At 42.0% G+C, this 138904-nt stretch overlaps 10 protein-coding genes and 1 long non-coding RNA gene across 31 annotated transcripts; 3 read left to right on the forward strand and 8 right to left on the reverse strand.

Annotated features, from left to right (window-relative positions):
- Positions 1-12931: 12931 nt before the first annotated feature.
- On the reverse strand, positions 12932-23877 carry ASGR1 (asialoglycoprotein receptor 1). 2 transcript variants are annotated; one of them, XM_074311745.1, is made up of 9 exons: positions 22405-23877; positions 22180-22270; positions 15144-15260; positions 14793-14888; positions 14635-14706; positions 14372-14458; positions 14084-14238; positions 13683-13789; positions 12932-13335 (listed from the first exon to the last, which is right to left on the reverse strand). In XM_074311745.1, the coding sequence occupies exons 2-9, from the start codon at positions 22244-22246 to the stop codon at positions 13179-13181; spliced, it is 858 nt and encodes a 285-aa protein (XP_074167846.1). In that variant the 5' UTR covers positions 22247-22270; positions 22405-23877; the 3' UTR covers positions 12932-13178. The 2 variants fall into 2 exon arrangements, with proteins under 2 accessions (XP_074167846.1, XP_074167847.1); XM_074311746.1 differs by lacking the exon at positions 14635-14706 and having other exon boundaries at positions 22180-23877.
- Positions 23878-23989: 112 nt separating this feature from the next.
- On the reverse strand, positions 23990-46260 carry DLG4 (discs large MAGUK scaffold protein 4). Of its 12 annotated transcripts, none has more exons than XM_074311737.1 (21): positions 46227-46260; positions 36107-36271; positions 33501-33555; positions 33250-33308; positions 32808-32932; positions 32437-32606; positions 32170-32306; positions 31905-32049; positions 31384-31522; positions 31055-31211; positions 30673-30775; positions 30382-30496; positions 29005-29181; positions 28526-28562; positions 28382-28409; positions 28228-28275; positions 27948-28049; positions 27325-27497; positions 26082-26191; positions 25005-25096; positions 23990-24897 (listed from the first exon to the last, which is right to left on the reverse strand). In XM_074311737.1, the coding sequence occupies exons 4-21, from the start codon at positions 33277-33279 to the stop codon at positions 24791-24793; spliced, it is 1995 nt and encodes a 664-aa protein (XP_074167838.1). In that variant the 5' UTR covers positions 33280-33308; positions 33501-33555; positions 36107-36271; positions 46227-46260; the 3' UTR covers positions 23990-24790. The 12 variants fall into 12 exon arrangements, with proteins under 12 accessions (XP_074167838.1, XP_074167840.1, XP_074167839.1 ...); XM_074311739.1 differs by having other exon boundaries at positions 33250-33300; positions 33502-33555; positions 36206-36271; positions 46227-46249; XM_074311738.1 differs by having other exon boundaries at positions 36206-36271; positions 46227-46249.
- Positions 46261-47796: 1536 nt separating this feature from the next.
- ACADVL (acyl-CoA dehydrogenase very long chain) lies at positions 47797-55676 on the forward strand. Its single transcript, XM_074311743.1, has 20 exons — positions 47797-48001; positions 48205-48271; positions 48610-48663; positions 48775-48847; positions 48949-49013; positions 49885-50019; positions 50749-50893; positions 51278-51407; positions 51549-51674; positions 52097-52295; positions 52934-53038; positions 53835-53921; positions 54076-54138; positions 54290-54391; positions 54478-54575; positions 54660-54732; positions 54831-54903; positions 55003-55075; positions 55158-55233; positions 55317-55676. The coding sequence occupies exons 1-20, from the start codon at positions 47940-47942 to the stop codon at positions 55455-55457; spliced, it is 1947 nt and encodes a 648-aa protein (XP_074167844.1). The 5' UTR covers positions 47797-47939; the 3' UTR covers positions 55458-55676.
- An 83-nt stretch (positions 55677-55759) lies between these two features.
- On the reverse strand, positions 55760-62910 carry DVL2 (dishevelled segment polarity protein 2). Of its 2 annotated transcripts, none has more exons than XM_074311742.1 (15): positions 62350-62910; positions 60718-60787; positions 60227-60372; positions 59980-60086; positions 59665-59800; positions 59466-59556; positions 59211-59280; positions 58929-59068; positions 58765-58841; positions 58430-58497; positions 58100-58228; positions 57762-57860; positions 57495-57674; positions 56815-57033; positions 55760-56682 (listed from the first exon to the last, which is right to left on the reverse strand). In XM_074311742.1, the coding sequence occupies exons 1-15, from the start codon at positions 62544-62546 to the stop codon at positions 56252-56254; spliced, it is 2160 nt and encodes a 719-aa protein (XP_074167843.1). In that variant the 5' UTR covers positions 62547-62910; the 3' UTR covers positions 55760-56251. The 2 variants fall into 2 exon arrangements, with proteins under 2 accessions (XP_074167843.1, XP_074167842.1); XM_074311741.1 differs by having other exon boundaries at positions 57762-57893; positions 62350-62908.
- Positions 62911-63315: 405 nt separating this feature from the next.
- PHF23 (PHD finger protein 23) lies at positions 63316-67799 on the reverse strand. Its single transcript, XM_074311744.1, has 5 exons — positions 67540-67799; positions 66186-66217; positions 65985-66077; positions 64317-65160; positions 63316-64146 (listed from the first exon to the last, which is right to left on the reverse strand). The coding sequence occupies exons 1-5, from the start codon at positions 67571-67573 to the stop codon at positions 63932-63934; spliced, it is 1218 nt and encodes a 405-aa protein (XP_074167845.1). The 5' UTR covers positions 67574-67799; the 3' UTR covers positions 63316-63931.
- A 657-nt stretch (positions 67800-68456) lies between these two features.
- GABARAP (GABA type A receptor-associated protein) lies at positions 68457-71151 on the reverse strand. Its single transcript, XM_074311754.1, has 4 exons — positions 70625-71151; positions 69706-69784; positions 69416-69534; positions 68457-69040 (listed from the first exon to the last, which is right to left on the reverse strand). Exons 1-4 carry the CDS (start codon positions 70712-70714, stop codon positions 68975-68977), a joined length of 354 nt encoding a protein of 117 aa, XP_074167855.1. The 5' UTR covers positions 70715-71151; the 3' UTR covers positions 68457-68974.
- A 213-nt stretch (positions 71152-71364) lies between these two features.
- On the reverse strand, positions 71365-78474 carry CTDNEP1 (CTD nuclear envelope phosphatase 1). 2 transcript variants are annotated; one of them, XM_074311747.1, is made up of 8 exons: positions 77966-78474; positions 75479-75545; positions 75198-75316; positions 74934-75005; positions 74429-74545; positions 73995-74106; positions 72818-72902; positions 71365-72429 (listed from the first exon to the last, which is right to left on the reverse strand). In XM_074311747.1, exons 1-8 carry the CDS (start codon positions 78065-78067, stop codon positions 72369-72371), a joined length of 735 nt encoding a protein of 244 aa, XP_074167848.1. In that variant the 5' UTR covers positions 78068-78474; the 3' UTR covers positions 71365-72368. The 2 variants fall into 2 exon arrangements, with proteins under 2 accessions (XP_074167848.1, XP_074167849.1); XM_074311748.1 differs by lacking the exon at positions 74934-75005.
- A 337-nt stretch (positions 78475-78811) lies between these two features.
- On the forward strand, positions 78812-83974 carry LOC141566749 (uncharacterized). The gene is made up of 3 exons (XR_012489383.1): positions 78812-79584; positions 82491-82634; positions 83617-83974. It is a non-coding gene; the product is annotated as an uncharacterized LOC141566749 (long non-coding RNA).
- A 921-nt stretch (positions 83975-84895) lies between these two features.
- Positions 84896-88791, reverse strand: CLDN7 (claudin 7). Of its 4 annotated transcripts, none has more exons than XM_074311753.1 (5): positions 88629-88791; positions 87558-87812; positions 85737-85901; positions 85458-85542; positions 84896-85318 (listed from the first exon to the last, which is right to left on the reverse strand). In XM_074311753.1, exons 2-5 carry the CDS (start codon positions 87778-87780, stop codon positions 85156-85158), a joined length of 636 nt encoding a protein of 211 aa, XP_074167854.1. In that variant the 5' UTR covers positions 87781-87812; positions 88629-88791; the 3' UTR covers positions 84896-85155. The 4 variants fall into 4 exon arrangements, with proteins under 4 accessions (XP_074167854.1, XP_074167852.1, XP_074167853.1 ...); XM_074311751.1 differs by lacking the exon at positions 88629-88791 and adding an exon at positions 88305-88445; XM_074311752.1 differs by lacking the exon at positions 88629-88791 and adding an exon at positions 88213-88431.
- A 9548-nt stretch (positions 88792-98339) lies between these two features.
- SLC2A4 (solute carrier family 2 member 4) lies at positions 98340-106229 on the forward strand. 2 transcript variants are annotated; one of them, XM_074311756.1, is made up of 12 exons: positions 98340-98448; positions 99056-99231; positions 100708-100824; positions 101112-101284; positions 101402-101526; positions 101669-101784; positions 101967-102129; positions 102326-102513; positions 102949-103053; positions 103290-103391; positions 103996-104199; positions 104959-106229. In XM_074311756.1, exons 1-12 carry the CDS (start codon positions 98400-98402, stop codon positions 105160-105162), a joined length of 1722 nt encoding a protein of 573 aa, XP_074167857.1. In that variant the 5' UTR covers positions 98340-98399; the 3' UTR covers positions 105163-106229. The 2 variants fall into 2 exon arrangements, with proteins under 2 accessions (XP_074167857.1, XP_074167856.1); XM_074311755.1 differs by lacking the exon at positions 98340-98448 and adding an exon at positions 98881-98913.
- Positions 106230-106678: 449 nt separating this feature from the next.
- YBX2 (Y-box binding protein 2) lies at positions 106679-112676 on the reverse strand. Of its 3 annotated transcripts, none has more exons than XM_074311759.1 (10): positions 112328-112676; positions 111758-111821; positions 110282-110315; positions 109296-109385; positions 108687-108971; positions 108191-108294; positions 107614-107791; positions 107376-107519; positions 107142-107226; positions 106679-107015 (listed from the first exon to the last, which is right to left on the reverse strand). In XM_074311759.1, exons 1-9 carry the CDS (start codon positions 112581-112583, stop codon positions 107176-107178), a joined length of 1206 nt encoding a protein of 401 aa, XP_074167860.1. In that variant the 5' UTR covers positions 112584-112676; the 3' UTR covers positions 106679-107015; positions 107142-107175. The 3 variants fall into 3 exon arrangements, with proteins under 3 accessions (XP_074167860.1, XP_074167861.1, XP_074167859.1); XM_074311760.1 differs by lacking the exon at positions 110282-110315 and having other exon boundaries at positions 107370-107519; positions 109296-109413; positions 111738-111821; positions 112328-112381; positions 112533-112621; XM_074311758.1 differs by having other exon boundaries at positions 107370-107519; positions 112328-112598.
- Between the last annotated feature and the right edge of the window lie 26228 nt (positions 112677-138904).

Genomic DNA, 138904 nt, shown 5'->3' on the forward strand with positions numbered 1-138904 from the left:
AGTAAAGAAATAAAAGTTAGAAACATGATATTGCAGCAAAGCAAAAGGAAGAGAAAGATAAGAAAATGGAAACAGTTGATGTCATTTATAGGTCACAAGTGTTAGGCAAAGAACCTTTCTTTTTAGGCAAAGAACCATCTTTTTCTTATTGGAAGTATGAGCAAAGGGATAAAAAAATACAAGTGGACAGAATGGAGACAATAGAGTTAACAATAATAACTATGAGTGTTAATGGAATAAATTCACTCATAAAATGTAAAGGGACTGAAGAATGTATTAGAAAGAATAATTCAAAAATATATTTTTTATAGGAAACACCTTTGAAATATAAATATCCACCTAGGATTGAAATGAGAGATAGGAGTAAAATCAATTACATTTTTAAATTGCTGAATTTTAAAAAGCATAAATAAATTTTTTAAAAGCATAAATAGGGATAGCCTAGGTGGTGCAGTGCCCTGAAGTCAGGAGGATCAGAGTTCACTATCTGGACTCACACACTTAACACTTCCTAGCTATGTGACTCTAAGCAAAGTCACTTAACCCCAATCACCTCAGCAAAAAACAAAACAAAACAAAAACAAACAAACAAACCAAAAAAAAAACCGCATGTGATAGCAATTACAATTTTAAGTAACACTACAATAAAAAGAGATAAATTGGGAAATATGTTTAAAGGCATATATACATTATATATGTATACATAAATAATGGTGACAGAGGGTGGTCATAATACCTGCATTCTTCTTGATTTTGGAACAAAACAAAGCACTTGTAAGTCATTGAACATTTGACACACGGAGGTTTATATGACCTTAACACAGCACCAATATGCAAAAATGATATAGTGGCAATTAGCTGTTCTGTTCATGTTTTGTCTCCATGTAAAAATGTATCTAGTCAGCAAGGCAGAACTGCTGCCATTTGGACTTCAGAAATCCAAGTTCAAGGGAGCTGGGATTCACATGACTAGAACTTTTTATTCCCTTGAAAGATTAGAAAGTTGCATCTGGAAAGAAAGGTCCAATCAGGTTTCAGAGGTGAGGTGGTTTTAAGAAAGGAAGTTTCATTAAGGAAGCTGGAGCCAATCACATAGGACAACAAGGTCTTGGGGACAGCTTTTTTTTTTTCTTTTAAGTAAAACCCTGTACTCTCTACCACAACCATTATACTGTATGTGGAAAGAAAGAAAATGAAGGAAATGCCGGCCCTTCACAAATGAAGATCTCAAGAGGAGGATTCTGGGTAAATGGCAGAATAAGTTGGTAAATTTCAAGTTCTCCTGATTTCTCCCACAAATAGAAGAAATTTGTGACTCAAGGTGAACAAAGACTGGTAAAAAATCAAGAAGACTTGGGTCAGAACAGGGATCCTCTTAATACAATCTGAGAAGATCAGAAGACCCCAAGTTGGGGATTAAACCGTCTGAAGTGCAAACACTTCTGGCCTAGCTCTATAGAACCACCTAGTGGGGTGCCCTAGGGCTAGCTGAGTATGGTAGGAAATACAGAAACTTTCACCTCCTGGACTGTTTGTGGAGTCAGGATCTGAATCCAAAAAGACTGAAGGAACTTTGGCTGATCAGGAATGCTATGCCCAGATGTGCTACAGAGACATGGCTCAGGGCAAAAAAGAGGCAGCACACTCCTGAATGCAAAGGCAATGGAGCACGGATGCTGCTGACTGTGAGCATTTGCTGGAGGGGGGAATTCTTGGTTTGTAGTTCCTGGTCAGAGGGAGAGTTGAGACGAAACCAGAGGCACCATCTCCCCCACCCCAGAATTAAAAGTGCTTATACTAATCTCTTTTTTTTTTTTTTTTTTTTTTTTTAATGAACCAGCAAAGAAGGAACTCCCACCATAGAAACATATTATGGGAAAAGGAAAGATCAGGGTTCATCTTTAACAGAAGACAGTGAAGTAAAAAAGGCTTCTTCCCCAAAGAGTAATGTAAAATGGCTCTCTGCCTAGAGGGAATTTATAGAACTAAAAAAAGAATTTAAAATTCAAATGAGAGACATTGAAGAAAAACAAAAAAAAATAAAAACCATCCAAGAAAAACAAGATTATGAAAAAAGTTAATCAATTAGAAAAGGAGATACAGAATCTTAAAGAAGAAAATAACTCTGAAAATTAGAATTAGTCAAGGGGAAGCCAGTGAAGCTACAAGAGACCAAGAAATTTTAAAAAAGTAGAACCAAATGTGAAACATCTTATAAGAAAAACAACATATCTTGAAAACAGATCAAGAAGAGAAAATATAAGAATAATTGGGCTGCCTGAAAGTTGTGACCAAAAAAAGGTCCTTGACACAAATAATGCAAAAAATTATCCAATAAAATTGTCCTGGAGTTAAAGAACATGAGGGGAAAGTAGAAGTAGGGAAAAATTCATTAATCATCACCTCAACAAGATCCTTTGTGAAAAATCACACAGGATTACCGAATTTCAAAACCCCCAGAGCTCAAAGAAAAAATTTTACAAGAAACAACAACAACAAAAATTTCAAATATGCTAGAATAGCAATTAGGATTGTACAAACCTTAGCAGTAGTCACAAAAAAAGATGATAGGTCCTGGAATCATATCTGCCAACAAGCAGGGATAAGAAAAAATATGTATGTAGATGTTTGGGGATGTGTGTGTATGTGTATGTATATATCTACATATGTTTATATAAATATATACTTTCTTAACTATAGTCTGCTTAGTGTGTGGGTGAGGTGAAAGGGGGAAAAAAATAAAACAAAAAAAGGTGAGCAGCCGAGAACAAAAGAACAATTTATAAAGTAATTAAGAAAAGATGGACACTCATGAATATAATTTCTTCTACTAACACACACACACACACACACACACACACACACACACACACAGAGTTTGGTCTGGTAATTTGTTATTATATATTTTGATTAACTTTCTAATATTCTGCTGGGCACATTGAATTACCTCAGTTTCCCTGCACTATAATACCTTACTTTCCCTGCATTAGTTTCCCCTAATTATAATATCTCAATTTTCCTGAGTTAGTATGCTATGTCCCACCCACTCACCTATCCCTTTCCTGACCATTAGGATTGGGATAATCAGGGCTGCAGAGTTCTGGCCATTCTGGCATTCCAAAGGAGTCATAAAATTTCAGATGACTTATTTCAAATATCTAGATGGCATCTTCTATCCCTCCTACTCCAGACTTCCTGTCTCTTGTTTGATTATTTTCTTCACTTATCAGACTTTATAGTCTTTTCTGAAATTATGACTTATTAGATGTTTCTCCCCCCTTGCTTTTGTTTCCCTGATAATTGGAGCCCTATAAAAGTCTCTAGAACTAATTACTAAATGCTTTGAGACAAGAGTTTGATTCAGCCAACTAGTCAAATTAATAAAATATTTAAAAAACTCTAATCTCTGTCTTGCCTCAGTTTCTATGGGCACTACAATATGACAATGTTCTCGTTTGTTTTGTTTCATTTTGGTTTTTATTCCTTTTTCTTTCTTTTTTTCTTATTTTGTTTTTTAAAATAAAATAAATTAAAACAAACAAACAAACAAATGGAGACCTTAATGTACCTCTTTCAGATCTAAACAAATCTAAGATAACAAAAAATAAGTTAAGGGTAAGACAAGAATTTTAGAAAAAATAGAAATAGTAGATCTCTTGGGATTACTGAAAGGAAACAAAACAATTTAATTGTCATGTTTGTCACGTTTACAAAACCGACTTTATATTGGGACATAAACCTTCACCAAACAAACATAAAAAAAAAAACACCCAAATCTCAGAAAAACAGAAATAATAAAAACATAACTCATTATATTCAATAAAAAACCTTTGAATAAAAAATTATTGTAGAGTAGATAAGTTAATTTTAATTTGTTAAATAATAAATAGTAGAAGCAATAGAAATTTTTATAAAAGAAAATTAAAATAAGATGAAAAATCAAGATATTACATATCTGTAAATAAAATTATAAATGAGATATGTAACTTAAGAAAAAAATCAGTCACTAGAAAAAATTCAGCCATTTCAAATAAACTAGAGATTCTTAAAATCAAAAAATAGGTTAACAACATTGAAAGAAAAATTATTAAATTGTTAAACAAAACTAGGACCCTTTTTTGGGAAAAATTTAATAATGTGGTTAATCTAACATTTTTTAAAATAAGAAAACCAAATTATTTATATCTAAAATAAAAAAACAGAAATTCACAACAATTTTAGAGAAAATAAAGACAATTATCATTTAAAGTTTTTTTTATTAATTTTTATAATTATAACATTTTCTTTGACAGTACATATGCATAGGTAATTTTTTTTTTTTTACAACATTATCCCTTGTACTCCCTTCTGTTCCAAATTTTTCCCCTCCTTCCCTCCACCCCCTCCCCTAGATGGCAGGCATTCCCATACATATTAAATATCTTATAGTATATCCTAGGTACAATATATATGTGCAGAACCGAATTTTGTTGTTGTTGCAAAGGAAGAATTGTATTTGGAAAGTAAAAATAATCTGGGAAGAAAAACAAAAAAAATGCTCACAGTTTACACTCATTTCCCAGTGTTCCTTTTCTGGACGTAGCTGATTCTGTCCATCATTGATCAATTGGAATTGCATTAGCTCTTCTCTGTGTTGAAGATATCCACTTCCATCAGAATACATCCTCATACAGTATCATTGTTGAAGTGTATAATGATCCCCTAGTTCTGCTCGTTTCACTCAGCATCAGTTGATGTAAGTCTCTCCAAGCCTCTCTGTATTCCTCCTGTTGGTCATTTCTTACAGAACAATAATATTCCATAACATTCATATACCATAATTTACCCAACCATTCTCCAATTGATGGACATCCATTCATTTTCCAGTTTCTAGCCACTAATTATCGTTTAAAGTTGATGAATTCTTACAAAAATATAAACTACCTTGATTAATGAAAGAAGAAATAGATATTTAAGTAACTTAATATCAAGAAAAATAAATAGAATAAACCATTAATAAACTCCCAAAGTGGGAAAAATTTGCCTAGGATCGAACAGATTTGCAAGTGAGAGAATTCACTTCCTAGAAAAAGTAATCCCAATATTATTTATTATATTGAATACAGTTTCCCTATCCCTCTGTTGTCCATGCTGATGGGTTGGTCAAATCTACTGGAGGAACCACTGTTGTCTACTCTCAGGCTGTCTTTTGAATTAAGGCCACCAACCTAGCTGTACCAGATCTAAAATAATACTATAAAGCAGCAGTTACCAAAACCATTTGATATTGGGTAAGAAATAGACTAGTTGATCAGTGGAATAGGTTAGGCTCAAAGGACAAAATTATTAATAACTTTAATAATCTAGTGTTTGGCGAACCCAAAGACCCCAGGTTTTAGGACAAGAATTCATTCTTTGACAAAAACTACTGGGAAAATTGGAAATTAGTATGGCAGAAACTAGGCATTAACCCACACTTAACACGATATACCAAGATAAGGTCAAAATGGGTTCATGAACTAGGCATAAAGAATGAGATTATAAATAAATCAGAAGAACATAGGATAGTTTACCTCTCAGACCTGCGGAAGAGGAAGGAATTTATGACCAAAGAAGAACTAGAGATCATTATTGATCACAAAATAGAAAATTTTGATTATATCAAATTGAAAAGTTTTTGTACAAACAAGACTAATGGAGACAAGATTAGAAGAAGCACAATTGAGGGAGTTACCATGACCTTGTCAGTCACTGAGAGAACTAAGCTAAAAATACATTCTTCTCCCTCCAAGGACACACCAATAAACAAAAATAATGCTTAAAATGTTGGCCTAGGCCTATGGAAGCTATCCTAAAATATTAATTCATGTCTTAGCTAATGACATCTACAAGGCAAGACCCTTTCATTAAATCAAACAGGCACTTGAGGTACAACATTATTCCTCTACTCTGAAACAACTGGGAAAACATTTTTACAGTCAAAGGTTCTGATAAAGGCCTCATTTCCAAAATATAGGGAATTGACTCTAATTTAAAGAAATTAAGCCATTCTCCAATTGATAAATGGTCAAAGGATAAGAACAGACAATTCTCATACGAAGAAATTGAGAATATCTTTAGCCATATGAAAAGATCATCCAAGTCATTATTTATCAGAGAAATGCAAATTAAGACAACTCTGAGATACCACTACTCACCTGTCAGATTGGCTAGAATAACAGGAAAAGATAATGTGGAATGTTGGACGGGATGTGGGAAAACTGGGAACCATTTGAAACTATGCTCAAAAAGTTATCAAACTGTGCATACCCTTTGACACAGCAGTGTTGCTACTGGGCTTATATCCCAAAGAGATCTTAAAGAAGGGAAAGGGACCTGTATGTGCAAGCATGTTTGTGGCAGCCCTCTTTGTGGTGGCCAGAAACTAGAAACTGAGTGGATGTCTGTCAACTGGAGAACGGCTGAATAAATTGTAGTATATGAATATTATGGAATATTATTGTTCTGTAGGAAATGACCAACAGGATGATTTCAGAGAGGCCTGGAGAGACTTACATGAACTGATGCTGAGTGAAATGAGCAGGACCAGGAGATTATTATATACTTCAACAACAATACTATATGATGATCAATTCTGATGGGCGTGGCCCTCTCCAACAATGAGATGAACCAAAAAAGTTCTAATGGAGCTACACCCAGCAAAAGAATTCTGGGAAATGTATGAACTATTACATAGAATTCCAATCCCTCTATTTTTGTCCACCTGCAGTTTTGATTTCTTTCACAGGTTAATTCTACACTATTTCAAAGTCTAATGAGTCAATCAAAATAACTGTATGGACATATATACATATAGTGTATTTACCATATACTTTAACATATTTAACATGTATTGGTCAATCTGCCATCTGGGGTGGGGGGGGAGGAGGGGAAAAATTGGAACAAAAGGTTTTGCAATTATCAATACTGAAAAATTACCCATGCATATATCTTGTAAATAAAAAGCTATAATAAAAAAAAAAGAATTAAAGCCACCAAAAAGCCACATCAATGGCCTAAATCTTATTCTTCTGAGTCAATTAATTCTAAAGAGCAGCTTTAATACCCCTTAAGCAAAAACTAACCTGGCCTACCTAACAGAAATTGCTTCTACCACAGCTTGCCAATAGTATAAAGATTGTCTGAATCAGTCATTTCAGATATTTCAAGTGAATGAAGGCTGTGTATTATAACTCAATGACCAATTCAGGTAAGGATAGAAGCCAAAAAAAAAAAAAAAAGTATTAACTTTTTTTGCCTAGAACTTCAGTTGCAGGGATCCTACTGTATAAACACAACCCATAGAACATACGTGATTATATTGTCAGCCAAATTGGACCTTTCATATATATAAATTTAAGGTTTCAGGTCAACAATTTTAGTGATTTAATCAAGACTCCAATCAGACCTTATTTTCAGCTAACTGAGGGGAAGATAGAAGTCAAGAGAGCAGATCTCTTCAATAAGAGACTGGGCTCTCAATGTTATAAAGTTGTAGAAATCCTTTCACCTGGAGGCTTAAGACAAGACTTATTTTTACTCATGTAATGTGTGTTTTAGATGTTATTGGATATTGATGGATATATTACATTGTCATCACAAGTTTTGAATATGTTTTATTATTTTTAAGCTCATATTTATTTGCTTTTTTTGCTGGTATCGTGCAAATATTGTAGCTACATTAGTCCATGTCTTGTGCATACATTTAATACTTTTTTATTTGCACATTTACAGCTTTTTAAAAAATATATTTTGTTATGCTGCAGGTTATTCATGCTTTTACTTTGTGTTACTGTTACACATATTTGATATTTTATTATTTCAATTGATTTTTAATTCTATCATTTGTAAAAAGCAATAATTTTGCTTTTTCTCTTTCCTATGCTTAGTCTTTCAATTTCTCTTTCTTTTTTTATTGCTAAAGCCATCATTTCTAGTACTATGTTAAGCTGTAATGTTGATAATGAGAATCCTTTCTTTATTCAGTATATTTAACTGTTAAATATAATATTTATTCTTCATTTCAGATAGATATTATCAACTACATTAAGTTCTAGGCAAAAAAAAGTTAATACTTTTTTTTTTTTTTTTTTGGCTTCTATCCTTACCTGAATTGGTCATTGAGTTATAATACACAGCCTTCATTCACTTGAAATATCTGAAATTCAATTTGTTTTTTTTTTTTAAACAGATTGGTATTAGGCTTTGTCAAAAGCCTTTTTTAATACCTATTGATATAACCATGTAGTTTTTATTATTTATATTAATGTTGTTTGTTTACACCTTTCTTTATATGGAACTAATTTTGTGCTTCTGGCAAAAATCCAATTAGATTATAGTTTATAATCTTTTTAATATGTTCTATTTTATTTGCTAGCATTTCTTTAAAAAAAATTTTTTTTGTATCAATGTTCCTTACACATGGTGATCTGTAGTTTTCTTTCTCTACTTTGTTTCTCTCTGGTTTGGGTAGCAAGATCATATTTGTATGAAAGGGGAAAAATGAAAAGTCTATTTTTCAGATTATTTTTGCAAAAGTAATATAAGAACCAATTGTGTCTGAATACAAGGTGAAGCATACTTTTATAAAACTTTATTTTCTATAAAGGTTTTTGGGGGGAATCTATGTTTTCTTTTGCAACATAACTTTTAATAGAAATGTTTTGCATAATTTCACATGTGCCTTCTCAATTGGGAGGGGAAAGTGGAGAAGAAGGGAAGGAGAGAATTTGGAACTCAAAGGTAAACAAGAAAGGAAAAAAAAACAAACAAAATATGTTTTCAATAAGATTAAACTGTTTACATCCCAACACAGGAAGATCATACTTGTAATTCTTGATAACTATCTCTTTTAGGGCAGTTAGAAGGAATACACATAAACAGAGAGTGTGGGTATAAAAGTTGACTTTAATGTGATTATAGTATTAAAAAAAATCACAGGGTTAAAAAAAAAAAAAGGATTGTGCTGGGGGAAGAGCTGCAAAAGACCTCTTACAACAGAGGGAAAGAAGGTAGAAGTGAGATTGTTTGAATCTTACTCTCATTGGATTTGGCTCAAAGAGGGAATAACAAAGGCACTTAATTAGGTATAGAAATTTATCTTACCCTGTAGGAGGGGAAAAGGGAAAGAACAGGGAAGGGGAGAGTCTTATAGAGAGGTAAGGGAAAAGAAAAGGGGGGGGGCTAATAGAAAAGAGGGTAGATTTAGGCAAGTGGGATCAAAGACAAAACAATGGTAAAGAAGAACAGGGTGAAGGGAGAGAGAAAAGTATAAATGGGGAAATACAGGATAGAGAAAATATTCAGTTAGTAATCATAACTGTGAATTTAAATGGGATGAACTCTCCCATAAAACAGGAGTGGATAGCAGAGTGGATTAAAAGCCAGAATTCTACAATTTGTTTAAAAGAAACACATTTAAAGCAGAAAGATACATACAGAATAAAGGTAAATGTCTGAAACAGAATATAGACAAGATTTGACAATTGATTGGATATGTTTGGTGTGTGTAAAGTGTTGTGGATATTGATATTGCAAGCCTGTGTAACTGGAAGGATGCTAGCAGCAACTAAAAAGAAAATCTGAAAGTGGAGGTGACAACAGGCTCATGTTGCATTTGAGTTACCTATGGCACATCTGCATCCCAAAGAAATCATAAAAAAGGAGAAAGGACCTACATGTGCAAAGATATTTATTGCAGTCCTTTTTGTGGTGGCAAAATATTCTCTTCCCTCCCCCTCCATCAAGTGGGGAAATGGCTGAATAGTCATTGAACAACTTGAACAAGTTGTGGCATATGAATGTAATGGAATATTCTTGTGCAATAAAAAATTATGAGCAGGCAGATTTCAGAAAAACCTGGGAAAACTTGCACAAAGTGAAATGAGCAGAACCAGGAAAACAATGTATATAGTATCAGCAACATTATATAATGATCAACTTAGCTCTTGGCAACACAATGATCCAAGACAAGTAGAAAGGACCCATGAGAGAAAATGTTTTCCACACTGAGATAAAGAACTGATTGATTCTAAATGCAGACTGTTTTCTTCTTTCGTTACTATGACCAATATGGAAATATGTTTTACATAGTTGCACATATATAATCCATAGCAAAATACCTACTATTTTAGGAAGAGAGAAGGGAAGGGGAGGAGGGAGAAAATTTTGGAATTCAAAATCTTGTAAAAATGAATGCTAAAAATTGTCTTGGATTTATAATGGTAAAAAAAAATACTATTAAAAATAAAATAAAAGGCAATTGGTGCTGTGGGATTGTAGTTCAGCAGGAAGACTGAGAGGCTGACAAATATAGATCCTAGAATCCCATAGAAAAAATAGTGAGGGGGCACAGTGGATTGAGTACAGGACAGGTCTGAATTCCAATCCAGACTCAAACCTTGAGCAAGTCATTTAACCATTGTCTGCATTAGTTTCGTCAACTGTAAAATGGGGACAATAATAGTACCTACTTATCAGGATTGTATTAGCTAAAGAGACAGTCCAAGACTGTAGAGGTTTTTGTAGGAAATCACATGCAAGCAACCTAAAGGAGAAAGCAGAAAGGGATGGGGTACAATAGGGAGGAGACTGAGTCTCTTCAGCCAATCCCTATATATTTCCATTATGGTTAGATAGCATAATGAATACAGCTCTGAATCTGAAATCAGGAAGACCTGAATTCTATCCAGCCTCAAAACACTAAGTATGTGGCACTGTATGTTAAGGTCACAAAGTCTATCTGTCTCAAATTCCTCATCGGTAAAATAGGGATAAAATTGAACCTGCCTCCCTTATAAAATGAAATAATATTTGTTATTTTTGCTTATGTAAACTATAATGTATTTCATAAATATTAGCTCTTATCATATGTTATATTATAACATATATATTATATGTTATATGTCATATATCATTCAAATGTCTAGAAGCATTTCCACTCCTAAACTTCATTAACTGGGTTGTTCTCAGTTAAATCATTACAATGATTGGTTGATTCATAAGTACAGTAGAAGAGTTATCACCCAGCTGATTCTGTGATTGGTGTTTGATCATTTGATTGATTTGACTGAGTTTTCCTTCCTCCACCCCGACCCCAAATACTCTTACAATAGGATCAAATAAGGATTTTTTTTTTAAGGACTGGGAATACATTAATATATTTATATCAGTAGGAAAGAAGTCAGGAAGAGAATAAAAAAGAGCAAGTGAGACAATCTGATGGAGAAGATCAGAGGGATTGAGATAAAAGATGAATAAAGAAGATTTGATTTTGACAAGGAGGGGAACACTAGAATAAAAGAGAAAATAATGGAGGAAGATTACTGAATAATTTCAGAAAAGTGGAAGAAGAGAAGGGGGAGCTTTCAAGCAAATAAGATTCAATGTTTTCAGTCAAATTATGTAGCTGAAAGGGTTACAGGTGGAGTTATCACAGGAGGTTGAGTAGATATGAGTTTGAAACAATTGTTATGGAAAAAAGGATAATAAATTGATTTAAGAGGAGTAGAATGATTGTCTTGCTGCAGTGGAGGCCTTAGTATGTGATTAGATACATAAATTTGTAGTAGATAGTCAGTTTTGGTTTTGTGATTTCCTGCAACTCACTTCAGTAGCAAGTGAATAGAGCAAAGGAGAAAGACAGTAGGAATGATACAGGGTTACATTCATCAATATAGGATTGATTAATTATAGGACAAGGACTAGAAGGGATTTGAGAGTAGACACTAGAGCAGAGTTGAACAGGCTCACTGGGGATTGAGTTAGATTGCAGGAATAAAGGCCTGGGAAAGAAATGAAGAATAGAAGTCTAGATGTGTATGAAGCACAATGAGAGATGAATGAAAAAAGATTTTGATCAGATAAAGGAATTTCAGAATTTATGTTAAATGGAACACTTGTGGGTGATAGAAACTTCAAGCACATATCTCTGGATATAGCTGAAGTGGAGTAGAGAGAATTCATGAGAATTGAGTAAACTGAAGAATTGAGTATTAAATATATACATATCAATATATAAAATATCAACATTTTTGCTGAAAGACAGCTGGTAGAATGCTGTGCCTACAATCAGAAAGACTCCTCTTCCTGAGTTCAAATCTGGACTTAGACATATACTAGCTGTGAAACTGTTTCAGTTTTCTCTTCTGTAAAATGAATTGGAGCATGACATGGCAAACCACTGTGGTACTTTTGCTGAGAAAACCCCAAGAAAATGGGTTACAGAGAGTTAGACAAAGACTGAAAAAAAAAAAAAAAAAAAAAAAGAACAACAAAGAAATTGAAATCTCCTAATATGAAGACATGAGATTGGAAAAACTATGAGCCAGGCTCATGAAGAAAGGAGGAAAATATTTTAGAGATCAGAAAATAACAATCAAAAGATTACAGATTGGGTGATAAATGTGGATAGATGAACCTCAAGAGGAGAAGTTGTTGTGTGCCAAGACATAGAGGAAGAATCTGGAAGTGATAATTTGGGGCAAGGAGTACTCTGACTTCCTCAGTTCAATAACTGAATTAGAGAGTATGAGAAAAAGTATAACTAGTATAAGAAATATGTGTTTACAATTTCTTAATGAGGCCATAACAAAGCAGCATGTATAATGGAAAAATGCATGTCTTTTACGTCAGATGACTTGGGTTTGAAATTCAATCACAAGCTTGCTATGCAATTTTAGAAAATTCTGAGCCTCAGTTTCCAAATCTGAAAGCTGAGGAGGCTGCTCTATAAGGGCCTAGAAACTCCAGCATTTTATGATCCTACATCTAAATTTGCTTTTAAAGAGCTTCAGGCCATTGTTTGAAAAACTAACAATTGACTTTTTTTTTTTTTGTCTCCCATATTTATCCTAGTCTTGTGATTCCCCACCTCCAACCCCCATTTTCCCAATCACACAACACAGAAAAGAAATTTGGAGAATTCATTTTAATTCCTATTTGACCTCTAACACATGAACTCTATATATAATCTTCCAAAGAGGCTCTAGTGAATTGGAAAGATTCCCAGGAAATCTGATACTGCAGTATTATTTAAAGCACACAAACACTTCTAAGGGTGATTTTTAGAAGATCTCAGTAATTCTGGATTATATCCCTCAGTTTCTGGGCTGCTCCAAGGAGATTCCAGAATAGAAATGGTGTATTTTCCTGCAGAACTCCTAGGTAGCCTTTCTGATTTCCATCTCACAGACCCAGCGATAGGGACGCTGGCAGACGTCATCATTCCAACCTCCATCAGAGTGCAAGTGGGCACAATCCTCACCTCCTCCTAGCCCATGCCCATACCAGTTGTCTGGCTGGGATGGCATCCAATTCCTAAATGAGATGAAAACAGCCCCAGGCCATCCAGGATTTCAAGGCCCATCAATCAGTTCCCAACTGAAGCAACCCAACTCTGAAGAAAATAAGGGTAGAAGTCCCCCTTGTTATATAAGATAGGAAGACTATTTGAGAAGAGAGTTGCGAAGGAAGAGTGAACAGAGGGAATTGGTCTCTGAGGGAGATAGAGATTAACTATGAGTTAGACATTCAAGTTTGATAAAATAATCTATAGGGTTGGGGTGGAACTGATTCTATAGAAGGACTTAGACACAACTAAAAGGGACATCAGAGGTGTCTAATACAACCCTTTCATTTCAGAGGAGGAAGGAGGAGATACTCACCTGATGTTAGACTCATAGTTTGTCCCATCTACCCATTTCCAGGTGCCTTCTGCATCAGTAAGGCCTATCCAGGCAAATGCAGGTGAAGTGTAATGACTAACAAAGTTCTGGATTGGAAATTATGGACATAGGGTTAAGTTAAGGCAATATATATCTGCCCAGGTTCATCTCTTCCCTGGTGCCTTCATATCTTTACCTAAATGACACTGGTATTTATTTCTCTGTGTTATATCCACAATGCCATTCTAGTGGAATATAAGCCCTTTGAGAGCAAGGGTTGTTTCATTCTTTGTATTCCTATTACCCAACACTAAACCTAGCACATAGTAGATACTCAACAAATGTCTAGAGAATGGAATAATTGAATTGCATTTGGGGATATGAGAGACCCCAGCCTTTACCTGTTCACTCCAAGAGTTTATGACAACTAAGTGTGAATTCTCCATCTGACAGTATTTCTCAGCCTCAGTCCAGGATTTCCCAGTACGAGAAAACCAGTAGCAGCTCTCCTCAAACTCCAACCAGTTAAGAGGGCAACAGATCTTGGAGCTGGTACCTGAGCAAAAAAAAAAAAAAAAAAGCAGAGGACAGAGGCAGGATGCCCAGCCAAGGCAAGGACCATGAGGAAGGGGAGAATTGTCTAGAATAGGTGCAGAGTCAAAGGATTTTACAATACTTCCTCTTCTTACCATTGCTTTGGAGTATTGTCATCTGACAACTTAGGGTTCGAAGATCTGCTGAAATGCGTTGCTCATGGAGGAGGAAATTAGAGAAATCTAGGGTGTGCAAGAGAAGCAGATAGAAAGTGAGTGAATATGTGCTTCTATTTTCTGTCTCTGGGACAACTAGAAATTAATGATTCCCAACCCCAATAAAGACCTCAATATTTGAGCTGAGAAGCTCTTCCTCCCCTTTTTCTGCTGTCCTACCCAGCCCATCACTTTTCTCTAACCTTCATCCCTGTCCTTTTGATGTTTCTGTAGCTTAGCCTCCAGAGATTTCAGCTTTGTGCTCATACTGCTTCCTGTTGGAGATATAAGTTCAGGGTACTCCTTGGACACGGGATGCAAACCCTGCCCTGGGTACTGTAAACAAACAACCCATCCTTACCTTGGCTATTTAATGCTTGGATCTCTGACACCATCTTCTCTGAAAAATTGGTGAAAGTTTCTTTTAGTGTCTGTAGATCTCCCTGAAGCTGAGTATCTATTAAAGAGGTGATGTTGAAAAATTAAGAGGCAAAGTGGATTCCAGGTACCCCTCTTCCTCTCTACTTCTTCCCAGACATTCCTGTACCACCTTCTCTTCTGTGCCATCCCATCTGTCCCAGCCATATCACCTACTTTAGCTGCTATAATCTTGTCCTAAGCTACTCCAACCTTCCCTCTGGATCCTGCATCTTGTCTCTCTACTTACTCCCAGATATTTCAACAATTTCCAAATCCTTTTCCTGTCACTCACTTTTAGATCCCAACACAGAGATGATCACTACTAATAGGAAGCTGATTCCCAAGGAGATCAGGAGAAGGCGGTTAGGAGGGCAGAGACGCTGGAGGATAGTCTGGGGTGAAGAAGACCCTATAATGGGAAAGAATAGGTTAGTCAGGAATTCAAGGAGCACTGGGTGGGGAAATGAGAGGTTCTATGGGAGAGAAAAGCAGTAGTGTGGAAGAACCTAGGAACCAAAATGAAAAGAAATAAAATGGAAGTCAAGAAAATGAACCAGAGATGTTAGGTAATCCTATGGATAAAGTCAGAATCATCTCTTTCTAATTCTTTCTCCTTCAACTTCATAAGGTTATGAACCTATAAATTGGACTCAATTAAAGTGGGAATTGGTATGATCCCATGACCTAAAAAAAGTCAGCCCAGAAGGAATAGGGCTTGTCTCTTAAAACACCCTTCTTTTCATTATCCCACTCTACTAGTATAACACTGACATCAGCTCTCTTCTGTGAGGTACACTCACTACACAGTTTAGCCCATGAAAAAGAAAGGGGGAAGCTAGGTGATACAGTGGATAGAGCACCAGCCCTCAAGTCAGGAGAACCTGAGTTCAAATTTGGTCTCAGACACTTAATACTTCCTAGCTGTGTGACTCTGGGCAAGTCATTCAACCTCAATTGCCTCAGCAAAAAAAAAAAAAAAAAGAAGTTAAGTCTATCCCTTTTCTCTTGCCTTGTTTTCTAGAAAAAAATACAGAGGATAGGAAAAGATCTTTTTAAAGGGTTTTAATTGTAAACACTACAGAAATAAAAATATCTAAAGATGAAATGCTGGCATTTATAAAGGTCTCTTCTCTCTATTGAACCCTTTATGATTTACATATTAATTACAATTAGGTCTTGTTGGCAATGTCAATAGACTTGTGATGGAAAAATAGATCCACATCCAGAGAGAGAACAAAGTGGACAGAATGTGGATCAAAGCATAGTATTCTCATTTTTTTTTCAGGTTTTTTTTTTTTTTTTTTTTTGCTCAGCATGATGAATATGGAATTATGTGTTTATAACACATGGAAGCATGTGTTTAACCTATATCACATTTCTTGCTATCTTGGACAAGGGGAAGAGGAGAGAAGGAGAAAATTTTATAATATAAAGCTTTGTGAAGGTGAATATTAAAAACTCTATTTGCATGTATTTGGAAAAATAAAAATACCATTAAAATCCAAAAATTAAAAAAAAAATTCACTTTCGCTCTTAGTTCCTTCTCTTACCAAGCTCACCTCATTTCTTTCAGATTATATACCCTACCTGTCTGAGAAGATTAGATCAGTTCTACATTTTTTGTAGAGGCCTATTTAATCTGGCTAGTAGGTATTTCAGATTGTTCTGTAATATAGATTCAACTCTTAGCTATGGGTTCATGCCAGACAATTCCTTTTGAGTGCTTGCTCACTCCTTCCGTCTGAGTCTTTCTCCTGGCTTCTGATATACAATGAAATTTTTCTCTTGTCATGAACTTTTTTCTCTCACTTTTTTTCCTTTTTTAAACAAACTTTGAGAATTGGCTCATTTGCTTTCAACAAATTATATATATATACATATATATATGTATATATATATATATAAACATATATATATGTATATATATATGTGTGTGTATATACATGTATATATATGAATATATATGTATAATTATACTGTTTCTGCCTGAATGATTTAGCCATTTTAAGTTCCACAACTTGAGCCCTACAAAATATATCAAAAACATAAAACAAAAGATATTTTATCTTCTTCATGGACTTTCATAAGTTTGTCCTGGCTCTATTTTTCAGAAAGATTTTTATTTCCAAAGATTTCCTTCCTTAATTTTCAGCCTTCCCAGCTTCCCAAACTCTAGCAGTCCACCCACAGAACCCTCTTGGATTTAGTTATCAGTAGTCTTGGTTCTTAGAAGCTCCTTCTCCTTCTCTTTCTCTTCCCTTCCTTTTCTTCTCATTCTGTTCTCTCTCTCCCTTTCTGCCTTTCAACCTTGACCCATCTTCTCTGAGTAAGTTGAAATGCCTGAAGCAAATCCTTTAGCCAGATGGCAATGACTGGCTCTGCCCTTGATGGTTAAACTGCATCTTTCCAATAATGTCTTAAATTATTTGCTGAAATAGAAAGGAAATTTTTGGAGAAAGTGTCTTCTCCTATTCAAAGTTTGCAATAGCAAAGAAAAATCAAGCCAAATACAGCCTGTGAGATTTAAGATGTGGAAAGAGCAAATTTTAAAGAGTTCACAGAAATAAAAGGTAGAAATTGATTGAATTGTGTAAAGATATGATTCCATAGCTTAAAATTCTATAGGGGAAGTTCTCAAGAACTCAAGCATGAAAGTCTGAAGATACACATAAAATATTTCTCTGATGAAGAAAAAGAACTCTTTAGACTAATGGGAATACACAGGGGAATCATCTAAAGCTCATACAGAAAATAGAAAAGGCAGTAATGTCCTATGTAAGTAGTCAGAACATCAAAGCTCAGAATGATCTGTGGTTGGCCAAAAAAAAAAAAAAAAAAAAGATAAAAAACAGTAAAGGGGAATGCTTTTTTAAAAGCTATTTTAGGAAAAATAGAATAAGAATAAAAATTAGAATATGGAATAGAAAAGGAATAAGGAAAGAACAGAACTGTGGCTTATGGTAGTTAGTACTGTTCTTTGTTCTCAAAGACTGACATCCGGGAGGGAATGCTGTGACATGCAAATGAATTGGATTTAAGTGAGGAAGGGCTGTGCAAGGTCACCCACTTCACTTTCCCCTACAGTGTCATTTGGTCCTGTGGCAAGATACAGCTCAAGACGATTGGATGAAAAGGGAGATCTTGGCCTTTTTAAGCTAAGGTCTTCAACAGATCTTAGTTTGACTGAGACTGCACCCATTCAATGATTAAGGCTAGGTAGCAATTGAGGCAAAGAATCTTTTTACAACTGGTGTCTGAAACGGGATTTGAATCACATTGAGTCCAATTGCACTATTCTACCTTTTTAAGAATCAAAAATAAACTCCTGTTCTAGGTGTGTGGAGCAAAGGGACAAAAGAGCAAAGGTGAAATTCTTATCTTTTACTTTGCTACTCTTTTCTCTTCTTGGAGGAATTATCTTTGGCCTGGAAAGGAAAGAATGAAAATGGCTACCTATCAAAGAGCTCCAAACCACCATAAATGGAAAATTAGTAAGAAAGCACCTGGTTGCTCTTGATTGGATTCAAGTTACTTGTCAGGGACAAAAACTACATCCTACAGTCTTATAAAAACTAGAAGTTGTGATTACTAAGCCACTGTTGGTGATCTTTACAAAAATACAAGAACAGAAGAGGCATGATGGGACTGGAGGATGAGTATTGTCCTGATTTTCAAAAGTAGGAAGAGAAAAACATGTAAACTCTTGGTTAATGAGCTTACATCAATTCCTGGCAAAAGTCTAGGATATATTAATGATGAATTTAGTGAAAAGAAAGCAATGATCATAGAGTTTGTTTTGACTTCATGTTGACAGTATCTCTAGACTGGCAGATCAAGGGACACTGTAGATATTATAGATTTCAGTGGAACATTTTACAAAATTTCTCATTCTATTCTTATGATCAAGATGGGAGATATGAGCTAACCTACAGTTTAGTAGATTCATAATTGATTGAATGGCTGGACCCAAAGAGGAATTAGAAATCATTCACTGAGAACTTGAAAGCCAGGCAAAAATAATATGGGCGTGCCCCAGGAATGTGTTTGTCTAGTGCTATTTGCCATTGATTACTAATGAGTTGGATAAATATATGATGGTGTGCTTTCATGTGATGAAAAGTTCTGCCATTTATTATTTGTGCTCTCTGGGACTCAATTTCCTCCTCTATAACATGGTGGGTTGAACTAAATATGCCCTTTCTAATGTAACTTTCAAATGCCAAATTCAACAGGTTAGAACTTAGTACAAAATGTAGTAAGATGAAATTTAATAGAAATAAATTTTACGTCTTCGACAAAGAGAAGATCTAATTCAGTTCCAATTGATCAATGACGGACAGAATCAGCTACCATAGAAGGAACACTGAGAAATGAGTGTGAACTGTTTGCATTCTTGTTTTTCTTCCCAGGTTATTTTTACCTTCTGAATCCAATTCTTCCTGTGCAACAAGAGAACTGTTCGGTTCTACACACATATATTGTATCTAAGATATACTATAATATATTTAATATGTATGACTGCCTGCCATCTAGGGGAGGGAATGGAGGGAGGGAAAGGAAAAGTCAGAACAAAAGTGAGTGCAAGGGATAATGTTGTAAAAAATTACCCATGCATACGTACTGTCAATAAAAAGTTATAAAAAAAAAATAAAACCATTTCCTTTAAAAAAAAAAAAAAGTTTTACAGAGATGATCAGGGTAGTCTGTACAGGGCCATCTCATAAAACATGCTTCCATAAGCCCATCCCCATGCTGTATAAGATGAGCCCCCATAGGTGGAATCATATAAAGTTTTATTTTTGGATTCAGAAAATAAACTTCACAAATACAAAGACAAGACATGGCTAGGCAACAACTCAATTTGGGAATGTGATCTTAGGTTGCTTGAAGATAGAATAGTGCCTGTCTTAGATCATATCCAGAGTACTGGGTGTCACATTTTAAGAATAATAATAATCTGAGGAACATCCAAAAAAGGGTAATGATATACTTCATAATGGTAAGGAACCTCAAATTCATGCCATATATGATAGCCTGTAGAAGAAATTTGGGGGAAACATTCAAGCTGTGTTCAAATAGTTTAAGCTCTGCAAAGTATTTCAGTCAGTTATCTCCTTTGATCCTCAGAATCATCCTGAGCAATAGGTGCTATTATCCCTACTTTATAAAGTGAGGCATAGAGAATGACTTGCCCACAGTGACAGCTAAGAAGTGTCTGAAGTTAGATTGAAACTTAGGTTGTTCTAACAGCAGATCCTATGCTTTCTATCCATTGTGATAACTAGCTGTTCTCCCTTGTTCTTAAACTTCTTGTTCTGAGGGGACAGAGTTAGGAGATAGGCAGAAGCTGCAGGGAGAACTTAAGACTTGAAGTCAAAAACTCCCTAACTAGTAAAAGCTATACAAAAGTGAGATGGGCTACCTCAGGAAAGAGATAACTATGTCTCACTAGAGGTTTTCAAGTAGTCTAGATGGTCATTTGTATGAAATTAAATATTTTTGTTGGGGTATTGGGCAAACTGAGCTTTGTCCCAGATGCTGTTGTCTGGAGGATACTAGTAATATACCTGGATCTTGAGAAATATAGATGTATCTGAATTGACAAAAACTATTAAAATAGGAAATCACCAAATCATATCTCTGGGCAAAGTGCTGATGGGTCCTTTCCTGGTTCTGCCTCACCTTACTCACATGTTGCCCACTATAGAGACCTCCCTAGAAGCTATTTTTCTGTGCTTCAAATATCTCCACTGTTACCCTCCTCCAATTGAAATGAGACTTCCATGCCACTTGCCCCAGGAACAACAATGGTTGCAATAACTCCAGGTTGCAATATGTGACCTTTGTGATCTCTGCAGTGCTGATCTCTGGAGGCCAACATGGTTTAGAGATGTTTGGCTTAAATTTCTTAAGCCTTTTTTTTTGGAGGTAATTCAAGTGACTTGCCCAAGGTCACATAGTAATTGTACAAGGCTAGATTTAAAGTTAGGTCCTCCTTACTTTAGGAATGGTTCTCTAACCACTTGTACCATCCAGCTGCCCCTAGGCTTAGGTTTTGTAATGCTTTCCCCTGGTTATGCTGTTACCAGCATACAGTCTGATTTCTTTTTCTCATTCTAAAACTGGACTAATGGATTTTTCTGGCCTCTAACTCAGATCAGAACTCAAATAAAAGCCAATAAACACTGAACACCTGGTCTTGGTCATGATCCAACTGTTCCAATCACTTCTCTACACTCATATTGCTGTGTCATGCCTGCTTTCCCTCCCCAAGAGTGTAGTTTACTAGTATTTGGGCTCACAATTAGAAAAATTCCTTAAATATATGGTTTCTTTTAATCAAAAAAAATTAAAGGCCCTAATATTATAAAATATATAAAAATATCTTGGGAAACTGGGAGACAGACTTTGACAAAGTTTCTACAAGTAGAAGAGACTGTAGATTAACGCTCTCATTTGACAAAGAAGGAAACTGAGGTCTAGAGAGATGAAATGACTTGCCAGATCATACTGGTTCTAAGTTCTGATAGATTTTGAATTGTTTTTCTTGTTTGCAAGTGTTGTAGGAATGTCAGGGCTGGAAGAGACCTCAGAGATTATCTTGGCCAAGCCCCTCATTTTATAGTTGAAGAAAAACCCCAGGAGATTGATTTGTCTAAGATCAAACATGAGGCAAAACTCAGATTGAAACTCAATTCTCTGAATCCAAATCTGGTTTTCTTTCCACACTATGCTGCCTCCTTGTCTTGTCTCATCAACCTGAATTACTGAGAATCAAAATTCTCCCATCACAGCTTCAAACCTTGAAGGGAATTCTAGAACCACCATTTAATTTAAAAGGGGAGGAAATTTGAGAGCCAGAGAGAGTAACTGAACTAGCCTCGTTGAAAACAGGGCTGAGACAAGAGTACAGTTTCTCTGATTCATAACTCTTGCCCCTCTAGCAAGTCCTTCACACAGGGGAGATGAAGGATCTAGTAAAAGGCATGAAAGAGACAGGATATCTGGTTCTTTCCTAAGAGGTAACAGCCACATCCTCTACTTGTGTTGGTAGAACTTTGCAAAAAAACAAGGGGTATGAAGCTTTGGCCTGGATGTGGATTTCTCTTAAGAGAGTCAAAAGACTTTCTTTAAACAGGAGTATATAAAATCTTAATAAAGATAAATAAAAGGAGCTTTTAAAAAGCTTATTGAAAGTGAGACCCCCAAGGACAGAGGCACAGAATGAGACAAAGATAGATGAATGGAAGTGAGCAAGAAATATTTTGGGGTGACCCTATTTTTAGGTCTCCTTGTTTCCCTCCTTCCTCACCCAACTCTGTTGTTACCTTTACTGAACTGATGGCCATTGTCTTCGCTCTCCAGATGCTGAAGGTCTTGATAATCCTTTGCCATGTTTGTGCCCCAATTTGGATTCCACTGGGGTGAGGAGCAGAGGAAGGATTCAGCCTTCTCTACTCCCCAAATCCATTATCAATGCCTGATTATGCTCCACCCACCTCTCCCCAAACCCCAGGATAATTTTCCCACACCTCCCCAGTATCACAACCTACCAGGATTTGGGGTCTTGGGCACCCTTGGGGGCAAGCCCCCAATAACAGGGAGTGAACTGAGAGATGAATAGAAGCAGAGAGCTATGTGAAGAGAGTAGAGGTGGGGGGAGGGTATCCCTTAGGGGCAGAGTCCTAAAGAATGTCTAGTGTTCCACTATCCCCTCCCTCAGTATCCCTGGACCCATGGACTTTGGATGATAAACAGAAACAGGAATTGAACTGTATCAGGGGTAAAAGGGGTGGAACATAATAGCTCAATCTATCTCCAAACAACTATTAAGGGGGGACTCCCTATGCCTTCCCCCTATTAGTAAGGACAAAATCCTTAAGTCCAGGATTACAATTCTTTTCAGATTAATAGTGTGATTGGACATGGGCCATATTGAGAAGTGGTTGGCCCAAGATGAAAGCATTCCATGAATCTTGGGAGGGGAAAGGCCATTTCTCCTTTTCACTACTGATTTTGAATTTCCCAGAACTGGTTTCTCTAAATGTAGTTCATAAGAGCTGCCTGCCTTAGAATTGTCTTCAAGTCAACTTGAGAACTTAAGAAGATAAAATTTCCCATGTCTCGCCTATTTTTTCACACTCCCAAAGGCTTAATGTCAACCATAGGTGAACCAGCAATCCCAATCAATGGAAGAGGTAATTAGAAAGCATCTCTCTCTTTACCAGAGATTTTTTTAGACTTGAGGGTAAGCCTGGATAAGGTACCAGATGAAATAGGGTCTAGAGTATACTGAAGAACAAACTAAAAGGGGTTAAAAGTTGCATTTTATGTTCTTCTCACTATGACACAAAGAAATATTATTGAAGGTAGAGATTAAAGTCGATCTCAAATTAAATGGAGGACTCCAATGGAAGTGAGCTTCCTGGAAGAGATTTGCATGTATGCCTCCATGTAAATATTAGAATGCTGACATCACAGTTTTCAAAACCAGGTGTTCACCATAAGAACCCTCAGCAAAAGAAGGGAGCATTCGAGGGAATGTTGAATTCCACCTTCTGCAGAATGAACTGCCTTTAGTATCCCAAGTGAGGAGAAAGGTCTTGGCTCCTGTAGGATTTGAGGACAGGAGGAACAAGAGACAGGAATGAGGTAATAGATCTTTTAGCTAGCCTTAAATGAGCTATTTTGCAAGGGATACCTCCTTCATATGGTATTTGACACTAATCAAATGATCTGCCCTGATTTTAGTAATTTTAGTGACACCAAGATGCACTGTTGGAGACACCTTACAGAGATATCATCAACCTCATGACATGCTTGGGGCTTGAGTGGTTTGGAGAAAAAGCCAGACAGACTGGCTCTTGCCCCTCCAGAAGCTCATACTTTTATGATTGGAGACACCAACCTCTTATTAATTAAGGTCCCATCTCCAAAAGTTTTTTGCTGACTTCTGGTCATTTTAACATCAACCCATCTTTCTTATATCCATCCCTCATTAGGTTCTTTTCCTATTTCTATCAATTTCCAAACACCATTCCAGTGGTAAAACAGTCAATTAAATCTGGGTATTTCCAGACCCACCCTATTTACCTCCCTTTTCCCCCCCTCTACTCCCAAATAATCAGGCCACAAGCATTTTCAAGTATCTGTCTCTTCCTTTCGCTCTCTCAAAAAAAAAATAAATTGCAGAAGGCGGCAGCATATCTAATCTCCCCCAACTCCCCAAGGCCCACCCCCCCTTTCCCCTCTCCCCACCCCCTCCCATATTCCCTCCTCCCCAGACCCTGTCCCTCCCCCTTCCCCAAAAAATCCCAGAAAAAAGCCACAGTTAGACCTTCCACTCATGCAAACCAGCAAGAAAAAGGGGGAAATTCATGGGGAAGGTGGGGGGGGTCTGTGTGACTGCCCCCAACACCCCTCCCAAAAAAATAAACCACCTTTGAGAAGAAAAAAATGGAGAACAGAAAAAAAAGAAACGAGAGAAATCAAGGGAATATGGGAAGTTGGGATGTAGGTGAGCTCAAGCCTCTCCCTCAGCTGAGAAGGTTGAGCCCAGTGGCCCCTCAGGCCCCAAGCCTGGGTTGCTCCAGAAAGTGCTAGTCCCCTTGCATTCTGGAATGTGAAGGGGGAGAAGAAGCAGGAAGAGATGGCTGAGGTGTCCCAGGTCTTGAAGGCTATGGGATGTGGTGAAGGGAGAGGGATTTTTAGGAGAGATGTTGCTGGATCAGGAATCCAAGTGTCCAGCTCCCCTAGCTTCTCTGTGCTCCTGGGACCCAGGCATCCAGCTCAGGGGGGCGGGGCACATGCAGAGAAGTCCCCCCCATCTGGGTTGGGTCATAAAGGAAATAAATAAGAGGAGAAGGGCTTGAACAGGTGAGTCCAGATTGAGGGGCCTGAGAGGGCAGGTGAGTCCAGGCTTCAGTGGTAGACAGAGGATCAGAGTCTCTCTCGGGCTGGGACCCAAATATACGGCCCTGATAGCTCCTCAATGATACGTTTTACTTTGTGGTAGATCTCCTCAAAGGTTTCACCCTCCACAATGGCTGTAAGTGTGAAAAGAAAGGAAAAGTAAAGATTGCTATTGGTTTCTCAGTGTTTCCACCTCTTCCCAAGAAATTCCCAATCTCCTCCTTCCCATTGTCCCACATACCTGAGAAACACTCTGTGAATTCCTGCTCCAGTTTAGTGGCTCTGTCAAAGGCTTTGCGGGCCTGATCCTCTGTTATCCGTTTGTTAATTTCTCTAGGGAAAGAAGATGGGTGAGACAAAGGAGACAATATGGTGCCCAATCCTGTCTTATTCCACACCCTCTTGATGCCGAGAGCATAAATCAGTGAGTAAGAAGCTAAGGTACTTTTGGAATTTGTTTGAGGGAAAGAGAGACACTCATGAACAAAAGCTATAATTTCAGCAGCTCCTGGAGCCAGGGTCTCTTATATGTCTATGGAATACCCTCCATAAAAAACCCCAAACAAATAAAAATCCTTCTAGAATCTCATCTCTCTGGTGTCAGTCCCCATTGTGAGAATTATAATCCCAGATGCACTTGAGTCCAGGTTCCCCTAACCTGAAGTTGTTGTCAGAAGTTATCATCTTGAGTTACTTAATTAAAAAAAAAATATGTTGGACCTGTGATTTCATCATTATGAGGAGCTCCCAGTATGGCAATTCTCTTGACTGGAGCATATCAGCAATTTAACTTGTAACCTTAAAGAACTGTCTGGGGTAAGAGAAGGTCAAGTGGCTTGTTCTGGATTGCACAGCATGTCCTCAGGTCTCCAAGGTCCACCCTTTTATCTAGTCTGCCAGCTGCTTCTTTTGACTCCCTCAACAGGCTAATAGAAGCTGAAGAGTACAGGGAATAATAACAAGGAACCCTTCAGGCTACTAGAACTGAGGTGAAGGAGGGCTAAAAAAAAAAAAAAAAAAAGGTGGGCGGATTTCATGAAAATAACTAAGATGAGGGAAGGATCCACAGCCCTATGCCCAAGTAACAACATAGATATTAAGGATCCTAAGGAAAAGCTCCTTGGAAACTTGAAATTGACTTGAATCATCTTGAGACCACCACTTGGTGTCCTTTGTATTTGTGGTGGTGGTGGTGGGGATATTGGTAGGAGCCAGACTGAGATACAAACAATACAAGGAGGTATTATGAGGCATGTGGGGAAGCCCTGATTCACACATCCCTCCCCTCTTGTCCCTTGGAGGCTTGGACAGTACTCACAGGATGTTCTCCAGGGATCGAGGTCTGATGAAGATGGCAATAGGGTGCAGGTGGGCCGCCTGCAGCCGCCGCACGGCATTGGCCGAGACGTCAAGGATACAGTGCTTTCCCTGGGGGGCAGCAGGGGGAGGGGGAGAGGACAGGAGGGTGCACAGGTGGAGACAGAGAATAGGGCAAGAGAAGACAGAAGTACCCAAGCACAAAGGGGAAGAAAATATGGAAAGAGGAGAAAAACAAGTGAATAAAGACAAAGGAAAGAAGAGAAAGAGTATATAGAAAAATAGAGGAAAGACAATGATATATGGAATTACAGAGAATGAAGAAAGAAGAGGAAAAGGAAGGAAGAACAAACAGGTGAAGCAAAGAAGAAGAAAAGGAAACAAAGATAGAGGGAACAGAGGGAGAAGAATGGAGACAGAATGGCAAAGAGAAAGAGGAGGGAAGGACAGACAGACAGTGCCAGGGAGAAAGGAGGGAGGAAAATGAGAGAGCAGAAATTGGAGGAAGGAGACATAACAGAGGAGGCAAAGTGAAGGGGAAGGAGACAAAGAAGAGGGAAAATAGACAGAGGACAGACAGATGGAGAAATAAGGAGAGACAGACGGCAAAATAGGGAGGCAGATGGGGAGAGGAGGAGCAGAGAAGGGGAGGAAGAGGAATGGGAACAGGAGGGCAGATGGGGGAGGGGGGAACCATCGACAGGTATCCATGCAATGCCAAAACAAGAGAAAAAGCAAAGACAGAGAAAGGGAGTGAAAGGATGGTATGGGTTATAACATACAGGGGGGAAAAAGACAGAGACCCCAATAGTGGAGAAGAGGAGACAAAAAACAGAAGAGAAAGATTGATAGGGAGAAAGTTCAGCCAGTCAGAAAGAATGAGGGCAGATGTAAGAGAGTTAGGTTGCAAAGCCCAGGAATGGGAGGAAACAAAGCAGAGACCAACCAGATAGAGAAAGGAAATGGGGCACAAAGAAAGGAGGAGGGGTAAGGGAAAGACATAGAAAGAAAAGCAGGCAAAAATATACCAAAGAAAATGGGGGACAGTAGGATATAAGGGAGCATAGCAGGTTGTGGGAAGGAAGATTGGCTCAGACAGAGGAGCAGGATACGGAGTCAAGACCCAGCAGGGGAAAGAGACAGAAAGAGAAAAGTTAGAGCGAGAGAGCTAGAGGAAGGCAATGGGCTAGGAGAAGGGTGGGGGAAAAAGGGACACTTCTGGAGCCCGGGCCCCAGGGCAGTACCTGTTCAGCCACCTCACGTACAGATTGTACGCTGGTCCCATAGAGGTGGCTGTTGTATTGACCGGCCTCAATGAACTTGTGAGCTTGGATGTCCTTCTCCATTTTCTCTCTCGATGACACAAAGTGGTAATCCCGACCATCCACCTCATACTCTCGCTTTGGCCGTGTTGTATCTGCCAGGAAGGCCCCCACCCCGACCTGAAATCTAGTCACCATCCCTCCCACTGAAGGACCTGCCTTCAATGAACTAAATAATCCAAATCTCCCATGTTCCCAGAGCACTCAGCTCTTCTGAAGGAGCTTCTGAAGGAGGATAGGGGCTTGGAAGATAATTATAAAAACTATAATTCCCAGCACTTCTTGGGGCAACTAACTTACTAGCTTGAGAATTTTGCCTATTAATCAAGGATCTGGGGGAATGTGGTCTCCTATACCTCATCTTTCTGATCCCTAGTAATTATGGACTATATAATTACTTGGTCCCAAGTAATTATGGACTGTCAACCTGTTCCTTGGACAAAAGATTATGGGATTATGTGGCATACTGCCTCATTTGGAGGGAAAATCTTTGGGACTATACCATACTGCCTCCCTTCTTCCAATAACCCAATCCAGTCACTCACGGGGAACACAGGATCCAAATTTGTCAGGGAACTCGGAGAGGAGGTCATCATTGGCCCTGTCCTTGGTTGGGCCAAGAATGATAATGGGACGAGCATAGTGCACTAAGAAAGGAGACAGTGGAGTTAAGAGTTAAAAGAGAATTTAGAGCAGGGGAAGGGGTCAGAATCAGGACAACAGATGAAAAGAAAAATTGTTGGGATGGGCAGCTGAAGAGAGGCCAGAGGAAAAACATCAAAGGAAATTGTATGGGACAGACTATGGATAGGGCTGGAGTTTCACCTTCCATTTGTGTCACCGTTTCATAACTTAGCACTGTGTCTTCTCGACCTAAAAAAGAGAGAAAAGTGTATAACCTTCTTCCTGACTCTTCACCATTCCCACTCCCATAAGACCCCTCATCTCATTTAAACGCATCCTTTTAAGATATACCCACCTTGAGATCCTGAGCTAGAACCCCAGTCCTAAGAAAAAATATGGGAGAAAGGTCATTTAGCTCTTCTACTCCCCAAAGCTTTTATTTCCTTAAACTTTCCACTTCTCACATTCTCAGCATCCTCCAACCTTTCTCCAAGCTCACCTTGGCCTTTAACCTTGACCATTCCCGCCGCTCGACCCTGTGGGGCATAATGGGAGTTAAAGGACCACATAAGTACTTTAATCCCTCCCTCTAAATAATTTTTCAGGCCTCTGACCTCCATAAGTAAGGAACTGTCTCCTTTTCTCTAAGCTCCTAATTTCCAAAAATCCTAGGGAAACTCTGAATAAATTGAAAGTGGGCTTTTCTGACCCCTATCTTTTTGACTCCTACTCAGGCTTCTAGGAACTGCAATATCCAGCAATCTATGAGGCCTATATTCTTGTAAATGCCTTTAAGACTCATGGATGACATGGCTCCACAATGGAACTTGGAGAAATTTAACTTTCAATAATTCAAAGGTGATAACCTACTTCCCTAATAAGCCACACATTCTATACTCTCTTCTGTAAAGAGCTATCATACAGGCTGATCATGTGCATTCTCACATTTGCTTAGGTCAACTGAGTACTTCTACTCACCTCCGTTTACTAGGAATGAACCCAATGTCATCAGTCTCCCCATCTGGCTGGACACGTCGTGCCTGCCACCATTCTTCATCACCAGCATCAATCACATGCAGAACATCCCCAAAATGGAAACTAAGGGCCTGGCTCAGGAAGCCACAATCCTTGGTTTTGTCATAATCAAACAGAGCCCTGTTTGGGTTTGAAGAAGGTTAGAAAAGAAGTCATGGTTACCTACTAACCCCACAAATAAGTCTGGCATGATACAGATAAATCAGTAGATTAGGCGAATGAGGCCAACAACAATAATGATAACTAATATCTATATTATTGTTTTAAGGTTTACAGAGCTCTTTACACATATCTCACTTGATTCCCAGAGTATCTCTATGAAGTCCTTTATTATTATTCCCATTTTACAGATGAGAAACTGAACCTGAGAAATGGATTTACCAATGAATAAACAGCTAAGGCAGGATATGAACTCAGCTCTTTCTGAATAGAAGTATGGCATCTTATCCACTATACCACCTATTTTCCACTCAATCTGCAAAATGTTTGGATATACACAGGGAAAGAGAGCTGGGAGTGGTTCCTGGAAGTAATGATAATATGATGGAATAGAAAGAATGTTGAGGTGGGAGAACAAGAGCAACATGGGAAAGTGCCAAGACAAGGAAGACTCAAGAGAGTTCCTGAGGAAGTGACAGAGATGTGGAGAGCATCTCTGTGTGGAGAATGGTCAGGGGGAATACAAGAGACTGAAGTTTCAAACTGAAGCTAAAGAATAAATTACAGAAGAAGAAAAGGAAGAATAAATAACTAAAAAGAGAAAATAGAACCTGGGCTATGAGCTGGTATCAGAACTCAGATTATTGGGACCAGAAGGTATATGGAGGAGCAATGTAAAAGAACAGGAGGCTTGAATGAAGGAGGGACCATAGCTGCATGATCTTGGGCAAGCCACATCATTTTGGAGGGACTTTTTATCCATAAAATGGGGATAACATCTCTTAATAATACCTCACTTACATACTTATGAGAACTCAATGAAATGATACATTTTAAAGTGCTTTGAAAACTACAAAACACTGAAAAAAAATTATGAGGAAAGCAGAAGCAGCCTTGTATTGTGAAAGGAGAAACCAGACCATCTTAGCTCTGGTGCTCCCTTGACTGGGATAAGCTAGCAAGTCATTCTGTGCCTATGTTCAGGTGGTTTCCTTTCCTTTAAGGGAAATAAAAGCCAATGAAGCATTTATTGTTGCATGGAGATGGAGGGATGAGAAACTGGGAAAATAGAAGGATGGGGAAAAATGATATTAAGTTATGGTGGATGAAAAGAGGTGGAGAGAGGGGAATGCAAATGAAGGAAAAGGACTGAACTCTAACCTGATATAAAAGCCTCTTTTGGGGTTACTCCTCAGAGAGGCAGTCCCAGAACCCAAGCTGCTGTTCATTAGCTGTTCTCGCAAATCATGGATTTTGGCCTCAAATCGACTGTACTCTGAGAAAAAAAGGAAAATCCTCTCTTTCATAGACTGATGACCCTATGGCCCCATCAAAAAACAGTTACTCACATATACACCTCCCAATCCATCCCAGGTCTTTGTTTCTGTTTCTTTCACTGGCAGTCATGACCTGAGTTACCTCCTTAGTATTGTCTCACACCTGCACTATTACCTTCTGGTTTGTACTGAGCGATAATAGTGACAGTCTGGCCAGCATTCTTCAATGCAATAGCAGCTTGTTCATGGGTAGCATTTCGAAGATCCACACCATTGACCTGAAGAGAGAGAGAGGGTGTAAGTCACCCAAGTCATATTACTGAAAAGCTTCCTATGGACTTCAGCCTGTAGTTTAAGAGATAGGGCTGGAGATCCAGGTTTTATTACCAGGGAGCCCTGACACCAAATTGAGATGAAATAGTGTCTTATGTATATCTGTTACAGACCTTGCAAGGATAATTATGTTACCCGATTCATGAATTCCCAAAGTGCTTCCTTCCTAACAACCAGGGCTGGGGGCTAGGAGCTTCATGAGATGGGGGAGTTGATACTCTCACCGAAAGAATTTGGTCCCCCTTGCGTAGCTCTCCACTGAGATCGGCTGGACCCCCCGCAAGAATGAAAGAGATAAAGATGCCTTCGCCATCTTCACCCCCTACAATGTTGAACCCTAAGCCTGTAGAGCCTCGATGGATCACAATCCGGCGTGGCTCCCTGTGGGAATGGAGGGTACAGGGATCACTATCACATAATCTGGTCATCTCCCAGGATGTGCCCCTCCCAATTCCCGGCTCCACTAGGGACTTAGGTTTTTGGTCCCTTCCTCTTTTCTCCCCACCTCCCAACTTCAGTTTCACTCAGGGTTCCAGGATCTGGTTTTCCCCACCTGGGAATGTCCTCCTCTCCCAGCAACTCTTTGGCCACTGGGGAGTATCGACGGGGGGAGGTGGGTGTCATGGCTGGTGGATAATCAGTGCCCAGGTAACTACTGTGGCTGATCTCATTGTCCAAGTGCTGGGAATAGGCTGGGGAGAGACACAAAAGTGAGGACTGGCAGGTGGTTCAGGGACCAACCTAATTCACCACCCTGGAGAGCTTCCTGGTATTTAGACTTTTTAAGGGAGAGTTTTATAAGTTATGTTATCAAAGGACTTGAAGAGAGAGAGCATCTCATACAGGGTGCTGTCAAAGGAATTGAAAAGAATATATTCACAGGCAATCATGTTGGGTGGCTTCCCAGGGAATGATGTCAGAGTCTGAAAGATTCTTATAGACAAAAGCAGACATATTAGGGATTGTCACAGGGAGAAAGAGCAGAAAGTTGGGGCAGCATTCACAGAGGGTGATGTAGGGATATAGAGGAGACTCTCATAAGGGGTGATGTCAGGGTTGGGGAGGGGCTCTCACAAGTGGTAATGTCAGGTGGGGCATAGCTATCACTCAAATAGGTGTTGCTGGGTTTTGCCACTTTCAAGTAGACAACATCATATGTGTTCTTCAGGGCAGCCACAGCATCCTCATGCATCACGTCCTCCAGCCCTACACTGTTCACCTAGAAAGAGGAGAACAAAGAAGAAACCAGATCAGAGGATACAAGGCACTGAGTTGGGAAGACAGGGAGGCCTATCTGATCAAAGTCAGTGTTTGGGTGCTAGAGGAAAGGGAAACTCACAGCAAGGATCTTGTCCCCAATCTGTAGTCGTCCATCTTTGTGAGCAGCCCCGCCCTCAATGATCTTTGTCACATAGATGCTATTATCTCCTGGGATGTGCTGGTTCCCCACACCTCCTGCAATGCTGAAGCCAAGCCCTAGAGAGGGAGGGGAAGCTCTCAGGAACTGGAGCTGAGAGAGCAGGGACAACAGGAAGAGCCAAGGCATTCGAGAGAACTTGAAGGCCTGTACCCATAAAGAGGGACATAGCTAGAAGTCAAGAGTTACCTTTAGGTCCCTTGATGAGTTTAATCTCCATGAGCTTCTCAGCGGGAGGTTTCCGTCGCATGACATAGAGACGAACAATTGAACCTGCTTCTTTCAGGGCTTCTACTGCAGCTGAGTGTGTTACCTCCCTTACATCCACCTCATTGACAAATAGGATGCTGTCATTGACCCTAAGGGGACAGCAAAGCAGGTATCTTAAAACTTTGATATCTCCCATCCCACCAGTCCCCCTATTTTTCTTAGGGACTCAAGCATTAGGATTTGTGATTCTCCCTCCCATTCCTCCCAGCTATATGATTCCTCTCAGGGCCTTAGCTCCCCAATCCCCGGTCCCCTCTCCCTCAGGGACCCAGGTATCCAGGCCCCCACACCTGAGTCGGCCATCCTGTGCTGCAGCCCCCCCAGGAATGATCTTGGTGATGAAAATGGATGGATCATCGCCAATGTGTGGGTTGTCGGTGCCACCTGCGATGCTGAAGCCCAGGCCTGAGTTACCCTGGGTGAAGGGGAGTGGGGGGAGAAAGAATCAGCAGCTCCTACCTCTGCCTTGTTTCCACTGGTAGAGTCCTCTCCATAAACTCAACAGGAATAAAGACATAAGGGCAAAAAAGGGGGGTGGTAGTGGCTGGAGCAAGGGAGTCGGGGAAGAGAGAAGGAACAAGAGCTAGGAGGTAAGGGGCTATTAGCAGGTAAGAGAAGTGGAAGTTAAAGAGTTAGAGGGCTAAAATTGTGAAATCGGAGAAAGAAACAAACAATAGGGCCTGAAAAATATAAAGAAGATGGGAGCTAAAGAGAATAGGGGCACTTACTCACCCGCTCCAGTGTGATCTCTTCATACTCCATCTCCCCTTCTGTTCCATTCACCTGCAGCTCCAACATAGGCCAGAAACAAAAACAATGAGACATATATTCCTACCTTAGTAACCTATAACCCCCCTCTTTTTTTTCCCCTCTTCACTTGTACCTAATCATTTGTTTTTTTCACTCCCTACTTTTCTTCTCTATCTATCCACCTGCTCTCCAGTCCTAACCCTCCCAAGGTCCCTTCAAATCTGACAAACTCACATATCCAGGGGCTTCAAGAGTATCTGTATTCACAATCACGGGGGGAGAGTTGGCCTGTGGTTGAAAGACAAGAAAATATCATGAGCCTTGATCCCAGAGAGTTTGTGCTGGGGTATAGGGGAGGGTCCCCATTATCCCAGCTCCTCATCCAATTTCCATGGCTTCAGATTTGCTCATTGATGCAGGCATTTTTCCCTCTATTGGCTTCTAAGCTCTCATTGTCCCCCTTCCCTCAGGGAACTCCCAAGGACAGTCCATCTGGATGAGAGGTTCTAGAAGTCCTTGAATGTCTAAAAACTCCGAAAAGGGATAGGTAGATTGGTGAGTCTCGAGAAAGTCTTGGTTCTCTCACCCTGCACTTAAGGTAGTTTGTGCACTTCTGTATGTATATCTGTATATGTATGTATTGTTTGTGTATGGCTGTTGGCTGGTGAAGGGAAACTGTGAATATATGAGAAGTAGCTTTTAAAAAAGAGGGAGGGGAAGAGTCAAACAAGGGGAACAAAAGATGAAAGTTAAGGTTGAATAAGCATAGGGTGAGAGAAGAGTTTCTCACTGCATATGATAAGACTTATATATGCTATGCATTATACATACAACCAGGGCTTCAAGGACAAAGCATTACTTACATTGTCCCCTTCTCTCAGTAATCTCCCAAGGATTTTCAGATGTCTTCCCCTGAATTCTCAATTCCTCCAAATCTCTTTCCCTATTTCTCCTATAGCTTAGCAATAGTAACCAGTATCCTATCACTAATTGTTATCAAAGCAATAAGCATGAGAAAGGCACAAACAATTGGTCTCAAAGGAGATTCTTTTGAGTACCTTCTTCCTTCCATAGCTCTACCTCTCTAATTACCATGATCTGAAATAATACTTCTCAAATCCTCTTCAGTCCCTCCCTAGACTTTTGCTCTCCTCTCCAGTTCCTATGGAAGAGGGAGGATGATGAAAGACATCCCATCCCAATCCCTGCTTGGAGGATTTCTCCTCACAACCATCAAGGAAAGAGTTAACATGTGAGAAAACCCACAGAATACCTTCTTTTATAAAAAATTATGTAAAAGAAGAAGAGTAGCATGTAGCATCTCATTTTCAACTAAATCCTTTCCATCTCTGTCTACCAATTCCCATTCCTAATCCTCAAATATTCTCAACAAAAGTAAATTTTGCAGTGACCTCACTTTCACTCTTCTCAAAGGATCCCAATTCTTTTTGCTCTGTGTCTTTCCCTTCTACTCTTTTTTCTGATCCTCACCATTTTAGGCAGCAATGTGGAATAGTGAGTTAGAATGCTGGTCAGGAAGATCTAAATTCAAATCCTGCCTAGGATTTGAATTGACTAGCTGTGTGATCCTGGACAAGTCACTTAACCTATTTTCTCATCCGTAAAGTATGGAAAGAGGCAGAGTTGATGGCCTCTAGAGTTTTTTCCAGTTCTAATTCCCTGGGATTAGTATCATCCAGTTATCCTTTCTCCAGATTTCTCTACTTCACCTTCATCTCCCTCCTTGAATGCTGTTTAGAAACCACCTTCCTATCTACTTGATATACAGTACAGATACCACGATTCTCTTTTCAGTCCCTAGTACCTCCTTTCCTTTAACAACCAACCCATTGGAATGCATTAACATGAACCTTCAATCACTCACTACTCCTAGTCTTTTATCATATGAAATTATAGAGGAAGAGAGAGGTAATGGAAAAACAGGGAAGGGAACAAAGAAGGAAGGAAGGAAGGGTGGAAGGGAAGCAGGGAGGGAGGAAGGAAGGAGGGAGGGAAGGAAACAAAAGAGAAAGGAGGGAGGGAAGGGAGGAGGGAAGGAGAAAAGGAGGGAAGGAAAGAGGGAAGGAGAGGAGGAAGGAAGGAAAGGAGGAAGGAAGGAAGGAAGGAAGGAAGGAAGGAAGGAAGGAAGGAAGGAAGGAAGGAAGGAAGGAAGGAAAGGAGGAAGGAAAGGAGGAAGGAAGGAAGGAAGGAAGGAAGGAAGGAAGGAAGGAAGGAAGGAAGGAAGGAAGGAAGGAAGGAAGGAAGGGAGGGAGGAAGGAAGGAAGGAAGGAAGGAAGGAAGGAAGGAAGGAAGGAAGGAAGGAAGGAAGGAAGGAAGGAAGGAAGGAAGGAAGGAAGGAGAAGGAAGGAAGGAGGGAAGGAAGGAGAAGGAAGGAAGGAAGGAAGGAGAAGGAAGGAAGGAAGGAAGGAGAAGGAGGGAGGGAAGGAGGGAAGGAAGGAAGGGAAGGACAGAATCTGCCAAAATAAAACCAAGCTCATGAAGTATTAATGGGAAGCATTAATAAAGGGTCTGTGTTGCCTCCATGTGTGTTGAGGGTGGTTGGGAGTGGTGGTAGTGTAGCAGAGGAGGAACTAATGTAAGAGAAAACTTTTCTACATTACTTGTGAAGGTTTTCCTCTTCTGGGGAACCAGGAGCCTAACTTCCATTTCCTTTCCTTCTCTAGGTTCCAGAGTCCAATGCTCTACCCATGACCCAGGAAGCCACTCCCCTATCCCCCAACCTCCACTCTGGCTCTCTTCCCCCGTACCGGCCCTTGGGGGGGTGGCAGCGGCTCCAAAGCTCCAAGGGACTGGGGAGGGGTCCACCTGGGTCTCCTACCTTGAGCGGGGAGAGGTGGGCGTGACCCACGACCCCACTGACGGCCTCGAGATGGGACAAGTTCCTCTCCGACACGTGCACCAGCTCGGGGGCGTTTACCTGGTTGGGAAGGTGGGCCGGGCTGTGTTCCAGAGGGGGCGTGTCTTCATCTTGATAGCGGTATTTCTGGGAATGAAGGCAATGTCAAGAGAAGGTATCGGGACAGCTCCGGGAACCAAGATTCTCCCAGTCTTTCCTCTTCCCACTCCCTTTTGCTTACCATCCTTCACCCACATCCAGTTCTTTCTAATCTACAATCATCCACACCCCAGCCCTTCCCTCAGCATGCTATCTCAAACTTTACCGGTACTTCTTTCCAACCTAATCTTCCACAACCTATACTCTTTGGCCGCTCTCCCATTTTGTCACCCTTTCCTTCATTTGACAGTTTCCAATCCTTTCGTGTCATTACCCCTTTATCAGCCCTCTGATCTCCTAAATCCTCAGTGCCTTATTTTCACTTTATCTTCTCAGTTCCCAATTGTCCTAACTTTAAAATCTCCATCTCTTGTCTTGTTTCCCATTCCCTCAGCTGCTTCCTTCAATAGCTCATTCCTAATTCCCAAAATCCGTCTATTCTTATTCCTCAGTCCTTAAAGTTCTTACAATTCTCTCATTTCCTTAGTTTTCAGGTTCCTCATCTCAATAACCAATTTACTATCCCCTCAATGTCCAGTTTCCCATTCTTTCCTATTCCATTACTACATGCTTAGTACAGAGTAGGCACTTAAATGTTTAATTTGAAAATTGACTTCTGTATCTCATTTCCTCAGTAACCCTTTAATTCTCAAATTATTCCTTAAGACTGGCCCCTATTCTCTCATTCCTTATGATCTTTATTTGTCTCCTCTTCTCAGATTTTCCTCATTCCAAATCTCCCACTCCCTAAATACTGTCTTCAGTCCCCATCCTTCAATCTTTCAGGCCCCCTTATTCTAAATTCATTTCACCAGCCTCTCGGTCCTCAGTTCCTATCTTCTCAGTTCTCACAATCTCCCATCCCAACTCAAACTTCAATTTTGCCTCAATGCAGAGTTCTCAGCCCCCATCCCCTAAATTATGCATTCAGTCAAACATACTAAAATCCTATGTTGCAGGCACTTGATGTTTATTATCTCTTAATCTTATCCTCTTAATACTGCAGCTTCTTCAGCCCTCATTCACTGATACAAATCTCATCTACTTCCATTTCCTATAACTCAAAAAGCCTCTCCATTCTCAGATCACACTAACATTTATCCACTTTTCATCCCTAAAGCTAGGAGAGGGAGTTAGTCATTCACAGCTTCAAAACATCCAGCATCCCAGGCAGGAAGTATGTAATAGCACTCCCCAACTAGTATCACTTCTCATCTTCAGCTGCAAAAGTCAGCCATTCAGACCCAGACATTATAACTCTGCCCCCAAGAACAACTCTCTATTCCTCTTCACCCGCACTCCCAACCTCAGTTGTGGGATAAACTAATCCTGATATTGCTCAGAGAGAAAGATGGCTATAGAAAATGGAAAACACAGATCCTCATCTATTGAATGGGATGGGGATGGGGATGGTCACTGATGAGGCTGGGAGTGAAAGTTGAGAAAAGGGTTGAACACAGCCTTTGAGAGGAATCAATCTTCTCCCACTAATCTCTAAATTTTTCCCCATTGTCTCTAATTTAAAGAACATCAAATTAACTGGAGGTAGAGACAGGAAGAGAGAATATCAGGGGGAGAATGAAAAATGGAGATATGTATATGTAGAGTGAGAGTTATCTGTTCTCTTTTTCCTCTTTCCTCTACTTCAGCTGCCTCTTCCACTCTTCTTCCTCCACTGTCCTTAACTGTAGTTCCCAGTGTTTGATGCTATTTCATAGTGCAAGATTCTATCTGATCCTGCCTCATTCTGAGACATCCTACCACTGGGTCATCAATAATATGTGAATTGTGTAGATCTTGTAATGAATGATAATGGCCTAGACTAACTTCCCTTCTTAAGCAATAGCCTCCTGAACTCTGGATACTCTTTGATCTCAAAGCTCAAACACTATCAACCATGGGGCTTAGGTTCCTGAGTAAATCAGAGGGTAAGTCCTTAATAAAGGTTTCAGGAAATGATACTGAAAAGCTGAATCTCAAAGTTTAGGTATATTAGAAGAGAAAAAAAGGGACAAAATGTCATTCATTTCCTGTTGAGAAGTTATGTCATGATATTTAGGCTATAACAGTCTGGACCACACACTAAGACTTAGGAGGGGTACTCAACTCCAAGGAAATAACCACATTCTAGTTCCATACAAAAAATTCTTGAGAAATCTTGAGGTAAGTGAATGGAAAAATGTGGGTAACAAATCTCTCAAACTACCTTAAAAAATAGTCCTTCCAAGACTTAATTATTAATCTTAACTATCTGTAAAAAGGCTAGGTTTGATAACACATTTCTCCTATGGAAATATTGGGGATACTATTAAATAAAATTAGATTAGAGAAAAATCTTCATAGGGCCATAAGTTTTAATTCATCTCTGTTCATCATCAGGTGCTCCAAAAACAAAAGAATCTTAAATCTTGCAAATTGAGTATGAGAACTATATACAAAGATTACTTCCAAAACTCTGGAAGCAGGTGATTGGGGGGAGGGGTTAAAAACTTTTATCTTTGCAGTCCTCCCCTCAATTTCAGGAATAGAATAGCCTGAGGGGAAAAAGGGTCTAGAGTAAGACAAAATATAAATATTGGCGATAAATGGAGAATGGAGGTTGGTGACAAAATTCAGTACTGATCATTTGTTACAAGAGGCCAAAAAATGAGAGCAGGAAGAAAAAAAAATCTGTTTATCTAAAGTGAAGAGGAAGTCCATTCCTGAAGCCTTCAGTGAAGTGCAAAGAATATGGGGCTAGGATGGAAGTTTTCATACCCCCAATACCAGGAAACAGTTTTTTTTTTAATTATTCCTCTGAAACTCACCAAGAAGCAAAGAGGGCTGGCTTGAATCCCCAAATTACTGGAGTATAGGGACAACAAAAGTGGGGGAAATGGTCCTGTTGCTCTTATCTCCTTGAGACCCCCTCATTCTTGAGGCCCTGCATATGAATCTGGGCTATGATTTGTCCCCAAAAATTAGATGCCAAGGAAGTAAAACAGGAGGGGGGGAGGGCAACTGCTCCAATCCCATTGTGGCTTAACATCTCTGAGGCCCAGGGCAGATAAAAAAATCTGGGACAGATGTTTAACCCTCCTCCCTCATATTAGGTTCTAGATAAAACTGAAGAGTAAGTGAGAACGGGGCTGTCTTGCTCACATCCCTTGGGACCTTCCTCCCCGCCCCCCAGACATGAAAAGGAAACAAATGAAGGCAGAATCCCCAAGGAATCTCCACCCTCCGGACCCTATGCCCAGTAGAGGGGAAGGGATGCTCTTGAAGCTTGAATCCGAGATTCGAAGGGGTCGTAAAAATGGGAGGGGGGCCGGGAGCCCATACCCCGCGGCACGTACCACGCAGAGACACATGGAGGCGAATCTGTTCCGAGCCGACATGGAGGAGGGGAGGGGGATAATGGGGAAAGGGAATGGGATATTAGGGGGTCCCAGGGTAAGGGGGGAGGGGCGGGGGCTGCGGCGCCGGTAACTGGAGGCTGCGGCCGGAGAGGAGGGGGGGGGGGGAGAGCAGCGCCTGCGCAGTGCGGGAGAGCGTCATGGTGGGGGGGGAAGCAAGAGGAGTGAGGAGAGACCCCCCCGGAGCCAAGCGTTCCCCTTCGGCCCTCTAGGCTGCGAGTTCCTGGAGCTGCTTCTTCCGTTGGGCGCCCCCATGCATCTCCATCCCCAAGTCTATACATCCTCAAAACTTGCCCCCTCAGTCCTCCTCTGGCCCGCTCCGTCTTCGCCCTATCCCCGAACAGTCTCCAGAAACCTCCCTCCCGCGCACAGCTGGTCCATGGGTCCTGAACCAACCTCTCCGCGGCTTCACATCACAACTGAATCTTTACTCCCACCATCCACTAGCTCCCCTCCTGCCCAAAATGAGTTTTTCTGCTCAGGGAAACACAAATTGATAGTGACCTTTTTGCTGAGAGATCGCCAGCCCTGGCATATGTGACCCTTGGTAAGTCCGACGTCCTAGTGCCCTGGACAACGGCCTCAAATTTACAATTGCAGAGTAAGTTCCTCCAGAAGTTCCCTATATCAATGACATGTGCCTTCAGAAGTTCCCTACATCAGTGAAATCACAGGTCCAGTACCAAGTCCTGACCCCTCCACATATATCCTTTCTTTAAAAAATTGAGTCTCTCAAGCCATCCATCCCCATCAAAAACCCATCAAATTTCCCTCAGCTAGCGGAAATCCTAAGAACTTGAGGGGACCCCAACAACATAAAATTAATTACTTTAATATCCATATAAATTACATTTTTATTTCATCAAGGACCTTTGTAAATTCCAAATTTGTGTCCTCCAGGTTTTTGGAGTTCCCTATCCAAATTTCCTTTAATGATCCACTTCCAACTTTCTAATGTACAATCAGCCACTCTAGGAACAAAGCAACCCATCACTAACTTCTTTAAAGAGTCTTAACTCTTCTTTAATACCTGAGAGTGGGGGGGATGAAGAGGAGGATTTCTTCCTTTACAACCGGAATGCAGTTACCCTTCCTTCTTAAATCTCTCAAATGAATTTTCAGAGACATTTCCAAATTCTTCCTTTTGTTCCTAAACTTCTGTAGACATATCTCCTTTTTAAACAATTCCCTTCCATATGAAGGATAGGATGAAGAAGGTGGTTTTGTATTTGCTGCTGATTAGTTTATAGCCCTCTACCTCCTAAAAAGTTTAATAAAAACTGCTGGACCATATTTTGGGTTTGCTCTCAAATCCCATAAAGGGATCACCACCTTCAATGAAGGCCTAAAATGGATTGTTCTAATTTCTTCAATCCTTTCAGAATTCCCAAAACTATCATCAGATTACAGGGGAGTTGTCCAAAACAATCTCCACTGGACCCCCAGATTTTCCAGGTCCCCAAAATTCAATGACCTTAAATTTTCTTTCTGGTTTAAAAAAATTGCTTTCTGGCACCTCTAGAATGCTTTAGAGTAAAGGCATCTGTCAAAATTTAGTTCTGTTATATCACTTTTTCACTCACTATGTCCTATCATCCATATAGTTATCCAGAGATTCCCAAAGAGCTCCTACTGTTGCTTAAACTTCAAATATTGATCTGGATGGTTTTTTTAATTTAATAGATATCCTTAAACTTCATTGATACCCCAAAATCCAAGTCAGGAAAAATGTGACACAGGAAAAGATACTCTAAAAGGACAAGGTTCCCTCCTGGTCTTCCCCTATTGTGGACCTCCCCAAAGCCTTTCCTTACCCACCTTAAAAATGAATCATTAAATTCCCAAGGAATATTCAGGTTTCCAGCTAATCTGCCCAAGACATACTATGTATATACCCAGCCATACTACCTATCTCTCACCTTCTCACCCGTGCCCCTGTTCAGTTTCCCTCGTGGACCAAAGTATCAATCCTGATCCCAATTTCCTTCCTTCGCTGACAGAGGAAGGCTTCCGAATAAGTGAGAACATGAATCTCTAAAGGAGATGGCTGTGGGGTCGGGGTAGTGGTGGTGAGGAATCAGGATTTGGGGGCACACGGTCTGGGGATAAAAGGGGAAGGGGGGAGAATCATACAAACTTCCCAGTTCTCCAGAAGGGGGAGACATTTTTTCAGCCTCCCACCCCACCCCCATTTCCTTTTTCCCTCCATTTTCCGTTTCCTGTTGCCTAGCAACATAGCAATCAAGGACTTTGCCATTGCCTTGACAACCGTCTCCCAGGGACACGAGATAGGTGGGAGGGGTGTCTGATTCGATCTGAATAGACCTCCATCTTAGGTAGCCCAGAAGTGAGGACTCCCATTGCCAGATTCCCTCTTCAAAAGAACCTACTGCCCTCAGGGGCCCTTCTGAAGCCCACCGCCTCCCTAGTTTCTCTAATTCGGGCCCAGCCACGCCTTCTTCTGGGACAACTCCGCCCCTTAAGCTGAAAACTCGGCCCCTCAGTGCCCCTCCCACCGCCCTCCATGAGGCCACGCCTCCTTCCTCATTCGCTCCCACGGCCTCGCCCCCCCATTGTCCCCCGCTCCAACCCCGCCCCGCCCATCTCGGCCAATAAGCATGGGTTGTTGGCAGGCTCAACTCCGCCCCCGGCGTCCCCAAATTGCCCAATTAGGACCGCCTGGAGGGTTTAACTGCTTCGTGTCCAGGTCTCTGGTCAAAGTCAACCGCCCCTTCCCCCACGGCCCCGCCCCCGTGCTCGCACCCCCAACCTTCGTGGGCCCCGCCCGTCAGCCTGCCAAGCGCTCTAGTCGTAGCCGGTTGCCATAGCAACGGCGCTAGCGCAGGGAAATAGGGAGGTGGAAAGAGGGAGGCAAGTGGGTTGGGGGCGGGGGCGAAAGAGACAGACAGACTAGGAGATAGAAACAAGAGATGGAAACCGATGTCAGGGTAAATATACTACGGGAGACGGCCAGAGAAAAAGGCCTCAACAGGACGAAGAACAAGTGCACACAATACTCGCCGAGGAATGCTGGGACACAGCGTCCCCTGCCGGCCACTCCCGTTCTACCCCGAAGCCTGCGGACTGGGCAGGACTACGACTCCCAACAGGTCTCAGGGCAACAGTTCTAGCGTACTTAGGGACCTTCTACCCCAGGGACTCATGGGAGTTGGAGTCCCACCTTCAAGTGCTGAAAAGTTTTCAAGGCAAAGAAATCTGTCTTCCCCCAAAGCCACCTATATGTTAAATCTTCCTACGTTTCCTTCTTTTCCCTGTAGAGACCCTAAAGCATTAGAATCTCTAGCTTTTGGTTCAGTTCTAGATCAGAATAAAGGGAAGCTGTTTCTCTGTATGTGGTAAACATCTTTCTAGCCCAGGTTTCTTTCTTCTTCTTTATTTTAACATGCTCTCAGAAAAATTTGCACCTAATAGCTCAATAGGGATCTTTCCCTGTGCATGTATCCATAGAAAGCAGCACCAGGGAAGGCATGGAGAGAGGAGGGGAGCGAAAAGGGAGAAGAGAAAAGGAAGCATGTCCTCAAGTGTCCCTGCATTTGCTCGGGCCTTTCCTTCCTGTCTCCCTAGTGTGCTGGCCTTGGGAAGGGCAGGGAGCGGAAAGGGGGAAGACAAGAGATAGGGAAAAGCTGAAAAAAGAAACACGAGAACAAGATGAGGGCAAGTAGGGGGAGTATAAAGGACTTAAGAGAAAAATAAAAAGACAAATAACCAAAAAAAGTAGCAGAAATAGGAAGACAATGAATGACAGCCCCAGGGAAAGGCCCAAAGAAATGTGTGTGGAACAAGGGAAAGGTATGAGTTGGGATAGCAGATGCTAAGACTAAACAGCAACCAGGTTTGGTTTCCATGAATCCTGCCTCTTAAATCCTTCCCATACCCTCTGTCTTCCTAAGGCCCAACTCTGTGCTCACGTGTGCACATGAACATTCATGTGCATGGTGGGATATGTGAGTAGCCTTCCCCCCAGATGCTATAGCTTCCACTAAATATAACCCCTTCCCCATCCTATGACTCACCCAGACCCTGCTTCCCCCAGCCGCCACTTCCTGTCCCTCCTATTTTTCCCCACCCTCCCAGCTTGCCACCTGCCTAACCCTCTACACAGGGATCTAGCCCTCAGATCTCAGATTCTCCCATAAGGGAGCCAGGTGTCCATCCCCACCACCACCACCCAGGCCCTTCTGCCTTTCACAGACTAGCCCCTCCACATTCAGCTTTCCATATAACTCCCCCAGTTTCCCCCACCGCCCCCAGTCCCTTTCCATTCTATCCTCCCCCTCATTCTGCCTACCTTCATTTTGCTTCCATCCCAAGCCCCATCCAACTCCTTAAGGCCTAGATCCTTTCCTGGGTCTGGGGCTCACCCTCCAAATCCAGGGTGTCCTTCACATCCCTCCCCCTTAAGAGCCTTGTTGAGCAGGGCTGGAGTTTTGTCTTTCCATCTGCTTTTCTCTCCTTCCCTCTCTCTCCTGGTGGGGACAGGAGTGAGAGCTAGATAGAGCAAAGTGAATGGGCAAAGGAGGAAGAATGAGAGCACCTGACTATTAGGGTCTTCCAAATTCACCACTCACAGAACACCCCAAGTCAGCCAACTTCTATAAGCCCATCTTAGATTTTGCCTTGCTCTAGAGTTGGGGATCCCCAGTGATACAGCACCTCAAATCTTAATCTCATTTGAATTAGTTCTTTAAAATGGTTCCCTGTCTCAGGCCTTGACCCACTGAACCTTTACTACTACCAGTTATTCTCATAGTGAATGACCCCCAAAATAAATGTGTCCCTAAATTGCAGCTATATTCCAAGTGGATTTTAAGCAATTCTTCTACAACCTACGATTATCCCTCAAGGCCTCTAATTCTCCCCCCAGACTGACCTGTAGTCCCTAAAATCAAACCTGCTCTCTCCTACCAGTGAAGACCCCTCTACCCCTAAAATATATGAACTTCTTTCCCAGTATGAGCCAGGCTTCCCCCCCCCAAGACAAGCATTCCCCACATCCCCCACAAATTTCAAACCTTCAGGCTCTCCCCCCCAAGCCATAACCCCCCACACATTTGTGCTCCATATAGACACTTGGGGAATCACTCCAGGGTACCCCATGGCTGCCTCTAATCTTCCCTGCATTATCTATATCCCCATGCTTCCTCAGTCCGGGGAGACATCCTAAGCACCCCACTTCCGAAGCTTCCCCTTATGGTCTCTAGGCCTCTGAAAAGGCCTACCTGGTACCTCTATACAAACTCTGTTCCCTCTAGGTATCAGCCTTTTGACAACCCTTTCTCCAGTTCCCCCAAATATCCTGCTTACCTTGGTTGTCACGATACAGAGACAGTCCATGTTTGGGGGGCTGGACGCTGTGGCGTGTGGGGGACTCTGACTTCATTAGGGTCTCATTCCCCCCTCAGCCAGCTCTCCCCCCTCCCCCCTCCGTACCCCACTTTTTTGGGGGGGCCGGGTGGGGGGAGGGGTGAGGAGGGGAGGAAGGGGGGAGAAGAAGAAGGGAAAGGAAGCGTGGGAGGGGGGAAGAGGGGCCCCAAAAGGTGGTCCCCCAAATAGAAGGCAGAGAGCTTGGGGGATACCCACCCCAATCTCAGGAAGGATGGGAGCGCAAGGGGCTTGAAGCCCTAGGGGCCGGAGGCTGAGACATGAGCTGGGGTGGGAGAGGGAGGGGGAGAAGGATGGGAGAAACTAGGATGGGGGGTTTTGAGAGAGAGGCTGGGGAGGGTCTCTCCTGGCAGCTGGGAAAGGGGGAATGGGGAGGGGGGTTGGAGGCGGCAGCCACGGCCAAGGGAGCAAGGAGCTGAGAAGGGAAGGCGAGAGAGGAGAGAGGAAGAAGGGGGAGGAAGGGAGGGAGCTAGAGATGGGGGGGAGCAAGGGAGGTTAACTCCTTCAGTGCTTGGGGAAGCCCGGATACACGGGAGGAGAATAGAGATGGAGAAGATGAAGACACACATATACGGATGAGGACAAAGAAAGATACACAGTCACAGCTAGAAAAACAGGGAGGCATAAGAAGAAAGGCTTGAGGATGAAAGCACAGGGGGGAAATAATGTAACTGCTTGGATTTCTTGGCAGGGGCAATGGTACGGTGGGGAGCACCTGTGAGTGGGAGGGGGCCCTGAAAATATTCTTGAGGCAAGGAGGGTGGGGGAGAGGGAGATAAAGAGGGATTAGGAGGCAGGATTCTGAGTCTCTAGCTTGCCTGCATTAGGGGACACTGATAGTCTTGGTCTCCCTTTGGGGTGGTTTTTAGGAGACAGGCCCTATACTCCCAGGACTCTATAGGGCCTGAAATGTGAGAAACAGCAAGAACAAGGGAGGGATGTAGAGGAAAGTGGCTACTGTATGATGGAATGTCAATATTACGATTGACTTTTACTATCTTCTAGACCTAGGGCTCTGTTGTACTACCCTAGAAACTTAAGTTTCTTGTCCAAGTTTAATTCTAATATTTCTTTTCCTTCTGTACCATGGCCAACTTCCCTCAAAGACAGATTTCCCTTAAGGATTCTAACCCCAAAGCCCTTACCAGACTATCACAGACAGCAGCTTCATAATAATCCAGGATATCTGTCATAAAGAACAAGTGTAAGTTGCCAGTAGTTCTACATATTCTTGCTTTCCCAAGACACTATCCTGAATCCCACTACCACTATCACCCCTTTTCCTTAATCACCCCCACCCCCCAGGGATCCAGTATTTTTAGTCCCTCTGCTACTCACCCAGCAGAGCCTGGAAGAGGTCACTGTGCAGCACTGCAAGGAGGTAAGGTGCCCATTGTAAGAGTGGAGGAGCCAGAAGCCAAAGGGCCGATCTAGGGACTGGAGAGATGAAGGTAGGATTATCGGAGTCCAAACAGAGACAAGAGTGTGACCTAGAGAAATGCATGCTGATCCCTTCACAATCCTCCTCCATCCCTCTGTCCCTCTCACCCTAGTCATATATAGAGGAATCCCAGGTTACAATTTTCTTTCACCCCTAGAACTCCAAAGCCTCCCCTCCAGAACCCCGGTACCTAACCTCCTGGTTTCTTTGGCATGTCTCTGTCATTTTAATCTTCCTAATCCATGAGGATTTGAGCTAAGCTGCCTTCTCTACCCAACCAGATTGTTAAATTATGTAATTACTCCTTCCCAAATCCTTAGGCCTCCCAATTCCCTTGTTATAGGTGTTCCTTCAGTCTTCCTAACCCCCAACCAGATATATTTGTGACATTATGGATGTCCCGCTTAATGGGGAAAAGTAAGGTAGAGGACAAGGGTCCTCTCCGGAAGAGACAGTCAAAGAACAAGGAATGACTACAGAATATAGTCACTACAGAATATAGTAACTACAGAAAAAAGGATTCCAATTAGACTCAGGAAAGACATTAATTTAGGACTGGGAAAAAATCGGGGTTGCTCAGTGAGGATGGATATTGCTAGTTATTGACAGGCTTCTCAGTTTCATCTCTAATTCCCAACCATGGGAAGAGAGGGGTCCTAAGACCTTACTAGTCCCAAAAATGGTGCGTCCAGAGCTTTTATAGTAGCAGTGCTAAAATGACACCGTAAGTTTTTAATTTCAGTTTTAAATTTCAAATCAAAGTCATAGGACCTTATGTCTAAAGGGGTATGTGTATGAAAAGGAGATACATGGAGCAGGCACAGAGAGACACTTAAAATTCAACTGATTCCCATCATATTTGTATTTTTGTGTGTACGTCAGTCTTGGATGTGAATTGTGTCTTGGATTCTGTCAAGAGAAGAGACTGAATACAAAAGGACATCTGGCCAAGCCTCTAGGACAAGCTAAGCCTAGATTTACTTTAGGACATCTAGAATGTCCTCTCTCCAATCTCAACTACATCTCTCTAATTTTAGCTTTTTACCTACTTTGCAGTGTCCATCTCTCCCTATTACATCTCATTTTCTCCTGTTCTTATAAGACATAGATCTGGGCCTTAATGGAAAACTGAGAGAAGACCAAGGGTTACACTTGAATCCATTGTTAAGGCAAGGAAACCCCAGGGGAATGAGGAAAAGGACCTAAGAACCACATCTCCCAGCATGCCATGAGTGCAATAAGCTCCACCTACTTCTCCTAGTTGTATTATGGGTGATGAGTCAGGGGTAGGGCAGGGCAGGGGCTGGGCAAATCCATCTAGCAGGAGGGGGGGAGGAGAAGTGGAAGGTCAGAGTCAAGAGAGGAGGTGCGTTTGGGAGGAACAGGCCGGGCAGGAGGCACCGAGCCGGAGTACAAGATGCAGACTGCAAGAATGGTCCAGAAAGTGGGGTTCCAGCTGCTGAGACAAGGGAGGGCCAGGTGTGTGATGGAGGATAAGGGGAGTCTGAACAACCAAAAGGCAGGAAGTCTTCTCCGTCTAACATTCTCGGGGCTACTCGTTCTGGGGAGTACAGGGAAGGGGAAGGAGGAAGAGTTAGCATGGGACAAGAGTGGCAGCTGGGAATTTGGGGGGAGATAGGGTAAAGGGATCTCAAAACTAATCCCCTTGCCCCCTTGCCTAGGCCCCAGAGCTGGTGTTCATTTGGGGGCTTGAAGACTGCTCATAACTACGCCAACAAGGCCACAGAGGTAAGCTTGGAGGGTGTGTTGGACGAGGCTGGGTGAGAAGCTGGGGGCTCCCCCTGGCTGCCTGCTGGGTTCAAACTGTTCTGAGTCACCTGCTCCTGTCTATGGCCCTGAAATTGGGGGAAAGGTCATGGGAGAAATTAGGGGAAAGGTTACAGAATCTACCTTGCCCCACCCATCCCTTCTTAGAAACTCTTCTTTTTGCTTTTGGAACCCTTTAATCTTTTAACTCTTCTAAGGACACAGCTCTAGAATTAGAAGGTTTCCTTATATCCCCTTTTTCCTCCCCCATTCCTATCCTGAAGCTACCAGTATTTTATTCATCCTTCCCTTCTCCATAGGTGGTACTGGACAAAACAGCCTCAGCAAAGGACAAAGATACCCAAAATGAGATGGTAGGTACCACACCTGAGTTGAGTGATGTGGGGGGAGTGGGGTTAGTATTAGGGGAATCTTTCCCTTTCTTTCATTTAACTTCCCTACATTCCCCCTTTTTCTTGTCCTAGGAGTCCAAGTCATTTGCTGTAGGGATGTTTAAAGGAGAACTTACTACAGAGCAGGTGTTTCCATATCCTTCAGGTAGACTGTATTCCTCTAATAGGAGGTGGGAAGAGGAAGAGGTCAGCTTTCTTAGGATGCTGTCCAATATAACTGACTCCCCCCTCCCCTGATCTTTATAGTGCTGAATGAGGAGCAGATGCAGTTCCTGAAAGAGTTGGTGGGGCCTGTGTCTCGATTCTTTGAGGTGAGAGTTGTGGATGGGGGTGGCTAGATTGGTGGTTGGGTCAGTTGAGGGGAGGGTAAATGCTATCATGTTTACACAGAGATAGAGATTGAGTGCTTCCCAAATTTGTGGATAAGCTGAATCAGAGAGATACAGTTAACATTGGATAACAAAATGAGCATCCAAAAAGTTCTCAACAGACTAGAGAGAGACTAAATGTAAAATGTCATTTAATAAAGAAAATTGTTACATCCAACAGATTCAGAGTTAGCTTCATGAGGATAGGATGAAGGAACTATGGTTAGCAACAGTTTGTGTAAAAAAAGCTCTGAGGGATTTAGTCAGCTACAAGTTCAGTAGCTAAGTATGGAAATATTAATGACCAAAACCAAATATGATTATAGAATAGGAAATATAACATCCAGACTCGTGGAAGCCCTGCTCTGCTCCATGTCAGTCCATATATGAAATTTAGTGTTTGGTTCTAGGCACTGTGTTTTGGCAAGGACAAGCTAAAGTATAACCAGAAGATTAGGGGATGGGGAGGGGAGGAGGGGTTTTAAAGGCACAGGAAATCATGTCATGTAAATATAATTGAAGGAAATAAGGATGGTTAACTTCTAGAAGAGATCTCTTTGAATTGCAAGGAAACACATAATGGCTGTCTTTAATTTGTCATTATGGTAAACTTGATAAGCATCAACATAAACATTTCTATAAATAGCAGAGGGGGTAGGGAAAATATTTATACAGCTTGCTGTATAAGTCAACATATTATGTATGCCAGGAATATTGTTGAGGATTCTAGTATACAAGTCTGTCCTAGATGGCTTCTGAGCCTTCTCCAGTGTTTGAGATTTTGTGATCTTGTGTTTTTCTCTCTTGTATCTAGGAGGTAAATGATCCTGCCAAGAATGACAGCCTAGAAAAGGTGGAGGATTCTACCATGCAGGGACTAAAAGAATTAGGAGCCTTTGGACTCCAAGTGCCCTCTGAGCTGGGAGGTGTGGGCCTTTGTAATACCCAGGTAAGACTTTCTACTTCATCCTTGATCCACCTTTAAGTCAGAGCCTCCCATTCCTTTACTCCTCCATATCTCTATATTACCTTCTATAACTATTCATACCCTTTAGATTCTTCTCTCTTATGCTTCTAGAGACTACCATACAGAATTACAAACAGCTTTTCTGTCCAAAGGGAAGAGACTCTCTTTGAGAAGGGGTTTTGTGAGGCCTAAGCTAATTTTACCCCAAGACAAGACACTGGAAAAAGGTGGTTAATAAAGACCATGATCCCAGGAAATGGTCCAGTATTGCAAAAACTGAAGCAGAGGGAAGAGGTGTTTACCCTAGCCGCCCTTCCCTCTGCTCTTCTCAGTACTTTAAACCTGTCTTCTTTTCCATAAACTAAGTCTTAGTCTGGAAACTCAGTCCTTTTTCTGTTTCATCTAAGATTATAGGATTATAGGTTTTGAGCTGGGAAGGACTTGAGGTCTCTTTCCCCAATCCACTCCAGGTGTCCCCAAGTCTCTAGATCTAGAATGAGACATTTTTCAGAAACCTCATCTTTCTCCTTCTCATCCCTCAAACTTATTTTAAATACATATGAGCCAAATCACATTCATCTTCAACCTACCATTTGTGGCTCTCTGCATTGTGTTCCCTTCCTGGCTACCCTGGGTTGAGGGGACAGGACATAAAATCTTTGGTTATTGCCCCAGCCAGTTAAGGTAAGGCCCAGTCTCTTTCCTACCCAGTATGCCCGCCTTGTGGAGATTGTGGGGATGCATGACCTTGCTGTGGGCATTGTTCTGGGGGCCCATCAGTCCATCGGTTTCAAAGGTATTCTGCTCTTTGGCACTGATGTCCAGAAGAAGAAATATCTCCCTAAACTGGCATCTGGTAGGTGAGACCAACAGAAGGGTTCAAAATTTGTTCAGCTGGAATATTTTAATAGCCTTCCTCAGAGCTAGCTAGTTCTCACAAATAGTCAGGGACTCATCATGGAGGAGGGGGGGGGTCAGTGCGATTTTAAAAAGTCAAAGGTTAGATATTACTGGAGGAAGAGCTCTAGGTAGATAGGAGGTATATGGGACTATTGGCAGTTTTGGGGTAATGCTAAAAACTGTCAATGACTGCTAGGATGAACTGAAGTGTTTGTGAGAAGATGAGGGGCCTAATGAGGGAATTATTGAGGGGTTGGGACTGAGGACTAAAAGCATATTGGGATTTAGAATAGGGTTGCATAGTTCTCTTTTCCATAATGACCTCTCTTCTCCCTGACAGGCGAGAACTTGGCAGCTTTTTGTCTAACAGAACCCTCAAGTGGATCTGATGCAGCTTCCATTCGAACTACAGCTGTGCCCAGCTCCTGTGGGAAGTACTTTACCCTAAATGGCAGCAAGCTTTGGATCAGGTGATTAACCTCATCCTGTTCTGCTGGGCCCCATATTGCTGTTCCCCTTGTTATGTTCTATCTGACTCCTTGCCCCTTGGAGCCTCTCCCTCTCCCTCGCCTCCCTTTAGCCTGATTCTGTGCTTCCTCACCCTTCCACAGTAATGGGGGTCTGGCAGAGATCTTCACAGTATTTGCCAAGACACCAGTAAAGGATGCATCCAGTGGAGCAGTGAAAGAAAAGATCACAGCTTTTGTGGTAGAAAGGAGCTTTGGAGGAGTCACTAAGTGAGTGTGTGTAGAATGGGGGCAGGAGTTGGGGGAAGCAAAGGAGAGGGGTAAAAGGACAAGGTTGGGAAAATATAATACCTGGGAACCCAAGGTCAATTTCTCTTTTCAAGCATGCTAGAAATTATAGTTTTAGCACAATATTAAGTCAAAAGGGTAGGCAGGCTGGAGCTATCAATATGTTGAGAACAAATCCTATCTTAGTTGCTTACCCAGTCCCATTACTAGTCTGATTCTGGGAATTAGAGTTTTTATACAAGGGATTTTTATACAAATAGCTTATATATATATATATATATATATATATATATATATATATATATATATATATATATATATATATATATATATATATATATATCTTTATCCCTACAAGTTGCCTTTTCTAATCGGTCACTTCCCATTTTCCCATTCTGTACTAGTGGGCCTGGTGAAAAGAAGATGGGAATCAAGGCTTCTAACACAGCAGAGGTGTACTTTGATGGGGTGCAGGTGCCTGCAGAGAATGTGCTGGGGGAAGTTGGAGGTGGCTTCAAGGTTGCAATGCATATCCTCAATAATGGAAGGTTTGGTATGGCTGCTGCTCTTGCTGGCACCATGAAGAGCATCATTGCCAAAGCAGTAAGTCTCCTGATATCTGTGATCTGCCAGTCAAAATGTTCCTTTCAGGCGTAACTTGAATAGATCTTCCTGACAATCCTGTACTCCCAATTCTTCCTTGCCTTAAGGGCCCAAGTCCTTGGAATCAGCTCTAGCTTTCTTGTATGATTCTCCAACTGCAACTTTTAACATGAAGGGGAAAGGAAAATACTACCCATTTATATAGTATTAATCATAGCTCAGTCAGTGTGCTAAGACTTTTACAAATATCTCATTTGATCCTCACAAGAACCCAGAGAGATAGATTCTATTATCTGCATTTTACATTTAAGGAAACTGAAGCAGACAGAGGTTACTGACTTACCTGAAATCACAAAGCTAATGAATATCTGAGATTAGATTTGAATTCAGGTCTTCCTGACTTCAGGTCCAGTATTCTATCCACTGTGCCACCAAATGTCTCCGTGTAGCTTGACCTCCTTAATGAGAGACTTTTTGCCTGTTCATAAGATCTCATCCTTTAATCCTTTCATTTAGAGGAATAAAAGTAGACAGGTCCAAAGAAAAGTTAGGGTGAGATTTGGGTCAAAGAATAATGTTCTTGGGTATGTATATGTAATTGATCTCTGGGATTCTAGTGTATCATATCTTTACTTCAGGTAGATCATGCTGCCAATCGCATCCAATTCGGGGACAAAATCCATAACTTTGGATTGATCCAGGAGAAGCTAGCTCGGATGGCAGTACTGCAGTATGTGACTGAGGTGAGGCTTTCCCTCAAAGATTTAAGGGTATCTACTACTCTCCTATGTTCCTGGGACACTGAGCTAATGGTGTCAGCTACCCCATAGACCAGTGGTTCTCAAAGTGTGGTCCAGAGAATCTTGAGGGTCTCTGAAACCTTTTCAGAAGTTCTACAAATTCAAAATTAGTTTTTATTTTAAATATGGTAAGCCTCCATATAGATAACTCACATAAACAACTCTTTGAAGAGATCCTCAATCATTTTTAATGGAAAAATGAGAACAAAAATTTGAGAACCATAACTTGGGACCAGCATCCTTCAGTATGCCAAGAATTAGAATTTAATTAGCTGAGGATAGAAAAGTTAAAGGTAAATGTGAGATTGTCCTTAATGGATCCCCTCCCTCTTTGGAAATCTATGGAAAAGAATTTGAGGGGGTTTTGAAATGGTGAGACCCTGATTCTATAAACTTGTATTCTGGTTATTCTGATGTGCAGACCAACGAGATGGTGGTCCTGTGACCCTCTTCAGGGTTAGAAAAGCAGGGGTGTGCTTTTCATTAGACACTTGGTTTTCGTTGGAAGCCAAGTACAACTCTCAATGAGCCCTGGTATGCTAATTTACATGGGTTCAAAATTGCCTCCTACCCCTTGGAATTATAATTTGGTTTGTCCCAAGACATGGGAAAAACTTTAATGTTTGTGGGGTTTTTTGTGTTTGTGGTTTTTTTTTTTTTGAGGGGAGTATGTTTTGTTTGGGAAATTTCAGAGATGAATCTAGTCTTTTCTCTCCTACCTCCAACCCTATTGTCTCAGTCTATGGCTTACATGATAAGCTCCAACATGGACCAGGGATTTAAGGACTTCCAGATAGAAGCAGCCATCAGTAAAATCTTTGGCTCGGTAAGGCCCTGAGATGTGCAGGTTGAACAATGTAAGCAAGGGGGAAAGGATCTACTAAATGTATGGGCTAAGATGGATATGTAGGGTGGGTGAGCAAGCCTGGGTAGGGCATCATAACTGACTGACCTTACCTCTGTCCTCTCTCTATCCCTAGGAAGCAGCATGGACAGTGACAGATGAGTGTATCCAGATCATGGGTGGCATGGGCTTTATGAAGGTGGATATCCCCAACTCTTCCCATAAGGGTCTATGGGTGGAGATGGAATGAAGCCATGACCAGGCCCTGATTTTGGACAAATTCCGAGTTGATTCTAGAGGTGGGAGGAAATAGTCTGGCCTTCTGATACTGTCCCTTGTCTTGTCTCTAGGAACCAGGTGTGGAAAAGGTACTTCGAGATCTTCGTATCTTCCGGATCTTTGAAGGAACAAATGACATTCTGAGGCTGTTTGTAGCCCTTCAGGGCTGTATGGTGAGATAGGGAACAACTGGGGAGAGATAGTGGAATAGTATGATTGTAGGGTCTTGTTACTCTATTTCCACCTCCACCTCAAACAGGACAAAGGAAAGGAACTCAGTGGTCTTGGTAAGGCTCTGAAAAATCCTTTTGGAAATGCTGGCCTTCTACTAGGAGAGGCAGGAAAGCAATTCAGGCGGTAAGGAGGTTGGGCTCAGATGAAGGGAATAGGGGAGGCTAGAGATTTGAGACGTAAGTTGGCTTAACAGTATCCCTCCTCCAGTCGGGCAGGTCTAGGCAGTGGCCTGAGTTTGAGCGGGATTGTCCACCCAGATCTGAGTCGGAGTGGTGAGTTGGTGAGTAAAGGACTTAAGATAGAGAAATGATTGTGGTAGGGAATTTGGGAGTATGTATGGACTCTTCTCACCCCATTATGTCTTTCTTTCTCCTCTAGGCAGTGGGAGCTCTAGAACAATTTGCCACAGTAGTAGAGGCCAAGTTGATAAAATTCAAGAAAGAGATTGTCAGTAAGTAAGAAGAGATTGTCAATAAGACACCACAAATATTCCCCTCAAATCACCTTTATCTTTTCATAAAGAGACTTCCTCTATTTATCTCCTCTCCAGACGAGCAATTCCTCCTGCATCGATTGGCAGACAGTGCCATTGACCTCTATGCTATGGTGGTGGTACTTTCAAGGTAAGAAGAGGCTAGCCAGGTTGGGAGCATGGTGTAAAATAGGCCTAATTCTTCTTTTCTTACCAACTCTCTCACACACCAGGGCCTCCCGATCTCTGAGTGAAGGCCATCCCACAGCCCAACATGAGAAGATGCTCTGTGACACCTGGTGTATAGAGGTGAGGGCTGAATGTTTCAAGACAACTGAAGTTAGGGAAGGAGTAAGTAATCCTCCTTTCTTCATCCCTATGTTTTCTTCTAGGCAGCAGCCCGGATTCGGGAAACTATGGCCAGCCTGCAGTCAGACCCCCAACAGCACCAGCTCTTTCGAAACTTTAAGGGCATCTCTCAGGCAATGGTGGAAAAGGGAGGTGTAGTTACCAATAACCCCCTTGGCTTCTGAGCATTCTTAAACTCTTTCTAATACTACCCCATATGTGCCTTTTCTTTGGTCAAAGCCAAGGTTCTCAGGTCCTTAAAAGAGAGAAGGGATGGCTTTGAGGAACCTGAAAGAGTCAGGCCTGTTTATCTTCTCTTACTGGGGAGGGACTTCAAAATCTTATTTCTACCTTGAAATGGATTTTTCCTCCACAAAAAAAGTAAATATTTTGAACCTGGAAAATCTTGTGGGAGATGTCTCTCCAAATCTCCTTTCTTGGAGCTAGAGATCTGTTCTTGCCAAGAATATAACCAGTCAACAGGAAGTTCCCTCTATTGCTTTATTTAGGGTTTTATACACAAAAGTCTAAAATAAATAGCAATATAGGCAGCTATAGAACCCTTGTTTGGGACTCTTGAATTCTAAAGGCAGGTGGGAATAGAGTCCCCACAACATCCCAATCCTTTTTTACTCCCCCAACTATTTGGGTAAAGACAAGGAAGGATTGTTACAGGGCTACTTCATGAGAAAAATATCCTTTTAAAGTATCAAAAAGTATAAGAAAAATGTATCTCCCCCCCGCCCAAAGTTTATTATATAAAATTTCCTGTTACCCTATAAAAGAGGGTCAGATCAGGCACTACTGATGGTGGTAACTCCTTGGCTGGGTTGTCACCAAAAAAAATCACATAGGATCCAATGGTGTCCAGTGGCAAAAGTAAGTCTTGGCTACAGAATGTGAGAAAGGCTTACTCACAAGGTAGAAATTAAAATCAAGACAGAGATAGTATAAAAAACTCCAAGTGATAGAAAAAGTTCTACATAACATCCACAAAAAACTCACTAGGGTTGCCCATGGCTAAATGGAAGCTCTGGCGGCTGGCAGTTAGCTCAGGCGGTACAGAGCCCAGGTCACGCACAGGAGGTGCCCCAGGAGGCTGAACTGCTGGAGGTGGTGGGGGAGGCATCATAACCACCATCATGGGATTGTATGGTAGGGTCACACCAGAGGGTGGCCCATAGGGATGGAGATTAGGGTGGGAACGAAGGCTGCTGCTACCCCCACCTAGTCCCCTGGGTGGAGGAAGAGTGGTATCACTGGAATCCCCACCCCAGTGGAGGCTGCCACCACGACTTGATGGTTCTGATTCACTGCCACTGCCTGACTTGGACTCTGGACCCCGATCTTCAGGTCTCCCCGTCCGTCCTATTCCCCCATCACTTCTAGTAGACCCACTGCTCCGGCTTCCTGAGAAGAGGGGATGGAAAGATTTAGAACATCCACAGAAGCACTGTAATGTTCCCTTCTAGTCCCATTTACACTTGTTGTAAGTAACCAACTCTCTCCAGTCACTCCAAGCCCACTCAATGTGTAACTCACCTTCACTATGCTGGCTTCCGGCACTGCCCCCTCCATAGCTGTAGGATGAGAGCTCATGGTAAGGGGGAGGCTGGGGGCTGTAGGGATGTGGGGCTGGGTACTGGTAGGAGAAAGTAGGCAGCAGGGGCCAGGGTGTGGCCCCAGGCAGGGGAGCCAATGTGTCCTGGTCAGAAGCTCCACTTGATCCATCATTATCGTTCAGAGACAGATTCACAAGGTCTGAAGGGAAGGAGAGAACATTCTGGGTTTCAAGAATCTTAAGATCTTCAGCCTCTGAGCTACTAAAGCTGTTTTTTCAAGGGCATCTTAGAACTGGGGTGGTTTGGGACCAAGGGAGGAAGATTGTTGTGCCAATCCAACTTTCTTAAGGACTTTCCCTCCAACAGGAAAAGAATCGATTTTCATAAGATTGAGAACTAGAAAGGATCTTACTTCTAAAAAACAAGGAAACTGGCTTAGTAATTTACCCATGGTCAGACAAGTTTGGAATTGCAGAGCGAGGATTCGAACTTAAGCCTCTGTGTCCAACATTCTATTTGTCCTTTACATTGTTTATCTGCCCCCAACCCCAAGTGAGGCTTATGGTTTTTGAGAGACAAATGTTGAGGCAGGAATGCTCAATCAGGGAGGATTGAACATTCCCAGGTCAGGAAGTAATAGAAAAGGAGGAAATGTCTTACAGCTTTCACATCCCCCACTGAGGTCCCCGAAGACATAGTAACACTGTTCAGAAAAGGTGATCTTGTTGACAGTATGCCGGATGAGGCCTGCTTTGAGCAATCCACTGGCATATTTCCTTGCCTCACGCCGCTCAGGGAACCCTTCTACATGATGGTAAAGCCAGTCCACTACATCTGAACCTGTTATAGACAAGGATGCAGAAAGAATATCATAAAGGGCAACATGGATACCAGCTTCAGTCCTCCCTTCTTGTTAGTCCTCCTTACCCAGAAAAGCATTAGGGATAGTTATCTTGAGCCACATTCGGTCTCGGACCTCCAACCCAGAGTCAGGGGCTGCCATGGCCTTGGTCACAGATGCCATGTCTGTGTGTATAGAAAGGCTTCGTCCTTCACAGCCTGGGGGGGGGGGGGAAATATGCATGCTGAGGACAGGGACTGTACTTATGTGTCCCAAGAAGAAGAGAATAAACTGAGGAAATGAGTCAGAAAGACATGGCGTGGCCTTGGCTAAGCCAATGGCCATTCCATCCTTCTGAGAGTTCTGGAGTCAGGACTTTGGCTTCCCCTGTGGGGAAAGACAATATCACTAAATAAGGCCTTACCGTCAGGCAGGGAGGAGCCTGAAGTTATGGTGCTCATGGAAGAAGAGCCTGGGTAGGTAGGGAAGGCACCAGTGAGTGCTGCTGAATGAGAGACCCAGGCAGCAGGGTCAATAGGCTGGATTGGCTCATCTGAGAGAAAGAAAAGAAAGAAAATAACAAAAGAGCAGAATTAGATCACTTCACTTTCCAGAGGCATTTGATCCACCTCTATGGGTATATATACTCCCTACAATTCCTCAGCCTCCTTTCTCTTTAAAGACCCAAGATTCTCCCTGTTTCCCTAAGCCACTAGATTTTATGCTCTCTCCTTCCAAAAAAGAGATCACTCACTTCTAGGGAGTGTGAAGTAAGCCTGAGGTGAGGGATCCCAACACTTGGCCACTGTTAACACAATGGGGCTGTAAGAGAAGAGGACTTGGTCAGTCTCATGGAAAGACAATATAAGATGGGACAGTTGAGAGACATGCTAGGATAGGAAATTAGAACAAAAGATACAGAAAGAAAAGGAAGGTTTCAAGGGAATAAGATATGGAAGGAGGGAGCAGAAATAAAGTGGGCAAGTGAAAGAAAGGTCAGGTGGGTAGAAGGGAGCCAGAGTAAGAGAGAAACCATAAGAAAAGAGCTGAGAAGACTACAAACAATGAGAGATTGGTTCTTAGCCTCACCCAGGCTTGTGCACAATCTCTCTCAGCACCCGTACAGCATCATCATTACTCATGTTTTCAAAGTTCATGTCATTCACCTGGGGGGGGGGAGTGTGAGAGAATAAAGGTGAGAAGGCAGCTAAGGGCCCCAAGGAAGGGGGGAAAACCTGTGCTACTATGCACACCTGCAGTAGCATGTCCCCTGGTTCAATTCGCCCATCTGCAGCCACAGCACCACCCTTCATGATAGAGCCAATGTAGATGCCGCCATCGCCACGTTCATTGCTTTGGCCCACAATGGAGATGCCCAGGAAATTGTACTTCTCTGTGGAGGCATTTTGTTTGGCAGTTTGATTCCCCATCCTCTAGAGACTCAGATGAACAAATCCCACTAAATAGCTACTAAAATCCCAGCAATCCCAACCTCCTCCCATTCTAGAATCCCAGACTTCCAATTGCCCCCATACCCATGTTGAGAGTAACTGTGATGATGTTGAGAGACATGGTGGAATCCGTTACACTGCTGAAGGATGAGGTCTGTAGTGGAGAGAAAGTAAGGACAATGAAGTTTTTTATTCCCTTTTCTAACTAACCACCTCTATAAACCTTATTCCCATCATCTCTATTTCAATCAAAACTTATGCAGACCCAGTTTTTCCATTTCCCAATTCTACCCATTAGTTTCCCTCAGAGACTCCCTCAGAGGTGCCTGGCCACATCACCCTCTCCAGTCGAGGTGGTCGTTGTTTTCTCCTCCGACGGTGTCTCTTTAGGAGTCGGGAAGCACTGCTCTGCTCTGTGGAGCTACTAAACCTAATAAGGATAATGTGGGCAAAAAAGATCAGGAGTCTAATGGAAACAGTAAGCTGAGTAGGAAAGCAAGAAGTGTGAAGTCAGATTAGGAAAAGATATAAGCCATACCTGCTCATAGTATCATCTTCATCTGAATCTCCCAGGCTGGTATTCTCTAGCTCACTAGTTAGGAGAGTAGAGGAGCTCTCATAACCAGCCAGGTGCCGCTCCAGGCGGGAAGAACCACTAGGTCGATGGCTCCCACCTAGTCAGATAAAGGGTTTTAGCGGCTGGATTTGTGCTCCAGGAGATCCAAATCTAGTTTCCTATGTCCCTGGTTTGTTCTCTGCCTTTCATTGCTCCTATCCCTTTGGGGATTCACATGTTCAGACTACATAAACCCCGCCACGTTTTTTCAGAATTTAGGAGTGCTATTGCCCTCACCATGATCGATGCTCTCTCTCCGTCTGGACCGCTCCCGTCTCAGTGATATCACTGACTCTGTTTCTGTCTCAGGCTCCAGGTTCTCTCGGCTGCTAGATACATTAGGGCTAGAAAAGGAATGGGGTCGGGGAAAGATGTAATGGTGATAGGATTGTTCTTAAAAGTAATGCTTATCAACTAGCCCCAGAATCTGACGTTCTCCCTTTTCTTCCCACTCCCATCACCAACAAGACTCCCCAGGACTCACTGGAATGATGGAGGCCTTGAATCTCCTATGCCACTAGTCCTCTCAGGAGGCAGAGGAGGTAGTGGCGGGGGTGGAGATGAGGGTTCTGGCCGAGGTTCAGAGGCTGGGGGGTTATTCTCTGGCTGTGAGCTATCTGAGGACACAAGCTACAGATATGGGGAACAAGGATCAAAAAATTAAAGAAAGGTAAGAACAGAGTAAAAATTCTGGTGGGGAAATAAATGGGAGGAAGAGGGGGATTGAAGCCAAGGAAAATCTGGAAAGGAACCCAAGATGGAAAAATAAAATCTGGAAACCATAACAAGAGAATCCCAAGAGACCCACAGAATGATTAAATTAGGATTTATGGGACTAAATTATTTTGGGGAAGGGGACTAGGAAAAGGGAAAGCCCCTAGGCAGGGGTACAGGCAGCTAATCAGTTATTCCTTTTAAGGAAACTAGAGGGGTTAGTAATGTTGAAGGGTCCCCCCACAACCTAAGCTATCATACCCAAGAGACAACTCTCCCATTGAAACAGGGCAATCTGGCATTGTCATCTGAAATCTCTTCCTTCACCACCCTGTAAGGAAATGGGAATAGAGTTAATAGGGCTAGATAAAACATTACCATTTCAAAGGTTCTGTTTTTGAATGTGTCAGCCTTCTTTCTGAAACTCTCCTAACTGGATGGGGAGATGGGGCCTTTTAAAGAGGTTATTTCTCTTCTCCAATCCCTCAATTTGACAACAGACCAGCTGACTATTACTAGGTAGGAGAATCCTCTTCCTCCCCCCAGGAATTCTTCCTATGTCCTTTTACTTTTCTTCTCAACCAAAATTAGGAACTTGGTAATTCTAAATGTTTTTTTGTGTCTACTTGAAACTCTTTAGCTTAATCTTCAAGAGTCATCCACCCAAGCTCACTCAACCTCATTAAACTGTATTTGCCCTACCACAAGACTTGATCTATCCATCCCAGTTAGATAAATATTAATCCTTTCTTTTGCCCCTTCTGGCAGACACCAAACCTTTGCTGATATATGTCCCTCTATTTTCCAAATCCCCAACTCTCCCTAATTTCCTAATCTCTTCCAATGGGAGTCCTAACGGATCTCAGTAATCCCCATCTTTCATTCCACCATTATCTTACAGGCACTTGTGTCTTTAAGCTGTGTTCAGGCAGTGAATGTTTTCCTTCCCCCCCCCCCTCCCCCCAATATCTAGAAATCCTTTCAAATCAATGCCATCTACACTTGGGTTTTCTGCCTGTGTGTAGGTGAGTACCCCATCATAACAGCCAAGAGTGGGACTGTGTCTCTCCCAACAGTATGGGAGACCACACCTCATTGGATCCCAAACTCCAAAGGAATGACAACTCTCCCTCTTTGTGGTTTCGCCAGCACAAGGTACTAAACAACGAAAAGAGAGGAAGACCCATTAATCCTACAACGTTCAAATTTCTTAATCCTTCGACTTTGATCCAGGCCTTTATGACCATGTAACTCTTCGGTGATCAAACTGACATTGGCCCCTAACTGTATATTCTCCATAACTTGCCTTTCAGTTTAATACTAAACTGAGGCCCAAATTAATTCACTTTGACTATTTTCTCTCCGGGATTTGCTTTATCAAGACTCTTATTAGAATAAAGAGACATTCCCTAGCCTTCACCCTAGTACAGTCCAGGAAATCCTCATCAAAGTAATAGTTTACCTCGATGGATCTTGACAATAGGTGTAAGAAAAGTACTGCAAACATCACATTGGAAGTCAGTGTGGAGAGAAAACTAGCTCAAGTCTAGCGATCTGGGTTCTATTTCTGGCTCTGATATTTAATTGTGTAACTGGACAAAATCAATCTCTCAGTGCCTCAGTTTACTCATCAGTAAAATCAGGTTTAATTTTAAGATCGTTCAAAAAGACACTAAGACTTTTGGGACACGCTGTATTATTTCTCGACCTACCCTCCCAAAGTTCTTGGAGCCCAAGTGCCATCTATCTCCAGTTATAACAAAGCGGAAAACTGAGATGAGTTCAAAGGCTTGGATCGTCCCGCCAGGGTAAGGCAGTGGCCCCTCGGACCCCGCGCCACCACCGCCGCCACGCCTCCCGGCCGCTCGGGCGGGCCCTGGGCCCCGCGCTCACCCGAAATCCTGGTCCATTGACTTGAAGTAGTATTTGGCCCCGGCGGGGCGCTGCAGGACGCTCTTAAAGTCTCCCAAGGTGATGCGCTCGGCCGGGACCGGGATCTTGACTAGGTACGGAGTTTCCTCTTCGTCCAGATGGTAAATCACCTTAGTCTCCCCGGCCCCGCTAAGTCCAGCGGCGCTGCTGCCCGCCATGGTCCGTCCGCGTCGCCCTCCCCGCCTTGATGCTCCCCTCTCCCACCAGACCGAGCCCAGCAGCCTATGCCGCCGCGCTTGCGCATACAAGCGCCTGGCCTAGCCAACCGAACCCAAGCATACTAGGTGAAGGGAGGAGGGGGCGGAGCCCAGACTCGCTCTCCTCCACACCCCACACCAGCAGTACTTACACCTTCAAAGTGAACGCCCTCCCGGCTCTTCGCCCTCCAACCCAGCCTCACGCCACACACTTCCCACTGCCGCCGCCTCACGTGACACGGTGCGCCTCACTTCCGGCTTCTCGGTTCCCTAATCACGTGAGGACTCCCCAGAATCTGCCTACCCACGGTGCTGTTTCTTTCCTCACCTTCAATCTCCCAATCCCCAGTCAAAAGTCCCGCCCCTAAAATTAACCCCCACTCCCACTAAAATCCAAGGATTAAGACAACGCACATTTTTGCGACCACCAACCCTCTTGTACTTCTGTCTTCATATATCCTTATCGTCCTGTTCCCCCTCCTCTCTGCCGAGTAGAGACCCTCGCTGAAAGCCAGCTGCTAGAGACTTTCCTACTTATGGTCCAAAGAACTATATGCGAACGTGTAAACCTGGAAACCGGAGCAGCTGGGTCCTTTCATTGTATAGAGCAGCAAACAGTTTAGCTCTCAGTATTGGGAATAGGGGGTAAGGGGAATATGATAATCTAGCACTGCTTTCCCTTGGCTTCTACATCAGACCTTCGAAGAAGGAAAGTGAAGGGTCACAGGGCTATAAACACAAAAGAGCCCACTTTGTTTTATTTACAAACACGCTGTATGTACAAGCAGCTGGCCAATATTATTAAAACAAAGAAGTAGGTAGATGATAGAAATATCACCTGTCCCACACAAAAGACAGAGACCCATGTGTTACCTTCCTTTGGCCACCTGAGCCAAAAGGTTTTCAAAAGGAAAGAAATGGGAGAAAGGGTTCAAGAAAATAAAAGGTAAGAATCCAAACAAATGATGGAAGAAAGGGGTAGGCAATGCTATGTTACACTAGAGGTATAGTCAACTGCCTCACCCCACCCTGATTCCAACCCTAGTTTGGGCTGGTGGATATGGGAGTAAGCAGGATCAACTGGCAGAACAGTGAAGGGATGAAGTAGGGAATCTTAGGAAGAGGGACACCTTCCTGTTCAATGGATCAAAATTCAAGTCCTAAAGGCTTGAGGGGAAAGACCCATTCATTCCCAAGCAAGCCTTTCTTGAGAATCCCCACCTCATAATAGGACAGTGTTCAAATCCCAATGGATCAGTGGCAACATAGGGACCCCCATCGTGGTGGTGATGTCTCTGGGAAGAGTTCCAACTTGGAAATAGGAGAGGTTTGGGGTGGGTCGGATCTTAGGGCTCTCCAGGCTTAGAGAGACCACTGGACCGACGGGCCTCTGGTCGCAACTCCTTGCACTTCTGGCAGTAAAATATATCAGGGACGTTGGTCTTCTTAATCTTAGCACATGAAAGATGGATCCATGTTCCACATAAACTGCACTCAATCATGGGCCTCCCTGCAAAAGGCTTCTGGCAATAACAGGTGATCAAGTCCCATGAGTCATCGCCTGGGAGAAGGGATGTTTGTGATCAGTTTCTGATGAGGACTCAAGTCTACAGAAATTCAAGCACTCCCCCATCCCAAAGAACCCACTACTCCCTTCAGGGACAAAAGTATATGTCCTTCTCTATTTCCACCCCTTCTCCCCAGTATATTTCCCTCAAACACCCTTCTTACCTGATTCTACCATGATGTCTTCATCCATTACCCGCATTTCACCCTCACTGGAGCTCCCATCCCCATCCTGGCTCGTCTCTGTGCTCCCCACTTCCTTGGCTTCACTCTCTGTAGGGATACCTCCTGGTGGGGTTGAGGTGAGGGGCCGAGGGGCCTCAGGGGGTGGAGGGAGTAAAGAAGCTGGGGCCTCACCCCCACAACTGCCTGCTACTGCTGTTGTCACTGCTACTATTTCATCTTCTTCCTCCTCCTCTTCCTCTTCCTCTTCTTCAGAGTCTGTGTCACTGGGAAGAGCTCGAAGGGGCCCAGAAGGGGGGGGTCGATCCCCCCTCTCTGGCTTTTTCAACTTTCGCTTCTTACTCTTTTTTATTCTTGATCTCTTCTCACCATCTGCAGGAGCTGACCGGGGCCTCCGAAGCACTCCAAAGTTTCCTCCCCCACCTGGCCCCAATTTTCGGTTCTTTCGGTCCTTTTTTCGGGAAGGTTGAGGGAGATCCTCCTGGGAAGCAATGACAGGGGTAAGGGTAGTAGGGGCCCGAGGAGCATGTGTTGGGGGTGCAGGGACCAGAGGGGGTGCCACTTTGGGTCCATCCAGATCAAAGAGAGAGTCCTTAAGCTTCATCTTCTCAAGCAGTGTAGCATTGTCAGAGGCCTGCAGTCGAGGAAAGGTGGGCCCTGGTGGAGGGGGGCCTGCTTGGGCAGCCCTCCTTTTGGAAGATTTAGCCTTTTTGACAAAAGTCTGGATGGTTCGAAGGTCTGAAGGGGCTGAATCCCAGCCATCACTATCTGCAGCACTCTCTCCCCGAAATGGTGAACTAGAGCCAGAGGCTGGCCAGTCACTTTCCTAGGGGTGGGTGGGAAGGGAGGTTAAGTATTGGTGCTCTCTTTCAACAAAGTTCCAACTCCATTCCATTCCCCACACCTTTAGACACATCAGACTAAACCACAATCAGGTACTAGAGTCTGAGACTCTTGCACAGTTAAATTCTCCAAGTTTAACTAATTCTCTGCAAAGGCCAACAATCCCCAAACACCTCCATGAAATCTCTTTTGCTTCCAGAACCCCTATTTCCCCCATGATCCATTATCTTAATCTTAATCATATTAATAGAAATAATAACCATCCACAGTACACAGAACTCTTAAGGTTTGCAAATGGAATTCCTTAAATGGACAGTTTAAGGATCACCCCAATTTTATAAATACCTATGATCATTGCTAATGGTTATCTTGGACAAGATTTGAGCCAAGGATTCATGACACTAAATGAAACACTGGATACCTTTAATCTTCTTACCTACTTACTCCCCCCCCCCACAAGATCCCAAGAATGCCTCCAAGAACCTCAAAATTTTCCAGCATACTCAAAATCCCAAACAAAACTATAATAACCAATTGTCCTATTTCCCTAATTCTGCCCTACCCCAACTAGCTGCATTAACCTTACCTCTACTAATTCTAATCCTAAATTTCTCCATTTTCAATATCCTTCAATTCTCCATCCTAACCATCTCCTAACCCCATATTCACCTATCCATTTCATTCTTCATGACCTTCTAGACTTCTGAAACTACCCCTGAATTCTGCTTTATTCCCTCCAGTCTTCCTAAATCTTACTTTAGCCTTCCCTCCCCCCCTTCCCCTTTATCCAAATCCTTCATGCTCTACCTCTTTGCTGGAGGGAATGTAGCCAGCATATGCCAAGACAAAACTGCAAAATTTGTTGAAGTCTTCAATTGTTCGCCTTCGTTTTTCAGGGGGCTATAGAAAAAGAAAATAAGGATTGGGGTGGATCAAGGAAGCAGACATTTGGATCCCCAAAGGGAACAGTGGTCCAGAAGCAAAGTCCCTTGAAGGGGGAAATCTCACCTGGGCCTCTGGCTTCAAGTTCGGAGGAAGATCTGGAAAAATAAAATAAATAAAAGAGTTATGTCAAGGGACTGCAAAATCATATATATATGTTTCTTTTCTTCAACATTATTCTTTAAGGATCCCACTTCACTTCTTTCCTTTCCTTCCTACAGGAGGCAGGCCTGAGTGATTCTGCTATTTTCTTCCCAAGTAATCTTCCCGAGCTCACTGCCCAGTCTTCTAAGACTGGCTTGCATGTGTCCTCCCATGTTGATGTTTCTACGGGTTCTACTCTTACTTTTTTCCATTGTTACTCTTCCAGGCCCCAAGAACTCCTGGCTTTTCTGTTGCCTTTTATATGAAGCTCCCACTCCCCACATCATCATTTTGGTTGGGACACTCCCACACATCATCATGTCCTGGGTCCAACTATTCTAATCTCTGGGTTCTCTTTTCAGACCAGTTCGAAGCTGAGGTTTAATCTAGCTTCATAATACCCCCTCCTCCTCGTCAGATCTTATTCTCAAGCCTGAACATGCAGCTCACCTCCCCCAACTCAATTAGAAGATTCCCTAGGTCCTATTCTTTAATTTGCAGACATTCTGCTTAGTATTCTGTCCATACTCTATCACTATTCTCTGACTCAATACTTCATACTTCAAAACTCTCTACTCCAACCTTCTCCTATTTCCCGGCTTCTCAGCTTGGGGGTGTGTTTAGAAGGTGAAGGAGGCCCACCCTTAGGCTCCTCTTGTTTTCAGTGTCTCCCTCCAGCCCATTTTCTCCCAGCTACAATCCCCTCTATTAAGTCCTGGACAAGTCTCCAGTTTCTGGTCCTCATGGCTTTTCCAGCCCCTACCAATCAACTCCCCGGCTCCAGTTCCTTAGCCACCCTTCCCCTCCCCCAGCAGCTCCCAGACTCCAGTCACCTCCCCCTCCCAGCAGTTACCCAGTTCCACAGCACCCCTCCCCCGCAGCAGTTCCCCATCCTTTCTCCTCCGGGCTGTTCCTCAACTAACCTGGACCTTCAAGCCCCCCAAAATTACCTGGCTCCGCACCTCCGATTTTATCCAATTTCACATTCACTAGCCATTCTTGAACCCTCAACTGCACCCAGATCCACAGCAGATCCCCTCCCTGCCCGAAAAGCAGCACCAAAAGGCCGTTCCCCACAAGCTGCCCAGCTCCCCCCTTCCGGCGCAGTCCAAGGGCCCTCCCTCACCCCTTCCGAACGTCCGACCTCTCCCTCCAGTTCCTTCAGCCTCCGCTTCCCGGTCCTGGTATCCCAACTCATCACCCCTTCCCCCGGGGCTCTACGGAGCTCCCCGCCCCCCAAGTTTCCCAGTGACCAACTCCGGGTCCCCAGGCTCACCTTCGGGGCTGGGCTCCGCCATGGCTTCCAGCATCGCCACCGCACCGCCCCTCCCCCCACCCCCCACCCCCAGACTCCCGGTGCTGTCTCCGGTGCCTCTACAGTCTTCCACCCTCCTGAGACTGTCTCAACCCTAACCCCAGCTCAAGTTTGGGTTCCGTCCTGCTATCCTGTCTTCTCCCGAGCTCCTCTGTCCCTTGTGGTTGAACCGCCTGGCTCCTGCCGCCTCCCGCACTCCCGGACCGGACCCCCCCCCCACCCCCCCGCGTCGCCTGCCGCCTGCTCCCTACTCCTCCCCTCCCCCTTCCTCTCCGCCCTCCGCCTCCAACGCGCAATGCACCACGGGGTACGTAGTCCTGGTTTATGTAGATATACGTGGACAGCGAAGACCAGCGTTACTACAATTCCCAGCAGTCCTAGTCTATGCGCAGGCGCACAGCTTTCTCGCCCCCCCCTCCAGTGGCGGGGAAAGGAGCTAAGGGGTGGCGGTGGGTGGTGGGGAATGACCGCAAGGGCTGCCGGGAACTGTAGGCTGGGCGGGATCGTAAAAAGAAAGGAAGGGAGAATCGTAGCTTCCGGCCACCTTACCGCCTCTCTGCTACTTCTCCACTTCTCAAGGGCGCTTCCAATCAGGCGGAAGCCGGGACTGCAGGGAGACATGATCACTGTCTTAGCTTGGGTTAAAGTGAGTTTCCCCTTTAGTCAGGCAAGGATCCCTTCTCGTACACTGGGATATTCTAACACTATTTGTGTTAAATGTAGATGTGACAATGTTGTCTCCGAACTAATTCCATGGGAGAGGAATCGATCCTTCCCACTGTGACGAGCCTAAGGAAAGGGAGCAGGTAAAGACAGTCCCATTTCAACCTTCATGGGCCCCACGACGAAGAGCAGAAAAAGGGCAGGAAACAAGGCAGTTAAGTTGGTGGTTTCTTTATTGATCTTCTCCACCCCCTGCCCATTCCCACCCCTCCACCCCGATCCCGTGGGAGGGAAGATGATGGAAGTGGAGGAGAGAGGAGGAATTGTAGGAACCGACGTCCCTTGGGAAGTCTGGGAAGGAACAGAAACCAAAACAATCATGAGACAAAGAGAAAAGGGGAATGGACAACCAAGAAAAGACTGGAGGAGAGGGGGAGGGGGGATAGGAAGGGGCAGAAAAAGGTTTAGGTCCAAGGGAGAAAAAAAGAAAATAGAGACATTGAGGGGTCTCCCCTACCCTTGCCCTCCCCAAACCCGGCCAGAATGGGCTGAAGGAAAGAGAGTATTAAACATTGCAAATTGCAGGTCCTGACAAGAGGTGGTGGTGTTTGTCTTCCAGCAGGGGGAAGAAACTGAGGAGAATGGGGTAGGTAGGGGAGAAGGAGAGGAAGAGAGAGGGGAACCCTCACTCTTCTTAGAGAAGGGCCCCCCCACCCAGGGGCAGCAGGCAGCTTCACAGACCATAGACACTTTCGTCGCTGTAGGCAATGTACAGAAAGAAGTCTTCTTCATGATGTTCCTAAGAGTAGGGATACAGTATTGGCATGTAGATAAACATGATCCATTCTATGTCAAGTTCCTTAGAGACCCATACATCCCAGCTTTGGAAAGTTGATAAGAATTATCCATACTAATAGTTACTGAGCCATAGGACTTGGGAAAGGAACTGGCTGCCCCTAACCTGGATTGAATTAACCTCTCCTTGCCCACCCTTTTAGCTTTCAAACTAAATTTTTCTATTAATGTATAAAAGATTAAGGTATGAGTTGAGTAGGAAGTCCAACCACTGCCAGTACTTTGTTTGCAATTTTATCATCTGGAAAAGGAGCTGTTTACTTAAAACCCTTTAAGAGTTTTTAACCCATTAACCCCCATCTCCTCCACCATGTTATACCTGGTAAAGCTGACCCATGGTGGCGCTGGTGGGTGGAATGACATTGTTGACAAAGAAAAATAGGGCATCCTCAGCTCGGAGGTGAATTCGCTTCCGGATCAAGAAGTAGAACTGACCAACTATAAGGAATGTTGGGAGGGGTGGTAAAAAACTAAAGTCACATTAGAGACCTCAGGGGCTCATAGAACGTAAAAGCCTACCTTGTGCCTCCCATTGGAATTTATTCCAGCCTATAACCATCTCCCCACCCACCAGTGCCACCAAGGATCAACTGATTCAGTAGTTCCAACCTGTGAGATCAGAAGGCACCAGGTATTTCTTCTTGTCCAGGTCACCTATCCGGGCCTTAGGAGCCTTCTCCACAATCACCTGGAGGTAGAGGGCACATTATAAGGCTATTAGAGTAATATCACTGTTGTCTCCCTTCTTTCCTTCCCTCACTACACAGAACCCTGACCCCATTTTTTTCAGTAGGCGTACCAGTAATTGGCATCCCTTAAAAGTGGATTGTAGTTAATGACTGTTCCTTTGAAGGAACAAGAGTTACATGATCAATTGCCAGAAATAATGTTAAATTCCAAATAGTATTTCTGTTAGTATAAGTTGGACTGAGAAGTCCCTTTTAACGCTGAAATTCTGTATTCCAGGTGTCCAATAGCCAATAATCCTCGACAGGAACTCTTGTGGTGATCCTATTAGAACCTAGACCTTCTCTAGAATAATTTGTCTTTAGAATGGAGAAAGTATAGCTTTCTGAACAGATGTCCTGGCATTCCTATTCTCACTTCATCAGCCCATCCTAGAACCCTGAAGTTTGTGTGAAATAGGTTAAGCATCTCAATACATATACTAGCACCAACTGAAACTCGGGAATGTCGTCTTCCACAGATTCCCTAATATCTAGCTCCTCTTCTTAAAAATTCGGTTCTCGTCCCTCCGATCTTTTTCCCCTCCTAAACCACACCCCCAAGCTAACACCACCACCTCCCCTCCCCCCGCACTCCAAGGCTGTCTCCACAGATGGGGGAATTCCCTTCCCAACCCGGGAAGGCCCCCGCAGCCTTAGGCCTCCCACAACCCAACCCTGTGCAATTCTAGGCACCCTCGCAGTTGCGTGGCGCCTCGGCTTTGGCCACACGCAGACATGCACAGCCTGGCTACGCCGCGGAGAGTATAACGTCAGCCCTGCCCAGCCGCGCCCCGCCTCACCGGGACCCGGTCGGGATACTTCTTGCGGATCTTCTCGCCTTCAGAGCGGCGCTTCTCGAACGGGTGCTCCTCCTTGTAAACGAACTTCATCCTCCTAGGGACCGGGCCGGGATGGGCTGAGGGGAGCGGGGGAGGGGAGGGGCGGACGGGGCCGGGGCGGGGGACGGCGGCGACGGAGACGGACGGCCGGGCGGGTGAACTCACTCGGCGGAGCGATCTCTGCGACCTGCGCCACTTCCCTATTCACCAACTCCGCCCCGCTTCCCCCAGCCCCACTGGGAGCCTCCCAGTCACCCTGCATACGCCAACGGCGCAGGGGGGGCGGGGCCTCCTACGCGGCGGGCGCAAGAACCGCCCACCTCGCCTCCCTCTTACGCCACTGGAGTAACCGCTTCGGAACGGATTTACGAAATTACGGCAACGGATTCGCTGTCCCGATGCGCACGGTGAAGGCGACTCACACTATATTTCAGATTTCAGACGCCATGGGGGGATGTGAGCAGATGCAGACTTTTTAACCACTAGGGATCCCGAAAGGAAATGGAGACAGTTACGACGAGCGGATTCACGAAGCGTGCTACTACGCAGGGGATTTTGCTGACATCAAAATAGTGCCAAGGTGGGAAAGGGAGCTGGAGGTCGGAAACCTAAAGGCACCTAGGAGTGCAAACAACGCACAACCTTGGAAAAGGTGGAGTACTAAGGTCCCAAAAGGTAGAATAAGGGAGGGATGCGAACTACGTCAACACAGGATTTAGTGATACGTGAAGCGTCATAAAAATAGCGTGGGGGAGGGGGGAGAGGGAAAGACGTCATGTGACAAGGAAGTGGAAGTAGATCCGGTGTAGAGCTGATGCAGAAGAGAGCCAATAAGGGCCAAAGAACTGAGGAGCCTGTCACGGTAGCCCCGCCCGGAACCTGTGTGCTGATCCCTTCTCTTAGGCCCAAACGGGGCATTTGTAAACAACTGCCCTATTCTCTGCCACTTTATGACCAGCCTCTCTTCTCATGCAGTTGCAGCGTAGGACTCCCTCAGGCAATCCTCTATCACTAGGCAAAACGTCTCTTTCATGGCTCCTGTCCGCTAGCTTTCACCAAAACACTTATTTCCTCTCCCTAAAGCAGGGGAGGATGAGGCAATAATACCCCTTCCCAGTGGCCCACCCATCCTCTTTCCCCAATTCTCAAGATCTGGGCACGTTCAATTTCAGTTATAATACACGGTTCAATAGTGATAGGAAATCTTGGTTGGGAAGAGGTAGAAGAAGTGGGAAATGGAAAGGGAAAGAAGAGTTGGATGCTAAGATGTTGAGGAGGGCTGGACGAAGCCCTGTTCCCCTACCAAACCCACCCCTCAGAGTAGCAGTGAAGAATTAGATCTGTTTTTTACAAGTTTTTAAAAAAATCAAATCACAACAGAGCTGGTTTAGCATCTGTCTGACCCTCCCAGGTCAGTCTCTCCCTACCTCTGACCAGTCTTTCACCCCTGACATGGGGGCTGTTTTGGCCCTCCCAGGCCACAGTCTGTATCCCAACCTGGAGTTTCCAGGGAGTGTGTGAACATGGTGAGGCTGTTTCGGTATCTGGGCTTGTATGTCCATCTGGCCTCCAAGTGGAGTGTAGATGGCCCAGGCCAGGCAGTCCTCAGAAATGGGCTAGGGATGGAGCAAGCAGCCCAAGGGCTCTCCCTCCCTTCCCCCGCTCCATTTGTGTGCGTGGGGGGATGGGGGTGGGGGAGTAGCTGTCACCAGAGCCGATGTTGGTGAAGGTTTCGGCTCAGCACAGAGCGGACGTCGGCAGTAAACCTGGGGTAGGGGAAGAAGGGAATAGTAGGGGATAAACATTCAACCACTTAACAAAGGATCCAGGATCCCTAGGTCTCCTTTTCCTCCAGCCCCTAATTTCCTCAAGAATATAACAACAACATTAACAAAAGACATTTTATACAATGTTAAGATCTACAAAGCACTTTACATAAATTATCTCATTTGGTCATGACAGAACAATCCTGTGATGGAAGTAATACTACAGATATTAATCCCATTTTATAGATGGAAGGTTAAGGGATAGTCACACAGCTAGAAGTGTCAGAAGTGGGCCTGAAAACCAGGTCTTCTTTACTCTAGGTCTAGCATTCATTCTACTACACCTCTCCAGTACCCAGACCCAAGTATCCAACCCTAACCTTCTCACCTGAGAGCATCCAGCATAGGGAGCAGGTTGAGGAGTGCTGTGTCACTGGGGTCACTAAACCAGGACTTGATTGGGATGGCATTGTCTGGAAGGTAAGGATTAAGAAAATAGAAATGAGCAAGTTTGAAAAAAGATAACTATCAAGTTTTACCTGCCTTACAACAATCCTGTATTATGAAATGCAATGCATTATATCACCTTTATTTTACAAATGATAAAAAGGGCTCAGAAAGTTTAAGTAATTTACTCAAGGTTAGACAACTACATATTTCAGTTTTGGGTTTTTTTTTTTAATAGTATTGTAATTTTCCAAATACATGTAAAGATAGTTTTCAACATATATTTTTGTAAAACTTTTTTGTTCTAAATTTTTCTCCTTCACTTCCCTCCCTCCCTGAGACAGCAAATAATCTGACATAGGTTAAGTGTGTGCAATCCTTTTAATGTCCATATTTGTTATGGGCAACTAAATATTTGAACAAAGAGATAATATTCCAACTCAAGTGGTCCTTCAAAATACCTCTTTCTTGAACATCCTTTATTCCCCCTATACAAAAATTAGGTATATTTTATAGCTGTTTGATGTGAGCATAGAAAGCTACAGGACAATTATGATCTATTAAAATTTAATTGCAACATTTGAAAATCAAACTTTGGGGGCAGCTAGTGGATAGAGCACCAGTCCTGAATTCAGAAGGACCCGAGTTCAAATTTGATCTCAGATGTTTAACACTTCCTAGCTGTGTGACCCTGGGCAAGTCACTTAACACCAATTGCCTTAGTAAAAAAAAGAATAATAAAAAATCAAGTTTTGTAAAAGAAATTTGGGAAAGAGAATTTACCAAAAAACCTGTCACAATATTCTTTTAAAAGTGCCCCCCTTGATTGCATTTAGAACAATATGACTTAAAAATTTTAAGACTATATACTGTATTAAGCAAAAGCTATCAATAAATTAGGACTTCTGGTTGATCAAAGTTTAAAAACAAAAGCCTCTCTCCCAAAGTGCTTTTACATGATTTATTATTCAGACAGTGATCTGAAGTCTTAAAGAGTATGAAGAGATGAGTCTCCCCATTTTATAGAGGTCACACAGCCAAGTCAATCAGTGACTGAATAAAGCACCCCACACCCCACCTCCCCTGGCCATTTTCTAGGCTTCCCTCAACCCTCCTACCTGGATGGCTCCTATATGCTCCTGGGGAGTTATCCAGGATCACAATGCTGGAAAGGTCACTGTGGACTACAGAGAGGTCCTTGATGTAGCTGCCCAACTCCAAAGTGCAGTGCTGGGAGGTGGTGTAGACAAGGGCATTAGCTAAGAAGAGATAGACCCCCTTTGGGGCTGGTTCCTCAAATCCCAACCTGTCCAGATTTCTTATTGTTCTCACATTGAGAACCTGGCAAGGAATGGGGAGAGGGGAAGGGAAAGTGTAAGGGGGAAAAGGGAATGGAAGCCACCTCCCTAGCCCGTATACCTAGAGAAACGGGTTCTGTTATGTTATCTCCTAGCCTGATGATTTGCCCCATCTACCTGCTTATTCAAGACATTAACATCTGGGTTCCCAAGCCCAATTTTTCTTCAAAAACTAGAGAACTCAGGTCCCTCACCTGTCTGTAGTATCGTCTCTTAAGTATGCTCCGGCTATTGTCCAATTTGTCAGCCACAGCTGAACCATAAAACTCCATGCTTGCTGTAAATACAACCAGCTCATACCATTGGCTCACCTGAAGGAGAAGGAAATGGAAAGCTATCACAGACTGAGAGACTCACATCTCTATGAACCAGATACCAAATTTATAATCCTGATTATATCTTTGGGTCAATATATACAAATCCCAGATTCAAAAAGGGTAAGGACAGAAAGCTCAAAAATAAACAGAAGCCCATGGCAACAGCTAGAGTTGAATAAGACCACAATACCACCCTGCTAATTCCCATCACTACTATATTGCTCTTCTTCCAAGTCTCCTAATACAACTAACATCTATATTCCCTCTCCCCCTCCCCCAATCTCAACACTGAATAATCCCAATCCTTTATAGCCTCTATATTTAGATCCTGAAAATTCTTCTCTTAAACACCCATCCCCCCAATCCCCTACCCAAAACTTACCACTTCTAAGAAGAAGTCCACATGGGGCCTCTTATGTACAAAAAAACGGACAGGATGTTTGTCTATTACGACCTGTGGGGGGGATAAGGAGGGGCTGGGGGGAAGCCCTACTATCATCCCCTCCCTGGAGAGACTTTTGCCCCACCAGGCTTATCCCAGTCCCAAGGTGCAGGGAATAGAAAACCCCAAAGGAGATGAAGAGTAATGGGGACACAGAAGAGGGCAAAGTAGTGGCATATACATCCATCCCATTCACCCTCAGACCTTGAGAATGAAGTCAGGAGGTGTTCCTGGTCGAACTGTAGGCCTCAGAACCCCATCGTGGTGGGAGTGAATAAGAGTTTCATCCAAATCCAGCACTAATATCTTTCGCTTTACCTGGCCTAGAAGGGGAGGGGGGTGGAGGGTGGGGGAGGGAAAGATAAGACCTTTGTTCCAGGGCCTTTTAGCTTCTCCAAGATATTTACTAGTAGCTGATCTTTAGGCTCCATCCATCCTACTCTCACTTTTAGCCTTAGATTGTTTCCCAAGGTCCAGGTACTCACCAAGCCGGTTTCGGGACACAGGGGATAGAGGAAGGATGTCATATCGAACAGTCTGATACTGAATTATCTAGAAGCAAGAAGGAAGTATTAGGACTTTTTACTAGAGGAAACTTTTTTCCAATAAAAGTCAGGCACCCACACACAAAGTTCTATCCTAGCCCTCACTATCCCAAAGATATTTTATAGCAACTCTTAATATTGACATCAAAAAATGAAATGAACTCTAGATATTTGGGTCTCTGATTCCTGAATAGTGTCAATTGGAATGACTATTCTTCTGAGGAAAAGAACTGTAGACCGGGAGGCACTCCTGGGTCTCTGAAGGGGAATGGGGGTCTGGGGACTGAAGGGTCAATCTCACCTGGGCCTAGGCATATTCAGAGATTGTCAGGTCAGTTAAGTTCTCCAGGCTAAGGGCCATGGAGCCTATTTTAACTAGCCACCTGTCCACTTCCATCATCACTAGCAGTCCGGGATTACACAGGACCTTGGCCCCCAAGGCAAGTTTCTCTAGGTGCTTAGTCTAATTAGTCAAAGGCCCAACTTTTTAGGCAGATTTGACTGGTTATCAGAAAGCCCAAAGCATTAATTTCTTTCTCCCTCCCCCTGGCTCAGAATAATTTTAATTCCTAGTCTTCATGTACCTAAAAAGATCAGTCCCCTCACTTTATACATAAACTAAGACTGGAGGGATTAAATTATTTACCTCATGTAACTAACATAAAACTTGAATCTTGAGGTGGAATTTGAATTCACCTCTAGGAGCTTCTACTGGAGAAGCTTGGATATTCCACTCTACTTAAACCCAAAGTTCCTTTGGATTGACGTCCTCATTTACCGAACCCAAGATCTTACTACTTATAGGAACCTAGACTTCTTGGCACAAAGCTGTTTTCTAGAAATCCAAATGTCTTATCTCCCCACTTCCATAGAATCTCCCCATTCTGTTTTCTCCACCTTAGGACAGGGCCTGATCTGGAAAACAGAAAACTGTGTATGCTATGTAAGGTAATGTATTTATGCATATGTAGGGAAAAGTTCCAAGCTGCAGCCAAGAGAAAGAGAATGGGGGCTACCTGGAAATAGGACTTGAACGTCTAGCTTAGTTCTGGGATTTAGACCAAAAGAGATGATCATTTTGGAGGTCCCTAAACCCAGTACCAAAACCAGATTTTCTCCTCCTCTACCTAGGATAAAATGAAGCATTTGGAAAGAAGAGTCTGTAAGGCAAAGTCAAGCAGAAAGACAAATCTAGTGTGGTGTCAGTAGTGAAAGGAGTAATAGTTCACATTTATATAGCATCTGTCTGAAAATAACTTTCTTCACTATAGTATACTCCCTATTTTCAGAATGGAGAAACTGATTTGTTTGGGAGTAAAAAGCTATTAAATGTCAGAACTACGAATTCTCCCAGCCTCAAATTCTTCCTTATCTCTTTTCTTTCCCATAAACTAGCTCTCCCTAGGTTCAAGGGCTCAGGTTCTTACTTTCCTTTAGTGGTAGAAACCCTCTCAGTACTCTATGACAGAAAAAATAAGTTAAAAATGAAGCCCGTGGCCTCTTAACTGAAGGGGTCAATACTCCCTAAAATCCAGGAGATCTTTCTCTCATAGATGGGGCAGCAAACCTCTATTTGTTTTATTTGGAATTTCACTAAAAAGTTGTGGAGACAATTTATAAATTCTTTTACACCAGAAGCTTGTGTACTCCTAAATTCTCCCTTACAAAAAGATATCTGTCCTATGGAGAAAAAAAATTGGAGTAAAAAGCTAACAAACTCTATCAACACACACACACTCTCACTCTCTCCCCTTCCTTTCCTCCCTCCCTCTTCCCCTCTTGTGTTTCTCCCTCTGTCTCACAGTGGACATCCAATTCAAAGTATCATTCAAATCAACAAAAATTTATAGATGAGGAAAATTACCACCCAGAAGACTCACCAAAATGTCATACTACACATGCCTCCATACCTCAAACTTTTCCTAAAGGCTGAAGTCTCTGACAAGGACTCCTACTGTACGTTCTCTTTACCCTCCTATTTTTGCCTAGACACCAGGCTCTATCCCACAGGGTCTCCTTTAATTCTAACTCAACGGCTCCTCCCCTTTGCAAATGTGGCTCAATTCTTGTTACAAAAGGTTCATCAAAACAGTCCCTTCCACCAACCCAGATCACTGGATAAAACTAGGTAAAAATTCTCCAAAAACAGTCCACCCCTTAAATTTCAGGGCCTTGTCAACAAGGTTCCCTATTAATACTCTTCCTTCAAAATCTCTGCCCTACTAAAGAAAAGTCTCAACCAGCTCAAGGGTGGAGGTTTCCCCCAGCAGGCCATCTTACAATATACATGCTTACCCAACTCCTGTCCTAGACCCAACGAAAATAGCCCACCAATTACTCCGGATAGCTTTTCTCGTTCCTCCCAAAATCCAGCAGGGGGGAGGGGGGGAAAGCGCTCCAGCCGGCTTCCTGACACCCCAGTCTCACCGTTCGGACCTGTCTCCGCAGAAGGTACAAGCAGAAGCTCCAGAGCTTGGCAGCAAAGGCCACGAAGGTGCGCAGACCCAGGAGACATTGAGTCCTCATCATCCCGACGCCCCTGGCCCTCACGGCCCGGGGGGCCCCGGGGCCCGGCTCAGCCAGGCCCCCAGGGGGCAGTGCCTCCCTTCCCCCTCCCGCAGTTGGGAGGGGAAAGGTATAGGGTTTGAGCACTAACAAGCTACAACTAGACCACGGTGGGTATGCAGCTCAAAGAAGTCTTCCCCAAAGGGGAGAAATGTCTCCAAGGAAGTAAGAGGAAAGATGTGGCAAGTCCTTAAGGACTCGCGGGAGGCGCACTCTGAAAGAAGGAGGGAAGATACGTGCTAAAAAGGGAGCAGATATTTTAGAGTAGGGTCCTTGGACCGAGGGAAGGGGGCAGATTGGGGGGGAGGGGGGAGGGAAGAGAGAAGCCCGCGGCGCAGGCGCACTAGGTGGTTGAGTGCAGGAAAGCCGGCGGGAGGAAGGGAAGGGCTGGGAGAGCGGGGCGCGCGAAGCTGGGAATGAGGAAAGAGAGAGTGCGGAAAGAGGGGAGGGGGAGCCACGAAATATGAGGCGCAAGCCTAAAGCTGGTCTCCCCCCCCCCACACTCGGGGGATGCCTTAACCGCTCGGAAGCAGGGCCGCTGCCTCTGCCGCCACATCCCCCAGCCTGACAGGCGCCATTTTACCGCCTAGAGTCCTCCCTCTCCCCCTTTCCTCCTCCTCTTCTGACATCACTTCCGGCGACCCACCCACATTCAGCAATGGTGGTAGAGGCTACATTCGGACTCATCGCCTCCCATCCGGTTATACTGCGCAAGCTCCAGAATGAAGCTACTAAATCACTCCCCGGAAAGGAACTGTCAGGTTGGATCTTGATGGAAGGGGATTGGTTTCTCTTCTACCTCCACCCCCGACTTCTGAGCCGGAAATCAGAGAAGCGCGCGGGACTAGAAGAGTGACGTATTCTCAGGCTGTGGCCTAGATCTTTGCTTTTTAGCATATAGTACTGCGATGCGCACGCGCCGCCCCTCCTCCCACCCTCTAACCTCAACTGCCCCCAACGGTTTTTCACGCCCTTCCGCGTGACCTACAGAGATGCACCCCTCCCCCTCTCAAAGAAAAGCAGCGTGGTCAAAAGTCAGGCAACTTCTCTGTCTACGTTTGCTTGTACTCCCAGTAATAAATTTCTTTCGTGGGCACCTAGGGGTAGGCTCGAAGATACTTCCAAGCATTTCCCCCCACCCTTGAATTTTAATTCTTGAGTCCCTCCCCACGCCAAATCCCATTTCAGATTTCTAGAAAAGAATCATAAAGATCAGGTCCCCAGTCTTGCCTGGGCACCGCCTGCGTTGCCGAAGCAGACCGGTAACGTCACAATGATGTTCAGAGGGGCCTTTGGAACCGAGGAAGGGAGAATTAGTCGGCCCATACACAAGATCCGAGTTCCCTGACGCCATCAACATGCGACTAGTCGCTGGAAGGAAGCCAAGTAATGGACAAAGATACTACAGTTGCTCCGGGGCAACGACGCCCTGGGCTTTCTCAGAGGTCATGGTGCAGATGAAAGAGCAATAAGGAAGCGAGGTAGGAGGCGTGGCAAAGTGGGCCCCAAATACGGGACTTCGGGGGCTCTGCATGGGTTTCCAACGTTGATCTCGGTTTGAGGGGCACGGTTTAGAAACAGGCTTTGGTATTGGAGCGTTAGGAGAGCTCTCCTTTGGGTGTGTGGAGTTTGACTGGAGCAAAATACCTCCTGTCCCCGAATCTTCACCGTCTAGTTAGTAGATTTGCATGGGGGGGCCATCGCCTGCTTTGGAAGTAATCCTTAGGACTCTGAACACTCAAGCGCCTTGGGTCTCTTACCCCTCTACTTTAAGGAACTCTCTTGAAATCCCACCTTTTTGAAGAGGGAAGTAGATTCAATTTCTGGGCTGAGTAATGAATGGTAGGAAGAGGCACTCAAAGACTGTTTGGATTCGAATACCAACAGCCTGGGAGAGAAAAAGCAATACATAAGTTGTAGTGCCCCTCCCATTCATTGTGCCCCTCTAACGTTCATTCATTGAAAGAGAATTTGGAAAATCAAATTCACATAAGTAGGAAGGCAGTAATAACAGGTAGAATCTATCTAACTGATAGAAACGAAATAGAAATAAATGGGGGAGAAAAAAAGCTGTTCACCAAAGCCAAATTCTACCAAACTGTAGATCTGCACTTATTGAAACAAGTTCAAGCTTCCTATGGCCATCTCTTGACTCCTGCATAATTGGCTTCATTTTTTATGCACAGCTTCCTGGCGTGTACCCTCCATTTCATTCATTTTTAGTATTCTTTTCATTGCACAGTGTTCCCATTCCTATATGCTTTGGTTTCCCCAAATGTAAAATCGGGACAATAATAGCATTTCATAGGATTGTTGTGAAAATCACATGAGATTTGTAAAGTATTTAGCCAGGACCTGATATGTAGTAGAAGTTTACTAACTGCACTTTCCTTTCTCTTACCCTTTCTTCTTATTTCTCTTCTTTTGATCATGCTGGAATTCCTGTTCAAATCCCATCTTTGTATACGGCTGGTTTCATGAAGTTGCCTGCAGCGCAACTGATCTCTTTTTTCTTCTTATTGAATTAATACCACATAGAATTTTCATTACTGTATTTATTCAAATTATGTTTAAGAAGCTTGTTTTTCTCAGTTTCTTTTTTGTATCTCCCATACCTCTCATGATTAATATCAATAGATACTCATTAAATTTGATTTGGTTGATTGATTAACAAAAAATATGAAAGACTAAAGCACATAGGGGAGCTCTCTAATGGTTTTAGACATTAGATGTTTCAGACCCAGCTTAGACTTGGGGAAAACTTTAGAATTGATTAAAATGTAGGCTGTAGGGGATGAGGTGGGGGATAGTCAAGGGCAAAAGTACCTTTTTGATCCTTAAAGGGGAAATAAAAGAATAAAAGGGATAAACATAAGAATTAGACTACAAGGGAATATTTTAGATTATGACTTAGGATTGATTAATCAAACTGTGATGTATAAAATGAAAGAAAATGTTAGTTCATTATAAGAAATTATGAAAGATGCTGTCATTTAATCTTGGGTATTATCAACTAATAATGAGTGAGCATTACAAAGACAGCAGGATTATAAAGAAAACTTTGAAATCCTTAAGAATTCTGATTAAAGCAGTGAACCACCATACCTAGAGAACGCACATTTTGCCCAGTTCCTGACAGAGGTGACAGACACAGGGTATAGATCTGTGTTTTTTGACATGGCCATTGTGTTGATAGTCATTTTGCTTATTTGTTGGCTTTTTAAGTTGGAGGGCAGTGGAAGTTAGCAATAGTTGCAAAAGAGGGCAACTTTTAAAATACCCAGAAAAGTTCAGGGGGGAAAAAAGCACAGAATTTTGAAAGTAAAGTACAGAATTTAAATAATGTATAGAATTTGGGGTTTCTGTTGTGTTCTTTTATATTGATGCTCTTGAGTGTTTAAGTTCAGAATTTCAGAGTTTTTGTTCTTTTCTATTTTTCCTTTGTAAGCTTCTTTGCAATGTTTTCAGAGACCCATTTGTGGTGGGCAGGAAGTGAGACTTTGAAATTTTGAGAAAATATTTTTGAGTCGTGGAGTCTGACCTCTGTATCCTTGCTTTGGACTTGATTAGCCAGATGTTTCTTGCTCCCTAAAGTTTCTTTTCTCTTCCAGATTCTGTAGTGGGCCATTGGAACTTCATACTCATTTTGGCAAGAAATCTGTTCATACTTCATCTCAGAACAGCCTGTCAGGAACAAGTTCCCTTTTTATGTTTTGTATCACTTCACCCATATAATTGCTATCATATTGCTTGCCTTCTCAGAGTATGGATAAGGAATAGGAAGGAGGAAGAAAATTTAAAACTCAATATTTTTAAAACATTAAATAAAAATTCAAATTTAATTGTTTAATGAAATAAATAGAAATATGTTTGAAAAGGATCCCTCTTCCTGGCCTGCAACAGACCTTTCACATTCCTTTGTTGCTTCTTTTTTTCTTCTTAGCTTCTGGTCCATCCTGTTTTTCTGTGCTACCCTAACCTACTCTTAATAATGTCCTCAGTTCACTCATGTCCTGTTTGCCTTTTCCCCTGTCTTTCTCCAGAATATGCTAAGTTGTACATGCATGAGTCAGGTCTCTTGGGTGCCTTGAATATTCTGGCCTAGTTTGACATGGCAAGATAAAGGTGGGTTTTTGGATAACTTAACAAAAAGAGAATTGGAGGACAAGTCTGCAGAAGGAAGAGATAAAGCAGCTGGTATTTGGGAAATGGGAATAAAGCACAATCCATTGTTAGGATTAGGAATAAAGAATGAGGAAGAAGTGGTTAAAAATCATATAGTGAATTTGAGAAAGCATGGGGGCAGAGGTAGAACCGTTCAGGTAGCCATATTTTTGTTCTAAGTGCTTCCCTTCTAATCTTTTGCTTTCTGATATTTTTCATTTAGACTCATTAATTCTCCATCCTGCCCAATTTCAGTATAGTCCTACTGAAGAAGCTTCTCACCCCCAGGAATATAGGATGTATCCAGTTTCTGCAAGTTCATATAATTGATGGAGAGCTTTAAAAAGCATTGAGAGTGATTTAAGAGGTAAGAGGTGACATCCTAGGAGAGTTAAAAGAATTTGAGAGTGGGAAGATTAAAGGATGAGGCAAATTTTCATCATACTCTATTCCCATAGGTGTGGAATCCATGAGATTTGACTTTTAATCTCTGCCTATCCCAGAAGAAAAGGAAAGACTGGGATATCCTGGCTCTGCCCTTCCAATTCAGTTTGGAAAAGTAATGTTCCTTAAGAATTGGAAGTGGGAAATGATACTGAAGATATTAGGAATAGATATCTGTGTCTCAAGTGGTAGAGTAATAACTGCTAGCATTTAAAGTATAAGTTTTGCAGAATTTTTTACATATATTAGCTAATTTGATCTTTACAACAACTCTCTGAGGTAGGTGGTAATATGATCTCCATTTTACAGAAAAGCAAACAGGATGAGAGACTTATTCAGGATCTCACCGCATGAAGTATCTGAGGCTGGCTTTGAACTCAGATCTTCCTGATTCCAAGTCCAGCACTCTTCATTGAAATCATCTAGTTCCCTAAAGTAAAAGTTACTGATTAACCTCTCAGCCTCTATAGAGACTAAAGTCCTTCCCTAGCTAAAGACATGTTTGGGGAGTGGCTCCTCAGGTGCCCAGGGATGGGTAAGCAAGAACTGAGGAAAAGGAAGTTGTAAGCCCCCACTCCCACCACCATAGAAGTTTTGGAACACTACTTGGGGGAAAAAGAAAAACACAATAACAACAAACACTTAATACCATCTTTTTAGAAAGCTCCAAGTAGAGTGGTAATTGATGACTGACAGGTATTTATTAAATACTTGTTTCATTATGTGGCCACTAGGAGAAAAAAGTTTTACCAAAACCACCATTCCTCCATTCGTGTTGCAGAAATAAGACCATACCCATAACAATATTGCAAGTACCACCAGATGAAGGGACTCAAAGAATAGCCTGGAGCAGTAAAGCCTTGAATATCTCTTCATTCTAACACTATTATCTTTTTTCTCCGTAGGCAACTATCTTTGTCTCTTCCGCTGATCTTATATACATATATTTTATGGGTCTTAATTCTGATGACTACCAGGAAGAATCAGTCAATGACCTGGATATCTGATGGTGCTGATGAATGACTGAATCCTGACTAACCTTGACTACGAACTGCAGCTATATAATATAGTCATACTTCCATCTTGTAAATTAGGTTCTAAAATCAGTGTATAAATCAAAGTGATTTAGTTAAAATTGCCCTTGAAATGACTTATAACATACATTATATAGTATCTTTAAGCAGTTATGGTTGGAAAGGGACTGGGGTCTCTGAAATTACTATAAAATAATTTAAAATAAATTTTATTTTTCATTACATTCAACTTCACTATTAATCAAGAGTAACTGTTCTCAATTAGAAAAAAAGAAGAGATGTATTCTTAAGTAGCAGTAATAATGACGAGCAGAAAGCTTTATGCATAAGTGTTAACTCTATTTAAGGTAGGACTTTTCTTCATTCCTACCACAAATAAGTCCAAGGGAATTCTGACCTAGGAAACATAACTAAAATACTAGGTTTAAGAGAAGGGATTGTGGTATAATGACTAGAGTCTCCCTCATTCCATCACTTGTACTCAGAGTGGAATGACAGATTTTCTTCATACCAATTAGATTGTTTTTCCTCTCCTTTTTGGTCCAGTATGAACAAATGAATGAAGGTAAATTGTATATAATGAGACTTATGTTAGCATCTGCCTGATATTGCATAGGATTTGTTAGGACTGGAAGATTTCCTTTCTGATACTTTTTTACTTTTATCTTTTCACTATCTACATCTTTTTTTTTTTTTTTTTTTTTTTTTTCTTCCTCAGCTATCACTGACCTTTTTCAGTAGGGCAACTCCTCCCTAGGAAGAAAAGTAGGATGGCTGCAAGTAGTGAGAAATTTCATATCCCTTCCCCCCCCCAAAAAAAAAAAAAGAAGAAAAAAAGCTTTTTTTTTTTTTTTTTTTTTTTTACAGAAAGCTAGAAAATGAGACTATACTAGAGAGAGCTAAACCTTTTAACCCTTGCAAAGAATGAGATACAAGAGCGCCATGGGTTGGGGAATGGTTTTGAAAATGAGTCCAAATTAATTCAGGAAAACTTAGGAAGAATCAATATAAGAATTAAGCAAACAGGTGTAGAACTTGATTGGAATGGAAGCTGAATACCTTGGAGAAAGAACAGCAAAAGCTGAATGAACAGAGGTAAATGAGCAAGGGCAGGTATTAGCTGTCTAGCCCCAGTGGAATATAGGCAAGGTCCAAAACAAACTTCTTTATTATTATACAAAAAGAACAGTTCTTACCCTTTACTTCCCATATCCCCTTCCCCATTCCCCTGGCCTTTGGTAGATTAAATCGGTTGTAGATAGAAGGGTTTGGAGAACTCTGCCCTCCTTCTCCACTGGCTCAGATTTCTCCTCTTGTTTCCTCCTCATCCCTTCCTGTCTTGAATTATATTTCAGAGCTCTGACCTCGGTGGGCTGGAGTGAGGGGAGATATATAGGAAACCCAGCTCTTTCAGACATACTCCTTAGCTGAACTGGGCTTGGGATAGGACCGTGGGGGTCGGTACCCTGCTTTGCCTTCACTACCTGGGCATGAGCAAGAGAGGAGGGCCCCCCCCAACAAAACCAGGGCAGAGCCAGCCCAGCCAATAAAAATGGCAGAGCCAAATTCAAACCTGTGGAGAGATGCAGAAAGAAATATGATCAAAAGTACCCAGTTATCTGGCCTATAATCCCTGACTACTCCCATCATTTTCCCATGAATCCCTATTCCCATTTGTGACCCCAGGTACCCAGAAGGAGTCTAATACTTACTTAGTATTCATAGGGACCAATGGATTATAAAAATCTGTTACAATCTGGTGTCCATACCAGGAACAAGCAATGAGGGCAGCAAGACCTAATCAGGAAAGGAATAATGGATTCAGAGGTCCTATGAATCCCTTGACCTACTACCTCACTTTAAGATCTTTAGAGGTTATAAGTTCCAAGTCTAGAGCAAAACTACTAGACTGTTAGAAGGCTTAGGAAAGGGGAGATGGGGCTTTAGGAAGGGGAAACAAGAGTATGGGGAAGGAGATGAGAACTGCTCACCAGCCACAATGAAGACAATACCGCCTGTTATAGCAATTCGAGCTTTCTTCACCTTGTCATCACCTCCACATCGTGTACACTTCATGCCCATGGCAGCTACCATCATGGCCAGAAAGCCCAAAACCAGGGAGACAACCATTAAGGCCCGGGTGGCCTGCATGGAAGCTAACAAAAGGAAGGCTTATTATCATTGACTTAGGTGAAGGGACCAGACCTCTGATTTTATTGATGAAGGAAATCCCTGGAGGTGAGGAAATTACATCTCCCAAGACTATACCACGCCTTTTTGGCAGCTTATTATTGGCGTACATTCTCCATTGTATAACTTATACTGTATTCATGCCTTCTCAATATTGGGCCATAATTAATAGTTCACATTTTTTTAGTTTACATAGTGCTTACAATTTTCCTCAAAGTAGCTACCTAAGGTTCCTAGTATAAATTATTCAAAGCAAGATCCGTTATACTAGTAATTCTATTTCTTGGATTCGCTATTGGACCTTATTACACCCAAGTAAGGGGTTTTACTGAGTAGGACAAATTAGCTTAGGAGGCCAAAGCACCTATTTCCTCACAGAATCAAGGTATTCCAGTTTTCTCCATAGGGAACAGCCTTCTAAATTCCCCTCCCATTGATTTATGTACCTTTAGAATTATCTTTCAGCTACTCCACAGACCTCATCTCCCTAACGTCAATATCTGGATCCTCCCCATCCAATTTTGTTCACGTATTCAATCCTGGAACCTCTTCCCTACAACTCTTTTCTTGGTCCCCAGCCAGTAGTAACCTGTTCCTTCCTCTCTGCCATTCCTGCCCCCTCCTCCCGCACCTGAGCCTTCCTGTTTAGTCCCAGCCCCGCCCGAGGAGCCCCGCCTCAGCTCCTGGACTACGCCCGGGGCGCCCAAGTTTCGGTGAAACTGCTCTGGGGAGCAGAGCAAGCCCCTCCAAAGACCCCGAAGCCCAGCCTGGCCCGGACTCCGAGTATTGAGCCCCACCCTTTTGACCTCCCTCGGGCCCCACTATCTGTAACCTCGGGTGCTAGTTACTATAACTAATCGGTGAGATAAGATTAGAGGCCACAGGCAGCAGGCTCTGACTCTAAGACTCTGGCATTCGGGCCCTCAATATTCCCGTTGCTTTCTAGTTCGTCAATGTCCTTACTAGGCTGAGACATCAGGTTCCTGGGTTGTTCAGCTCCCACCCAGGCTCAGGTGCAAAGAAACAGAATCCCTTCAGGACCCAAACTTCCACACTTTAAGCCACCCTCATTCTTTTACTTTCTAGTCCCTCTCTTTTCAGTGGCCTCTAAGGCCGTCACTTAGTGCAAGAGAAAAAGTAAAAATTAAAGGGACTAGAAGTAGGTGGATAAGGAACTAGAAGGACGTTGAACTTGAGTTTTATAGCAAATGGGACAGGATGAAGACAGAGAAGGAGAGAAATCAGAAGTGAGAGCTCTGTAGAGAGTATTATACTTCTGCTTTGGTAAACTCGCATAACGTCCCTCCTTCAATATGAGATCTTTCAACCCTTTCCTCCCAGGCCCATTCACCTCAGATGTCCCCAGTCCCCACCAGCCTCACCTTTCTTCCCTCCTCACCTCGGCCATTTGCCTGCACATTCATCCCAGTTTCCTTCCCACTCCTCCCTCAACCAGACACTTCAGTTGAGTCTTTAGTCTCTAAACTTGTAAACTTCTCCCACAGTGGCTTTCTACCCGGGAGTTTAGATTAGATCACCTCCACCGTCACCCCCAGCTCCTTCATTTCCCACCCTTTCCTCCCACCATCAGGACCCAAGTGACCAGTGCTCCCCAGCCTCACCAGGTAGAGCGAGGACTGAGTCGTACATCTTGCAGCTGATGAGGCCCGTACTCTGGCTGATGCATTCCATCCATAGCCCCTTGTACACCGCCTGGGCAGTAATGATGTTGTCCCCTGCATAAGAGCTGATCTGCCACTGAGGGATCGCGGTGCAGGCTATCAATCCCACCCACCCCAGAGCTGCCATGGTGAACCCCAGCAGCTGAAGACCTGAGTTTGCCATCCTCCCAAAAACAAAAATAAAAACAACCGATCCTACAAATAAACAACAACAAAAAAAATCTTTGCAGCAACTCTACAAAAAGTACAATTCACCCCCCTAGTTGGCGGTGTTTTCTAAGAAAACCCTGAAAAACTACTTCTGTGGTCAACCTTTACAATTTTCTAATTATTTTCTTCTTTCGAACACCCTACAGTAAACAGAAGGGGCTTCTCTCTGAGGGCTCTGCTCTAGGTGAGCAGGAAAGTTAGAAGGGACCTGCAGACAAAGAAAGGTCGCCGCTCCTCTACACCCCCCCCCCTGCCCAGAGACAGACAAAAGAGAAGGTACTCTAAAATAGAAGACAAAACTCCACAAAGCCCATGCCTGGTTTTTAGGGACCTCCGGGACTCTCTAGAGCTGCAGCTAACCTACCCAAACAAAAGGTGTGCAAACCTATAGGGATTGCTCTCTGGGTCTCTAAAAGACTGGAGTAGCTAGTTCAGGTCACCCTGCCAGTAAGAAAACCCCCAAAAGCCTGTTCTCACAGCTGCCTCAGCCTTCGGTCACTTCCAAGTGCTGCCAGACTACAATCCAGTCCAGAATGGCAGCTAAACTCTCCCGGGGATGGGGACAGGTGTAGCTTGAGCACCTGTTTATACGACCCTGGGGGGTGGGGTGGAGTGGAAGGGGCGAGGGACAGGGGCGTGGCCAGGAGGGAATGGAGAAGGTGACTTGACGTCACAGAAAGGGACAGTCATCTAGACCGGAAGTCCCCCATACACACACCTGCACAGGTGAAACAGTGGAGTACAGAGTCTGGAACCCTGGGACGTGCTACCTCTGACCTGGAAGTTCTGAAGGGAACTTACTTCTGAAAGGGGGGGCGACCTGAAGATCTCTGAGGTTCCTCAGGAAAGGGAGGTCTAAGACTTTTTTGTCATCCAAGGTTTTCCTTTCCACTTTCCCTCTGAGTCACCTGAGGTCCCTCTACACACCGTTTAGACTTCTTCCTTTTCCCCTTCCTCCTCTCCTCCCTCCTCCCAGTCATTTGGCTCTTAATTCAGCCGCACCCAAGTAAATTGTCACTGGACACAGATAGGTGTCCCTAGTGCCACCCTGTGGGGACACAGATGGGTTTAGAGGAATTAGCTCCTAGGGCAAGTAAATGTTCTAAAGCCCTGCATTTTTGTCTGTCTCTCAGACTTTTTATAATAGCAGATATATGATAACTGATTATATAAAAACTCTTATGTGTAATATACTTATACGATATATGCTCACATCTTATCCCCTACCTAGTGTAAGCTCTGTATTATATGAAGGGACCATGTTTTACCTCTAATTTGCTTGGAAGGGGAAGGCTTGGTGCCTTGGTGGCAAAAACAGGCATGGCCTCTGGCTGGGGTTCAAATCTTATCTCTGCTCATTACTACTTGTATGACTTTGGGTAAGTCACACAATCCACGACTACAGTGTCTCTTGAGTTTCTTTCTACCTTCTAGAGCTCTTAATACCTTGTAACAGCTCACAATAGGAGCTTAACAAATTATGGTCGTGCTCCCATGCATCCTCTTCTTTCAAGTTTTACCCCATGACAATTTCTTCTGCCAAATATTTGTTCCTATTTCTGGACTTCATCATACTTTGACCTCTGCGATGTATATTGTTTCCATCTCCCAGTGTTGCTGGATCCATAATAATTTATCACATTTATAGTTCTTTAAGCTCTAACTCTCCCTCCTTTATTTTTTTTGATCTCTCATCAGCTTCCCCCATCTTCCTATCAATCTTTCTGTGTCCCCTATCTTTTCCTGACTTCTTTCCCTATCTGCATATTTCTACCCCTCTCTCCATCTTTTCCTTCTCATGTTTCCTAGAATTTTGTTCGTTTCTTTCTGTCCTGTAGCTCTCTTCAATTCTTCTCTATATCTTCATGTTTTGCTCTACTTATTTCCTCTTCATTTCTAATCTCATTCCATCACTCCTTTTATATTCTTTATTTAGTTTTTTCCCAAACTCTTATCTCTTTCCCCATTATGATGCCAGTCCTTATTCTTTCTCCATCTCAATTTCCTTTATATTGTTTATTTTTCTTCTTTCCATTGTTTTCTTAATCTACATATCTTATATCTCTCCAGATTTCTTCCTAGACTCACTTTCTAAAAATCTCTTTTCTTTTGTCTTCCCTTCTCTCTCATCTGTCTCCTTTCCTTTTATACCTGTCTTTCTCATTACTCTCCTCATTTCATTTTTAATTCATTTCAATTCTATTAAGTGCCTAAGCACATTGATGGAAATAAAAAAGATAAATATGAAACAGACATGCTCTCAAGGAAATTATAATCTAATGAAATAGAGGGGCACCAACATAATTATAATAAGGAGGAAAATACAATAAATGAATTGGAAAGATCTAGATAAAATCTGAGAAATTTGAGCAATTTCTAACTAAAAAGACTTTACTAGAGATATGAATCCTGAGACATCTCTTCAAATCAAACAACTCCTTTATGATGAAAGTCCATTTAGGCAATGGGCAAAACATACTATAAAGGACATCAAATGTAAAGTATGAGAAGAGTGTATAAAGATTTGTTGTTGAACTTCAAAGTCAAGATAAGGAGTTTGTTTTATTCCTTGTTCATCTCTCTTTTGGGGTATGAAAGAATGATCTGCAAACTGTGCATACTCTTTGATCCAGCAATATCTCTATTGAGTCTGTATCCCAAAGAGATCATTAAAAAGAGAAAAGGTCCCACATGTGCAAAAATGTGTATAGCAACCCTTTTTGTAGTAGGAACTGGAAACAGGAAATGTCCATCAATTGGGAAATGGCTGAATAAGTTATGGTATATAGATATTATGGAATAGTATTGTTCTATAAGAAACGATCAGCAGGATGATTTCAGAGAGGCCTGGAGAGACCTGTTGAATGAAGTGCATAGAACCAAAAGAACATTGTACATGGCAACAAGATTATGTAATGATCAACTCTGATGAATATGGCTTTTTTCAACAGTGATGTGGTTCAGGACAATTGCAATAGATTTGTGATAAAGAGAGCCAAATCACTATTGCTCAGAGAAATGCAAATTAAGGCAACTCTGAGATACCACTACACACCTGTCAGATAGGCTAAGATGATAGGAAAAGATAATAATGAATATTGGAAGGGATGTGGGAAAACAGGGACACTGATACATTGTTGGTGGAACTGTGAATGGATCCAACCATTCTGGAGAGCAGTTTAGAACTATGCTCAAAAAATTATCAAACTATGCATACCCTTTAATCCATCAGTGTTTCTACTGGGATTATATCCCCAAGAGATCTTAAAGGAGGGAAACACATGTGCAAAAATGTTTGTGGCAGCGCTCTTTGTATTGGCAAGAAACTGGAAATTATTCAATTGCCTATCAATCAGAGAATGGCTGAATAAATTATGATATATGAATGCTATGGAATACTATTGTTCTGTAATAAATGACCAGCAGGATGATTTCAAAGAGGCCTGGAGAGACTTATCTGAACTGATGGGAAGTAAAATGAGCAGAACCAGGAGATCATTATACACAGCAACTATCAATTCTGAGGGATGTGGCTGTCTTCAACAATGAGATGATTCAACCAGTTCCACTTATTCAGTGATGAAGAGAGCTAGCTACACTCAGAGAGAGAATCATGGGAATAGAGTATGGAACCAACAAAGCATTCTTACTCTGTTATTTGCTTGTATTTTGTTTTCTTCCTCAGTTTTTCTTTTTCTCCCTTCTTGATCTGATTGTTCTTGTGCAGTAAGGTAATTACATAAAGATGTATACATATATTGGATTTGACATGTATTTTAACATATTCTACATGTATTGCACCACCTGCTAGCTAGAGGAGGGGGTTGGGAGAAGGAGGGGAAAATTTGGACCAAAAGGTTTTGCAAGGATCAATGTTGGAAAAATTACCCACACATATGTTCTGTAAATAAAAAGCTTTAACAAAAATAATAACAACAACACTAGGAAAAAAATAAGGAGACTGGGGACTGAATGTGGATCACAACATAGTATTTTCACCTTTTTTATTATTTGATTTCTCATTTTTTTTCCTTTTTGATCTGATTTTTCTTGTGCAGCATGATAAATGTGGAAATATGTATAGAAAAATTGCACATGTTTAACATATATTGGATTACTTGTTGTCTAGGGGAAGGGGTTGGGGGGGAATGGAGGAGAAAAAATTTGGAACACAAGGTTTTGCAAGAGTGAATGTTGAAAACTATCTTTGCATGTATTTTGGAAACAAAAAGCTATTTTAAAAATGAATGATCTAATTGTAGTGGTACATCAAGTGGAGAAAGAAATACCAGTTATTATAAGGCTATAATATTATAATAGTCTAAGCAAAAAGAGATAGAGTCAGAGGAAAGGACAGATAGATAAGTAAAGAGATTTTAAAGATAGGATCAAGAGAACCTGTCAACTGATTGGATATATGACATATGGAAAACATTAAAAGTTACTCCAATATTACTAGTTCCTAGATGATTTTCCATTTCCATCTCACTATTTTAAATTCTCTTCTCTCTCCTCCGTCTTCTATCCTATTTCTTTTTCCATCTTTTTTGATATCTCTTAGCCTAATGCTTTTCCTTTTCCGTTTCTGTCCTTTTCCTGGCTCTAAATCATCTCTTCTGCCTCCCTTCTCTATCTTTCCTTCTCTTACTCTATTTAACTTCTCATTTTGTCTTCCATCTTTATCATTCATTTCCCTCTTCATTTATCCTTATCACTTCCTATTCTGATCTTTATCCTTCACTCTCCCCCATTCCTTTGAATCTTAACTTTTTATGACTTTCCTCTTCTGATCTTTTTCTTTATGTCTCACTATGCCACATACAAAATCCCCATCCTATAATTATGAATGCCTACTTCTTAAAACTCTTTTGCATACAAAAGTTTCCCACCTCAATCCCAGTCACAGAATAATCAAAGTATCTTTGACCTCTGTTACCACTCTGGTGATTATTATTAGGAGCTGATTGACCCAACTTCTAGTCTTGATTCCCCCTCCCCCCCCTTTTTTTCCCCTCTCAGGGGATCTGTAGAATATTTTACTCTTTATTTTTCTGTTTTATTGCCAGTCACTATTCAGTTACCACACATGTATATTTTTCTCATGAATACACATTAAAAATTCAAATAAATTTGTGGTCTTATCATAGCCAAAAATGTAAATTACAATCCAAGTCTGCCCATCTAGTGTGACTCTTCTAATAAATCTACCTTCCCATAAATTTGCCACAAGAGCCTCTTCTTTCCCTGAAGCCCTGAGCTTTTTACTTTCTGTTCTTCAATTACCATTAAAGGAGGCAGCTAGGTGGCGAAGTGGAAAGAGCACCAGCCTTAAAGTCAGAAGGACCCGAATTCAAATGTGACTTCAGACACTTAACACTTCCTAGTTGTGGGCCTGGGCAAGTCACTTAACCCCAATTGCCTCAGCAAAACAAACAAAAAATACTAAAAACCAGATTGGTAGTGGTCTCACAGGTGACCATATGCTGGCCAGGACTATTTCAGAAAACATCTCAGCCCTCTATAACTCCTGAGTGCCACTGGCACCAGGGCCTATGACTCAGCACCTTTTCCTTTTGACATCATGGGGATCTCCAACACAACTCCTCTGAGAAACTGAATTTGGAGGCCTTTTGGCCATTAAACCAGTTGCCACAGTTCAGAGAAGCATCACACAATCATTGCCATTCCATCAAATATGTTGAGAAAAATAGCATCTCAGATGAATAGAATTAAGTGCTGCAATACTAGGCTTCTCACTATTAAGATTTCATCCAGGCCTTTATCAGAGGCCTCATCTCCAAAATATACAGAGAATTGACTTTAATTTATAAGAAATCAAGCCATTCTCCAATTGATAAATGGTCAAAGGATAGGAACAGACAATTTTCAGATGATGAAATTAAAACTATTTCCACTCATGTGAAAGAGTGTTCCAAAGCACTATTGATCAGAGAAATGCAAATTAAGACAACTCTGAGATACCACTACACACCTGTCAGATTGGCTAAGATGACAGGAACAAATAACGATGAATGTTGGAAGGGCTGTGGGAAAACTGGGACACTGATACATTGTTGGTGGAGTTGTGAAAGAATCCAACCATTCTGGAGAGCAATCTAGAATTATGCCCAAAAAGTTATCAAAATGTGCATACCCTTTGACCCAGCCATACTACTACTGGGCTTATATCCCAAGGAAATACTAAAGAAGGGAAAGGGACCTGTATGTGCCAAAATGTTTGTGGCAGCCCTTTTTGTAGTGGCTAGAAACTGGAAAATGAATGGATGCCCATCAATGGATGCCCTACCAATCTGGTTTTTAGTATTTTTTGTTTGTTTTGCTGAGGCAATTGGGGTTAAGTGACTTGCCCAGGCCCACAGCTAGGAAGTGTTAAGTGTCTGAAGTCACATTTGAATTCGGGTCCTTCTGACTTTAAGGCTGGTGCTCTTTCCACTTCGCCACCTAGCTGCCTCCTTTAATGGTAATTGAAGAACAGAAATGGAGAATGGTTGGATAAATTATGGTATATGAAGGTTATGGAATATTATTGCTCTGTAAGAAATGACCAACAAGAGGAATACAGAGAGGCCTGGAGAGACTTACATCAACTGATGCTGAATGAAACGAGCAGAATTAGGAGATCACTAGACTATATTGTAACACATGTAAAATGTATGGGATTGCCTGTCATCGGGGGGAGGGAATAGAGGGAGGGGGGGATAATTTGGAAAAATGAATACAAGTGATAATATTATAAAAATATATATATAATAAAAAATTATTAATAAAATTTAAAAAAAAAAGAAAAAAAAAGAATTAGGAGATCACTATACACTTCAACAATGATACTGTATGAGGATGTATTCTGATGGAAATGGATATCTTCAACATAGAGAAGAGCTAATCCAATTCCAATTGATCAATGATGTTCAGAATCAGCTACATCCAGAAAAGGAACACTGGGAAATGAGTGTAAACTGTGAGCATTTTTTGTTTGTTTGTTTTTCTTCCCAGATTATTTTTACCTTCCGAATACAATTCTTCCTTTGCAACAACAACAAAAAAATTCGGTTCTGCACATATATATTGTACCTAGGATATACTATAAGATATTTAATATGTATGGGAATTCCTGCCATCTGGGGGCGGGGGATGGAGGGAAGGAGGGGAAAAATTCGGAACAGAAGGGAGTACAAGGGATAATGTTGTAAAAAGTTACCTATGCATATGTACTGTCAAAAAAATGTTATAATTATAAAATTAATTTAAAAAAAAAGATTTCATCCTGGATATAGTTTCAAACAACAGGTATTTTGTATATTCAGGCTCTTGGGGCAACTGATTACCAAGTATTTATGAACTCACTCCAATTCTTGCCATTTCCACCCTGATCCCTGGTTTGACAATGAGAGAACACAATAATGCTGCACTTTATCATCACAGAACTCTGGAGGTTAGGAGCCAATTATCACTCTTCCCCTATGTGTCTATGGTTCAGAGATATAAGATAAAACTTTTTCATTTATCATCAGCATATCAGCTATCAGCACCCCACTCCTTTAAAAAAATTTTAATTAATTAATTTTAATACACATTGTTTTATGTTGAGAGAGAAAAATCAGAACAAAGAGAAAAAACCATGGGAGAGGGGGAAAAAAAAAACAACAACAAAAAAAAAGAAGTAAACATAGCAATGTGTTGATTTGCATTCAATCTCCACGGTTCTTTTTTTGGATGCAGATGGCCTTTTCTATGGAAAGTCTATTGGAATTGCCTTAGATCGCTGAACCACTGAGAAGAACCAAGTCTTTCATAGTTGATTATCCCATATTTTTGTATTATTGTGTACAATATATTCCTGATTCTGCTTGTTTCACTCAACATAAGTTGATCATTTTTTATAGAACAATAATATTCCATCACCTTCATATACAACAATTTGTTAAACCATTCCTCACTTGGGCATCTACTCTTTTTCCAATTCTTTGCTACCCCAAAAAGAGCTGCTACAAATATTTTTGCACATGCCCCTACTCCAGTCTTTATTCTCCTTTGCTCCCCTATTCCACTGCAGTCTTTGTATTGCCTGTCCTATCATTAATATGCTTCTATTTTTGTCCTCAATATCTTCTTATATCCTTTGCATTTCCTGTCACTAGTTTAATTTGGCTTCCTGAATTCCTGGCCACCCTGTACAACTTTACAACCCACCTTTGCAACTGTCATGTCTCAACTCTTCCCTCAGTCTCCATCATTAACTCTCTTTTCTTTTTCCTTTTTATTTTTTGAGGTTCACTATGTCACTCTCTCCAGATTCAAGCTGCAGTCAACTATCTGCTTCCAAGTTACCTTTTCCTTTTTCAAAAAATTCAGTACCTGGTTTACAGCCTCATTCTTCATATAGCATCTTGCAACACCCTGAACAGCCAAATCATTCAACCTAACTTCCATCTTCCTTCTCAGCCAGAGAAAGATTGGTCACAGCTGTTCTACCTGCATAATCCTGAGCTCTAAAATCACCCTCTTTGGTGATTGTCTTGGCTTTCTGGTTCTGTCTTATTCCTCCTAAACATCCTCTTTCATTCTCACTATCACGTCTAGCTCCTCTAGTCCATCACCTGTTTTTACACTCTTGACCCACTAATTGTCCAGTTCAAATATCTTTCCTTCAATCCTTTTTCCATTGTCCTGTGAACTTTTTAGTTCAAGCCAATCCTGTGTTTACCCAACCACCATTCCTATTCCAGTATTGCTGAACATTTCAGAAAGAAGTAACATAACTATGTTGTTGGGTTCTCCTCAAATTTATATTATCTAGCTTCAAATGGGTACTGTTGATAACCCTTTTATCCTTCCTGAATTGATTTCCCATCACACAGTGATGATAGTGATTATACCTTCCATACTCTTCTTTAGGCCAACACATTCCTTTTCCTCTCTCTCTTTCCAAAGGTCCTCACCTACTTTAGTGAATACATTTCAATAAAAGCCATCCCCTTTTATCTATCTCTTCTCCCTTCCAGGAAAAAACAGTCACCCAAGCAGAGGTATTCCATCCCTCTGGGGACGTCGGGCCCTGTTAGGAGAGTGTCTCTGGAGAGGCCATTTTACAGACAAAATCAGATGGTAGAAGCTCCACTCAATAATCCAAGAAAGTCCACAAGATCCAAAACAAGTGGATAGGGTTTATAGGCTACTATTGCTGCTCCAATTGTAGAACAACCAGAATTATGGATCTAGACCCAAAGGATATCAAAAGTAGAAAAAAATCTTTGAGACAGTCTAGTTTCACTTTTACATTTTACAGATGAGAAAACTGAAAACACTGAAAATTCAAGGGGCCAATCTATCTGGAATAAAATCCCTAATCTTTCTGACCTTATTCCTTATCCAGTTCCTCCTCTTCCCTCCAGGTGTCACTAGTGCTGCGTCTGTCCCCATTATTTCCTCTTTCCCCTGCCCCCCATCTTTGGAGAGAAATTCTCCACCTCATACTCCCCTTCTCCTAACTCTGGTCTCTCTCCCCATCAGTGTAGGGAGGCAGCTAGAGGTACTCCAGTGACATGATTCGGATGACCCAACGTGGGGTATATGTCTTTTCCTTCATCCACATTGGGGAGCCACTACCAAAATAAATGCTTAGTGACTTAAAGGCAGGAACCAATCCGTTGAGTCAGTTTGAATATCTTTTCTCTCTGTCACTGTGCCCCTTTTTATGCCTATTTCTGTCAGCGTGAGTGTCTACTTTTCCAGGCCTTAGTTCTGCATGACACGTGTAGGGCAGCTCTGATATCTCCCTAGGGACGGTGAGCTGATGGCTGACCACAGCCACCTGTCTCTCCTGATGCTCACACTCTTCAGCCTGGCCCCCGCCTCCGAGCAGCTGCCCCTGGGGGAAGGGCCCGAGAGAGTGACCGACACGAGGAGAGGGAGCTACCGAACTGACAAACACGGAAAGAAAGGGACCGAGGGGGAGATGTCTAAGTAACATCCAAAGAGGAACATAAGTGGAAAGAATCGGAGAATTATAGTTCTTAGAGCTACTAGAGGGATATCCGAGGCTACTGCTAACATCCTATCCCCACCCACACCCCGCACCGCCATTTTACAGATGAGGAAACTAAGGTCCAATGGGGCAGTTTTTCGCCCAGGTCCCCCAGGCAGTAAGCCGAACTGCTCCTCAGGGCCACCGACTCCAGCACCAGAACCCTATACAAGTAGGGAGATACAAAAGAAATATTGGCTGGCTGACTAACTCTTATATTAACAGCGAAAGAGCCAATAGCCCTTCAGCCCGTCCTTCCTTGAGAAGCATGCAGCAATGACGGCCCTTTACATTCCCGCTACCCTGGCCACCTCCAAGACTTGGGACGAGGGGTTACACTCGGGACCTGACATTTGACAGCTCCAAAGACAGGAGCTAAAAATATATCCAGAGCGGGTTACTTCAGGCCATTGCCACTCCACCCCCGGACCCAGGATCCCGCCCCGGCACGCGTCATTTTCTGCCCCGCCCCGTTCTGGCCACCCAAGCCAGGACTCAGTTGTAGGGGAGAAGGACTTAATCCACTCATGCCCTTTCCCTTCGAAAACCCGTTCGAGAGCGCCACTCCCCACGCTTGTACGTTTCCGCAGCCCGCACACCGGCAGGGGGTGGCGGGGACTGGGGGAGTGCGGGTACAGGACGAGTGCCCGGATAGCTCCTTCTCTGGGACTGTCTTCTCCCAATTACTTTGGGTCTCTCTGTGTAAAGGGGAAGAGCGGAGTGAGGGGGTGTGTCTCCCTGAACAGACCGCAAGGCCCGCACCTAATAGGCACAGCACCGAGCGCCCTTCACTTCAGTGGCTCCTGACTTTCCCCAAGCTCCTCCCCTTGGGCATTCTTGAGGAAGGCGGAGTTTCTCTGGGCCTCCTGGGAAGAGCGTGACTTTGGGGGGAGTATGGGATCTCAGCCAATGGGTGTTGCGAGAAGGTGTGGCTCATGTGTGTAGGGGTGTGGTTTGTTGGAGGGGATGGGGACTCTAGGATTAGGTGTGGGGTGTGTGTGGGGGTGGGTGGGGGATTCGCCGGGTCTCTCCCGCGTCTGGGTAGGATAAGCGTTCGTTCTGCTCCTCTCCAGCTCCTCTACTTTGGGTCCCCCTCCCACTGTCCCATTCACCTCTCTTTTTCTCATTTCTCCAATTCCCTTCTTTCAATTTTCGCCAATTCCTTTCTCCTATTTCCCACCAGTCGGGCTACCTCCAGTCATCCTTTGGCTCCCGATTCTCAAGTTCAACCAGCTTCTTCCCCGGACTCTGTTCTGTTTCCAATTCTTTCTTGGTATTCGTAGACCCTCACCCCACCTCCAAGTTTTCCCCCTCTTCGTCACAGAGATGCCGTCGGGGTTTCAGCAGATCTGGTCCGAGGTAGGGAAAACTGGTTTTCTGGGAATTGGGCTGTAAGGGATTCTCTCTAGGTTCCCCCTTTTCCTAACGGGGTTGGAGTGCGGTGAGACTCCTGCGCAGGCTCTACAGGTTCTGAGACTGTGGTGAGTAGGGGGGTGATACTGGATTGGGAGGGGGGAAGGGAGGAGAGTGCGATCAGGGGCTTCTGGCTATTTATACTATGGCTGAGACTTTAGTCTTTACCGCTGTGAAAGGAGATTCGAAGGGAGAGTTTGGGTGGCATTTGTCAAAAACCAAACGTAGAAGCAGGACAGGTGAAGGTGCCTTATAGGAAGTCCTCAACTCTCAGATGTTGGGATATGGGACTCCTCTTGGGGTACAGAACATCTAAGGCATAGTAACAAGAATAACTCGTTAGAAAAAGAAATAACTGGGTCGCCAGGGCGTTTCTTTGTGTCTCTAAGTCAAGGTCCCTGGTGTGATTGATACCACTTTCTGAACGCATGGCCCCACCAGGTGTTGGGGGAGGGGGAATTGGAGAGGAATATGCAGGGTCACTGCCTGGCATGTCATATTCTGAGTCGTTTGAGTATAGGAGACCTAGACATCTGGGGGCTTAGTCAGGGTATCTGAGTTTTGATTGCCCTGTCCTATTCCTCTTGGCTAGTTGCCTCCATGAGTCCCTATCCCTCTTCCCCCCCCACCCCCAACACACATACATACACCACAACCTGGCTTCTCTCCAGGTCTCTGAACTTTCCCTTTGGCTCCACAGTTAGGGAGGGGGAGGGAGAAGGAGTGTCATAAGGCGCCCCCCTCCCCCCAGCCTCCAGCTCAGGTTTCTACTGGAGAGACAATCTGTGCTGCCAGCATCTATCCTGCCAACCTCCACCCTCGCCCTCACCACCACCTTTCCTCCTGACTCCTCTGGGTACCCTCTCTCCCCACCCCCAGCAAATCTCTGGCATTGTATGGGGGGGGGAGGAGTCCAAGAGGACGTAGCTGAAAATCTTTTAAGTCTTACTTTAATGATCTAGATGACCATATTAGAACTGTTCTCTTCAGTAGAAAATATCTGTAAGTTATATTTTGATAAATTACTTAGAGGGTAGGAAAAAGCAGGATTTGGAAAAGGTTCGGGATCTGACATGAGCTAGTCACAAAGGAAAATGGTTTTCTAATTCTCTCACCCCGTGCCGGATTCATCCTGGCCAAGAATTCATTTTCCTTGGGTGTGGGGAGGGGAGTGGGAAGGGGCTTTCAAGAAGGCTGGAGTGAATTTCTGTGTTCCCATATGTGTGAGAGTGGATAGATTCCATTTGTTCCTCCTGCTTACACTGGGATCTGAATTAGATTCCTAATATGGTCCTAATATTAGATTCCTAATTTTTGACTTCATTCGCTGCCCCAGTGATGGATCTGGGGATGGAAGTTTAAAAGCTTAAAAATGGTTAGCTCAAAACATCAAGGATGTTTCCTTTTCTGTTCACTATGTAGGAGGGGGATCCTCCGAGACAGCGGGTCACAGGAACCCTGATTCTTGCAGTATTCTCTGCTGTGCTTGGCTCCCTCCAGTTTGGCTACAATATTGGGGTTATCAATGCTCCACAGAAGGTGAGGGGACTGAATATTATGGCACTGACAGGGGGGTGGAGAGATCTACCTGGTTCCCACAGGGAAGAGTAGGGGATTTTGGATGGCTGGATACTATCCTGAAAGTATATAGTATAGTATAGTTTGGAAGGAAAAAAGATCTCTTTTGGAGACAAATCACAACAGAGGACCATTCAGAGAAGGGAATTTCCTGAAGCTAAAGGAAATTAGAGAGCCCCTCTTAAAGGACAGGGGTAAGAGTGGAGATTCTGAAGGGAATTTACCAGTGCTTACTGCCTTCCCTTCAGGTGATTGAACAGAGTTACAATGAAACATGGCTGTCTCGTCAAGGTCCGGAGGCCCCCAGATCCATCCCTCCAGGCACTCTCACCACCCTCTGGGCTCTCTCAGTTGCCATCTTCTCTGTGGGTGGCATGATCTCGTCCTTCCTTATTGGCATCATCTCCCAATGGTTGGGCAGGTACCAGAGGCTAAAGGGAGTGAGAATGGGGAGGAGGTAACAGCATGGGCAATTTCCACCACTCTTTTACTTTCCCCATCTCAAATCTCTTGGTGTTTCTATGTCTGGCACCTATAGGAAGCGTGCTATGATAGTCAATAATGGTGTGGCTCTTCTGGGAGGAGCATTCATGGGCTTGGCCAAGGCAGCTGCTTCTTATGAGATGCTCATCCTTGGACGATTTCTCATTGGCGCCTATTCAGGTATCCGCCAGAAACATCTCTTCATTTAGGGGAATTTGAATAACACATTCTGCCTGCCCTCCAAACCCAAGAATCTAGAGGTATGGGCATGGTGAATATGGAATTTTCGATATCTCTTATGACCTTTCTCCTGCCTCACTAGGGCTGACATCAGGACTGGTCCCTATGTATGTGGGGGAGATTGCTCCAACTCACCTTCGGGGTGCTTTAGGAACCCTCAATCAGCTAGCCATAGTCATTGGCATCCTGGTTGCCCAGGTATGCAGTTTTTTTTCTTTATCCTTACTGGGGGATTGAAATATAGAAAAAAAGGAAGGTCTCAGGGAGATGGAAGGACAGAACCAGGAAAAAGAGGTGGTTTTAAGGGTATAGGAAAGGGGAAGGAACAATAAAGTTTTATCTCACAATCTCTCTTTTTTTCTTTTCCCTTCCTCTGCCAGGTACTAGGTTTGGATTCCATGCTGGGAACAGAGAAGCTGTGGCCACTATTGATGAGCATGACTGTACTTCCTACCCTCCTTCAACTTATATTATTGCCCTTCTGCCCAGAGAGCCCCCGATATCTTTATATCATTCGTAACCTTGAAGGACCTGCCAGAAAAAGTAAGACACTTCCTCTTTTCAGTGACAAAGGAAACCAAATATCTAAACCTTACCCAGTCTACTACTTCCCAACTATTTTCCCTCAGGATTTCATTCAAGTTACTCTACACCAGTCTTCTCTTTTCTCTAAATTCCTGCTTTTGCTAAGGACCCATGCATTTCTCCTCTAATCCTAACTCCTCTTTCCCCTACCTAGGTCTGAAGCAACTGACTGGATGGGCAGATGTATCTGGAGCACTAGCAGAGCTGAAGGAGGAGAAACGCCAGCTAGAACGGGAGCAGCCCCTTTCCTTGCTCCAGCTTCTTCACAGCCGAACCCATCGACAGCCTTTGGTCATTGCCATTGTGCTGCAACTCAGCCAGCAGCTGTCAGGGATCAATGCTGTAAGGGTTGGGCTGGGGACAGAAAGGTGAAGAAATAAAGATATGAGGAGCAGGATTTGAGGTGGGGGACTAGCAGATCATGCTAGTAGACTAGGGTTAGAGTTAGAATTTAGGATTAGCATTGGAGTTTCATTTGGGATTAGAGTAGGAGGCATTTAGGATCAATAAGAGTTAGAGTTGAAAGCATTTGGGGTTAGGTTTAAAAAATACAGTAAGATTTGAAAGAGAAATAAGGATAGTTAGAGGAGCTAACATTTTTGGACAGAAAGACTTTGGAAGTGGGAGTAAGGAGGGTTATATATTTGTGTATCTGTATTGAAGGAAAAAAAATATTAAAGGGATTGCAGATACACATTACATAGAAGGATCAGAAAACTAGGACAATATAAGCTAGTCAGGAGAAGTCTTCTTATTTTTCATTTCCTTCTCACCCAGGTTTTCTACTATTCAACTAGCATTTTCGAATCAGCAGGAGTAGGACAGCCAGCATATGCTACCATTGGAGCAGGCGTGGTCAACACAGCTTTCACGTTGGTCTCGGTAATTGCACTGATGTGGGATCCAGGTGGAGATTATCTTTTGCCCTTAAGCCCACCTCTCTATACTAATAGAGAATTACTACTACTAATAATAATAAAGTATACTAATGTAGAATGAGAAGAGCTCCCTCTTTTTCCATTTTCTCACTTGGATCTTTCCTTTCTCTTTCAGCTCTTCCCCCATTTTGCTTCTACTCAAGGACCCAATCTTAAGGCCTCTTGCTTTTCCCTCCCCAGGTATTTCTAGTGGAACGGGCTGGGCGTCGGACATTACATCTCTTGGGCCTGGCTGGAATGTGTGGATGTGCTATTTTGATGACTGTGGCTCTTCTCTTGCTGGTGATGACCTTGGGTTAGGTTGGGGGAGGGGTGGAAAAAAGCCAATGTCCACTTCTGGGGAGAGTCACCATACTTAAGAAATGCCTGTGAAGCTCTGATCCTTTGGGAGGGGGAGAGGGTATATAGCAATGCTATTTCTACAATAATCTCCATGGTCCCAGAAACAGGATGTCATCATCCCCTCAATTCCGGTGCTTTCCTTAGCCTCTCCGAGACAGTTATATTTCTTGGTTGTTTGTATTTATCATTTTTATCTGGGCTTAGGAGTAATATAACAGGGCTTTGAGGAAAGTCTGAACTACAATTCTTAGAACTTCTGAAATTTTTATACGTCCTAGACACCAGAGTCTCTCAGGAACTGTTTGGGAGCAGTAGTCCTTGTGCACCCCCAGCAGCCAAATTATGATCCTCAGATGCCTTTAGGAGACTTGCTATGTATTGAAGAAACTGGCTGCCCCAGATGTTGCTATAACTTGTATTCCCCTCAGTCCTCATTGAGATAGCTTTTGGAACTATAATTTCCTTAGAGGATCCAAGGAACTTCTGATTTTTTTAGAAAAGCATGAAATGTAAACTGACTGTCTCTGTTATCCTTGCTATTCAGGAACGGGTTCCTGCCATGAGCTATGCCAGTATGATAGCCATCTTTGGCTTTGTGGCTTTCTTTGAGATTGGTCCAGGTCCTATCCCATGGTTCATTGTGGCTGAACTCTTTAGTCAGGGACCCCGACCAGCTGCCATGGCTTTGGCTGGCTTCTCCAACTGGACATGCAATTTCATTGTGGGTATGAGCTTCCAATACATTGCGGTAAGTCCTTTTTTCTTTCCCCAACTCATACACATACCATATCCCACAGGTGAATTTCAGGTAGAAATTTTCCTATCAGATCATTAACTGCAGTATAGGAAGAGATACTCTAACCTCTTATTTTCCATTTCTGTTCTGTTCACTTCCCTGCTACCACCTGATCTCCATATACATAAAAATTCAAGGCCTAACTGATGGGAAAGACACATATAGAGCAATATATATATCCACACATGTGCATATATCTACCTCTGTGTGTGGGTGAAGGTGTGTGGATGTGTGTTGTGTGTGTTTTCCTTTCTTGGCTTCCTATTTGTAGAATATCAGAATTGAGAAAGCCTTATAGATTATCTGTCCAACTAATACCTCAACAAGAATCCTCTCTATAATCTACATAATAACTAGTCAACCAGCCTTTACCTGAATGCTTCCAATGTTGTTCAAGGATTTTTTCAGCCTAGTGGCATAGCAGAGAGAAATTCCCAGACTAGGGCAGTGCTCAGAAAAAGCCAAGTCAAGGAGAAGAAATGCAATTTTTATGAGTAATTATTCTTTGAATTAAATGTATTGAAATAAACAATGTATCTTTGCTCTTAATTCAATTCTACTCTCCTCCCTACTATTTTACTGTTAAGTCCATATCAACCCTCCTTCCCAAACCTGTAACTGTTAGGACCACCACCCTATCTGATATCCTTGTAGTCCTATGGATTGTGACCACTATTCTCCTAAGCTAGCTACTTCTTACCTTTGCTCTAGGATGCCAGTGGCCCTTATGTCTTCCTCCTCTTTGCTGTCCTCCTGCTTGGCTTCTTTTTATTCACCTACTTGAAGGTGCCAGAAACACGGGGCCGAACATTTGACCAGATATCTGCAGCCTTTCGACGGACCCCATCATTGCTGGAACAGGAAGTGAAGCCCAGCACAGAACTTGAATACCTGGGACCAGATGAGAATGACTGAGAGGAAGGGTGGAAGTACACCTTTTCCCTTTCACCCTTAATTGAACTCTCCTCCTCTCTGCAGCACTTTAAGTTCCCCTTTCTAATCCCCACAAGGACAGGAAGGAATATCTTAGGTCTGGTGGTACTGGGGGCTAATATATATGGCTTGAATTCCTCTTACCCCCCCCCAAACCCATTCCCTTTAGTGTGAATCTCTTATATTTATATGGGTGGGACTTGGGGTATAAATATAGGCAGGGCTATGTCCCCAACCTCCTTACCCCCAAGGGTTCCCTGACCCCTCTCTCCTATTTCTAACCTGAGATTTCGATTCCCTTCTGCTACAAAGGAGTACCAAAAATCCCCTAGGATTTTCCCAAATGGGAACTATAAGTAGCCTGTGTTTTTTTTTTTTTTTTTAAAGAGGAAGAAGCCTAGGGCCTAGCTCCCTAAGTTATCATCCCCTCTTGATTTCCTATGAGGGTACCCCTCACATCCAACCTGACAAAGCCAAAGAAATGGGTGGTAGGCCCATTGGGTGGGGAAATACATGAGTATTCATGTTGAGAAAGCTCTAGGGAAGGTACTTCCTTTCACTTTTTCATTCTTTTGGAGAGATTGTGCACTACCTGTTAAGGGAAGCTCTAAGGATACCACCTCACCCTTCACATCATTCTCTCCCTTGGGAAGACTGCACGTGATTGGGAGGACTCTAGGAAAGAATTTCCCTTCCCTTACTCCTGACCTTTGGTTAAATTGCACATAGTAGGGGATTGCTCTAGTATACCTCCTTTTGTTATCTTTTGGGGAGACTGCACATGGTAGTCAACATTCTAGGGAAGATACCTCCATTCTGGCTTTTGGGTAGCATTACCACAAATATGCCAGTTAAGTCTTTCTTTTATGGATTCCCACTTACTAAAAGCCTTAAAGTAGGGCATTGTGTCCCACCAAATTCACTCTCACCCTGAAATGAATTTTGTATAGGTAGCCCTTTTGAGCGCCTGGCAAAAATACAAACAAAAAAACTCCCAAAACAAAAACAGCATGGAGGCTTCTGTTGGTGTAATAAAAAGGCTGATTGGAGCCTTTGAACATTTTTATATGTTTGTGTAGAAAGAAAAAAAAATATATACTTAATGTATATATACATATATATGTTTATATATATATATATGTATATATATACATATATATATATATATAAAGGTCACTATATAAAAGGCAAGTGTGCTTTTTTTAAGGGATGCAGAATTGGAGCTGGCTTCTCAGTTCTGGGACAAATGTCAGACATCTGTTAGCATCTGCCCCATCCTCTTTTCCTGTCTGTTCCTTTAATACCTAGTCCAGCCTATTTCCTACTCTCACAAGGCTTCCTTTGGTCCTGGGGTATGCTCTAGCATCCGAAGCAATAGCTTTCATACCCTCCAAGATCACCACCTGTACCAATATTCCTAAATTCTTTGGTCACTCATACTAACTCATAACACCTTAGCTTCTGGTCATGAGAACAGAGTAGAGGCAGAAACATGGACAGCTGTGCAAATTTTTTTTTTTTTACTGGAGGCTCAGGTGGCACATGACATTTCACCAAATGGCTTCAGAGTTTGGGGTGGGGGAGGGAGAAGACCCAAAAAATAAACTGGGGTGGGGGGGAAGGGAGATCTGGCTCCAGTGGACAAAGGATGTACTCCCTTCCTTCCACCCTTGGGGGTGGGGGTGGGGGGTTTGAACCAAATTAAAAAGTTGTTCTACCCTCCTGGGTCCTGGGAAGGAGGGGACAGGGTGAAGGCCGCTGTTTCAATGTCATGGATTTTTTTGGAGGGGGGGAGGGAGACAGGGAAGGAGCAGTTGGAAAAAGTCGGCAGATACCTAAAGAAAAAAAAAAATGAAGAGAAAAAGGAAGGTGTTAAAAGAATATTTGAAAATGCTATTTGCCACTCCCCTATCCCCAACCCTTGTCTTTCAATATGGCCTCAAGCTATAGGGATACTCAACCAGATAGCTGCTCTAGTTGTCCCCCTAGTTGGAATCACTCCAGTAAGGTGGTAGGGGAGTCCCCACTGGTTATAGGGGTTGAGGTCTGAAGATAAAAGGTTAGAAGTGAGAAGTCTATATATAGCTAAAATACCTAACCACAATCAATTCTTACCTGTTCTCTATTCCCCCTTGTCCAAGTTTACCTATCTCTCCCAATCCTCCCCCCTACCACCCCTTGGAATTCACATCCACAAGCTGGTGCTGTGGCTCCAAGCGGGGCTGGGAAGGTGTGTCCGCAGGAGGTGGGATGGGCTTGACTGCCTCCACTGGGGTCTCCTGATGGGTAGGGGCACCTGCTGGGGGTGGGCCCGGGGGTACTGGCTCTTTGTTATCAGCCTGCATGGAAAAGGACACAGATAGTGATTATGAAAATGAGAAAGCTGAAATCAGCCCTATCTGCACACATAGATTAATTTTCCGTAGCTCTTACCTCAGGGGCTGCAGTCTGCCGGGGACCCGGAGGCTGTTGCCTCCTACGTTGAAAGTAAGGCCGATTTCGTGGGCGCTGGGGCTCAGGCCTGGAGCCATCTGTGGGACCCTGGCTGGGTTTGGTCTCTCCATCGCCACCTTCTGTGGTGGGCTGCTGTGGAGGCCGAGGACGGAAAGGCCTGTGTGTTGAGGAGAAAAACAATTGGATCAAAAAAAAAGCAAGACATCCTTCCTACTTGCCCCACCCTACTTTAGCTCTCGGGTTGGAAGACCAAAGATTCTGCCTTGGCAAAAACTTACAACTGCTAATAAATCACAAGCCATAAGCCCAGGTCTACAATTTTGGCTCCTTCCTCTCCAATCTCTTCAGAGCAAGGTTTCCGGTTCCTAAAAATCCTATACTCTTAGAAGTTAGGCATGTTGTCATTTAATTTCCTCCCCCTAATCTCAATTTATTAATTTTTCTTAAGGCTCAATGTCTATTTTCAAGAAAACAACAGTAATTGTAGAAAAGAAAAAGCACCAATATATGCAAATCAATCTTTAGATAATATCTGGGACAGGGAAGATATGCTTACCTTCGATATCTGGGTCGGAATCTGGGTGGAGGTGCCCGTTCATCTCCCTGCTGCTGATCCCCTTCTAAGGGGGCTGGGTCTTTGGGCTCTACCCCATCTGTTCCCTGAAGATATGTAAAATTGGGGTTTGTGAATGTTCGAAATTTATAAAGATTCCACTTCCTAGAATATGTACTTAGCTTGGCCAGATTTGATGCAAATTTCCACAAGGACCCAAGCATCAACTTCTCTCTACCCTTCTGCTCACCACATTCTTCTTTCTAGGTGTCTAGGTAGGTTACTAGATAGAAAGTTGGACGTAGGTCAGAAGTCCTGAGCTCAAATTTTGCCTCAGATACTGTGTGATCCCAGGAAAGTCATTGGGAATAGAACTTGATCTCTTCTAGTTCAAAACTATGATTTGATACTTTACTTTTCTCTTAGGGCCATTAGAAACTTAAGTTACTACCTCCTAGGCTTTTGTGATTTAGGACACCTAGCAATCCAAACCTCTCACCTCCATAGGCTGCTGCTGGTTGGAGGGCCTAGGGCCCCTGACAAAACGTCGTCGGTAAAAGAAGGGGGGTGGGCGTCGTCGTCGAGGTCGCTGACTAGGATCCTCAGCACGTTCCCCTTCACTACCTGGCTCTGCTACCCCTGTAGGGGCCTCTGCCACCAGGGGTGGGGGTGCAGCAGGGCGTGGCCGGGGAATAAATCTACGAAAACGGCGTCGGTTGGGAGCATAGCGACTGCCCTTCACTGGTACCCCCCCTGGACCAGTCACATTAGCAGCTTCTGCACCCTGGGATGGAAAAAATCAGAACTCTTTCCCAACTCCAACTCCCCCCTGCCCACCCTACATGATCCACTCAGAACACATCACTGACTTATCTCAGGGCTAGTATCAGAGGTCACTAAAATTAATTTAGAATTTCTCTTTAACATCCCAACTGTTGATTGGGAATAATAAGATTGAGGCCCCCATACCTTCTAGACGGGAAGAAGGGCCAAAAAAGTAGGGTAGATGATAACCTCATGAGGTTTTGAAGCCCAGGATTACCCTTCCCTTAAATCCTTATTCTTCCTGGTTTCTAGGTCCTCCTGCCCCTCCATGAATCCCCCAAACCTTCTCTCCTTCCACGACATCAAACTCCACTGTTTCCCCATCCCCAACACTGCGCAGAAACTTCCGAGGGTTGTTTCTTTTAATGGCTGTCTGGTTGGGGAAAAAGCAGTGAAAAGAGCTGGGACAAGACAGGAAGACACATCTTTTACCCATTAATATCAAATATCCATTGCCTTAATGCTCAATAAGCTATATATCTAGAGGTAGAAGGAGGATTTGCAAAAAATAGGCCAAAGGTTTAGATTCTGACTAGGGATTCTGGTGTCCTGCTGTCCAAATATACTTCCCACCCAGACATACTTATCTCTATTTCCCATTAGGGAAATGTGATAAGTCAAAGAGGAAGAGACACAGCCAACAGGTAGATAGGCAAGATTCATTTAGACAAAGTTTTCTATTCACTAAATTTATCAACCCTCTTTAGATCATTTTCTTCCCAATTAAAATGTTATATTCTGGATAAATGGCAGCTAACCTGATAAACTAATTCATATTATATTAATGGACAAGAGAATTAGTGTGGAATAGTAGAAAGCTGAACTCAAAACATTAAGATGACCAGAACTCAAGTCCAGTCTCTCTAATCCTGGCCAAGTAAATTCCTTAATCTCTCAGTGCTCTAAGCAAATCTGATATGTAGAAGGTACTGACCCAAAAGGATAGAGGGAATTCCCTATTCTAATTCAATCACAGGCCCAATTCCTATCTCTATTAATAGGCACCACCTATTTCTAATAAGTTATTTAAGTTAGCACTTTTAATGCTTTAAAAATGACTACGGACTTTGTTTCAGTTATTTCAGGTACTTGTCACAGATGGGGCATAATGGGATTGGAGGCAATAGTAATAGCTTTTTTAAGGTTGCCATAGCAGATTCCCAGTTAAGATTAAGCAAGAGAGGTTCATTAAGTAACATTCAGAAAAAAAAAAAAAAAAAAAAACGATCCTTGAATCTTCTGATCCTACCTGAGAAGCCTGACTCTTACCTGGTGGACAAAGACATCCTCCTTGGTGTCATTCCTGTGAAATGGGAAGGGTCATCATTAGGGGGCTGAAGTGATGTTTGAGGCTTTGAGGGCATACTCCAAATTTGACTTTCCTGTTCCTGACCAATTAGCTGTTATTTTATTAACCAGTGCTTCTCGAAGGGATTGGTGGTGTATTTCTTTTTTTAAGTTTGGAAAGAACCACCTTGGAAGGTGTGATCTCTGCAGTCATTATAAGAGTATCAGCAGCTGGCAGGGGCTCCAGGTGGGGAAGGGTAAAGTCAAGTCAAGGTGTGGCCAGAGAGAGTAAGGACACCAATCTAAGACTCAGATGGGAAAACCAGTCTTGTGGCAAACAGGCAAAGGCACCTTGAACCTGCCAAGGTGCCCAAAAAATGGGACAGCTCTCTGCTTGCTTCTGCCCCACCTTCTACCCTCAGGGGCAACTCAAGAACTGGGTAGTTCTGGGTGAAGTAGTTCCTCCTCCCCCTTTCAAAGTGGTTGGAAAATTCCACTCTACCTCCTTCCTTCTTCCTTACCAAAGGAGGGAGAAAAGTGGGGGAGGTGGAACAGGAGATGCAGAACAGGTTTGGGGAGGGGAGACAAGGAGCCAGGAACCCTCACCAAGAGGCCACTGGTCCCTTCCCCCCAACCCTGACCCCAGACCTCTGGATGGATCCCAGTCCCCAGGGTCTGGACACTCCCAATTTGACTGGAAATCCTGGTGAGAACAAGTTGGAGGGAGATTTAAGTGAGGAAGTAGAAATAACTCATCCATTATCTACTCTAGTCATAATCTTAATATTCTCCATCTCCTAGGCCTCCCCAAAGATTAGCCGTTTCAGGCTCTAAGGCAGCTGAGTTTGCCAAAGGTCAGACTATGAAGCTGCCTGGGGTCTTCCCCGGAGACAAACTGGGCAGAGAGCCTACTGGGGGAAGACTTCACTTTTGACTTTGTATTTAACATTCAGTAGTCTTAATAGGCATTTCAAAGGGGGTATTTACGCCTGATAGGTAGGAAGGTGACCTTAGAATTGGAATCGAGTCAATCATTCCTACAGAAAGGGGAAAAAGGAACACTTCCAAAAGGAAATTCAGGGAAGGTGGAGATCTCCGCGGGCTGGGAGAGAAGAAAAGCTCTCAAACACTTATCCTGCCCCCAAGGCACGGCAAATAAAGGGGCAATTGGGCAATTCCAAGGGGGTGTGGCAGACTCCCTGCCAAGTCCGTGGATTCCTAGAGAATTAACCTTTGGCGGTAGGACATAATCGGAAAGACTGGGCTCCACTAAGGGAAAGCTTCATCTTCCATATAAGGGCGTGGTATTTGTGCAGTGGTTAAAGACGTTCAGACTAGCTTCAGCTGGACATTCGGGGCAACCATGTGCCTCAATAAAGGGTCTGGATGAAGTTATGGATCCTCCAACCACACAGCCCAGTTTGGAGGACATTCCCACCCCTTCCCTGCCTTAGGTACCTGTTGATGAATCCATAACCATTTCGGACGTTGAACCATTTGACAGTGCCCAGAACTTGGGTTGCTGCCAGGGGGAGGTCAAGTAGGGAGAATAGGGCAGGGGAAGAGAGATGGAGTTAGGCTCAATCAATTCTGAGCACACATCAAAAGTCCAGCCCCCACTCCTAATCTATTCAGGAGGACAGCCACACCAGTTTAGCTTCAGGGAACTTAATCTATCCCCAACCAACTCTAATTTTTGAACTTCCAAATAACTCGACCTCGAGCTCCAGAAGTCCTGAGCTCCACCACATTCAATTCCAAGGTACCTCCCATACAGTCCTCTAGCTGTATTTGCCCCCCCAAAGCCCCCCACCTAGAGGACAAGGTCCCCGAGCGCTTCCAGAGTCCATCTGCCTCGCCCTAGTCCTTCAGTGGGAGTCCGCCTTCCTCCCTGCCTGGGCTCACCTGGCTCCCTATTCTCCCAGATCTTGGCCTCTCATTCACCTGCACCCTCAGCTCTACCTATTCAACCAGACCTTCCTCCCAAGGCCCCCTCAGGTGTCAGGCCCCTAGACCTGGCCCCCTCACCCAGCACCGGTTTGTCCGCCTGGCTCCGGGCGGGGGGTGCGGGGGTCCCCGGGGCTGCAGTCGTCGGGGCGCCTGGGGCTGCGGGGCCCGGAGCTGCGGGGATCCCGGCGGGGGGCGGGGCGGGGGCGGCTCCCACTCCCCCTCCCATCCCACCACCGCCAACGCCGGATTTCTGCAGGTCACCCCCGGGCGACACCACCCCGACCCCCGCCGCATCCACCGCCGGGGCAGCTGCCGCCGTCTCCGCCTCGCTCATCCCGCCGGGTCCGGTACCGGCCCCCGCCGCCTCCGTTGCCGCCGCCGCCTCCTCCTCCGCCTCCTCCGCCGCCGCCCCGACCCCTCCCCCCCGCCCGCGCGCTCCCTCTCTCGCCCGGCCCGCTAGCGCCCCGCCTCCCCGCCAGGTCCTCGCGCCCCGAGCCTCTCCCTCGCACCACGCCCCCTCCCCGCTCCTCGCCGCTGCCGCCGGCCAAGCCCAATCTGAGGTGTGTGGGGAGGCTCCGGGAAGATACCCTCTTCCCCGCCCCCCAGCCTATACAGGACCAACAAGTCCAGCCCACGCGCTAGTCCAGAGCAGTCCCACCCCCAGGCTTCGCACGTGCCTGGTTCACTAGCACCTGGGACTATATCCCCGCCTTGGCCCCGCCCACCGAACTTGGCCACGTGACTTAGTGAGTCGGGTTCATTGGCTGGTAAGTTCTCTTCTCCCCTCCCCCTCCTTTCGCCCCCTCCTTTTCCTTCCCCGCTCCATCCCTTTCCACCCGCCGCGGGAAATCAAACCGACCTGTCATACCCCAACCGCCACCTGCCGGCCCAGGGAGGGGCGGGGCTCCGCGAGTTCCTCCGTTACCCCTAGCTACAGAGGAGAGAGGAGAAGCTGCCACTTATGTTCTGTGTGTTTGCGGAGTCCTGGTTCCTGAAGTCCCGCAGCGCCCTACACAGTCGCGCCTCCGACGTATCCACTAGGCCTGGGGTCCATCCCTCCCAGCCTCAGACCTCTGGTCGTAGTCCACATTCCCCACCCATCACTCTCGCCCGGGCACCTCCTCGCTGTCTCCTGGGAGTCGGGGCTGGGATGCGTGAGGGAGGGTGCACGTTCTAAGCCGGGCCGAGGACTAATCATTGATAGCTGTGCTGGGGAAACGGAGGGAAAGGAGATTGGGACAGAGAAACAGGTGCGGGAAACCTCTGGGCGGAGCTTAAGAGTGAATGCGGTGCATCCTGGAAGAGGAGAGCTCGAGGTATTTAAGGACAAGAAGAAAGAATGCCCCGCCACCGAAGATCTTGGCTATAGGATAACATTTCCCTTTCCCTTCTAACTCATCTCCCCAAGTCCTTCGAGCTAGAGTAGCGGTGCACAAGAACCGAGTTCTTGGCTAACGAAAGCTAACCAGGCACTACAGGTTATCTAAATTAATCATGCTGGTTGGAACCGGATTCATTCCAGAAATTGACATGCATTGCCTACAGCCTCTGAGTTTGGTGTAAGCAGGGGAGAAGCTGTCCCTTCTTCCTTTACGGAAGGCTCACTCACCTCCAGGACGCAGTAGGTTTGGGATAGGGTGCGGACGACAGACTCTTCTTTCTGCATCCTATCGACGGAAGATTCTGCCTTTCTGTTCCCAGTCCCTCTGATTCAGTCAATGAATCGCAGCGAAAATCCTTTCACTCAGACACTGACGCTACTCCCGATACTCCACTTCAGCCCAGCCACTTCGGGGTTAATCATTTCCTTTACCTTCAGGAACTGCTTAACAAACTCCCCCTTTAGCCCAGAATTAGTCAGCTGTTCACTTACCTGGAACTAAAAGAAATTTGACTTCTTCGACGAGACCTCTGTACGGTATCCAGTGCTCTTTCATGCTCTTGAGACGTGAGACACAGTGACCACACTTTCTCATGTTCCCAGATTCTCCCTTTACACTTCGAGCCATCTTGACTTTGATTTTTGTTGCAGTCATTTATTAGAAATCACTCATAACTGCTATCTTCACGATCCAGGATTTTTCATTCTCTTTTTTATGATAAACATTTATCCTTCCATCGCTCTCTACTTCGTTATTAAACTTACTCATGCTCACCTTTAAATCCAGTTACTCCCACCTCCCCTGTTTTTCTAGTCCAATATAATTGCTCTAGACTCAAGACTGCTCTTTTAGTTTTTACAGTGAGTTAACTAATTCAGTTACCATTAAATACTTTGTTATTTTGTCATTCCTATATTGCCAGACTCCCAAGCTTAGGTTTGCCCAATCAACAACATTCTTTCTCCACTGTTACTACTGTGCTGCTGAAATGTCTCTGGAGAAAGTTACACAAATGTGTTTAATTTAACTGCAACTGTCAAATCTCAATCGAACTTTACATTACTGATTTTTTTCTTTTCAGAATCAATAACACAAACTGGTTATTCTGTACCTCAAAAAATCTTGTGATATCCCATGTTCTTTGCTCCTTTACTCCATTTTTTGACAAAGAGGTGGCTTTTCTTGCCAAGGCTACCCATTCTACTTGGGCGCTGGAATGAGTTCCTCTCTTCTGGAATGGTCTCTCTCAACACCTCCCCTTGATTATTCTCTTTCTCATATCCAACTCCCTGTTTACAAATGTTTGTCTCTATCTTTAAATCTTTGCTTGATCCTGACTTCTCCTTAAACTATCTTTTTATTTTCTTTTCACAGCCAAATATCTAGAATCAGCCATTTATGTTCCATTGTCTCCATTTACTCATCTCCACTCACTCTTCAATTCTTTACAACTCAACTTCTAATCATAATACTTTGCTGAAATTAGTAATAAATCCAATGGCCTTTAATTCAGCTTTATTATACTTAAATGTTGTGAAACTTTTGACATTACTAACACTGGCTTCTGTCATACTGGTCTCTTTTTGTTCTCTTAGTTTACTTTCTCAGTCTCCTCTCTTGGACCATTGTCCACTTCTACCCTTAAGTTTAGGTGTTCTAGACTGCATTCCCTTTCTATTCTATCGTCTTATTTCTTGGTGAATTTCCATAAATTCTCTACACAATTATCTCTACACAGATAAATCACAAAACTACATATCCAACCCCAATCTCTCTTGAACTCCAACCCAATTTTTACTGTCTCCTGGACATCTCTACATGGATGTCTCAAAAGCATCTCAAATTCAATACAACTGGTGCTCCAGATCACTCTTGATCAGAGAAATGCAAATTAAGACAATTCTGAAATATCACTGGCACCTGTCAGAGGCTAAGATGACAGGAAAATTTAATATTGGAGGAAATGTAAGAAAACTGGGACACTGATACATGTGGAACTGTGAACGGATCCAACCATTCTGGAGAGCAATTTGGAACTATGCTCAAAATGTTATCAAACTTGCATACTCTTTGATCCAGCAGTGTTTCTATTGGGATTATATCACAAAGAAATCTTAAGACAGGGAAAGGGAACCACATGTGCAAAAATGTTTGTGGCAACCCTTTTTGTAATGGCAAGAAATTGGAAAGTGAGTGAATGCCCATCAATTGGAGAATAGCTGAATAAATTATAGTATATGAATGCTATGGAATACTATTGTTCTGTAAGAAATAGCAGCAGGTTGATTTCAGAGAGGCTTGGAGAGACCTACATGAACTGATGCAAAGGGAAATGAGCAGAATGATCATTATACAGGATAACAAGATTAGATGATGATCAATTCTGACGGATGTGGCTCTCTTCAACATTGAGATGATTCAAACAAGTTCCACTTGTGCAGTGATGAAGAGAATTATCTACATCCAGAGAGAGAACCATAGGAACAGAGGGTGGAACACAACATAGCATTCTTACTCTCTCTGTTATTTGCTTGCATTTTTTTCCTCAATTTTTCTTTTTCTTCCTCCTTGATCTGATTTTTTTTTTTTGCTCAACCAGATAACTATATAAATATGTATACACATATTGAATCTAACATGTATTTCAATATTTAACATGTATTGGACTACCTGCCAGATGGGGAGGAGGTGGGGGGAAGAAGGAGAAAATTTGCAACAAAATGTTATGCAAGGGTCAATGTTGGAAAACTTACCCATGCATATGCTTTGTAAATAAAAAGCTTTAATAAAAATATTAAAAATTCAATATGACTGAAATGAAACTCATAATCTTTTTTTTTTTTTTTTGGCAAGGCAATAGAGGTTAAGTGCCCAGGGTCACCCAGGTAGAAAGTGTTAAGTGTGTGAGTCTGGACTTGAACTGAAGTCCTCCTGACTATAGGGCTGTTGCTCTATCCATTTCACCATATAACTGCCCAGAGAATCCTAATCTACCTATGATCTAATCCTAACATTAATATTAATTGTGCTGATAATTTATGTTCTTAAACACTTCCCTATTTCTATTGAGAACACCATCATCCTTCTAGTCATTCAAGTTTGAAACCTTGAGTTTCAATTGACCTTAGAATCAATTCAATTCAATTCAATGGGCATTTATTTTCATTGCAGTTTTTGTGCTTTAAATTTTTTTTCTATTGACATCTTTTATTTTTGTCTTTCATTTTCAAATACATCCTTTTTCAGAGAGCCTTTCCTTGTAACAAAAAGGATAAAAAAGAGGAAGTACTATATGTTGTTTAGCAAAACTAAGCAATTTGTCAAATAAGACTGTCAGTATATGCAATATTTCATACTCATAGCCCTCCAACTTGCAAAAGAAGTGAGAAGGAATGCATATTTTTTTTGTCTTTGGGGCTAAATTTAATCATTCTAGTTACAATAATGTTCAAAAGCATTTGCATCTATCCAAAACTATGTATAGCTATATGTCAGGTGCCATATTAGGCCCAGGATATACACAGACTAATAGAAAATAGTTCCTTTTTTCTAGGAGCTTGCATTGAAGTGGAGAAAACAGTAGGTACACAGTTAAGTACAGTAGATATAAAAATTGAAGATAAATTAGAAAGGGTAGACACTAACCTTTAGAAAACAGGAAAATCCTGTAAGAGATTGCACTTGGGATAACCTTCAAAGGGAACTAGGGATCCTAGGAGGCAGAGGTAGAGCATTCCAGGCATGAGGCATATACAAAGACACAAAGGCAGAATATGGAATGTTGTATATTGGGAATAGCAAATAGGTCATTTTCCTTTAAAGTGTAGGAGAATAATGTGAAATATATTTGACTTGAACCAGACTGTGAAGAACTTTCAATGCCAGAGATGACCTTGCATTTTCATAGAAGTAATGTTGTTATGAACAGGTACATGGTACAGTGGATGAAGTATAGTATCTGGAATCAGGAAGACCTGAGTTCAAATGTGACTTTGGACTAGGTGACCCTGGACAAGTCATTTAATATTTCCTCATTTATAAAATGAGCTGGAGAAGGAAATAGCAAATTACTCCAGTAGCTTTGCCAAGAAAACTCCAAACCAAAGAGGTCAAGAAGAATCAGATATTTAACAATATTTTTGTTCAATTGTGTCTGATTCTTAGTGACTCAGTGGTTTATACTGTCCATGGTGCTTTCTTGGCAAAGTGGTTTGTCATTTCTCCTGTGGATCAAAACAAATAGGTAGTGACTTGCCCAAGATCACACAGCTAGTACGTGTTTAAGGCTGGATTTAAATTCAGGTTTTCCTGACTCCAGGCCCAACATTCTTATTTGTGGACTCATCTAGCTGGCTCCTATAGAAGTAACAGGGAGTCACAAATTGATGTAGTTATTTCCCCTATTTTCTACATTTTATCACCGACTTCTGTCCCTAATGCTATTCTTCCACATTTCTGCCTCTCCAGATCACCAGTTTCAAGCATGACCTCAAGTATGCTTCTAGATCTTTCCTTATCCACGCCCTGCCCCCCACAGTTGTTAGAGTTTTACCATGAAATTATTTTGTATTTATAATGTATATACTTTGTATTTGTTTTATTTATGTTTATGTATCTTCATCCACCTCGAACTTCTTGAAGGCAGGAAGTGTTTTTGTCTTTGTATGTCTAGGTAAGTATTTAAATAGATAGCTATAGAAACACACACGTACACACACACACATATATATAAAATGTTAAATTGCACTGGATAAATGATAGGATCTAAGAGGGGATAGTCAATGTGAAGAAGCAGAGGGGAGGAGTATCTGCTGGTCAATATAGTAGGCACTATTTAAAACTAGCTATTAAGTTCAGGTGGCTTTATGAATGAGACCTGGAGTTAGAAGACCCACTTGTGAGCTTTGTGATGTTAAGTTACCCTGCCTCATTTTCCTTAACTGCAAAACGGAGTTATTACATCTACCTCAGGGGATGTTTTATTTATTTTTATTTTTGCTGAGGCAATTGGGGTTAGTGACTTGCCCAGGGTCATACTGGTAAGAGGTGTTAAGTGTCTGAGGTCAGACTTGAACTCTTATCCTCCTGACCTTTGGGATGATGATCTAACCACCATACCAACTCAATACCCCAGGGGATGGTTTAAAGATCAAACAAGACAGTTTCTAAAAGCATTATGCACTTGACACAGAGTAGATAATACATAAAAGCTAATTCTCTTTGCCTTCCCCAGCATAAGTACTTAGAGAAACATTGTTTCATGGAAGGGATTGTTTTTTATGGAGGGGCATATAGAAGTATAGAGAAAACAAGGCATGGAAGCCCTCCTAATCTTCCTTGGGAAGGTGAAATCCCACTAACAAAGTTAACTCCATTATTACAAAGATGACAGGCCAGAGACTTTTGTCCATGATACCCAACTATAAATTTACTATATTTTGTTCTTTAGGTTGGCTTTTCTATAAGATCAATTTGGTGAACTTTCTAATCAAGTTTAGAAATTACAAAGCATTGAGTCTTTGGGGCTGTGATAGTCTTTCCTCATAGAGAAAGTGGGTGTGCCCACTAGTATCTTCTTGAGAAAATAAAAGAACTGCTCTTATTTATATTTTTGTCCTTTATTTTCTTAGGGAGTTGATCAATAGCTTGTTCTATCTCTTTTTCTAAAATGGGACAATTTAAGTAATTTATTTCCTCTTCTATTAATCTGGGCAATCTATTTTTGTAGGTATTCCTCCATTTCACTTAGGTTATCAAATTTATTAGCATAAAATTGTAGCTCCTAATTATTGCTCTAATTTCTTCTTCATTGGTGGAAAGTTCTCCCTTTTCATTTTTGAGACTAACATTTTGATTCTCTTTACTTTTTCTAATCAAATTAAAGATTTATTGTGTTGTTTTTTTCATAAAACCAACTCTTAGTTTTATTTATTAATTCAATAGGTTTCTTTTTTTACTTTTAATTTTATTAATCTCTCCTTTTATTTTTAGAATTTCAAATTTGGTAGTTGATTAGGGGTTTTAAATTTGCTCTTTTTCTAGCAACTAAAAAGTTGCAAGCCCAATTCATTGATCTGCTCTTTCTCTATTTTATGCAAGTAAGCAACTAGAGATATAAAAATTCCCCTTATTACTGCTTTGTATCCCACCAGTTTTGGTATGTTGTTTCATTATTGTCATTCTCTTGGACTAAATTATTTATTGTGTCTATGATTTGCTGTTTCATCCATTCATTCTTTAGGATGTGATTATTTAGTTTCCAATTACTTTTTAGTCTATTTTCCCCTGGCCTTTTATTGCATCATGGTCTGAAAAAGATGCGTTTACTATTTCTGCCATTCTGCATTTGATTTTGAGATCTTTTATGTGCTAATATATGGTCAATTTTTGTATAAGTTCCAGGAATTGCTGAGAAGAAAGTGTGCTCCTTTCTGTCTCCATTCAATTTTCTCAAAAGAGTTATCATACCTAACTTTTCTAGCATTCTATTTACCTCTAACTTATTTATTTTATGATTTAATTTATCTAGTTCTGAGAGAGCAAGGTTGAGATCTCCATTATTAGAGTTTTGCTATCTATTTCTTCTTGCAGCTCTCTTAACTTGTCCTTTGGGAATTTCCATGCTATACCACTTGGTGTATATATGTTTAGTATTGATATTACTTTATTTTCTATGGTACCTTTTAGCAAGATATAGTTTCCTTCCTATTCTCTTTTAATTAAATCAATTTTTGCTTTTGCTTGATCTGAGATCAGGATGGCTACTCCTGCTTTTTTTTTTTTTTATCACCTGAAACATAATAGATTCTGCTCTAGCCTTTTACCTTTACTCTGTTTGTATTGCACTGCTTTAAATGATTCATGTAAAGAACATATTGTAGGATTCTGGCTTTTAATCCAGTCTGCTATCTACTTCTGCTTTATGGGAGAGTTCACTCCATTCACATTTATGGTTAAAACTACTAATTCTGTATTTTCTGCCATCTTATTAACCCCAAATTATACTTTTAGAATCCCTCCCCCTTTCTTATACCTTTCCCCTACTATTTCTGTTTTCCCTTCTATTTATTCTACCGCTTCCCTTTTCTCCTTTCCCCTACAGTTTTTTTCTATAAGGTGAGAGAAGCTTCTCTGTGAAACCAAATATGTCTAATATTTTCTCTTTGAGCCAAATCTGATGAGAGTAAGATTCACACAATGTTCAGCCACTTCTTTTCTTTCCCTCAATTATAATGAATTTTCTTTACCTCTTCTTGAGATGTAATTTTCCTCATTTTACCCCCACTTTCCCCCTTTTCCGGTGCAATCCCCTTTCCACCTCTAGTTTCTTTTTTATATTATAACAGTGAAATCAAATTATACATGCACTTTCTATGTGTACCCATAACAGAAATACAATTCTCAAAAGTTCTTTCCTTTTTACCTTTTTATGCTTCTCATGAGTTCTATATTTGGAGGTCAATTTTTTTTTTTTTTTTTTTTTTTTTTTTTTTAGCTCTGGTCCTTTCATCAGAAATGAATGGAATTCACCTGTTTTATTGAATGTCCATCTTCTTCCCTAAAAGAAAATGCTTAGTTTAGCAGACAAGTTTTTTTTGTCTGCATTCCAAGTTTCTTTGCCTTTTGGAATATCAAATTCCAGGCCCTTCAATCTTTTAAGGTGGAAGCTGCTAGTTCCTGGGTAATCTTTATTGTGGCTCCTCAGTATTTGAATTGTTTTTTTCAGGCTGCTTGTAATATTTTTCCATGGTCTGATAGTTATGAAATTTAGCCATGATATTCCTTGGAGTTTTAATTTTGGGATCTCTTTCAGTAGGTGTTCTATGAATTTTTTTTTTTTTTTTGAGGCTGGGGTTAAGTGACTTGCCCAGGGTCACACAGCTAGGAAGTATTAAGTATCTGAGACCAGATTTGAACTCGGGTCCTCATAAATTCAAGGCTGGTGCTCTATCCACTGTCCCACCTAGTTTCCCCTCTATGAATTCTTTCAATGGCTATTTTACCTTCTGATTCTATGACATCTGGGCAGTTCTCTTTGATGATTTCATGGAAAATAGTGTCTAGGCTCTTTTTTTTCACATGGTTTTCCAAAAGTCCAATAATCCTTGGATTGTCTCTCTTAGATCTATTTTCCAGGTCAATTATTTTCCCAAGTAGGTATTTTATATTTTTTTCTATTTTTTGGTTTTGCTTGACTGATTCTTGATGTCTCGTTGAGTCATTCATTTCCATTTCTTCAGTTCTGATTTTTAGTGAATTGGTTTTTTTATTTACTTTTTTCCACTTCTTGTTGTATTTGTCCAATTAAATTTTTTAATGAGTTGTTTTGTTCTATGGAATTTTTTTTCCATTTCACAAATTCTGTTTTTTAAGGAGTTATTTTCCTTTTAAATTTAACAAATTCTGTTTTTCAGGGAATTGTTTTTGTCCTTCATTTTCAAAGAATACCAGAAACATCATGGGTGATGTCCTGATTTGCTCCTGAATTGAATTTAAGTGAGGTAGTTGCACAAGTAGCCAGCCTCACTCTCTCTTCCTGAATTATCAGAAGTCAAGTAGCAGGACAAAAATTGAGATTGCTGGTGATAGCCTAGCAGTGGTCCTCAATTTTTTAAAATAGGGGGCCAGTTCACTGTCCCTCAGATTGTTGGAGGGCTGGACTATAGTAAAAACAAAAACTCACACTCTGGCCCACAGACCATAGTTTGAGAACCCCTGGCCTAGGGTGTAGAAAATGATCTTGGTGTCTTTGAATATGTAACCAAGCTTTAAGTGCTTCATAGTACCTCTTTCACTCACCTTCATGGCTATCTATCCATTCCGCCAGGGAAAAGTTTTCATATCCTTGGGATAGACATCCCCTAACTTACCTAACTTATGAGGTTTGAGGTCTGGTTTGGCCCTTCAGTCAAGATAGATGCTATACACCTTTATGGAACCATAGGTGAGAGCTGGGTGAATCAGGTGAACAATAAAGATGGATGAGCAACCCTGAAAAGAATTTACTAAGCTCTCATACTAGAGGTTATGTTAAAGATGATTGAACAAGGCACAATCTTGGCCAAGAAGCTATTCTTTCCCCCTGTCTACAAAAGTGAGCAGACCAACTTGTGCAACCTTTTACTTTTTAGAATGTATGAGTGACAAAACATTAAGCACTATAGCTAAGCTTTTGGCAAAGGACTGGGATTAAAAACATCAGCAAGAAAGTTCCTAGCCATTTGTATGTGCAAGAATGTTTGTGGCAGCCCTCTTTGTAGTGGCCAGAAACTAGAAACTGAGTGGATGCCCATCAATTGGAGAATGGCTGAATAAATTGTGGTATATGAATATTATGGAATATTATTGTTCTGTAAGAAATGACCAGCAGAATGATTTCAGAAAGGCCTGGAGAGACTTACATGAACTGATGCTGAGTGAAATGAGCAGGACCAGGAGATCATTATATACTTCAACAACAATACTGTATGATGATCAATTCTTATGGATATGGCTCTCTTCAACAATGAAATGAACCAAATCAGTTCCAATAGATCAGTAATGAATTGAGCCAGCTACACCCAGTGAAAGAATTCTGGGACATGACTATGAACCACTACATAGAATTCCCAATCCTTCTATTTTTGTCCCTGCATTTCTGATTTCCTTCACAGGTTAATTGTACACTATTTCAAAGTCCGATTCTTTTTGTACAAAATAACTGTATGGACATGTATACATATATTGTATTTAACTTATACTTTAACATATTTAACATGTATTGGTCAATCTGCCATCTGGGGGAAGGGGTGGAGGGAAGGAGGGGAAAAGTTGGAACAAAAGGTTTTGCAGTTGTCAATGCTGAAAAATTACCTATGCATATATCTTGTAAATAAAAAGCTATAATAATAATAAGGAAAATTAAATCCCTAGCCCTCAAGAAATTTATGTTCTAATAGGGGAGTACTACTTAGAATAGGGAGCTAGAATTGGAGGGAGGAGCAATGTAGTTTGGAAGTGGCCAGGAAGTGGTATGGTGGCCTGGTTCCAGACAAGATACAGTAAAAGCTCATCTCTCAAAGTCCAGAGTTCCAGAGGTTGAGTCCAGTTCCTGTTCAGAGAACAAAGTCAAATGCAGCAGAGACCTGTATTTCTGGAAATGGAGAGGAAATCACTCTCCTCCCAGGAACCTGTAAGAGCTGTTTGAGTTAGGGTTGAATATGACATACATAAAGTTACCCTTCCTTATGTTAGCCAAAAATATGCTATTTAGTGATATTGATACCTGTGGCTTCCAGCATGTATGTTTCAGCACTGAAGAATCCTTGTATTTTGAGATGATGAGCTAGGCAGTACATTTGATTTTGAGTTTGGGGATGCCTCTTTTGTGTTTATTCTTTGCTGTTTATAGGTGAATAAATAAATAATGACCTTATGGTTAATTATGTTGGCGTTTGGAAACCACTCTGAGTTCAAGAGCTTCTATTTTCCTCTCCTCCTTTGGGAGAAGCTGTGTAATCTTGTTACTGATTCGCTTATATAAGGGGGCAGGGAGTGCAAATCAGAGGAGAAATTTTCACTCCATAGAACATCAAGCCTCCCCTACAATAAACTGATGACCTGTAATTTCATCACTAAGCTGATTGACTCCATTTTTTTATAGATAACACCTTCTCCAGTCCCTTGGTTTCCTTTCCCCTCTGATTGGAGGACTAGAGGGTGGAGCAATAAACCTCCCAAAGTCTTCCTTTATAGAGGACTCAGAACTTTACTAGTAACTATCCATTTTCTATAAGCACCTCTAGTTTCAACTGTAATGGAACATTATGCCCCCTGGTGACGATACATACCCATCTTTTCAGCTTCCTTTTATTTGTTGTCTTTGCCCACAGATTGATAACCTTTTTTTCAAGAAAGCACTTGTGTCCTCAGTGCTTATCCTGAGACATAGTAAGAGATTCACAAATTTTATTGAATTGAAAATATCTTGTTTAGATAAGTCTTAAGTATCAGTCTCCCAACTGAATATAACAGAAATTATTATTTTTCTTGTCAAATATATACTTGTGAAGGTAACATTTAATATTTATTTTTTTCTAATTTTTAAATTAATTTTTTTCAATTAGCAAAAATCTGACCTTTCTCTTTTCCATTTCCTGATCTCAATTTTTAAAAAGACAACAAAACAAAACAAAACAAAACCATGTACAGTTAAGTAAAACAAATTTCCACATTGTTTATGTTTAAAAGGCATTATATCATATTATGTTATATTAATGTTTTACATAATCTGAGCCCTTGGTCTTTCTACAAGGAGGTAGATAGTGTGTTGTTGTTTTTTTGTTTTTTTTAATCATTAGTCCTTTGGAGTTATGCTGAGCAGAGTTCCAAAATCTTTCAGGGTTGTTGTCTTGCCAATATTATTGACGTTGGTATTGTTCTCTTGGCCCTGCTCACTTTACTCTGTATCAGTTCATAAAAATCTTCCCAGATTATTCAATAATCCCTTCATGATTTCTAACAGCACAATATTATTCCATCACATTTATATACTATAACTTATTCAGCTATTCCTCAATTAATGGGCACCCTCCTCCTTAGTTTCCAATTCTTTGTCACCACAAAAGGAGCTTAAAATGTTTTTGTACATCCTTATTTAGAATCCCTCCCTTTATTTATTCCTCCTATTTCTCAACTGAGTGAAATGTATACATACTTATATATGCATATTTTTCCCTCCTTTGACCAGTTCAGATGAGAGTGAGTTGCAAGTATCAACTCCTCCTCACACTCCTATTCTGTATTGTATGTACTTCTACTTGCCAAATCTGATTATAATGAAATAATTTCCCCTAACTTTCCTCTCTTTCATTGCATTACTTTCTTCTCCTTTTCCTTTGTTCTTTAAAGATCAAGTTTGTATGGGAAGTATTAATATTTCATTTTCTATGATACCTTTAAGTAAAATATAGTTTCAGTATTTAGCTTTTTTTTTTTTTTAACTCTAATTACTTGTATCCCTAGTGCTTATCCTGGCACATAAAAAGAGATTCATAAATTTTATTGAATTGAGAATATCTTATTTAGATAAGTCTTAAGTATCAACCTCCCAACTGAATGTAACAGAAATTATTAGTGATTATAATTGTTACCCCTGATTTTTAACATTTTTTTGAAGTTTAATAAATTCTGTCCTACCCTGTCATTTGAACTCTGTTGCCAATATGAAGACATAAAAGAATCACTTCTAGATCTTACCTAATAACATTTCCTCTAAGAGCCCTAATAATGATAAGATTCATCAGGAACATATGTATCATCTATTCTTATTAGAATGTACACAGTTTATTCATATTTAATTTCTTATATTTGTTAATGTTTACCTCTTTACTTTTATTTTTATACTTCAAAGATTCTATGAAACTTTTTTTTCATCAAAAATCTTCAACATCCTCTATTTCATTTAAAGATCCATTTATTTCCTTGTAGAATTACATACTCAGTTTTGCTGTGTAAATTATTCCTGATCATAAGTCTATATCATTCTTCCCTTGCTTGAATATTGTATTTCAAGCTCTCCTAATCCTTTCTGAAGGCTGCTGAATCAATCCTGATTGTTTCTCCTTGCTATTGGACTGACTATAGTACTTTTTCTCTTCCTGGAAGCACTATGATGTTTCTAGGAGTTTCTATTTGGAGGTTTCTTTCATAAGACAACTGGTGGATTCTGTTTCTACCTTGCCCTCTGCTTCTAAGATATGTGGGTGTTTTTCTTTTATAATTTCTTGAAATATATTTGGAATGTTTTTCTTTCTTTTTCTTCTTACATTTTTTTTCTTCTCAATCTGTTTTCCAGGGCAATTATTTTTGCTATGTAGTATCTTAATTTTATTTGCCTCCCCCCAATAGTTTGACTTTGTTTTAATATTTCTTGCTGTCCCATAGTCATTAGCTTCTATTTGGTATATGCTAATTCTTAAGTATTTTTTTTTCCCTTGGGCAAAATTTGATATCACTTGTGTCAAATTGTTCCTGATCTTTTCAATTCTTTCTTCCTTTCTCATTTCTTGTCATTTTGTTTTCTAATGCTCTCATTTCATTTATAAAAAGATTTTTAATTTCTTTAAATTAAAAAAAAAAAACTCCAGGAAATCTAGTTGACTTGTGACCAAGCTATGCTTTTCTTTGATAAAATATTTTGTAATCATTTTCTTCTGTGTTTTGTGTACCCTATTACTATAATAGATTTTTATGGTGGGATTCTTTTTTTGTTTGTCATCTTCTCAGTCTGAATTCAGACTTTATGTTAGGAGTATACTCTAAGCACTTCTGAAGAGAATATCTAGACTAGTCCTTCTGATTTTTTTTTTTGGGGGGAATATTTTTGTTATTCAGTCATTTTCAGTCGTGTCCAATTCTTTGTGACCCCATATGGGGTTTTCTTGGCAAAGTTGCTAGAGTTATTTTCCATTTCCTTCTCCAGCTCATTTTTACAAATGAGGAAACTGAAGCATTGATTTGATTATGGTCACCCAGTTAGTTGTGTCAGAGACCAGATTTGAACTCAGAAAGATGAGTCTTAGTATTGGATTATCCCAGGATCTCCCAGACAATACAGACTTGCAAACTTTTAGTACTCCCCAAATGCTCTGATCCAAAGCAAAGTCTGATCATTAGCCCCTTGATCTGAACTCTGTAAGTTCTTTTTTTTCCTAAGGCAGTTGGGGCTTAAGTGACTTCCCTAAGGTCATACAGCTAGAAAGAGTTAAGTGCCTGAGGTTGGATTTGAACTCAAGTCCTCCTGATTTAATGTAGTGTCCTTCTGGAGGTCCCTGTTCACACACCAAAATGTAGTGTGCTATCTAGAGCCCCCTAGTTGGGGTGCCAAAATATACCTTCCGGACTAGCTCTCTGGAGGATCTTAGGACCAGCCTTGGCCTTAGTGGAGGAATGAAGAAGTGAGGAGACTCACAAGGATGGTCAAAGATGGAGTCCCTGTTTCAAGTCCTCTCAGACCCTAAATACTTCAGTATCATTACATCATTAGAGCACACTAAGAATGTGCCAACTAGAGAACCATTATGTCATCATAGCACACTGTGCAAGTGATGACTATAAGCATCCTGCTATTGATATATAAATGCTTCTCTTTACCATAAGTATCTTTTGCTTCAAGTAGAACACAGGTGGTCACACCCTTCTTGACTTCTCAGGAAGGGTAACAGCCTTTAGGGGAGATGGGGAACCAAACCAGACACTGTTAGCAGGTTCCCTCTGGGATGAAGGGTCTTATACCTCACCCAGAGTTCCCTCACTGTCTGTGGCCCTCTACACTTCAGACTTGATGCTCTCCTGCCCCAGAACTCTATAAATTCTTGATGTAGGTATGGGAATAAGCAACATATCTGTGGGCTTATCTGGTTTCACTGGTTTGGAGTGTCAGTAGACTGCAGGTATTCTTATAGTTAGAGCTGACTTGGCATAGAAGTACTAGGATATTGTGTGTGCTGGCCCATGATTTACTTTCCTTCTTGACTGGAGAGAAAGATTCTAGTTACTTGACTTTTCCCAATCCAAAAGATGGCAGCATATGGAGCAATGATAATATTTTTGCAATGACAGAATCACATAGAAAACAAAATGTGATGAGGTTCTGAATAGCTGGGTACAGTTAGCAAAGAGAAATTGAAGCTTTGATGGATTTACTTCATGGGTTAGGCAGGGAAAAGGCTCTGATGGGGATCAGTTTAGCTTAGTGGTCTCACCTTTTGTAGATGGCTCCACTTTGCTGTGTCCAGCCAAGAAATCCAAGTTATATCAAGGCTCTGAGGCCCACCCTCTATGAGGGTCATACATGACTTTACCTTGCTATATATCCTGTCAGAAAACCCAATCATGTCTCTGAGGATAAATTTCCTCTATAAATCTGCTCATGGCCCATGCCATCTTTGCTGTACTCTTTTAGGTCAGTCCGCCAGGCAACTCTGTGGTATCTTTCCCCTTATCCTTTCACCATGGCACATGGTATCTCTCCTAACCCCACTATGTCTTATGGTGTCTCTCCTTTATGGAAAACTCTTTTAGGGTTCTAAATTCCTTTTAGGATTTAGCTTGCCAGCTAAAGGAGCACTTCAACCTCATGGGATATTCCTTTTTCTTGGCTAATTGCACGTTCTATTTCTTTTGCATTTTTAGTTTTTATAGTCTATAATTATGTAGCCAATTCTGATAAATCTTGTTATTCTGATTTATTTGTGATTTCATCATATTCATATGCCATTTTATAAATTTTATTTTCTTCTTTTTTAACTGAATAGCTAAAGGTGTATCAATTTTAGTGATTCTTTCAAAGAACCTGTTTTTAGTTATATTTACAATTTCTATAGTTTTTTTTTTGTTTCCAATTTACTTCTCCAATTATAGTTTTCAGGCTTATGTTAGGTTTGTTTATTAGTTGGCATTCTAATTTTTTAATTCATATTCAGTTCATTAATCATCCCCTTTTCCATTTTGCTAATGTATTTTTGTAGTGTCATAATTTTCCCTCTGAGGACTGACTTCAATTTTATCCCAAGAAGTTTGGTATGTTGCATAATATTCATATAATTTTTTATTATTTCTATGATTTGTTCCTTGACCCACTCACTTTTTTAGAATTTCATTATTCAGTTTTTATTTGTATCTGTGTCTTTTGTTTGGGTTTCCACAAACTGATTATTATTTTTATTTCATTGTGATCTATAATGTTTTCTCTTTATGCCTTCAAATATGTCTATATTTATTTGCAATAATTCTGTGTCCTAAGAGGTGCTCATTTTTTGTAAAAATTCTATGTGGCATTGAGAAATACATGTATTCTTTAGTAGTGCTATTTAGATAATGTGTCATAAGTCCTTTAGCTCTAATATTTTAGTAATTTGTTCAAGTCTATATTTTCCCTTATTTTTATCTTTCTGTTGGATTTTTCCAAAATTAAGAGAGGGACATTAAAATCTGCACTATTGTATTATTGTCTTTGTCTTCTTGTAAGTCAGTTAATTTTTCCTTTATGAATCTAGATGCAAAGGCATTTGGAGCACCTAAGTTTCATATTGAAATTGGTTTATGGTTCCTTTTAGCATGATGTACTTTTCCTATTTACTTTTTTTCATGTTGTGAATTTTTGTTTTTACTTTCTGATAGCATGATTATAACTCTTGCTTTAAAAAAAAAATCACCTGATGCATAGCAAATTTTGTTCAAGTAAAAAGCTGACTTTACCATGAGTGTTTTTCATCCTTTGGAGGAGCCTCAATCCTAGATCAATATTATAAGTCTTCAGGAATCATATGTATCAAACTCTAGAAAAGGTAGAAACTTACCTGAGAGAGGAAGAATAATTGTTTTGGCTATGCATGGATTATGACATAAAACCTGTTTTATTGTTTCTTAATAGCTCAAATAAAGTCTCCCTTAGATTTTATCTTTTGTTAACTTAGTTGTTTGCATGAGATTTGAGCCATTGAGTCAGAGATGCAAACATGAATCAATATCTTTACTGGGGCATGAGTCAAACAGATTTGTGTGAAAAGATCCTCAAACTTGAACTTGTTCCATAGAAACCCAGATCCTTCAGTTGTGGGTCATGGGCGACACATATAAATATAAGGCTGAGAAGGAAGGAGAGAAATGGAGAAATGTAGCTGGTTCTGCTATAACATGACATATGAATTCCTTCAAATCACTGCACTTTGCAAAATAATGCAATAAAACCCACAGGGCTTAAAGGGGGAAATAAAGTTAGGGGAACAACACTTCCAGCCACAGATGTTTCTTTTATTTTCATGGTGTGGTCTCTGACAGTCCTCAATGTAAATTCTTTTATGCCTATTGCTCAGAAAATAACATGAAACAAGAACACAGAAACAAGAGAAGCATTGTTTCTTTTAAAATGCTTTTATTACTTCATATTTTGCATTCATTTGTACCTGGGACATCCATAATATGATTTCTTTTATATGTGTATATATATATATATATACACACATATATATATATGTGTGTGTGTATGTATATATATGTGTGTGTGTGTGTGTGTATATATAATATAGAAAAGTACACAAATGCATAAGAATAGCAAAATACAACCTTGTAAAGTAACACACTCTATGAAGTAAGGAAATTGGAAAATGTCTGAAGGATGTGCATTTTATGTATTCATGTAGTTTCAATTTCAGCATAGTATTCACATACTGTTTCTCAGAGATGAAAAAGCACATAAACAAATATGACATTTATATTATTTCCTAGTATGTCAATTGCATTGGAACACATTTGCATTTTTAAAACAATAATTATAACAGAACTGATTATGTAAGGGCTGGTAGAGGAAATAAGGTAAATGGAGAAGTGTGAAGAATGACATAGAGAAGTGTCATGACAGTGGATAAACATTTGAACTGATAAGACCTAAGCTACATGTAATAATATACAGATTGAAAGAAGGAGAGAACATATTTAGAAATTATAGGACTTAAAAGTTGTAAGGGAGGGAGAAAACTCTAGAGGGAAGTAAGCAAATGGATATTTATATGACTTGAAAGCAGAGAAGTTTTATTAGAGAAACACAGGGACCACACTGCATCCAGGGCAGTCTCCAGTCATTCTGATCTATATCTGGTTATTGGATACAGATAGTATTGGAGGAGAAAGTGAGGCTGATAATTCTGTACAGCCTACCCTCACTTAAATCAAATTCATTTGCATATCATGGCATCATTTCCTGATGTCATGGTTCTCTTCAAGAACAAAAGACAAATAACTAGCTTTGTGAGCACAATGTTGCCCCACTGATGACTCAATTGGAACTAGTCAGTTGACCAACAAAATCCCCCCTTTCCTTCCTTCCTTCCTTCCTTCCTTCCTTCCTTCCTTCCTTCCTTCCTTCCTTCCTTCCTTCCTTCCTTCCTTCCTTCCTTCCTTCCTTCCTTTTTTATTTCCATCCTTCCACATAGGGTATCATACTTTTACCTGCAAATACTCTGTTTTGATCACTGAGACCTCTCAAAATATTTAGGAGTTTATCAGTTAGATTTCTTTCTTAAGGACTATGCCTTAAACTTCAACATATGCCAAATATGCTGAAATACATGCCAGATCCAATATGTTTATACACATTCACACAGCCATCCAGTTGCACAAGAAAAATCCAGATCAAGAAGGAAGAAAAAAGAAAAAACAAGATGCAAGCAAATAATAACAGAGAGAGTGAGAATGCTATGCTGTATTCCACCCTCTCTTCCTATGGTTCTCTCTCTGGGTGTAGATGGTTCTCTTCATCACTGCACAAGTGGAACTGGTCTGAATCATCACAATCAAATCAATCATCTGTCAGAATTGATCATCATGTAGTCTTGTTGTTGCCATGTATAATGAACTCCTGGTCCTGCTCATTTCACTTTGCATCAGTTCATAAAGGTGAAGAGGCGATTCTTTGCCTCAATTCTTACCTAGTCTTATTCACTGATCCAGTCTTATCTCAGTCAAACTGAGAGCTGTTGGAGACCTTAGCCTTCCTATTTAGCATCCTGGGATATCTCCAATCATTTTGAGCTATATCTGGCTACTGGACCCAGGTAGTGTGGGGGTGGGGTGGGGAGAGAGAAAGTGAGATTAGTGATTTTGCACAACCTACCCTCACTTAAATCCAATTCATTTGCATGTTATGACATCATCTTTTAGATGTCTTGGTCTTTTTAAAGAACAAAAGACAAACAATAACAACATGGAAAAGAAGGAAAATAGGAAAATACCTAAAATATGATACACATGAATCTGGATTATAGGTAGGAATTTTAATAAGGAAAGGAGGCATTATTATATTTTGGAGATGCTTTTAGAATTTATATCTTGACCAAGGAAATATTGTACACAGCAGGGGGCAGCTAGGTGGCACAGTGGATAGAGCACCAGCCTTGAATTCAGGAGGACCCGAGTTCAAATCTGATCTCAGACACTTAACACTGCCTAGCTGTGTGACCCTGGGCAAGTCACTTAATCCCAGCCTCAAAAAAAAAAAAAAAATAATAATAATAAAAGAATATTGTACACAGCAAAAACAAGATTATGTGATGATCAACTATAATGGACTTGGTTCTTTTCAACAATGAGGTGATTCAGGGAAGTTTCAATAGACTTGTGATGGAGAGAGTCATCTGAATCCAGAAAGAAGATTATGGGGACTGAATGTGGATCACAATATAGTGTTTCACCTTTTTTTGTTGTTGTTGTTGTAGTTTGTTTGCTTGTTTTTTTCTTATTTTTTATCCTTTTTGGTCTGATTTTTCTTGTGCAACATGATAAATGTAGAAAGATGTTTAGATGAATTGCACATGTTTAACTTATATGGGATTGCTTGCTGTGTAAAGGAGAGGGGAAGGGGAGATTGAGGGAGAAAAATTTGGAACATAAGATTTTGCAAGGGTGAATGTTGGAAATTATTTTTGCATGTATTTTGAAAAATAAAAACTATTATTAAAAAAAAATTTACATTCTGGATGGAGGTGAAGTACAAGTCAAATTTGTACCTTAAACCAAGTCTAAAGAAACCAGAGCCAAGGGAAGAATAGGATTAAAAGGAGAAGGTGTTTGTTCTAGTTTATACAGGACAAGTGAAGCAAACTCCCTACTTCCACTACGACTACCTATTTTTAGAGATGGGACTTAATCAGTTGTTGTCCTTCATTCTCAAAGAAGACCAAAATGACACCACTATGTTAGACTCGAGTTACAGTGTGTCCAACTGTGGCTGATCAGGTCAAGACAAGCTCAGAATGCTCAGCTACAGACCCCACAGAAATAGTTCCTATGAACATTTGGGGAGGATTCTCTAACTTTGTACATCTTGAATTTCTTCTGAGCTACTTCAATTTTGTTTTTCTCATAGAACACTATGGGCAGATCTGTGCTAGGGTCTCCCATGTCATATAATTAATTCTAAAATTCTTAATAGAGATCTTGAGAGTATTGCTTTCTCTGATCATCTTGTAAGAACTTGCTCTGTGTGAGTTCTCCATAAAATATTTTTTTTGACAATTGTATATTTGGCATTCAAACAATGTGGCCTGCCCAGCAGAGTTGCACTTTCTGCAGTAGAGTTGGAATACTTGGGAGTTTAGTTCAAGAAAGGACCTCAGTGTCTGGTATCTTATCTTGCTAGATGATCTTCATAATATTTCTAAGACAATTCAAATGGAAATGATTTAGTTTCCTGGCATGGTGCTGGTATACTGTCTATATTTCACAGGCATAGAACAACGAGGTTAGTACAATGGCTCTGTACACCTTCAGTTCAGTGGCTAGCAAGAGGAGTCATGTCCCAAAAGTTGAAGGATGCCACCATTGTCCATCTCTATAAAGGTAAAGGGAATAGATTATCCTGTGATAATCATGGGGGAGAGAGATGTGTGTCTCCCAAACATCCTTTGCAAGATTCCTGCCAGAGTCCTCCTTAATAGGCTGATCTTACACCTGGAAAAAAGTCATCTATTTGAGAGTCAATCAGGAGCCAAGGAACAATTGTTTACAAGTGTTTACTGCTGAATAACTCCAAGAGAAATGCCAGGAGCAGAACAGAGGTCTGTATACAACATTTGTAGATCTGATCAAAGCCTTTGATACTATCAGTCATGAAAGCTTATGGAAAATTATGTCAAAATTTGGTTGACCTGAGAAGTTCTTAAGTATAGTATGCCAATTTCATGATAGCATTTGTTACACTCCATTGGTGTGAAACAAGGTGCTGTGCTTGCTCCCATTCTCCCATGATATCTTCAGCCATGTTGTCAAATATCTTCAAGGAGGACAAACATGGAATCAAAGTCAACTACTGCACAGATAGCAAATTCTTCAAACTAAAGTGGAGGGAGTATTGGTGCATAATTTTTTGTTTGCATATGATTGTGCATTCAGTGCAGCTTCTGGAGGCAAGATGCAAAAAGCACTATTTTTGGCCTAACAATTCCAATTAATGCAAAAAACCCACCAACAACAACACAGTTACTCCATCAGCCAACACTACACCATCCATCAGTGGAACCATCAATTATAGCAAATGGTGAAGTTTTGAATGCTGTGGATAAATTCACTTAATCTGTCAGTATACTTTCTAGGGATGTCCATATTGATAATGAGACTGGCACACTCATTGCCAGAGCTAGGACTAAATCTCTCATTTTATGAGAGTCCAGCCTCAATCAAACATATGCAGGCATTATACCAAGCAATATGGATACAAAAATAAATGAAACAGTCTCTGTGTTCTAGGAGTTTACATTTGTTTAGGGGGAACATCATATGTAGATAATTAAAAGTAAAATATATAAGTAGTCATTTCTGGTTGAGAAAGTGTACAGTATTAAAAACAAAGGAATCAGGATAAGCCCCTGTAGGAAGTGATAAAAACAGAACTTTGAAGACTGCTTGGCTTGAGGTTCTACAAAGCAGAAATAAGGAGGAAGCACAGGAGAGACTATATAAAAGCACAGGGGTGAAAAATAAAATATCCTGTATGGAGAACAGCAAGTAGGCTAGTTTGGCTTGAATGTATAGAGGAGAGTAATATAACAATGAGCCTAGAAAGGTAACTTTAAATGTCCAACAAGAAATTTTTGTAAATGATTCTGGAGGTAAGAGGGAGCCACTAGAATTTCTTGAGCAGGTTGGTGACTGACCTTACCAAAGCTTTAGAAATATTAATTTGGAAGCCATTCATAAAATAGATTGGAGAAAGAAGGTGAGGAAATTACAGCAATTTGCACCAAATGTTGAGATTGGTAAAGGCACTAAATGGAGTTCAACCATATGATGAATTCACAAAGGTCTTTCTCTTTGCCAAAAGATATTTTTATTTTTTGAGAAGAGGTAAAATAGAAACCAGGAATGATAAATATGAAATAGATTTGGAAGAGCATATAGTTAGCAAAGTGGTTTTAATTAACAATGGAAAAAGACAAGTTCCCTAGTGGAACTCACAATTAATTGGGGAAAAGGGAAACACCATGAGGTGGGAATATGCCACTGACTGGCAGGCTAAATCCGTAGAAAAGTTTAGCACCCTAAAGTTAGGAGAAAAAACACCATAAACCATAGGGAAGGGGAGGGGAAGAAAGACACTTAAAAGGTAGAATGCCACTGTGGGCTAACCCGATTCAGTAAAGATGGTAAAGGCATCAGCTTTATAGGGAAATTTAACCTGGGGGGGAGAGAGGAGGGAGGGTTTGACATAAATTGGCTTTCTGATTGGATATAGTCAAGATACCCAAGCTCTCTTATAAGGAGTGAGACTTCAAGGTTGGGCTTAATCCCCATCAGTTGCCCTTCCTTCTTTGCCTCAGGAAGTAATCTAATCAGTACTTTAGGCTTTCTTTGCCCATCCCACCTAGTGACCCAGAACCACATCAAAGGAAACAAATGTAAAATAATACTGAAGTAGAGTTGGCAAGCTTTGGCAAACGATTGAATGTGAGTGAAAAGAGAAGAAATTTGAGAATGGCTTTAAGGTTGTAAATCTGTGTGACTGGAATGATGGTTTTAGGAGGGAACAATGAGTTTTGTTTAGGACTGAGTTTGAGATATGTATGAAATGTCTAGGTGAAGATGGACAACATAGATATGTGGTAAATTGGGACTAGAATCTAGGAAAAAACCGAGGCTGCTTATATAGATTTGGAAATTATCTGCATAGAACTGATAACATCACAAAGTATAAGAATATAGAAAAGAGAGTTCCTCACCTAGGATCTGTGAACTTTTTTTGGTTAACTATTTCAGTTTTAATTGATTTCTTTTATAATCCTGTTTTTTTATTTAAAAATTAAAAACAAACAAACAAAAAAACATTATTCCCAGAATATCTGGGAATTCCCAGTATCATGTCTATGGCAGTTGATTCCCAAATGTGTATATCCAGCTTTAACTTCTCTGCTGAGTTCATTGTCTCCCCACAAATCCTATCCTCTTCCCAACTTCCCTACTACTGCCAAAGATATTGCCATTATCCCAGTCACCTACTTCAACAATCTTGATGCCATCTTCAATTTCTATCTCATACTCAATCAACATATCCAAATTGTAACCAAATGTTGTTTCTATCTTCACAAATGTCTCCTGTGATCTTTTTTTTCTTCACTCACAGAACTACCACTTCCTGGGCTATTGCAATAATAGCTTTCTGATTGTCTTCCCTGCTTCAAGTCTCTTCCCACTCAAAATTTCCTCCACTCAACAGCCAAAGACAAGCACTGTGCTAAATTCAGGGGATATAAAGAAAAGCAAAACCTGTCCCTGCCTTCACAGAGGTCACACTCTAATGTGGGAGACAACATGCAAACCATTATATTAAAATAAAATACATATAGGATAAGTTGGAGATAACTAGCATTAAAGGAGATCTGGAAAGGATCCTTACAGAAGCTGGAATTTTAGCTAAGACTTAAAAAAAAAAAAAATCCAGGAAACCCAAAAAAGTAGAATTGAAGAAAGAATTCCAAGTTTGGAAGATAGCTTGTGCAAATGCAGAGTTGAGAAGTGAAGTGTCTTAAAGAATGGCAAGGAGGCTAGTGTCATTGGGTTATAAAGTATATAAAGTACAGTTTTATAGTTGATTCTTGGAGGTAACAGAGAACCACAAAGTTTTATCCAATTAAAGAGAGTTAGAACACTTTGATAGTAGGATAGAGGATAGATTGGAATGGGAAATTAAGGCAGGGAGACCAACCAAAATGTTACTGCAATAGTCATACTGTGTTGTGATGAGGGTCTATATCAGATTGGTGATGTCAGAGAGAAAGAAGGGAACAAAATGAGAAATATTTTTTTAAAATATTGCAAAGGTAGAAGAATCAAGATTTAGCAATAGATAGCAAGGGGAGGGGACATGTGAGAGAGAAAGTGAGAAGTTAAAAGACACCTAGGGTAATTAAAGCAGGGTAACTAAAAGGATGGTGATGCCCTTAACAGTAAGAATGAAGTTAGAAAGAAAAGGAAAAAAATAATGAATTCAGTTTTAAATAGTTAAGTTTAAAGTGCCTGTAGGTTATATAATTGAAAATATCCAATTGGAAACTGAAGATGTGAGATAGGAGAGAAATTAGGAGTTAAATAGATCTGATAATCACCTGCATAGGGATGATAATTTAATCCATGAGAGATAAAATTACTAAATGAAATTGTACTGAGAAGATGGAGAGAGCCTTAGGGGATCCCCATGGTTAATGGGAGGTAGGGTAAGAAATCATCTGAAATGAGAGAAGAAGGAGCTCTAGATGGATGACCTCAAATTTTTTTTTTCTTTTTTTGTGAAACCTAAGGCAAGATCCTCAATGGAGAAGCTGTGAGAAGCAGGAGGCCTAACTAAGAAAGGATAAAAAGGTTGGAAAAAGCCTCTTCAGTGATATACCAAATACATTAGGGAGATATAATTAGTATAAGTTATTAGTATAGTAAAGGCTAAATTGAGATTGCCTAGAATAAATTAGTAGTGGATCCAGCCAACAGAGTGATCTTTCTAAAGCTTAGTCACTGTTACCTCCTACTATTGAGTAACTTTTCCAGTATCTTCCTCTTACTAATAGGATTAAGCATAAAATAACTCTTGTGTGGCTTTTCAAGCTCTTTATAATCAGACTCATTCCTAGTCTTCTTATACCTTTTCTCCTTTCCATAGACTTTCTAACGGCACAGGCCTTTTTACTCTTCCTTGACAAGGACAGCCTTTTCAAGGGCTGCCTACAAAATTTTGCCTGTTCACCCCCATATGCTGGGTTCCCTAACTTCTTTCAATTTTCAGTTCAAATTCTGTCTTCTGCAAGAGGTCTTTCTTAGTCACTTCCACTGCTTGTGCCCATCCTCTGAGATTATCTTCCATTTATTCTGTATATTGTATATATACTATACATATGCATAGTTATTTGAAAATGTCTCCCCTATTAGATTGTGAACTCCTTAAAATCAGGGACTATATATATATATATATATATATATTTTTTTTTTTTTCTTTCTTTCTCAGTATTTCTAGTACTAAGCAGTGCCTGCCATAGTGTAAACACTTAAAAAATGCTTGTTGATAGAGAATGGGGCTGTAGTCTTCACCAGAATTCCAAATGAATCTATGAAATATAAAATGTTAAGAACCTCTAGTGAAAAGAAATAAAAGAAGAGATAGGAGAAGAAAGGTTACACCTAGGCATAATAAATGGACAAAATTGATGATCTTTTAAAGGAAATTGAAAAGCAGATAGAGAACCAAGAAAGAACA

Source organism: Sminthopsis crassicaudata, chromosome 4, assembly GCF_048593235.1.
Source record: "Sminthopsis crassicaudata isolate SCR6 chromosome 4, ASM4859323v1, whole genome shotgun sequence".
Taxonomy (NCBI): Eukaryota; Metazoa; Chordata; class Mammalia; order Dasyuromorphia; family Dasyuridae; genus Sminthopsis; species Sminthopsis crassicaudata.

Coding starts and splice junctions, on each gene's coding strand:
- DVL2 (XM_074311741.1), bottom strand. CDS start 62,546: ATGGCGGGCAGCAGCGCCGCTGGACTTAGCGGGGCCGGGGAGACTAAG. Junction 60,788..62,349: donor TCAATGGACCAGGATTTCGG/GTGAGCGCGGGG, acceptor ATTTCCTTACAG/GGTGGTGAAGGAAGAGATTT. Junction 59,069..59,210: donor CACAGTTACTCTCAACATGG/GTATGGGGGCAA, acceptor ATGCCTCCACAG/AGAAGTACAATTTCCTGGGC.
- CLDN7 (XM_074311753.1), bottom strand. CDS start 87,780: ATGGCAAACTCAGGTCTTCAGCTGCTGGGGTTCACCATGGCAGCTCTG. Junction 85,543..85,736: donor TATTGTCTTCATTGTGGCTG/GTGAGCAGTTCT, acceptor TTTCCTGATTAG/GTCTTGCTGCCCTCATTGCT. Junction 85,319..85,457: donor TTGGTCCCTATGAATACTAA/GTAAGTATTAGA, acceptor ATCTCTCCACAG/GTTTGAATTTGGCTCTGCCA.
- ACADVL (XM_074311743.1), top strand. CDS start 47,940: ATGCAGACTGCAAGAATGGTCCAGAAAGTGGGGTTCCAGCTGCTGAGA. Junction 48,664..48,774: donor AAGATACCCAAAATGAGATG/GTAGGTACCACA, acceptor TTCTTGTCCTAG/GAGTCCAAGTCATTTGCTGT. Junction 54,392..54,477: donor TAGCCCTTCAGGGCTGTATG/GTGAGATAGGGA, acceptor CACCTCAAACAG/GACAAAGGAAAGGAACTCAG.
- PHF23 (XM_074311744.1), bottom strand. CDS start 67,573: ATGCTGGAAGCCATGGCGGAGCCCAGCCCCGAAG. Junction 66,078..66,185: donor ACTTGAAGCCAGAGGCCCAG/GTGAGATTTCCC, acceptor CTTTTTCTATAG/CCCCCTGAAAAACGAAGGCG. Junction 65,161..65,984: donor ACATTCCCTCCAGCAAAGAG/GTAGAGCATGAA, acceptor ACCCACCCCTAG/GAAAGTGACTGGCCAGCCTC.
- DLG4 (XM_074311727.1), bottom strand. CDS start 39,660: ATGTCGGCTCGGAACAGATTCGCCTCCATGTGTCTCTGCGTG. Junction 32,307..32,436: donor ACTCATCAAGGGACCTAAAG/GTAACTCTTGAC, acceptor CTCCCTCTCTAG/GGCTTGGCTTCAGCATTGCA. Junction 24,898..25,004: donor ATTCACAGAGTGTTTCTCAG/GTATGTGGGACA, acceptor TCACACTTACAG/CCATTGTGGAGGGTGAAACC.
- YBX2 (XM_074311758.1), bottom strand. CDS start 112,583: ATGAGCGAGGCGGAGACGGCGGCAGCTGCCCCGGCGGTGGATGCGGCG. Junction 110,316..111,757: donor GGTTATGGATTCATCAACAG/GTACCTAAGGCA, acceptor CCCATTTCACAG/GAATGACACCAAGGAGGATG. Junction 109,386..110,281: donor AGGATGTCTTTGTCCACCAG/GTAAGAGTCAGG, acceptor TTCCCCAACCAG/ACAGCCATTAAAAGAAACAA.
- CTDNEP1 (XM_074311747.1), bottom strand. CDS start 78,067: ATGATGAGGACTCAATGTCTCCTGGGTCTGCGCACCTTCGTGGCCTTT. Junction 72,903..73,994: donor AGCATATAGGAGCCATCCAG/GTAGGAGGGTTG, acceptor CTTACCTTCCAG/ACAATGCCATCCCAATCAAG. Junction 72,430..72,817: donor CCTATGCTGGATGCTCTCAG/GTGAGAAGGTTA, acceptor CCCCTACCCCAG/GTTTACTGCCGACGTCCGCT.
- ASGR1 (XM_074311745.1), bottom strand. CDS start 22,246: ATGGCAAAGGATTATCAAGACCTTCAGCATCTGGAGAGCGAAGACAAT. Junction 13,790..14,083: donor TAAACTCTTGGAGTGAACAG/GTAAAGGCTGGG, acceptor TTTCCAATCCAG/AACTTTGTTAGTCATTACAC. Junction 13,336..13,682: donor AACTATGAGTCTAACATCAG/GTGAGTATCTCC, acceptor CATCTCATTTAG/GAATTGGATGCCATCCCAGC.
- GABARAP (XM_074311754.1), bottom strand. CDS start 70,714: ATGAAGTTCGTTTACAAGGAGGAGCACCCGTTCGAGAAGCGCCGCTCT. Junction 69,785..70,624: donor AGTATCCCGACCGGGTCCCG/GTGAGGCGGGGC, acceptor CTCTACCTCCAG/GTGATTGTGGAGAAGGCTCC. Junction 69,041..69,415: donor CCATGGGTCAGCTTTACCAG/GTATAACATGGT, acceptor CCCTACTCTTAG/GAACATCATGAAGAAGACTT.
- SLC2A4 (XM_074311756.1), top strand. CDS start 98,400: ATGCCCTTTCCCTTCGAAAACCCGTTCGAGAGCGCCACTCCCCACGCT. Junction 99,232..100,707: donor TTCAGCAGATCTGGTCCGAG/GTAGGGAAAACT, acceptor TTCACTATGTAG/GAGGGGGATCCTCCGAGACA. Junction 101,285..101,401: donor ATCTCCCAATGGTTGGGCAG/GTACCAGAGGCT, acceptor TGGCACCTATAG/GAAGCGTGCTATGATAGTCA.